The sequence below is a fragment of the Salvia hispanica genome, chromosome 3 (assembly GCF_029641045.1).
Source record: "Salvia hispanica isolate PSC_SH4W2 chromosome 3, Shi_PSC_v1, whole genome shotgun sequence".
NCBI classification, from domain to species: domain Eukaryota; kingdom Viridiplantae; phylum Streptophyta; class Magnoliopsida; order Lamiales; family Lamiaceae; genus Salvia; species Salvia hispanica.
The window spans coordinates 60,202,441-60,327,039 of NC_142694.1; the positions used below are offsets into that span (position 1 = coordinate 60,202,441).

General features: G+C 40.1%; 8 protein-coding genes, 1 long non-coding RNA gene and 2 pseudogenes across 35 annotated transcripts in view; 8 read left to right on the plus strand and 3 right to left on the minus strand.

Moving 5' to 3' along the window:
* The window catches only part of LOC125210515 (uncharacterized), a 4,535-nt gene extending 1,402 nt beyond the window's left edge, over positions 1-3,133 (plus strand). The window contains exons 3-7 of one of the 17 annotated variants that reach the window (XR_016136972.1): positions 1-25; positions 111-296; positions 399-2,665; positions 2,757-2,827; positions 2,955-3,133. The exon at positions 1-25 is cut by the window's left edge and continues 158 nt beyond it. This is a non-coding gene — a long non-coding RNA (uncharacterized LOC125210515). Of the gene's footprint in view, positions 26-110; positions 297-398 lie in introns of all 17 variants that reach the window. The other 16 variants (XR_016136976.1, XR_016136979.1, XR_016136981.1 and 13 more) reach the window with 16 other exon arrangements.
* A 2,229-nt stretch (positions 3,134-5,362) lies between these two features.
* Positions 5,363-5,803, plus strand: LOC148931187 (auxin-responsive protein SAUR50 pseudogene; annotated as a pseudogene).
* A 6,464-nt stretch (positions 5,804-12,267) lies between these two features.
* On the plus strand, positions 12,268-14,408 carry MSRA5 (Peptide methionine sulfoxide reductase family protein). The gene is made up of 4 exons (XM_048111716.2): positions 12,268-12,568; positions 13,303-13,415; positions 13,508-13,652; positions 13,881-14,408. The coding sequence occupies exons 1-4, from the start codon at positions 12,293-12,295 to the stop codon at positions 14,076-14,078; spliced, it is 732 nt and encodes a 243-aa protein (XP_047967673.1). The 5' UTR covers positions 12,268-12,292; the 3' UTR covers positions 14,079-14,408.
* A 6,828-nt stretch (positions 14,409-21,236) lies between these two features.
* On the plus strand, positions 21,237-24,504 carry PIN1AT (peptidylprolyl cis/trans isomerase, NIMA-interacting 1). Its single transcript, XM_048110121.2, has 2 exons — positions 21,237-21,634; positions 24,198-24,504. Exons 1-2 carry the CDS (start codon positions 21,400-21,402, stop codon positions 24,320-24,322), a joined length of 360 nt encoding a protein of 119 aa, XP_047966078.1. The 5' UTR covers positions 21,237-21,399; the 3' UTR covers positions 24,323-24,504.
* A 5,729-nt stretch (positions 24,505-30,233) lies between these two features.
* LOC148931188 (uncharacterized) lies at positions 30,234-76,636 on the minus strand. The gene is made up of 6 exons (XM_089066748.1): positions 76,102-76,636; positions 75,836-76,017; positions 74,941-75,700; positions 64,465-65,166; positions 30,403-31,798; positions 30,234-30,278 (listed from the first exon to the last, which is right to left on the minus strand). The coding sequence occupies exons 1-6, from the start codon at positions 76,512-76,514 to the stop codon at positions 30,234-30,236; spliced, it is 3,498 nt and encodes a 1,165-aa protein (XP_088922874.1). The 5' UTR covers positions 76,515-76,636.
* Positions 38,575-39,965, plus strand: LOC125210516 (SUN domain-containing protein 1-like; annotated as a pseudogene). Its single transcript, XR_016136653.1, has 2 exons — positions 38,575-39,402; positions 39,485-39,965. The product of XR_016136653.1 is annotated as an SUN domain-containing protein 1-like (transcript).
* On the plus strand, positions 41,642-43,113 carry LOC125217004 (GDP-mannose 4,6 dehydratase 1). The gene has a single exon (XM_048118820.2). It carries the CDS (start codon positions 41,718-41,720, stop codon positions 42,810-42,812), a length of 1,095 nt encoding a protein of 364 aa, XP_047974777.2. The 5' UTR covers positions 41,642-41,717; the 3' UTR covers positions 42,813-43,113.
* Positions 45,822-48,660, minus strand: LOC125214837 (protein BASIC PENTACYSTEINE6-like). 5 transcript variants are annotated; one of them, XM_048116012.2, is made up of 5 exons: positions 48,483-48,660; positions 48,237-48,295; positions 47,576-47,804; positions 47,285-47,335; positions 45,822-46,917 (listed from the first exon to the last, which is right to left on the minus strand). In XM_048116012.2, the coding sequence occupies exons 4-5, from the start codon at positions 47,288-47,290 to the stop codon at positions 46,003-46,005; spliced, it is 921 nt and encodes a 306-aa protein (XP_047971969.2). In that variant the 5' UTR covers positions 47,291-47,335; positions 47,576-47,804; positions 48,237-48,295; positions 48,483-48,660; the 3' UTR covers positions 45,822-46,002. The 5 variants fall into 5 exon arrangements, with proteins under 5 accessions (XP_047971969.2, XP_047971968.2, XP_088925137.1 ...); XM_048116011.2 differs by having other exon boundaries at positions 48,237-48,348; XM_089069011.1 differs by having other exon boundaries at positions 47,576-47,817; positions 48,237-48,660.
* On the plus strand, positions 51,235-54,079 carry LOC125216430 (uncharacterized). The gene is made up of 5 exons (XM_089069334.1): positions 51,235-51,308; positions 51,399-51,547; positions 51,674-51,736; positions 52,642-52,692; positions 53,043-54,079. Exons 4-5 carry the CDS (start codon positions 52,687-52,689, stop codon positions 53,955-53,957), a joined length of 921 nt encoding a protein of 306 aa, XP_088925460.1. The 5' UTR covers positions 51,235-51,308; positions 51,399-51,547; positions 51,674-51,736; positions 52,642-52,686; the 3' UTR covers positions 53,958-54,079.
* A 10,716-nt stretch (positions 76,637-87,352) lies between the features above and the next one.
* Positions 87,353-92,556, plus strand: LOC125213873 (glutamate decarboxylase-like). Its single transcript, XM_048114643.2, has 6 exons — positions 87,353-87,625; positions 87,709-87,913; positions 90,649-91,064; positions 91,269-91,522; positions 91,709-91,761; positions 91,850-92,556. The coding sequence occupies exons 1-6, from the start codon at positions 87,540-87,542 to the stop codon at positions 92,321-92,323; spliced, it is 1,488 nt and encodes a 495-aa protein (XP_047970600.2). The 5' UTR covers positions 87,353-87,539; the 3' UTR covers positions 92,324-92,556.
* A 507-nt stretch (positions 92,557-93,063) lies between these two features.
* LOC125214317 (pre-mRNA splicing factor SR-like 1) lies at positions 93,064-96,738 on the minus strand. 6 transcript variants are annotated; one of them, XM_048115290.2, is made up of 6 exons: positions 96,607-96,738; positions 95,771-95,837; positions 95,531-95,662; positions 95,336-95,416; positions 94,290-94,361; positions 93,064-94,188 (listed from the first exon to the last, which is right to left on the minus strand). In XM_048115290.2, the coding sequence occupies exons 2-6, from the start codon at positions 95,819-95,821 to the stop codon at positions 93,391-93,393; spliced, it is 1,134 nt and encodes a 377-aa protein (XP_047971247.2). In that variant the 5' UTR covers positions 95,822-95,837; positions 96,607-96,738; the 3' UTR covers positions 93,064-93,390. The 6 variants fall into 6 exon arrangements, with proteins under 6 accessions (XP_047971247.2, XP_047971245.2, XP_047971243.2 ...); XM_048115288.2 differs by having other exon boundaries at positions 96,557-96,711; XM_048115286.2 differs by having other exon boundaries at positions 95,531-95,837.
* Positions 96,739-124,599: the final 27,861 nt, after the last annotated feature.

The following is a 124,599-nucleotide window of genomic DNA, read 5'->3' on the forward strand; positions in this document are numbered from 1 at the left end:
TGAATTTGAAATTGTTTTCTCTCTTGTAAGTAAATAATTTTGGCTTTTAATATGCTTCTTCATTTCTCACCAGTCACCAGTATATTTGATAATGTCTTTCTATTTTTTAGGTATCACCATCTTACATTATATGCTAAAAATGAAAGTGGCCCTCAGTCAACTAAAAAGCCTGTTGTCGTGGAAACATACAATGAGATAGTCTTTCCTGATCCCTAGATAGTTTCTATGCTCGTATCCAGAGAAGCATCCTGTTGTAGTCGTTCCTCGACTTCCAATCATGTTAAATTTGCCCACTGGTAATGTCATTACAATCTATTTTACTTCCATAAAGTTTGTTTATTATTGGCAAAATGGGGCAACACTCATATTTCTTCCTACCTTTTCCGGTACCTATATAGAAGATCTGAATGAAAAGAAAGGTGATACCAAAGATAACCCGTTGAGTCATGGTTTATCAATTTCTCTGAAGCAGATGAGCTGTTAAAACTTGCTGCTGCTCATCAGCAGGTAATGCATTTGTGTTTCATTTGCATGCTAGCTGGACCATAATTTCATGATAACATGCCTGCAAACAATTTTTATGCATTTTCCCATGAATTGCCTAATCATATTTGCTGCAGATGTTGATTATCCACAATTTTTTAAACTTTTGTGACTGTAAAGCTTAATTCCAAAATGTCATATTTGAATCATTACTCCCATGTTTTCTTAAGTGGGTTGGGAGGAGTGAAAGCGACCAGTTCCAGACTTCCAGTATTCGTAACAAAATTTTCATTTGTGTAATATCTTCCAATCTGCAATAATTTGGCAAGACAAATTAATTTTCTATATTTCATTATCCTGTGATCCTTCATAGCTGCCTACCAACTGGAAATTCTAGATACTTGTAACAGGTGCTTTAAAATTAAAATAATAGGATATCTATAGATGACTAAATTTATGTGAGTTGCTCTGTATATACCATTAATTTTTTAATTTGGCTTATAATATGGATTCCATGGCATTTTTAAGAGCAGTAAAACAAATTTATTGCTTCTTCTATGGTTGATGTTTGTACAACACATGCATGGTGTGATCGATGCAAGCATGAAATGAATATAGTTGCAATTTCAAAAGTACTTAGGACGCTACATGTGCAAGAGGTATCAATTTAATTGCTTTCTCACTAGCGACATATGGTTGTTTCCTTGTTTTATTCTGTTGGTTGATTAGTGATTACTTTGTGATTTCAACTTTTGTTTACTTATACTACCAAGCACTGAACTCATCCAAAAAATGTCTTATTCTTCATTTATCATCTGTCATTTATGCTAGCTGTTTTTCCCTGTCTTTCAATTGTCAGTTTCTTGGTATACTCTTATGGAAGATATTGATTCATGGGGACAAGACTTGAAGTAGAGTGCAGTGTTCCCCTTAGAGATGGGGATTTTAAATTTTTTTGACAAATTGATGTTGTTTGTTGCTTTTAAAATGCTTATTTGTGCTGCTCAATGTAGAGTACTAGGGTTTTAGTTTGACTGTCATAATCAGACATTAGTGTCTACTGCATTGCAGATTTTTGGCATATATGGACAAACCTTCTGACTTTGTCTACTCTGTGGTAGGTCCAAGCCCATATTATCAAGCTAAAATAGCAACTAAGTATCATTGATGGGCTGCCACTATGGTCATTGAAACCAGGTTCTGGTTAGTGACATAGAAGATGATCAATCATGGTAAAACGACTTGGGTGTATACCTTGGACATGTACATTATGTATTAGCGTAGGGCACGGAATTAGTAATAAAGGCTATTTCTTATTTCTCATGCTCTCCATTGCATTTGGGGTTTAAGAACCATTGTTATCTTGTTTTAGAAGATAAATTATTATTTCGTAGAAAAGGTGGTAGTGTCATATTTTGTCTGTACAATATTGGAAAATATAATGCCTTGCCTATGTTCTGTAATCTCTTTCAACAGGAGTACTGGAGAGTAGCTGTACACTGGCATTTAATTCTGATTCGTTTCCTCTCAGAAGGTATAGTAGGGGAGATGTCTGATACTGGAATGCTCTTAGTAGTTTTAACCACTTTGTCTTTATAAGGAATTTGGTAGGCAAGAATAACATACTAACATGTAGTACATGCCAAGTTCGAAAGTCATTGTCATTTCAATTATTTTTCCTGCTCGTAGCTCCTTGTATTAAGATCCTTTTCTGTTTTGGTCCTTAATCTGGCGCCCATAAACTCGAACTTCTAAAGTATATATGTTGTATCACTAAAGATGACCTAACACCCGGCTGGACCATGGACTGTAGACTGGTTTACACCAGACAAACTTTGTTTTAGCTGCTTGATTTGGAATGCTCCCATAGATAACTTGCGTGGCGGAATGGGAGATATAGAATAAGGCAAGGTGGCTATCTGGTCCCCCAGTAAATAGGAGATATCTACTTTTCCATCACCCGAAAATATACTCTGTTTATGGTGGTGCTTCTTCTGGTTAGGAGGCAAGACTATTATTATGAGCTTTATTCCTATCTGTGTTTGATTTATTAAAATTTGGTATTGCACATGGGTAGATATACCAGAGCATTTATCTTAAATCTGCTACTTCTGATGTAATGAGGACAAACATATGTGAACAAGGACGAAAGGCGTATGTGGTGGTGCAATGGTACTTCATAGTAGGTGTTTGGTGACTTGGTCCAACTTTAATTGATTAAGATGGTGTTTGTGTTTGCAAACTGTTTTGCATCTAACCACCTGCTTTTACAGGTATCGCTTTCGTTCCAATTAATAATGCTGGACAATGCCCCTGGAGCACAGAACGCGCAATTATGGTAATGGTATGATATTTTGTTTTCGTAGCTTTCTCAAGAAAAGAACTTGTGCAGCGAATCTAGAGTGACTTTTGGTTGCGCTCTATAGTGCTTCTGTGAATGTGGTCGCGTTATGCAATGTTTCATTTTTCAGGGTCAATATATGCTATCCTGCACGAGTTTCGTGTAGCAATTTTAATCGGGCCACCTTGATTGTTTTCGGGCTAGATTTTCCTATGCTAGATGGCAGGCCAGTAATTTTACTCATTTTCTATTCCTTATTGTGTATATTCCTTATTGAAGACCCTATAAATGTTGCTCGTATTTCTGAAATGAACATATGCATTAAAAAGTAGGTAGAAAAGAAATTAGATTATTTATCTTTCTTCATCTATTACAAAGTGATACTCCCTTCCCTTCATGAAACTCTATCTTGGAGTTATGATTAAATTGGTAAAGATGAAGAAGATGATCTAAGCCAAGAAATAGTACAAGATTAGTTAGTTTGGCCATGCATTGAATCGGATTAAATATGTCGGTAAGCAATTAATATCATCTTCAATGAATGATGTTTTATAGTAACTAGGAATTAAATGTAATGGTACAGTTTATATTACTTGAGTCCATAAATAGAAATTGAAATAAGGCGCAAGTACTAATTGTTCCCTCATAAGAAGAGGCGTGATTCATTCATATACAAGCATTTCCTATTGTAGAAATCAAGGGAATATAGACGATTTATCTTCTGGTTAATCAGCGGTTGATATTGTAACAAGTATTACTCACATGTGTAGAAACGGTATGATTGCAAATTTCAAAAGATCAATAGTCCAAATCAATTTTTATATTATCTCATATTCGGATGGTTTCTGTCATAACTCAAAACTAAACAAGGATTTGTACGTAGGGGTGAGTTAGGGTCCTTACACATTCTTAGTATTAAATACTATATATAAATCACAGTCTTTTAATTCATGTATTGGATAGTTGTGATAATAATAGTGGAACTACATTATTGGACTAAAAATCTAATTAGTACATTATTGGACTAAAATTCTACATTATTAGATGAACGTGTCATTAATCTAACCGTTAGATCATAAAATCCAACGGATGGACATGTGTTTTGTGTTTTGCATGTAATTGGAGTTAGGATATGAATGTATATATTTTACTAAATTGTTTTTGGTGAACTCTAGAAATGAAAAACATTTAGTAAATATTGGAAGCTTGTTTAATTCACTATATAGGGTTAGACAATCTTGTCACAACTTACAAGATTATTCAAGATTTGAATTTAAATTTATGTATTCAATAATCAATAATATATTAATATTAATTAAAAAATGCATATAGTAGTGGGAATATGAACGTAGATCTTGACCCATTTAATAGCGAGACTTCTTATCCACGTTTTGTGATGAAAGAAATGATGAAGGCTTTCAAAAGGACAATTTGCTACTCCTATTTTCTATTCATTCATTGAATCCGTTGAATAGTGCATACGTTATCCTCTTTTTGGCTAATCAACATAGAACAAGTTTGGGCAATGTATGTCTATTTGCCTCAATATTAGCCAATCTAGACATATTAAATGATTGTACAATAATTGATATAAATACACAATTACTACAATGTAACATACATTGATGGTGTGATAAGAGATAGTAGCTCTATCAATTATCAAGATAAAAATGCTAAAAATAATCTAAAGTCTACTTCTTCGACTATGACTTGTATAGTTGTATCTATAATTTTTTTTGAAGCTATTCAAGGAAAAAGGATTTTCGTTTAATAGAGCTCCAACTAAATTGTGTTTCCCAAATATTAAATATGGTCTCCTCGTGTAGTAAATATCAGTAGAGGTCATTTGACGGTTTTTATTTAAGGTGTTGTAAATAAAGACAAATTAGCTGATAAGGATTTTAGATGAAATTTTATTTTTCAGAGTTGGAAGAATGATAGAAAATAATATTTATTCTTTGTTCATTCCCTCCATTACCAAATACTAGTAATGGTGATTACAATTTCAACCTTAAAAACTAACATAAAATTTACAAATTTTAACAATAGTTTTGTCACAATTTTGCCTCGGATCACGACTAATTAGGGAGACTTTTTATTATATGATTATCCATCTAGAATTAAGTTGTGAGATTATTTTAGTTAGGAATGTGACTATAACTAATTATCATATGATTTAGGATTAAGTTGTGAGATTCAATCTCATGAGTCAAACATAATAGTATATATTTAATAATGAGATTCAATCTTGCAAACCAAACGACTCCTAATAATATTGACTAAAAAAGTAGTAAGTGGGAAATCAGAAACTAAACATTGGCTGGCCCAATTGTTCTGTTGAATGGAATAATATGGGGGCACGTTAGGAATGGTTGATGACCTCTCAACATGATTTCTTAAAACAAAACATCCATGCAACAATTAGTTCTTTGCCCCCACACTCCACATGTTTTTGCTTCTTCCATTTTTTCTTTTTCTCATTGTCCCATGTATATATATCTCTAGCCCCTTCATTTTCTCCCCATCACCTAATTTGTTTCAAATAATATCAAGCCAAAAACAAAAGAAAAAAAGACATGGCTAAATGGAAAACAAACAAGAGTACCTCTACTCCTACTACCACCACCGCCGTCGCAAGTGCAGTGTCCCTCAAGTGCTCGAGCTTCGGGAGGAGGAACGATGTCCCAAAAGGCCATTTTGCAGTCTACGTGGGTGAAAGTAGAACCAGATACATCGTTCCTATTACATTTCTTGAAAATTCATTGTTCCAAAGATTATTGCAAAAGGCCGAAGAGGAGTTTGGCTTTCAGCATGATATGGGATTAACCCTTCCTTGTGATGAACAAGATTTTTGCTCTTTGGTTGCCATGATTAGATGATTAGTGTTTGCTTAGAGTTTAATTGTGTTTTCACACGAGTTGTAATTGTTATGTCTTAACATCCCTTTAATTACTTGCCATTCTAGGCCTAATTTGTGTACATGCTTAAACTATCTATTTATGTACCTTTGGAAGGTTGAGTCAAAGTTTTCATTTCTATAAGATAATAACTACGTCCATTTATAATTTCAAATAGAGTAAAAGCCAAAATTGGTTCTGAACATATGACCATTTTATTTTTTTTGTCCTAAACTTTATCTTTTGGATTTTTTGGTCTTGCACATATGAGAATTTGATCATTTTGGTCCTCCGTCAATAGTTCCGTTAAAAACTTAACGGTCAACGGATTTAATCCGATTTTGACCAAATTTAACCGAGAATTATAATTTTAAGTCACTAATTATTCTCTAATTATTTATTTAAATATTATTTTAAAATAAGAATTAAATAAATAATTAAAAAAAAAACAAAATGGAATACAATCGGTCTCTTTCTCTCTCAATCACTGAATTCTCTCAGCACACCAACACTAAAACGTCTCTCTCTCTCTCAACGATTCACTCACTAACCGGCGAATCGGCTAGTACGTATTTGACTCTAACTTCTGTTGCTACGGCAACCCTCCGACTGTCAATGGAAGTTCGAGAAGAGGAAGAAGGATCTACACAGGCATGGAGCTCCTCCGGATGAAGACAATTCCGGCCCTTCGACTCAAAATCTGCCTCCTCCGACTGGAAATCGACAACTACCACCACTTCCCTCTCAAAATCGACCCCTTTGCTGAAAGTCGAAGAGGAAGACTCGTACCGCATAACTAGGGTTTGAGAAGAAGCAAGCGGAAGGAAGAAGAGATTAGAGAAGGAAGAAGAACGAAGATGAAACGCAAGTGAAATCGCGATGGATGCTGAACCCTAAAATATTTATAAAAATTATTCAATTCTAATTTTAAAAGAATATTTAAATAAATAATTAGGTAAGAAAAAATCATAATTCTCGGTTAAATTTGGTCAAAATCTGATTAAATCCGTTGACCGTTAAGTTTTTAACGGAACTATTGACGGAGGACCAAAATGATTAAATTTTCATATGTGCAGGACCAAAAAATCCAAAAGATAAAGTTAAAGATAAAATGGTCATATGTTCAGGACCAATTTTGGCCTTTATTCTTTCAAATATAATTATCTTTAAGGTTGAATTCGAATTAGAATTTTATATATGAATATTCTTTCGATGTTTATTAACATTTTCTATTTTATTTTGTAAATGATGTGATCGTTTATGTTCAATGCTAACTAAACTGATATTCCTCAAACCTTTTGCGATCGAGTTTTTGAAAATTCAAGTTTAAATATATACTTTGTAATTAAGCTGACTTAATTTTAAAAAAATACTACTCCCTCTATCCGCGAATAGGAGTCCCGTTTTTCCATTTTAGTCTGTCCGCGAATATGAGTCTCGATTCACTTTTACCATAAATGGTAATAGGGTCTCATCTTCCACTAACTCATTCCACTCATATATCTTAAAACCCGTGCCACCAAGAAATGAGACTCCTAATGACGGTGACTCGGGTGGAGGGAGTACTCAGTTTTGTAAATTACATTGAATAATTGGTTTGCACATCCAACGAATATTGTTGTAAGCACATATGAATACCTAACTAAGACGGTTTACAAATTAATTTAAATATAATTGCTGTTTAATTCTCTTAATACTAATAATTCGTGTACATCATCTAAGATTAATACTAATAATTCAAAATGGACCCCAGTTCTCGTCATTATCTATGTAATCATTTCGTATTAAATACATTCTTGGCCAGTGATATAATGAAAACCATATATCTAATATAAACTCAAAACTTTAATCCTAGCATCTAAATATTACTCATCAATGATTATAATGTTTCTATTTAAAAATATCAAACTTCTATAAATCAATCAACAGACGGTATAATAGACATTTTCATGATACGGTGAATAATTTAATTATCGAATAATTGTGTAATTCTGATTTCATCGTTCTCTCTCTTTCCACTATTCATGTTTTTAGAATCAGCATAGAATCAACACGATTTCAACACAAAATTTCATCGCAAAAAAAAACAACAGCAGAACAAAAGAATCAACGATTCAGCACGAAATTCAACATCAACAAAGCTTCAACGTCATTTCAACACAAAATTCGACATCAACAAAGTGTCATGGATTCAACACGAAATTCAACATCAACAAAGATTCAATGCCGTTTCAACACAAAATTCAACATCAACAAGGAATCAACGATGCAGTTTAAACGCAAAATTCAAGCAATTTTTTCGACGAATCAGCACATGATCAGAATAGCTAGGTTTTAGAATGAAATTCAATCAATTTTTTTCAACACAAAATTCAACATCAACAAAGTGTCAAGGACTCAGCACGAAATTCAACATCAACAAAGATTCAACGTCATTTCAACACATAATTCAACATCAACAAGGAATCAACGACGCTGTGTCAACATAAAATTCAAGCAATTTTTTGACAAATCAGCACATGATCGGAATTATCTAGGTTTATGCATGAAATTCAAGCAATTTTTTCAACACAAAATTCGACATCAACAAAGTGTCAAGGATTCAACATGAAATTCAACATCAACAAAGATTCAACGCCATTTCAACACAAAATTCAACATCAACAATGAATCAACGACGCAGTGTCAACGCAAAATTCAAGCAATTTTTTCGACGGATCAGCACATGATCGGAATTAGCTAGGTATTTTGACTGAAAAAATTTAATTGTTGAGAATATGAGACATCAATTACAATGGTGAAGATCCTCGCTGAAGATGTGAATATTTGCAGTGTGGAAAGTGGGAGATTAATTAGGAACGCATAAACCGCTGATCAAATTAAGTTACAAAATTACCCTCTGTTTACAAAATATATGCTCTTGTTGACATAGGAATTGAATGCCATATTAACCACAGATCTGATATAATTAGTGGCTATAATTAAAGTTTTGAGTTTATATTAAATATATGTTTTCATTTAATCACATCCCCACATTCTTATATATTAGTAATTTTTATTAAAAGAATAATTATTATTAAAAAAAATTATCACTCCCATAACTTTGGAAATTGTGACACAAAATTATATCTAATAAATATTTCTTAATTACCCCTTAATAGTCAAAATTAAAAATAATATAACAAAATCAAATATATCATGACAATAAACGACATGGTTTTAGATAAATTGTATTTTAAGTAACACTCAAAAAATATAATGATGTCGTTTTGTTATCATATTGTATTTCAATTTTGATTATGCTGGACAATTGAGAAACAATTACTAAATAATTATAATTTTATACTTATGTTTAAAAGTTATAGAACTGAATAAAAATAATGAAAAATTATAATTTAAATGATAATTATCTCTTTATTAAAATGTCATTTTGTTTCCTATAGATATATGATAAAAAGAAAGTATTTATGTAGTAAGATATATAGTGGCCAGACTGCCATTAATTATTCATTTAAATGTTAATATATGCATCTCACGTTAAAGGATTCACAGTATAATAAAATTAGTTTCAAATATAATCAAAATCCTAAACTATAGTGACCCTCACCTGGCACACACACCCTACCTAGCTAAATAAATGTCAGGGATACACGAATCTCTGATGTTAACATATACTCTATGTTTTGTTTCTAAGTAAGATATGTACTATTTATTTATTCACATATAGTAGTAGTGTTTATTCACTCGCCCTACTCTATCTTTCATAATTGGAGTTTATAAATTTCAACTTAAAATATATTGATAATATTTGAAGTAGTCTATAGAATTTATATAGTGAATCATTTTCTTAACAAAAAAATGAGATAATATTGGTTTGTTTCATTTACTAACAAAGAAGTAGAGTGATAATACATGTCTCTTTGCTCGATTGATATCCTATTCTTATTTTATTTAAAACTATAATGATGTGATAGTTAATAGACAACTTAGGTGGGTTGTCCAAGCAAACATGAAGTTGGGCAGTTTAAAAAGGCTCATCCGGTCCTATTTGCAATGGCAACCACTGCAATTCATGGCTCCACGTTTGCAATATAATAGATCATCAAAGTATATGTCTAAGGTCATCTTGACTCTTCATCTCTCATTCATATCTATAATAGTACATATTGCATTACTGACGATGCATCGTCGATTATTATTCATTTGACGAAGCACGATAGGGTGCAACTATATTTCGTTGTTGGTTCTATATGCGCATAGCATTGCTCGTAGGCATAACTGACATGATTATATTTCTAGGACTAGGAGCGTCATGTCAGATATGGACATATGACCAACTCTCAGACTTATTCCCCATCAAGGGGAGGGGACACATCTAGCTTGGAAACATACCACAACAATCTAGCTCAAGGTGAACCACATCAATTATGACATTTTCAAAGTTGGCGCGCTTCTCTTTTCCTGACCCACTTCAACTGGATCTCATCGAATAAATTTAGGCATGCTCCTAGACTGGATGAACAATTTTTATTTAGTTTTAATTTCACTCATGTAGTTCTTTATTTTAATTTGTAATTTAAAAATCTTAAAAAGTTTACTACTCCGGTCGTATTGTCGCTATTAAATGCACATAATGGACCCTAATAAATGTCTCATTTAACTTTCTACTACTATTTTTCAGTTGTTGGATCACACATTCTACTAACTCATGCTACACGCAATTAATTATAAAGCTAATATTCCATTCGTCCACAAAAAATAGTCTCATTACTGGACAAAAAGCAAAATAATAAAACTATTTTTTGTTAACATCCCAAAATAGCAAAATAAAACCAGTTTTTATGAACAAAAGAAATACTAGTACTCCCTCCGTCCTTGAAACTTTGTAACCTATTTCCATTTTCGTCCGTCCCTAAAAATTTGTCACCTTTCACTTTTACCATTTTTGGTAGTGGACCTACATTCCACTAACTCATTCACACTCACATTTTATTATAAAATTAATATATAAAAGTAGGACCTATATCCCACCAACTTTTTCAACTCACTTTCTATTACATTTTTTAAAACTCGTGCCGGGTCAATTGATGACGAATTATTAGGAACAGAGGAAGTATATATCAGTGGACTTGCACTTCACTAATTTTTTCTAACTTTCTTTAAACATATTTTTATAATCCCCATCAGCTAAATATGAGACTATCTATTGGACTAAAGCGGAGAGGATCTCCTACTCCACTCCTCCTACTCCACCTCTCACAATGCAATAAAATAATCCACCATCACTTGTTAAAATTGATCATAATTAAAATATTATTCTATTGCATTGTGAGAGGTGGAGTAGGAGTGGAGTAGGAGGAGTTAGGAGATCACCTTTCGGACTAAAGGACTATATAAAACTTGAGATTAATACTACTCCCTCCGTTCTATAGTAATAGAATCATTTTGGTACGTTTTGGTACATTCCACAGTAATAGAGTCATTACCCTTTTAGTAAAAGTCAACACATTTTCCCACACCTATTTTTCTTTCTCTTACTTTTTTCTCTCTTCATCTCTCTACCTTTTTCATTTTCCACTTTATTCTTCCTTTACTTAACTCACCTAACACAATTTATCTTAATCTTCGTGCAAAAAAAAAAACGCCTCTATTACTATGGAACGGAGGGAGTGTAAAATAAAAAATAGTGCAACTTATTGGAAAAGCAAGTGGTGCAAGAATATGACTTGTAGTGTTGGTTATTACTTCATCCGTTCCAAGAGAATATGTATTTCTGGTTATATACAAATTTTAATGCACAATAAGTAAAAACCATGAGAAAGATAGAAAGAAAATGTAATTAAAGTATTGTTGATAGAGAATGAGTCTTACATCAATAGAGACAAGAAAAAAATCCAAAACTAGAAAGTGCATATTCTTATGGAATAGACTAGAAAGAAAATAGTGCATGCTCTGCGACAGAGAGAAGTATTTATGGTAAAGTATAAAAAGTTGACATGATATACGATTAAACATAATAGTACTAATATTACTTACTCCATCCGTCCCTCATTATGTGTCTCAATTTTTCATTTTAATTTGTCCCTTATTAATTGTCACATTTCATTTTTACTATTGTTATTAATAATGGATCACAGTTTCCACTAATTCATTTTTCCTCACATTACAATAAAACTAATACTCTATAAAAATAGAATTCACGTATCACTAACTTTTTCAACTCACTTTTATGTATTTATTTAAACTCATGTCGGGTTGAAGTGAGATAGGTATTAGGGACGGAGGGAGTATAATTTAGGGACGGAGGTTGTAACTGTACTGAACACTCCATATATTTAATTGTATAACCAACTAATGATTTTGATTAATTTTAATAAAAATTAAATAAATTGACATTAGTTACTTTTGGGGGGTGAAATTTTAATGTTCAGCGTATATTTTAAGTTTTAACATTGGCTATTCGCTAATTTAATTATTTGTAGTATTTTTTAAAAGGGGGGATAATTAAGGTATGTGCTCAATAATTCTATTTATTCAATCTCCAATCATTCGCATTTCCCTGTTGGTGAGAATGAAGGTAACTGCTTTATTTTTCCTCCTCACTTCTATTTCCCTGGCTGCGAACTCAGCTCTGAGCATCAGATTTCCCGATCGGATCTCCATTGACCCCAATCAAGCATCCGATCTGCCCCTTAAAACTGCGGTTTTCGCTCTCGGAAGCTTTTGGAGGTCGGAGGCGGCGTTCGGTTGCCAAAACGGCGTCGTCAGAACCACCGCTGGTTATGCCGGCGGATCTAGGCTTAATCCCGAGTACCGAAGCTTAGGAGACCACGCCGAGTCCGTTCAGGTTGCACTCCTATCATTTTCCACTTTCATTATTCTCCATTTTCTGTCATCCAATTGATTATTGCGATTAGCTTTTCACGCTCAATTTGCCTTTCCAATGCTGATTTCGTTAGAGGAAGAATGCGATTGAGAGCGTTAGATACGAGTAATAGTAATATTATCGTGGTGAGAATTAATGGATGACTGTTTAAGGATTTATATAAGTATGCAGATGTGATTTGTATCCATTAGATATTGGTTATCTCAGATTTCATGTATGCAGTATGTTTTTAATGTGGAATAATAGTTATACTTGTCCTGGTTTAATTATAGTTTGATGTATGTGATCTGATAAAACATTGGTACCAGTTATAATCCGTTCTCATCTAGTGAATTAAACAAGGCGTGCATTTAATTTTAGGTTATTGACAACCACATGCTCACACAAAATGAAGGTTTGATCTAACCTAGTTTTGTAACTTCTTGGTTTCCACAACTCGGAGTTCATATAATTTATGATGATCATGAAGTTGCAAGAATCTGTACTAAAAGCATTGATTCTAGGGAGTTCACTTTTTATAAACATGCAATAGGTGACACCATAGTTAGATACAGTTAAGGTGAAACACCCTCTGTGGCCTGCTGCTCGACCGGAACATCTATTACACTTGACTCCTAGTTTAACTAGCTGCTTTTCCCTGCCCTGCACGGGTGGATGTTGGAATAGTTTCTCAGTGGTCCAATCATTCCGTGCAGGTAGAATATGATCCCAGAATTACAAGTTTCCGAGAACTACTTGATGTCTTTTGGAGCAGTCATGATTCTAGGCAAGTGTTCGGTCAAGGTCCAGATGTTGGGAATCAATACCGGTACTTATTTTCACTTCCAGAACTCCTCTTATACAACCGTGCCCCAGAAACATAAGTCCACTGACTTGGTGAATCATTTATAACCTGAGTAGGTCTATAATCTTCACAAACGGCACTGAAGAATCGAGGATAGCTGCTCTCAGCAAAGAAAAGGAACAAACACGATCAAAGAACAGCATTATTACCACTCAAATTGTACAGCTAGGAGTATTTTATCCCGCAGAGCCAGAACATCAGGTTTGTAATTTAACACATATATCAAGCTTGCATTTCCCTTTTTGGTTTGTTCGAATACTTAGTATGATGATGCAAGTTTTTCCGATTTCAACATAACAAATATTACAAAAGATCTGAAGAATGTGGAGCAGTCATCTTTTAACTTGTATGATTTGAAAATCCTTTAGCACACTACTGTATAAGCATTTCTTAGATAATTAGCTTACTGTCTGCTGGCCTTTCTTGTAGAAATTTGAACTCAAACGCAATCATTTTCTTCTCCAATTGATCGGAAACTTGCCCGAGGAAGAGCTCGAGAGGTCCAACCTAGCAACAAAACTGAATGGATATGCAGCAGAGCTCTGTCCACCTAGGTCGCAGAGGCTGATTAATGACAAGATCAATAACATCGTAAGAAAAGGCTGGCCAATGCTAAGGGAGATCTAACTCGACTCTCTTTGAGTCCTCGACCATACTGATATAGCTGCCCCAATCGGAGCCGACGTTTATCAGCTGACTGCATTTTCCTCGTTGATCAGAGCTTCATCATCTTAGCTAAAGCTGATTAACTCAAGGCTAGCCCACTGCTGATCGAGGCTAGTGCCTTTTTGCTGGAGGAGTTGTACTTATTGATGTGTCAATGATCGCTATTCTTTTATATATATATATATATACTACTACTACTACTCAGGCCCGTGTGATGTGCGGCTGACGAACTTTTTATAACAATCGCGTTAGTACATAATTATGAGTTTATAATAACTATTTATTTTACAATTGTTACTTAAACAGAGAGAATATTTGAATTGATTATATATTAATTCAAATTCAGTATAATTTCATTGTGATGATGAATTGATTTATACTAATTCAAATTCAGTATAGTTTCATTGCATAAACAGTGATGAACACGGATTGTACTTATACTCAGTGTATAAGACACAATGCGGTAAAATTAATATTATTGAAACTTTAGTTATAACATACTCCCTCCGTCCACAAAAAATAAAGCACAATTATCATTTTTGGCCATCCACGGAAAATAGAGTATGGAAAGTTTTCAACAAATAATAACCATACACATCATTCCACTAACACTACTTCTTACTTACTTTTTCTCTTTCTCTCTTACTTTACCAATTTTACATTAAAACTCATACCGTATACAAATTGCTCTATTTTTTGTGGACGGAGGGAGTATTCTATACACTAACTAAAATGCATAAATAAAATGCGCTTGTACCACTACAACACTATTTACCCGATGGAGAGAGAACATGGGAACCAAATATACTGACGCAGCATTTATGAACTTTGAAGACAAAGAATGGTTCGTAGAGCTGAATCAGGAAGAACACATGAAGACTTCCTTGTAAAATATTAGTACATAATTAATTGCAATGAATAAAATGTAAAATACATTATACATTAAAAAAAACTTCTTTGTAGACTACAGTAACATTACAATGTTCTTCTTCATTTCCACATACTAACATTTTCAAACCCTCACGACTTGTAAGTTGTAACCCTTGAAATAGCCACACAAAATTGACCATGACTAAAAACTAGGTTTTTAAAAAACAAACCATTATGAGACAAGGATTTCCCTTACTCTTATAGTTATTAATGGTCATCGCATAAGACACAATCAATGGCATTGAAACTTAAAAGGCAACCTAATATCACAAAGGATTAGGCATAATCGAGGCACCAAAAGAAAATCTCCAGTACAACGACCTATAAGAACTTTTGCTTCCAAAACATAATCTCCAAGTCTAGTAATAACCAACCTAGACCATTACACTATCCAATATTATGATTAATATTTCTCAACAACATCACTGAAGTGCCCATCTTAAGATGTAATTCAAGATTTGGAATACTAGAACACCATATCCCATTCAACAATTAGGCATTATGAATTTCATCTAAAATACCATAACAATTCGACATTATGAATTTCATATAAAATACCATAACACTTAAATAAATTCGATCATCCAAACCATTTTGAGCCATCATATACTGATTTAACATTTCAACAACTTCTAAAGTCGGCGCTAATATAGCTCAATCTTCTAAATAAGACACATCCTCAACATTTTGTTCGTATGTTGGATAAGTTGAAGAAACAATACTCTGCAAAGGATCACCATTACATTCCAACAACAAATCTGCCGGAATAACATCTTGTCCACGTCCATCACTACAATCACCAATACCTATTAGCCAGAAAATTTTCTTAATTTTGAAATTTCAATGTCAGAATCAACATTCAACAATCTCATGTTTTTTTGTTAATCTGAACACCTTGCAATGATCCCATATATACGACGAATTAATAGTACTTAGTATTCATGACATCTTGTTTGCTACCTTTAGGAATAACAAGTAAGATTTGATGAAAGTCACCACAAAAACTACTGATATACCTCCAAAATGTAACCCATCATCCATTTCTTTTGAGGAACGTTTCAGATCACAGAGAGTTCTATCCAAAGCTTCAAAACTATACTGATGCATCGTTGGAGCTTCATCCTAAATAATAAGTTTAGTCCTAATGATAAGTTTAGCAAGTGAACTTCCTTGGTTAATAATACAAAAGGAATCCTCATTTAAACTTGATGGAGTTTTAAACCGAGAATGACAGTCTTTCCACCAGGCAAGAACAACGATGTTATTTCACTCGAAGCAACATAAGCTACATTCAAGACAATTTCTCCCTTCGAACTAACAGCAACTGACAAAGCCGACCACAAAAAAGTTCTAGACCCACTTGAACCATATACAAAAATGTCTCTCCAATACGAACTTATTATAGAGTTATACACATGATGTTGTCCAGCATTAAACTTAGAGAAATAAATTGCATGATCTTCAGCTAAAGCTTCTCTATCATAAGACAACTCCTCCGTTATCAATCGATTCCGAGCTGATTGAAAATATTCTTCTAATGAAAATGGCCATTGATGCAAAATCATGTAAACCTATCCCCAACTGTAACAACATTTTTTCAATATCAACTAAAGCAAAATTTCGAATCTCCATTTCACTCATCACCAACTCTGAAAAAAAACAATGAAGTAATACATGGTTAAATAAATCAAGTAAACAATAATTACAAAATAAGTCATAACAAATATTACCTGGATGTTTAAACAACATACGTTATCTATAATTATTCATAATACATCTTAACTTCATCCACTTCTTTAACAGATTCAACATCTGTTGTAGAATTATATAATGAAACTGTTACTCGATCATTACCTTTGTTAACATACTTAAATAAATACTTGATGAATCGAGATTGATCACCATTCAGTATTAATGTGGGCTCCATATTTCATCAACAAATACCGATTATGAGGCACAATATATCGATTATCTAAAGGTATATCATTATTTCTTCTTCTATAGACTGCTGCATATCCATGTCCATCAACTATTGTAATATCCCTATATTTCTTTGGGATATGTTTAGTACAACGATGCTCGGGCATGCAAGGAGAATTAGGTCTTACTATACCACATGGTCCATACACCATAAATTCACACAACTCTGAATCATATATCGAGCACCACCAGTATAACTTGATGGCAAAGTTACTCCCACCCCTAACCTAGAACCATCAGTTTCACCACTTAATAAATCATCCGCCAAACCTTTATACAAATCACAACGTAAAGTTGGTGAGAATGCGCACACTTCAATCTGCCAACTTCTACCATAGTATATGTCACACCTCAACCCCTATAATATACTATATACTAATAATAAACAAAATACAAGTTAAAGTAACTAAATCACATATCAATTACATCACCATCCAAAATCTATAGTTACAAAATCCATCATTTATTAGCTTGTTTACAAACATTATAAATCAGCACACATAAACATAAACATTAAATATCATCAACAGTTTCATATCCATACGCATATGCCTCTATTTTCAATTTATTATTCTATGACAAATCAAGTTAGATATCTGCCCGGGATTTCCATTGTATACGACCAGTAAGTCCCATTGCCTTTGTACATATATATGGGCCGAAGATCCATTGCCATTGTATAATATGACCTGTAGGTCCATTGCCATTGCATATGACCCGAAGGTCCATTGCCATTGTATATATGACCCATAGTCTATTGCCATTGTATATGACCCGTAGGTCCATTGCCATTGATATTCAGACTCAGGGCAAGACTGCCACAGATCCTGTTTAGTCAAATGATCCATATAGTTCCAATATCATATGTAAAACATATCCATTGCAATAATCACATATCCATATCATAATAATAATTCCAATATGATATATAAAATATATCCATTGCACTAATCACATATCTATATCATATTCCACCATCAATATCAAATACTCCCTCCATCCGAAGATAAGCGAGTCATATTCTTTTTTGGGATGTCCCACTATATATAAGTGAACCATTTCCCTTTTTTGCAAAAAATCTCATCTCTTAATTTATTCTCCACCTACTTTATTTTCTCTTTACTTCTCTACTTTTCTTTCTGTCATACTTTACTCTCTCTCTACTTTAACTATTTAAATACCAATTCCTTAAATCTCGTACCCAAAATAAGTGTTTCGCTTATCTTGAGACGAGGGAGTACTACATAACTATATCACCATGACATCATATAATCAAATATTAATTTCAAGCCGACCTTTATCAATCAAACATATAACACATTGAAAAATTACATCTCATTACACACATGGTCTAACCGAATTCCTACTTCTGTCTACTGATTTAGAACCTTTGATCGTTGAAACCATGAATCTAACTCTTCTTTTAACCATGTATTTTCTGCTCTCACATTCGTCCTTTTTCTTTCTCTAATCCTCCTCCTTTTGTACTATGCTCTATGCGAACATATAAATTGTGCATACTAACGTCGGCTAACTAAACTACTTGTTTATGATTTCAAATAAATTCACCTAGATGCAAGAGATGCGCTATTTCATGTGACTACACGCTCTCCTATCTTATATATAAAAATGCACTTATTATTTTAAACTATAAAAAAAAATACAAATGAAGCAACAATGTAAGTTCACATTTATTTACTTTGTAGACATATTATATACATGTAATTCACATTTATCGACAACACGTATTTACATGTTTATATATATGTAGCCTCTTAAAACATGGATCATTTTCCATACGTACACAAGTATATATATATATATAACATGTACGAGAAGTATTATATTGCTAACTCATAACTTAATTGTTAATTACAATTAAATAATACTTTCTCCGTCCAGCAATAGAAGTCCCGTTTTTTCGTTTTGGGACGTCCGGGAATAGGAGTCCCGGTTCTACTTACCATATTTAGACAATTTAATTATCCCCCCCCTTCTCACTAATTTACACAATTGCCATAAAAAAACACTCCCCACCCAACTTTAATTTCACTCTCTCACTCTCGGTCTCACTATCCCAATCGCCGCCCTCCTCCTCCTCCTCCTCCCAATTGCCGCCGCCGCCTACTTCTCCTCCCAATCGCCGCCGCCGCCTACTCCTCCTCCTCCTCCTAATCGCCGCCTCCTCCTCTTCCTAGTACCCTCTGAAACCCTAACCCCCTTCTATGGGTTAGCTTCGGATTTCGGACGGAAAATTCAACTTCCACGTTGGCCTCGTCCGAATCCAACGCCGGAGTGGACCTTCGACACGTAGGAGGGGTCGATCCTGACTCCTATTGCAACCCACCTTTCTCCTATCCCATATTTGAAAGCTATGCCATGGATGGTGGCTGATTTGAAATTTTCGGTTCAGATTTGGAGCAGATTTCCACTCATTTTGCTAGTAATGGAAGACATTTTGTTTAAGTTGAGGGTTTTTTTAAATTTAGTTTTTAATTTATGTCCATAAATATATTGGCAGCTTGAAATTAAAAATTTCATTGTGCGTTGGGTTCATTGAAATGGTATGCGATGCAGAAAAAAAATAAAATTGGCAGCTTCTTTTTCAATACAAGATGAAGCAAAAATGTTTAACACAATTGAGGTGGGTCCCAAATTCCATTATCACACACCATTTATAACACACTCCAAAACTATCTTAAAACACGTGCCCTTTCGAAATGGGACTTCTATTGCTGGACGGAGGGAGTAGTCATTAGATATTTAAATTAAGGGTTTAGATCATTAATCCTTAAATGTCAATACGATCAATGAAAAACGCCAATAAGGCCATATGACTAATTCAAAAAATATCAAATGGGTACTAATGTCAATTAACTACATGTTTAGTTATAGATAACTTTAAAAAGAAATTCCAAAACTTTAAATTCATATAACATATATCAAATTAAAGATAATTTCATAAGGATTCCAACGATATCCTACATGCATATGTTCCGACGTCAAAATTTGATAAAAATTTTAAATTTTTTTAATTTTTTCGTACAAGTAGAAATGTCAACATACCATATAAAATATGTAGAATGTCAATATAAACAATGTGTTACATTCTTAAAGCATTGTGTTGACATTCTCAAAGTATTTTGTTGATATTTTCGAAACATTATATTGACATTTTCATCCAAAATCCTAATTTGGAGGGTTTTTTTTTATCTTTTTTTATTTTATTAATAAAAACAAAAATTACACGTGGAAAATTGTAGACCACACGTTTTCTAAAATCTCATGACCTTAAATTAATTGTAGTTAGCAATTAAATGATGTGTTAGCAATTGATAACTCCCCTAACATGTACTATATTTCTCTATTACTTTCACTTAATTATAGATTTTAATAAATAACTATATTTATATGCTTTACAAATACTAATCTTACGTGCGTGTGTGTATATATATGTACATTTTAACTATATAAGAAGATCTCTCATAATATTACATATCTATGGTATAATACTCACTTGCTATAATATAAATAATAATAATATCTAATAACTAGAAATTTTATAATCATACAAACTGATAAATGATTTGGATTAGGGATGTCAAAGCATGAACTATAAATTGTTGGAACAATTGCCTAGAAGATATATTAAAGACAAGGAATTTAAACTATGATGCAAATAATAGGAAAAAATATTCTCAAAGATTAAAGAAATTGAATTTCTCAGATTGTTGTCTAGAATTATAAAAAAAAAACCGTATTATGATATTATTTGCCGAAATTTTTTTGTGGGTGGGAAATAACAAACTCGGGAAAAGTTCTTGATACTATTTGTCAAGTTGAAAGTTCGTGTAAAAACTCATCTTTATAAAAAGTTCCATGATATTATGGACAAATATTCCTTAATTAAATCATAACTTTTGCACATTTCTCAATTGTTTTGTACAATTAAAATTTTGATGAAATTTATTGTGACTTTTATACTCTATCATTTATCTTCACCGAGTACATAATAATCATCTAAAATCGACCGTCATAGAACAATACCAAATTTATTAAGAAATTAACCAAAAATTAAAATAATAAATTTTATTAAATTGTAATTATATAAAATAATTGAGAAATTTTCAAAATAATAAGTTAATTAGCTAAGCAATCAAAAATTATTTAAATGGCAATTTCTGAATTTATTAATTACTAGTACTACTGTAAATTGTAAATTGGCAAATTGAGCAGCTGCTCCATTTCCATAGAACTGTAGAGAGAAATCTCCCAATCCGCCAAAATAGATTCCGATCGGAAGAGGAAGCCGTCGGCGGATCGCGCCGACCGCCACCAAAAGCACAAGCACAGCACCTCTAAAAAGTCCAAGATGTCCTCTTCGGAGAAGGTCAAGGCTTCGCACATTCTCATCAAGCACCAGGGCTCCCGCCGCAAGTCCTCCTGGAAGGATCCCGACGGCATCCTCATCTCCGCCACCACCCGCGACCAAGCCGCTTCCCAGCTCCAGGACCTCCGCCGCGACATCCTCGCCGGCGACGCCTCCTTCAAGGAACTCGCCACCAAGCACTCTCACTGCAGCTCCGCCAAGCGCGGCGGAGATCTCGGTCCGTTCCGATTTCTCTCATAACCCTACCTCCTCATGCTTTTAATTCATTATTATTACCTAGGGTTTTTCGATGAATTAGATGGATTTTGCTGCCAATTACTAGTTTTTTAAGGTCTACTATATTAATTAAGATACAAAAATGGGGAAAACCCCATCACCGTCTCCAGGTAGTGGATTGGAGCTAATTGTATTTATTCCTTAGGTTTGGTGTTTGAATAAGGATGTCTTTTTGCACGTTGAGTCATAATAACTGAGATCACTTGCATAAAATGTGATATAGAATAGGGAGTACTATATGTTGTCAACAGTGATTCCTTGGGGAAATTTGAACACATGAAATCCATTATGTTGGTTGAATATCTGCTATTTAGATCAATACTATAAGCTTAAACTAGGCTACTGGTATAATTAGGCTTGGATAATAAATGAGCAGGAGGACTACACAAGATTATCTTATAATGATTGTTAGTTATTGTTATTCATATTATACTTCGCTGTATCTACAATAACAATCATTGCCTGCAACTCATTCTATATTTGTATACCAACAGGGAGCTGCACCACCACCACAGCATTATAAAATAGGTGCATTAAAATTACTATGTCAGAAGAGAATACTATAGTTGGCCATACTTTGAGCTGAATAGGTACCTAGTTGGTCATGGCTGCTCCAGCAATCATATGGTTGCAAATTGCTGTAAAAATGAAAGAACTCATGGAAAATAAAACTTGGTTGTTGAACTTGCAAGCAGTAACTCACATAATTCAATAATTCATGCCCCAAAAACTGCTTAAAATTATTTTAGAAGTGCCTAAAACTGCATTCTTTAATCTATGTGTCTTTTGAGATGTTATTAATGGGATGGAGGGAGTACTAACAAGGACAAAATCGTATTTCAATAATAAACATTTCTTGGAATAGTGAAGTGCGACAACCAAGGGTTGAGTCTCCTTAAGATTATTTCAGATTGAATATTAGCATAACTTTTCAGCCAATATTCAAGTGTTGCACGATTATTAGAAATAGTATGTGCAAGCACAATACTGAAATTGGCCATTATTTGCTTTACCTGAACAATTAATTTTATCAGTGACACGCTGGTCTCTTTTTCCTTTCCTTTTCTGAGGAAAGTAACACACTCATCTTGGTCTGGGGCTCTCGGTTGTTTCAGCCATCGTATGGTTGCAAATAGTGCAAGCAAATTAACAGATTGATTCAACTGGATCAACTACTAGTCTCTTTAATGTGTATTTTTGCCATAGCATTGGCCATTGAGCCCTATCATGCACTTTCATCTGCCAGCGATCTTATTTTGGTGTGAATGTTGGACAGTTTTGTGTTATGTGCTATCATTTCAATAAGGCCATATGTACTAATCTAACCACATAAAAGCCTATATTTTAAAATTTTCAAATCTAACATAATACATAAATATTGACAAAAAAGATACCTGATAAATTGATATTCTTTTCAAATGTAACCTGGGTCAACTTTCCGGCACCTTATTGTTAAGTTGGCAACTGAAATATCTTATTTCCACATTGTTAGTTATGTTTCAGTTGAAAAAGCCATGTCATATTTCGGCTCCCAGCTTAATAATAAGGTGCTGGAAACTTGACCCGGTTTAGATTTGAAATGAAAATTAATTTATTAGGTACATTTTTGTTAATATTCATTTATTGCGTTAGATTTGAAAACAAAGGCTTCTATTAGGTTAGATTAGTATATTTGGCCATTCAATAATGGTGGTTGGATAGATCCATGGGAGTAAGACATGAATACCTATGTTCCTGATGTCTTCACACCTATTTTTATTTGGTTGATTTTCCTGCTCCCTGAGCAGGACTTTTGCGTTCCTCTTTTCTGGGTTCAATTCTAGTACCTATTCCAACTGTATGGCTGGCTTGCGAAATATCCCTATTGTTCTATGTAGAATAATGATTTCTTAATTACAGATAGCCTGTTGTGGCATTAAACCCTATACTTAATTTAGCTTTGTCCAATTCTGTTGATGTGTGCCTCAAAGCATTCTGGATGATATTACAAGATGTACATATTCACAGAAAAGGTTATAGTTTGTTAATCCCAATTTATGATTGCTTGCCCATTGCCCACCCTATGTTTGGAATTCTTCAAATCTCAGCTCTCTTTTTTAATATTGTCATATTTCTAATGCATGCTTTCCAATTCTGACATTGAGGCCTTTGTGCTAGGGCATGTCTCTTAGCTTCTAACTCCATAAAGAAACTTAACATCATTCCATGTATAATATTTGTTTCCTTCAGTGCCTTTTCCCTGTTTTTCAGGATCCAAGAATAAGTTTTACCAGTTTAGAAGAAATAGTTAGCAAAGAAAAAAGGAATTATTGATAGATATCTGAATATATTGGATTAAAACCTCTGCATTTTTGCCTTATAGGCCAAGAATAATTATTGTATATGATGAATAAACAAGAATAGCAAACTAAAATCAGTATTGGTAATGGCAGCAGTGGACCTTGAGGCATGGTCTTGCTGATTTGTTGGGTGTTATGAGTTATAACTAACTGAAATTGTTGCAGGTTCATTTGGAAGGGGTCAAATGCAAAAGCCTTTCGAAGAAGCAACATTTGGTCTTAAGGTGGGAGAGATAAGTGAGATCGTGGACACTGATAGTGGAGTTCATATCATCATGAGAACAGCCTAATTCTTTGCATTCAGGCTATAGGCTATATACCAACCAAATTTGTGTGCCATTCCAGTCTGAATTGAAACATATAAGCAGATTTTTGAGCTGCTCATTCTGATTCTATTATGTTCATGATATACTTACAGTCAATCAATCAATCAACATATTTGGGATATACTATATAATATTTGCTTCTTATCTGTTTCTTTAGCATGATAATCTGTACAATGTTCATATTTGCTCTTAAAAATAGATGGGCTCTTTATAGATCTGTTCCAAGGCAAATTAAATGAGTCAGCCCTTCTTATTTTATTTATTTTCAGAATTTAGACTTGAAAGTCCAAAGCAAAACTCCATTCCATAATAGTGGGTTTATTTTGCCATTTTGTACATTTCATGGTAGTGAAGTCATTTCTTTATTTTTTTCTCTTCAACTCTCTATGTTTTACATATTCTACTTTATTTTTCATTTACTTAACTCACTTAATACAATTTTTTTTAAATCGCGTGCTGAAAACAAACGCCTTCACTACCGCGGAATGAGGGAGTACTGGAAATTATTTTTGAATGATTTGCTTCTGTAGCGGCCTTCGAGTGTGGCGAAACCTAGAAAACAACATGAATGATATTTTGTCAATAGACTTACTTACACATTGGTCTATTGGGAATGGGGATGGCGAGGTGATTGGCCTAACAGTACTCATATATGCTTGATCCCTACGTGCTCAATGCCATGTCGCCGTGTAGTTGCACACGACATGCTTTAAAGATTGAGCACGCAGTTGCGCATGCTTTTAGATAATGAATTATTTGTACTCATCTGTTTAAAATAATTTTTTTTAGGAGATCATTCCGATTACGATTTTACTGTCATAGTCATTTGAATCAAATCATTTGACACAACCCAATTGAACCATCATCTCATACTTGCCAACATATTGATGGTGAAAAACACCTCTAAATCTTGTCAACATATGGATGGGGAAAATCACTTCCAACTTCTAAGGGTAAGTAGCCACAGCTACTTGCATATAGTTAGGAGTATTATGAAAGACCTCAAAATTAAGTGAAATTAGATCTCTATCTTGTATGCATTTATATCACCTCTAAAATAAAACATACTCCTCTGTCCCATAAAAATTATCACATTTTTCCATTTCCGGCCGTTCCATAAATTTTATCTCATTTAACTTTTTATCATTTTTGGTAGTAGACCTCATATTCCACTAACTCATTCGTACTCACATTTTATTATAAAACTAATGTATAAAAGTATGACTCATATTCCACTAACTTTTTTAACTCACTTTTAATTACATTTCTTAAAACCCGTGTCTGGTCAAAGTGAGACAATCTTTATGAGACGGAGGAAGTATTCTACAAGTGTCGCGTGATAAAAAAAATCTATATCAACAAGAAGAAATATATATTCAATTTTTTTAGCAGATTTGCAACCCACCCCATTCTGTCTCCGCTAAAAGGTCCAATATGTTCTATATACTTGGAGAAGAACCCCCTGATGCGGCTTATAACACAGCAGGGGGTGTGGTGCTTAAAATGCCAGAATTTGTGAATTAAACGCAAACAACTATACTAACTTTTTTATGTTTTATTCACATCGTTTTAAACACTATTTTATTCAATTAAAATGTAAAACGCACTTAAAATGACATGGCATATTAGAGTATATAGTATTATATATTCTTACTAGGACCATCTCCAACCATTTTGAAGAGTTGATTTTCTGCTTGCTGTATCCTATCAATTTCTAATTACACACTTCCTAGATCCAGTAAATCAACTAGATCACAAGGTCTAGAGACTCACAAGACTGGAAGTCTGGTCGTTGGTACGCAAGCAAACCTTCAAAACCCTCAACCACAGATACTAAACTAGCACAGGGAAGTAGGGATCGATCCCACAGAGATGGACTCGTAAAATACATGCGTAGAGAATTGGAAACTATTTTTGGGTTGGCTGCTGCCACGCATATTTTGGGTTGAGGAATTTAACTAAGTGAATTTGGAAATAAAGTACGCTATGCTAACTGCTAGATCTAGGCGAAAATGAATTTTGCATAAGAACTAAGTCAAATCAACTACTAGATCTGGGACTTCTACGAACATATCTAGACCAAGGAGATTAAATCAAGTGGGGACCAAACTCTGAAAAAGGTAAGTACGGACAGAATCGAATCTGCAGCCTAACTAACTAAAGCAGCAACTGAAAATGACTTCATCTTCTTCAACGAACACAAATAAATGCAGAGATCGAGAAAAACAAACTCAGATGTAGATTGGAAACATAATTTTAACGGTAAACGAAACAACGACGGAAATCACACTACTAGACGAAGCAAACCAAGCAGAACAAAATCCCCATAATCTCATGCACAAATTTCACCTCCCCTGTTCAGATCCACACTTCGGATGCTAAATCCACTCCGGATCCAAGCATCCGAACAAAAATCCAACCGAACACAACTTCAATACCACGATTCTCGAATCTCCTAAAATATTCAGCAACAAATTCAAGAGAACATCTCAAATAAACAAACCAAAATAGCAAGCGTCATAATAATCAACACGAAATCCAACTTCATCAAGGCAAATCAAACGTAAACAGAACGGTTAAACTAATCCAGCAACAAAAACAGCAAGCTCGACTTCCAAAAGTGAAGTTCGAGACGGAACAGAGTAGTAAACAGAAATTAAGAGAACAATTGTTTCTTCGCCCTCAAGGGACGGTGGTGCACTGATACGTAATTCACGAAAACGAAAACCACCCCAAATTTCCCATATCCCTAGTGTGTGTGCTAAGAGCGTGACTGTGTGTGGAGTGTAACCGATCTGCCATTCTTGTTGCGCACTCCTTTATTTATAAGCTTCGAGGTGGGGCCCAGCGAGGTATTGATTGACTTGATTGCCCTCAGCTTTTGGCTTCCTTCCTCTAGCTTTTCCTCGTGATTCCGTTCCTGCTCCTCGCTAGATATCCTCCTCCAGCATCTCCTGGATCTAGCGCTACACACACACCTGGCTTAACAAAACTTGTTAGATCCAGCAGAAATGTGATGTTTTTCACTACATAACCAATGCATGAAATTAGCCTTATCAAACTGCTCACACTTAAACCATACTTGTCCTCAAGTATAAAGACAAGAAGAAAAGAAGAATAAGGCGAATTTCAAGCATGGTTATCCCCTTGACCGACTCTACAGACTCTAGACAAAACTCCTACACCTAGACACAACTGAGGCAAAGCTAGACACTAAAACAAAGAGTACATAATCACATAGGATGAAAACATATAAACACATATGCATGAACTGGTTTCAACTTTTAGGCAACCGTCCCCACAAGATTAAGATCAATCCAACAGGCTGCACTCCTCCAAATAGGCCTTTTTCTCCCCTCTACCTAGCCAACCTGTCAGCTCGTCAAGATAGCCTGTTACTTCCCCAATTGTTAGATTCACTCGATCGCTCATTCCTTACCAGGGATGTTAGGACCGATTCTCTCTTAAGTTATTGCCAAACCACTGAAACCTCGGGTTATGAGAATTCCTCCTTCTATCCTCCGTCACTATCCCCCTTTTTTTCTTTTTTTTTTTTTTTTCTTTCTGGACTTCGTCCAGCTTATACCTCCTTGATTTCCTGGACTTCGTCCAGCTTATACCTCCTTGATTTCCTGGACTTCGTCCAGCTTATACCTCCTTGATTTTTTTCTCTCTTTTTATTTCCTCCTCTGGACTTCGTCCAGCTTATACCTCCAGATTTTATGATTATATATTTTCTCCTTTCCCTTTTTTTTATTATTTTTTTCTTTTCTCTTTTCCTTCAGCATTCAGTGGCAGACTTTTGACATGTGTTAGCTCTAAGTGTTATCACAGGCTTATAACTCACCTCTAGAGTAGGGCTTCACAACTAGGCAAGTAAAGGCATTTACTATCGTTCTTGCTTCATTCAGATTGGTTCGGCTTACTAAAGAATCAGGCTTCTAAGTTGGAATACCTCCTATTTTCAATTACTCTCCCTAAGGGAATCTGCCGTATTATATCCACTAGTTCATGCGATACAATCCTAGACCTACAACTCCTCAAAGCATAATAACACTGCATTGATTCCTCTCCCCCTCCCACTTCACTCAAGCTTGTCCTCAAGCCATCGTCGTGAAGGGGGGAAAACAGAGAATTCAATGCAGAATTAAACAACAATTTCACTTCTCACACTTAGACCGAGCAACGGGCTAAGTGGGAGAAGAATAAACCAACAGAAAACATAGAACTTCTCACACTTAGACCAAGCATTGGGCTAAGTGGGAGAAGATAGCATAAAACACAGCAACGCATGGAAATAAAACACAGAAAAAAAAACACAAAAACTAAAATTTACTTGGTCTGGGGAAATTGCTCATTTCTGGGGCTGGCTCCCGCGAGAGCCAGACGGTGGTGGAACACTGGGGCGGTTTGTTTTCACTTTCTTCTTCGCTGGTTGCTCCAGCTCTTCCTTTCCTTCTGCAGCTTGATCGAGTCCTGGTTTCCTCATTAGCATTTTCGTCCTCGGTGGATTTGGAACTTTCTCGGGAATAGTCGGGGTGGTCAACTGCTGGAATGGCTTGATCGAGGGACTGCTGTGGATGATCTTCTGTGCCTCGCCACTTGACCCAGGAGTCGACTTCGACTGGGTCAAGGGAAGCGTCTGATGCAGCCATTTCAACATCCTCGTAGATATCTCTACAGCTTCCGCCACTCTTTCACTTTGCTTGGCACATTTCGTGGCCAAATCTGCTACGTTGCTGCTCAGACCTTTCACTTCCTCCCGACTCCCATTGAGTTCCTTTCGTACCCCACCTAGTTCCTTCATCATCTCCTTCCTCATCAGCTGCATTTCCTTCCTAACGTCTTGCACTTCTTTCCTCATCTCCTGCACCTCCTTCCTAAGCTCTTCCACCTCTTCACTTGGCATGGCCTCCTCAGCTTCCTCTAATTGATTCCCTTGACCGCGACCTAAAAAAATATGAAGACCCCAGACTCCTGGGTCAAGGTTAAAGTACGAGACATAAACCCCCTTTGAGTTTGGGTCTTCGAAAATATTTTTGGAAATTTTTGAATTTTTATTTTGTTTGGATTTTCTTTGTCTTCTAAAGCAATTAAACTATGTACAATTACCTTTGAATATTCTCGAATCCCCTGGATCAGTGTGTAAAAACATAAACATTTCTCTTGACCCAGGAGTTTATCGAGAATATTCCTTTGTCTGGCTAAGTGATAACTGAGAGCGCACGTAGTGGTATTTCCTCCACTACGCATAGCTCAGAATTATCCCTATAGACTTTCAATCGATGGCCATTAACAAGAAAAGGGACCGAGTTAGGAGCACTTCCCTGGATTTCCACTGCTCCGTGTGCGCGGAGGCCAACGATGGTATATGGACCTACCCACTTTGACTTCAACTTCCCTGGCATTAGCTTGAGTCTGGACTGAAATAGAAGTACTTTCTGCCCCACCTGAAGTTCCTTGACCCGGAGGTTCTTGTCATGCCAGAGCTTCGTTCTTTCCTTGTACCACATTGCTGAATCGAATGCCTCTAGCCGTAGTTCCTCCAGCTCCTGTAATTGCAGCTTCCTTTCTTCTTCACATGCCACAGACTTCATATTCATCTTCTTAATGGCCCAATATGCCTTGTGCTCCACTTCCACGGGTAAGTGACACATTTTCCCAAACACCAACCTATAGGGTGACATCCCGATTGGTGTCTTGTAAGCAGTCCTATACGCCCACAAAGCATCGTCAAGGCGTTTACTCCAATCCTTCCTTGTGGTGTTAACTGATTTTTCCAGAATACTCTTTATCTCCCTATTAGAGACTTCAGCTTGCCCATTCGATTGGGGGTGATATGGTGTAGACAATCTATGATGCACGCCGTATTTTCTCATGAGCGCTTCAATAGTGCGGTTGCAAAAGTGTGTTCCTTGATCTGAGATAATCGCTCTAGGAACTCCATATCTGCTGAAGATGTTTGACTTTAGAAACTTGGCCACCTCCTTAGACTCACAAGTGGGCGTAGCCTTCGCCTCTATCCATTTGGAAACGTAGTCTACCGCAACCAATATGTAAGCATTTCCATATGACGACGGAAATGGGCCCATAAAATCCATCCCCCAGACATCGAAAATTTCGCAAATCACTATGGGCACTTGGGGCATCTCATCTCGCCTCGAGATTCCCCCTGTCTGTTGACATCTTTCGCAGCATTGACAGTATTCAAAGGCATCCTTGTTCAATGTAGGCCAGTAGAATCCACTGTCTAAAACTTTCCTTGCGGTTCTCCTTGGTCCGAAATGCCCTCCACACGCCAAGGAGTGACAATGATGGAGTACATCTCTTTGTTCCCATTCAGGAATGCAGCGTCGAATTATCTGATCTGCGCACATCTTCCAAAGATAAGGATCATCCCAGAAGTAATATTTGGCTTCGCTTTTAAGCTTCATCTTCTGGGCCCGGGAAGCTTCCTCTGAACTTGGCACCTCTCCCGTGACCAAGTAATTTGCCAGGTCGGCGTACCATGGTTCTGCGTTACGTACGCGCTTTCCTCGATCAGATTCTCCTGGACCTGTTAAAACTAAGACAGATTCCCAGCTTATCGGTCTAGGTGGTTCGTCCATATAGTACAAATGTTCTTCGGGAAAAACATCGGGAATAGCCTCGTCCGTATCTCCTTGATGAATTCTACTCAAGTGGTCAGCCACTCGATTCTCTGTTCCTCTTTTGTCCCTTACTTCCCAATCAAACTCCTGTAGAAGTAGGACCCATCGAATTAGCCTTGGCTTTGATTCTTTCTTAGCTAGCAAGTACTTTATTGCTGCATGATCAGTGAAAACAATAACCCTTGACCCAAGAAGATAAGGGCGGAATTTTTCGAACGAGTAGACGACAGCCAACATTTCCTTCTCCGTAGTATCGTAATTCTTCTGAGCTTGATTTAGTGTCTTGGACGCATAGAAAATTACGTAGTTTTTCCCATCTATCTTCTGCCCTAGGACGGCTCCCACAGCGAAATCGCTCGCGTCGCACATTATCTCAAAAGGGTGATTCCAGTCTGGTGCCCTGATAATTGGTGCGGACACTAGTCTATCCTTGAGCAATTGAAATGCCCTCTTGCATCCCTCATCAAACTCGAACTCCACATCGTTGTGCAGCAAATGAGTGAGTGGCTGCGCAATTTTTGCAAAGTCCTTGATAAATCTTCGATAAAACCCTGCATGACCGAGGAACCCTCTAACTTCCTTTTGATTTGTAGGATAAGGTAGCTTCGAAATCACTTCCACCTTTGCCTTGTCCACTTGTATTCCTCTTTCAGAGACCACATGACCTGGTGCATTACATAGACCAAATGGCATCCTTCGGTAGGCATAAGTTCCAAAAGGGCATGTAAATGTGGTCTTTTCCTGGTCCTCTGGGTCCACGAAAATCTGGAAATAACCGCTATATCCGTCGAGGAAACAGAAATACTGTTTACCAGCCAGCCTCTCTAGCATCTGGTCAATGAATGGTAAAGGAAAATGATCCTTTTTGGTGGCTTCATTTAGTTTCCTATAGTCAATGCACATCCTCCATCCAGTGACCAGTCGAGTAGGCACCAACTCGTTCTTGTCATTCTTCACCACTTGTATTCCAGACTTCTTAGGTACCATGTGAACCGGACTGACCCACTCGCTATCTGGAATAGAGTATATGATTCCAAGGGACAGTAGTTTCAGAACTTCCTTGAGCACTTCCTCCCTCATGTTTGGATTCAGTTTCCTTTGTGGATCACGCCGAGCCTTTGCCCCTTCCTCTAGTCTGATGTGGTGCATGCAAAGATCAGGGCTAATTCCAACTAGGTCAGAAAGTGTCCACCCTATGGCCTTCTTGTTCCTCCTTATTACTTCCAGCAGCGCACTCTCTTGGTCTTCAGTCAAGCGGCTGTTAATTATCACTGGACAAGTTTCTCCTTCCTCCAGGTATGCATACTTTAAATTTTCAGGCAAAGTTTTCAACTCCTTCTTCGGTGTGATGGCTTCCTGAGGTAAAGGGTTCTCCGCCTTACTTCTTGGCGCCATTTCCTCTAGATTCGCTCCCTCGTCTGGGCTCTTCTCCTGAACAGATCTGGCTGATTGGAATGATAGTGGCTGGTGGCAGAATGCCATGATCGCTTCATTGATCTGATCATCTGTCAAGTCCTGTGTGAAAAAAGTTTCACACCATCCTGTCACCTCCTTTTCTACAGTCTGGCTCAGCTCCGAATTGTCAAACTGTTCCTGCATTAGTTCAGTCTCAAGATATTCTTGGACTAGGGGGTTAATTACATCTACAACATGCAAGTTTTCAACATCAAGCGGTTTTTTCATAGCTTCTTCAATGTTGAAGGTGTATTTCTCCCCATGATAGTCCAGGCATATGGTTCCATCAAACACATCAATAACAGTCTTCGCGGTGCGAAGGAAGGGTCTCCCCAGTAACACCCCACTAGACTCAGCAGATTCATTACCCCTCATTTTTATCACATGAAAATCAGCTGGGTATAGGAAATCATGCACTCTGACTATGACATTTTCCAATACTCCCTCAGGCGATATGCATGTTCTATCGGCCAACTGAATCACTACTTTAGTATCGACCAAACTGACTCCCACCAATTTTTTATATATTGACAGCGGTAGGACATTTATCGAAGCACCTAGATCACACATGGCATGCTCAATTTTAATATCACCTATAGAAATAGGAAGAGTGAACATACCTGGATCTGTACACTTTGACGGCATCCTCCTCTTTTGTATCACGGCGGATACATTTTCTCCTATAACAATCTTCCCATCAGGTTTGGTTTTTCCTGCTATGAATTCCTTGATGAACTTGCTGAAGGTGGGTATTTTCAGAGCCTGCAAAAAGGGTAGGTTAATCTCCAGCTTACTAAATATTTCCACAAGGTCCTCAGTATCATCTTTCTTTTTCTTGGCTTCTCCTCGATATGGGAATGGTTTGGGTCGCTTTACTGCATTCGTGGAACTCCCTGCTGGGGCTGCACCTGTCTCCCTGCTTCCCTCTTTAAGTTCCAACTCAGGTTCTGGATCAAGGAAAAATGGGTCACTTAGTCGAGGCATCGATCCCCTTAAATCTCCCTCCTGGAGGTCATCCTGTATAGGAATTTCTCTGAGTCCAGGATCATCTCCTCGAGACTTCTGATTCCCCTTTTCTCCGTTCATCTGTGAGGGTGTCTCCTCGTTTATCACTTGCTTCGGTCCTTCATAGCCTTTCCCCGATCTCAAGGTAATTTGACTAATATTTGCTCGGTCTGGTGGTTTGACAGTGGCAGGCAATTTCCCTTCATTTCCCCGCATTTCGTTCAGCGACGTGGCCAACTGGGACATCTGCTTTGCCAGCATGTCCATGGCAGACTTCTGCTCCTGCTGGGCATCTTGAATTTTGTGCACCACGTCATTGTTAGCCTGCATGTTATTCTGCATGTGTTGTTGGGAATTTACCAGATCATGCACCATGTCATCAAGATTCCGCTGTGGTCGGAAACCTTGCATTGAACTGGGATTAAATCCTTGATTTTGATTGGTTCCAACCACCTGGTTCTGGCGAAAATTTCCCTGACCTCCTTGATTATTGTTGTACTGGGTTGCTGGACCTGGGTGACTCTGTTGGAAATTTTGATTGTTTCCTGAATTGTTCCTCTGATGCGGTGGCACATAAGAATTCCCTTGGTTGCTCTGGTTCCTGTTGTTCCAGTTATGCTGATCCCCTTGGTTACGGAAATTCCAGTTGTTCAGCCCCTCTTGCTGCTTCCCTGCCCAGTTAGAATTATGCTGTGGTCCTTCCTGATTCCGGCTGGGCCATGTCTGCTGGTTCTCCGCTGGACCTGGGTGTTGTGACTGTGGTTGTTGGTTCCCTTCAGCCCATCTGAAACAAGGATTGTCCCTCCATGGTGCCTCCTTAATCTTCCACTGGTTCCAGTTGGTATTTTGATTACTTTGATTCCAATTCCCCATTGCATTCACTTGAGCTTGGAAATCTCCATCGAGTGAGGGATTATTGTAAAATTGAAGCTGATGTTCCTCTTGACCTGGGTTTTTTTCCTTATCAGTCGACCCAGGGGTATTTTTCTTTTCAATGGCATTTAGCAGTGCCTTCTCCAGTCGATCTATTCTGTCTCTAACCTCTTCTCCTTCTCGTTCCTTAACTGTGTTCGCGGAGCTTCTCCTCATGATAGCACGCGGGTAGTCATACGCCTTCTTCGCGTCGATTAATCTTCCCAGAATCTCGCGTGCCTCGCTTGCCTTATTCTTGGTGAAATTCCCCCCGCTCGAGGAATTCATTAAGTCCTTGGACTCAGGATTTGCTCCTTCGTAGAATAGATAAAATGTTTCAGCCTCCGTCATCCTGTGATTTGGGCAAGCGTCAAGCAGGCCTTTAAACCGAGACCAATATTGGCTTAAAGATTCATCGTAGTCCTGCTTACACTCTTGAATTTCTTTTTTCAAAGCGTTTGTCTTATTGGACGGAAAGAAATAGTCCAGGAACTCCAATTTGAAATCCCTCCATGTGGTGATCGAGTCAGGTGGAAGCCTCAGCAACCAAGTGTTTGCCTCTCCTTTCAATGCAAATGGAATCGCTCGCAGGCGATAGTCCTCCTCGGTAGTTTCGTTAGGCCTTTTCTGGATGCTACATAGCTTACTAAACTCGTTCAAAAACTCATAAGGACACTCATTCCTCCGTCCAGAGAATGTAGGTAAAACGCCCAGCACATTCGTCTTGATCTCAATAGACCGCTGACGTTGATTTGACACTATGGCATGAGCTGGCTCTCCGTCGAGATGTGCAGTTAGCGAACCAATCTCTGGGTCTAGGTCCACTAAGTTTGCCATTACAGACTCCTCTTCCTCCCTTTCCGAATGCTCAGTTTCTGACGACGACCGTGAATCCTCTTTCCCCGATGAATTCCACTCTTCTTCACTCCCTGATTCAAACGGAAATGGATCTACAGTTGACAACCCCGATCTGGTAGTTATGGCGGATGTTGATTCCTTAACTTGCCACTTCAACTGCACGTTCCTTGACCAAGATGGGTTGCTCCAGATTCCTGACCTTGAGCCCTTGCTCATAAACTGCCAAAAGCGAAATTCAAAAGATTAAAACTATTTACACCAAATCTCTAAACACATAAACAAACTACGCCATCCATCCCCGGCAACGGCGCCATTTGAAGAGTTGATTTTCTGCTTGCTGTATCCTATCAATTTCTAATTACACACTTCCTAGATCCAGTAAATCAACTAGATCACAAGGTCTAGAGACTCACAAGACTGGAAGTCTGGTCGTTGGTACGCAAGCAAACCTTCAAAACCCTCAACCACAGATACTAAACTAGCACAGGGAAGTAGGGATCGATCCCACAGAGATGGACTCGTAAAATACATGCGTAGAGAATTGGAAACTATTTTTGGGTTGGCTGCTGCCACGCATATTTTGGGTTGAGGAATTTAACTAAGTGAATTTGGAAATAAAGTACGCTATGCTAACTGCTAGATCTAGGCGAAAATGAATTTTGCATAAGAACTAAGTCAAATCAACTACTAGATCTGGGACTTCTACGAACATATCTAGACCAAGGAGATTAAATCAAGTGGGGACCAAACTCTGAAAAAGGTAAGTACGGACAGAATCGAATCTGCAGCCTAACTAACTAAAGCAGCAACTGAAAATGACTTCATCTTCTTCAACGAACACAAATAAATGCAGAGATCGAGAAAAACAAACTCAGATGTAGATTGGAAACATAATTTTAACGGTAAACGAAACAACGACGGAAATCACACTACTAGACGAAGCAAACCAAGCAGAACAAAATCCCCATAATCTCATGCACAAATTTCACCTCCCCTGTTCAGATCCACACTTCGGATGCTAAATCCACTCCGGATCCAAGCATCCGAACAAAAATCCAACCGAACACAACTTCAATACCACGATTCTCGAATCTCCTAAAATATTCAGCAACAAATTCAAGAGAACATCTCAAATAAACAAACCAAAATAGCAAGCGTCATAATAATCAACACGAAATCCAACTTCATCAAGGCAAATCAAACGTAAACAGAACGGTTAAACTAATCCAGCAACAAAAACAGCAAGCTCGACTTCCAAAAGTGAAGTTCGAGACGGAACAGAGTAGTAAACAGAAATTAAGAGAACAATTGTTTCTTCGCCCTCAAGGGACGGTGGTGCACTGATACGTAATTCACGAAAACGAAAACCACCCCAAATTTCCCATATCCCTAGTGTGTGTGCTAAGAGCGTGACTGTGTGTGGAGTGTAACCGATCTGCCATTCTTGTTGCGCACTCCTTTATTTATAAGCTTCGAGGTGGGGCCCAGCGAGGTATTGATTGACTTGATTGCCCTCAGCTTTTGGCTTCCTTCCTCTAGCTTTTCCTCGTGATTCCGTTCCTGCTCCTCGCTAGATATCCTCCTCCAGCATCTCCTGGATCTAGCGCTACACACACACCTGGCTTAACAAAACTTGTTAGATCCAGCAGAAATGTGATGTTTTTCACTACATAACCAATGCATGAAATTAGCCTTATCACATTTACGCTAAATTCAAACTCATTTTGAATACGTCACACTAAAAAGTAGTTTTACTCCAAGCATTTACACGAAATTCAAAAATTACACAATTTTTGGGTTTTTGTCTTACAAAATTTTTGCATTAACACCATATTTGGTGTTGTTTCACAAAAAACATTAAAAATGAGTTTGAATTTAGTGTATGATTGGAGAAGATTTCTACGCCAAAACTCATTTATAAAGTACGATTGGGATGGTCTAATATTTTTTTAATTGGTGTTTTAGCAATCACTCCTAGTGAATGTAAATGTAAGAATTATAGCTAACTTTTTTGGGATATTCGTCTCTAAAATCATGAACTTTACTTAAATTTTGGTATTTCCCATGAACTTTAAAATTGGCCTATAAAATCACAAACTTTACATTTTGTTTGTTATATCCCATGGCGGCTCAATCACCATATCCAACCAACTTCCGTGCATTTTTTTTCCTACTTAGCACTACTAAAATCAACGTGATTTTTTATATAGTCTTTTGTCCTACTTGTCACAAATTTAAAAAGCAATCTAAAATATTATAAACATTTCACGATTGCCACGTATAATAATATTTTTGCCGAAGATTTCTTATTTAGGCTGCCATGAGAAATAACAAACAAAATGTAAAGTTTGTGATTTTTTAGACCAATTTTAAAATTCATGAGAAATACCAAAATTTAAGCAAAGTTCATGATTTTAGAGACCAATATCCCAACTTTTTTTTCTATTCACGTCTTTTTAAATACCTAATACCTCTTACTACTATTTTTAATTCTAACATACTTTGCACTTGGAAATATTTGCATATGCTTTCTTTAATAATACTTTTTAATAATTTTTTTAAGATTAATGATTTCAGACTAGCTAGACTTAGTGTTATAATTTAGTTTAATTAATTTGTACTTAATCCTTTTATTTGAGAAATGGTGGTCATAATTAGTTATTATTATATTTTAAATTGAATTTTATAGGTATTTTGAGTGTTAAAAGAAAAGACGTGCCAAAATACTCAACAATCCTGTATGATTCAATTATAAATATAGGAACGTGAAAGTAGTTATTATAATTAATTAATGAAATATTACTCTTAAAATAATTAAAAGTAAACTATATACTAATTCCCATTTAGTGCTGCAAATATCAATAATTTATTTTAATAAAAATAATTATCAAAGTTAACATGTACTAGTATAATACTCCCTCCGTCCCAAATTAAGAGTCACTTTTTGCCATAAAAGTCCATCCCAGTTTAAGAGTCACTTTTAGAATTTTCCATATTTGATCATATAATTTTACCCCATTCTTCATCAAAATTACATAAAAATGTCATTATCTACATTAAAATAAATCAAAACAAAAATCAAAAGTCAAAAGGGACCCACCTTCAACCAACTCCACCATCTCACTTCATTTATTACAACACACTTCACCATCTCACTTCATTTATTACACACTTTAACTCTTTCTTAAAATCCGAGCCATAACAATAAGTGACTCCAAAGGTGGGACAGAGGGAGTAAAATACTCTAATATGCCAACGTGTTTTTAATTACTCCCATGTTTAAATTGAATAAATTAGTGTTTAAAATTATGTGAATTAAACATTAAAAAATTAGTATAGCTGTTGCGTTTGGTTCACAAATCCCCTGTTGCGCTGTTGCTTTTTCTCTCTCAAGGCCTAGGACTAGGGTTGGCTCAAAATTCATCGATCTCGGAAGTGAAAATGTCCGCCTCTAACGTTTCAGTCAGCGCTCCCATCACTCGCCGCCGAGCGGTTGAAATTGAAAAAAATCTTCCAGTAATCACCGATTCTGAGGGATGCGAGGAAGCCACGCTGGCTAACTGTGGTAAGCATTCTCACTAAGAATCTGGCGTTGGTGCTGGTTTTACTTGGTTTCGTGATGAATGGAGATTTATCGATGATGTCTGGGGATTTCGAAAGGAAGTTATCAGAGGTAGAGAAATTGATGAATGCGCTAGACCATAAAGTCGGGGATGGAATTAAAAAATTTGGAAGGAAGTAGGCGGAAGTTGATTTGCAGATGCTTTTGAGAAGTTTATGGATGGCTTTGGAAGTAAAAGCTTGCTATCGAAGGAAGATTTCAGTGAGTTTTTTGAGGAATTCAATTAATGTTGATGACATAAGAAAGTATGCAAGGGAGGTTGTGTTGAAGGAAATTGAGAAGCACTCTGCTGACGGGCTGGGAATGGTGGATTATGCACTGTGGTCTGGTGGTGCGAGGGTAGTGAAGCTTTCGGAGCCCTATGGTTGGAAAGCTGTTTGGTTACAGTGGGGTAGGGTCAATGCTGAAGCTCAGAGGATGATTAGGCCAAGCTTTGGAGAGCCTGGTCACTGCTTTGCTCTTAAAGGGGGAGTGGGTTTGTTGAGATCAGGCTTACGACTGCTATTGTACCAGAAGCCGTGACTCTCGAACATGTTGCTAAGGTAATCACTGTCTCCTCCTCCTCTCATATTTGAATTTGCATTCGTTATGCGTTAGATCTGTATGACCATTATCTATGAACAGAGTGTGGCGTATGATAGGTCCTGTAGAGTGTCGGGATGGCTGCATGTAGAGCGTGCTAAGAAGATGTTCCTCTTGACTGAATTCACTTAGACCTTCAGAAGAGCAATGCTCAAACTTACAAGGTGGAGTCATCGGCCTCTAATCTTGTCGACATTATCAGGCTTGATTTCACTTCCAACCACGGGAGTGCTTCTCATACGTGCATCTACCGGCTGAGGGTACATGGTTTTGCGATGAATTAGATAGATTTTGCTGCCAATTACTAGTTTTTTGAAGGTCTACTAAGATGCAAAAATGGGGAAAACCCCAGCACCATGTAGTAGTGGATTGGAGCTAATTGTATTCATTCCTTAGGTTTGGTGTTTGATTAAGAATGGCTTTTTACACGTTGAGTCATGATATAGAGTAGTACTACTAGTATATGTTATTTATCAACAATGATTCCCTGGGGAAATTTTATCCATTATGCTGGTTGAATATCTGCTATTTAGATCAATATAATTAGGCTTGGAGGACTAGACAAGGTGCTCTTATCATCATTGTTAGTTATTGTTATTCATATTATACTTCCTGTATGCTGCAGCTGCATCACCTCCGCAGCATCAAGTGTGTGTCATTAATGTAGGGGTTTGAAAAATAGGTGCATTTAAAATTACTATAGTTGGCCATAATTTGAGCGGAATAGGTACCTGGTTGTCATATGGTTGCAAATTGCTGTACAAATGAAACAACTCATGGAAAAGAGAACTTGGTTCTTTAACTTGCAAGCAGTAACTCACATAATACGTGCCCCAAAAACTTCTTAAAACTGTATTCTTTAGTCTATGTGTCTTTTGAGACGTTACTAACAAGGACCAAATCGTATTTCAATAATAAACATTTCTATGGACTATTATGCTTTTAACAGATTATTTCAGATTGAATTATTAGCATAACTTTTCAGCCAATATTCAAGTTTTGTATGTTTATTAGATAAATTTGACTTGACCTGAACAATTAATTTTATCTGGTCTCTTGTTCCCTTCCTTTTCTGAGGAAAGTAACATACTCATCTCTGTCTCGGGCTCCCAGGTGTTTCAGCTAACGTATGGTTGCAAATAGATCAATGTATAATTGGATCAACTACTAGTCTCTTTAATGTGTATTTTGGCATAGCACCATTTTTTTTCAAAATTTATTCTCTTTTTCTCTGTCCTAATTCTTTTCTTTTATATTTTATTTTCTCTCTAGGTAATCCATAATATTAATTTCTTAAATAGCATGAAAAGTCTAGAACATCCTTTATCAACAGCCTTATTTGGATATCTGAGAATGAAAATGGCGATAAACATTAAATCAACAAACACAAATAATTAATGAAAAACACGAATAGATATGAGCACATTAACCTAATTAATTTATGCATGAATTTAGTCTTGCTTATTTGGCTAGTTCTGGTTCAAATCGGACCGGTTGACTAATTAACCGATTTCAAATTTTCTTAATCCTAGAATCGGAACCGGCTGGTTAAGAACCGGTCGTTCCGGTTTTGAATCGGAATCGATGTATAATACGAATTTATTTATAATTTTAAATAATTCAATACTAATAAAATAATAATCCAAAATCTTGAAATATAAGAAATAATACCTAAAAATTCAAATAAATATAAAAAAAATACAAACCAACAATACAATAATATTCATATACGGGTATGAGTGATGACAAGTGTAGTAGGTCGGACTAGTTTATGTTGGCAATTCTTTTATAAAAAATGAGTTTTAAAATTGAATTCCATTTTTTTTGGCTAAATAAATATTCAATGGAATTTACAATACTAATTGGTCTTGTTATGAAATGATAAGTTTTTTTAAAAATTAAAAATAAACTTATGATGTCCTACTCATAGTAGTTAGTGTATACAAAATGGATTGAGAAAATAATTGTAGATTCAAAGCATCACAATTTTAAACATTTAAATACTTTAGAACATAGAGCTCGCAAATTTAACACTGCTTAAATCTTAAAATCAATCAATATTTTAAATTATTTTATTTTAATTCAATATTAATTCAAGATTCATTACAGAAATTAATTCACATTACCCTAAATTAATTTATGCATGACTTCTGTTAGACAAAGAAATGAATTCACAATTAATACAGAAGAAAAAAGAAAAGTAATAAAGGAAGCAGCGTGAATCAAAAAATCTCGACTCAATTTCTCAACACTCTCTCCGAATATTTTTCCCCCAATGGCCTCTGCCGCCGCCGTCAGATCTGAATCTGAATCAGAATCAAAATCGGCGAAAATCGCATTGATCACCGGCATCACCGGGCAGGACGGGTCGTACCTGACGGAATTCCTCCTCCAGAAGGGATACGAGGTGCACGGGCTGATCCGACGGTCCTCCAACTTCAACACGCAGCGGATCAACCACATCTACATCGACCCTCACAACGCCCACAAGGCCCGCATGAAGCTCCACTACGCCGACCTCACCGACGCCTCCTCCCTCCGCCGCTGGCTCGACACCATCCTCCCCGACGAGGTCTACAACCTCGCCGCCCAGTCGCACGTCGCCGTCTCCTTCGAGATCCCCGACTACACCGCCGACGTCGTCGCCACCGGCGCCCTCCGCCTCCTCGAGGCCGTCCGCTCCCACATCGCCTCCTCCGGCCGCTCCCACATCCGCTACTACCAGGCCGGCTCCTCCGAGATGTTCGGATCCACTCCTCCTCCGCAGTCCGAATCCACCCCCTTCCACCCCCGCTCCCCCTACGCCGCCGCCAAATGCGCCGCCCACTGGTACACCGTCAACTACCGCGAGGCCTACGGGATATTCGCCTGCAACGGCATCCTCTTCAACCACGAATCCCCGCGCCGCGGCGAGAATTTCGTGACCCGGAAGATCACCCGCGCTGTAGGCCGGATCAAAATCGGCCTGCAGAGCAAGCTGTTCCTCGGCAACCTCCAGGCCTCCCGCGATTGGGGATTCGCGGGGGACTATGTGGAGGCCATGTGGCTGATGCTCCAGCAGGAGAAGCCGGATGACTACGTGGTGGCCACCGAGGAGTCCCACACGGTGGAGGAGTTCCTGGCTGTGGCGTTCGGGTCGGCCGGGCTCGACTGGAAGGACCACGTTGTGATCGACAAGCGCTACTTCCGGCCCACCGAGGTGGACAACCTCAAGGGCGATGCCAGCAAGGCGAAGAAGGTGCTTGGGTGGAAGCCTAAGGTGGGGTTTGAGCAGCTGGTGAAGATGATGGTGGATGAAGACATTGAGCTTGCTAAGAGGGAAAAGGTGCTTGTTGATGCAGGATACTTGGATGCTCAGCAACAGCCTTGATTCATCATTCATATTGCTGTTTTATTTTCTTCTTGGATTCTTATTAAGGTTTTGCTGTGATTTTTGTTTCAATTTTATGCCTTAATCTATGAGTTAAATTGGTTGGTTGTTAGTGATAATCTATATCTCAGTGTGTTAAATTAGAGGCTAATGATGAGTGTCGGTATGAGATCTGGATTCGACCATTATAAACTACTGCCACTACTTCACATTTCACTGTCGGTTTGTTGTTTTATATCACTAATGTTCCTTCTGCTGTGGGGACTGATTCAATGAAGATTTGGATTGATTCTGGAAGCTATTGCTAATGACTAGGGTTGGTTAATCTTTCTTTTAACTCTCCTACAATCCAAGGTTTATCACAATCATATTCTTCAAGAAAAATGATGTATACTACATGTGATGGGAGTTTATTTTGTGAGTACATCAACAATCAATGAGAGAATTTGAATGTAAGGGCAAACCAACAGTAACCTCTCATCAGGTTCAAAAATTAGAATTTTTATGGCTGATACTGAGTAATTGAAACGTTGGAGAAGCTTCACAGCCAAAGCATCTGCAACCTCTCATATTTCATTTTCAATCTCTTCCTGCATATTATAGAAAGTGGAGATGACAAATGCATTAGGATGTAATGAATGGATTGAAGTCAAGGAAACAACAAAGCATATCATCATATCTACACAATCTACATACTGATGGCTCATAATCTCAGGCCATACACTTGATTAACAGGTTTCCTGTATTCCATCACATCTTAATATTTCAAATCAATTTTAGGAGCATACAATACTTGGAGAGCAGAGAAATCACACATGGTAATATCTCATGTAAGCTTGATTTCTCTTGATCAAAATTAAGAGTTATTGAAGGTGGAGAGGGACATTGGCATGAGTTTGACATTTTGCGTTTTACATTTTAAATTGAGGTCTACGCCCATCCTCCGATGATATGAAAAGTAATGGAGATTGAGGCTAGGGATTCTTACTCATCCCACTTTACTTTCTCCCTTCTTTGACGGATAAGAATCCATAGCCTCTCTCCGTCCAAAAAAAAATAGTTTCATTTGTGGACGACACGAGTTTTAATGAGAAATTGATAAAGTGAGAGAGATGAGGAGAAAAGGTTGGTGAAATAAGAGAGATAGGGAGAAAGATGGGTAAAATATGAGAGAGGAAAAAAAAATGGGAAAAGTATGAGGAAACTTTTCATTTTAAAAAATAAGACTATTTTTCATGGGCATTCCAAAATGACAAAATAAAAAATAATTTTAGTGGATGAAGGGTGTATATTTTTTATATATGGTAATAATTTTCGCTAAAAAATGCCCTCTATAAGAAATTTTGGCAGTTAAGGGCAATTTTAAAAATGAACTAAGTAGCACTTATGCAGAGCTGCAAGTTCTGTCAGGTGGGAATAGTTGATGTAAGTTTATTTTTTATTTTTTATTATACCTATTTATTTTCTTGGATGTTACATGTATAATATAGAGTGAACTACATGAATAGTATCTGATTTTTCACTTTCGCACATAAATGGTATCTGATCTTTATTTTATATCGTTTTTAGTACCTACTAATCACATTTTTGGTACCTGATGCAATTTTCACCTCAAAGTATCCTTCAAACAAATTCATTATTCCATTTATGTCATAAAGGATATTTTGAACATTGACAAAACTATTACCAAAAGTGATATTATAATATTTTCTCTCATTCTTCTCACTATTTATACTATTATTATTAATCAATATTAATATTACTATTATTTTGATGTTATAAATTAATAAATAATTTATTTTTTAATATCATTTAAATATACTTAATCATAATTATAATTATATTTAATTATTATTAATAATATTATTGTTATAATAGTAAAAACTAGTAGTAATGAATAAATAATAATAATAATAATAATAATAATAATAATTTTATATTAAAGTAGTAATAACTAATCAATATAGTTTCAAAATTTAAAATTGTGAATTGTATTCATAATGATAAAGAGTTGAATATTTTTAGTTAGGTGTTTCGACCCTAAAATGAGTATAAATAATTTAATTAAAAATATTCAATTGATTTAATTACTTTAAATAATTAATTTAATTAGATATTTTGTTATTGATTTATATTATGAATGCAATTAGATGTATGTATAAAACACTAAACTAAGGAGAAAAAAAGATAGAAGAAAGTAAGATAAAATACTAAAAAGAAAGAAGAAAATGAAGAAAAAAGAAAGAAGAATAAACTAAAAAAAGAAGAAAAAAAAATCACATATTTGGTTCTATTTAATTGAAATTTCCAAAAATATCATCCATAACAAAAAAAATCACATATTTGGTACCTAGAGTTATTTTTGTCTTGGGATACCAAAAACGATATAAAATAAAGATCAGGTATTATTTATGTGCGAAAGTAAAAAATCAGGTACATTTATATAGTTTACCCTACTATGTATTGCAGGGGCATCAGTATTGCTATTTATCCAACAACCATTTAACGCATTAAATCCATCTATCAAGCAAATAAATTAAGAAAATTGTTAGTATTATATTCCTTTTAGGCCAAAACCTTCAAGATAAGACCCAACCTCCTCATAAATAAAATAACGTATAGAAATAATATGTTAGTTCAAAAGTTTTCTAAGAACTACGGTGGATTACATAATTTTAAGAAACTAATTTAAATGGAAATATTAGTTACTAGTGGAGTACATAATATGTCGGATTTTAAATATTTTCCGAGGCCAAAACCTTCAAGCAAGGAGGGTTTGTCATCCATCATAAAATATCATGGGCACAAATAACTAAAATTGCAAGCAACACTATTATTAATTGATCCAAACACATGATACCAACATGTATATGAAGATTGAATCTTTAAAAACACCGTGTTCAACATGACCCTAAAAACATACAAATGTGTGTGTATCCAACCAACTATGTACTCAACTGATTAACAGCCTTCAACCGCTGCTGATAGACAAGAAAAAAGTACACTTAATTTTGAAGCAATGAAATATTTCGATCCAATAAGCAGTATACAACAGATTGTAAATTAGATTACAAAATACAATCAAGACAATTACAATGGATATATTAGCATTTATAAAGAGAGAATAAAAACCTAGTGGATGGAGTACAACAACAAAATAGAGCATAGCTAATGTTCTCCGATAATGAAGCTACTTAAGAGTGCTGTAACGGTTCGTGCCATGCTTTGCCCAGTGGTCTTTGAGATCGAGGGGGGAGGAGAAGTCATACCCCTCTGCAGCGAGTCGATTGAGCAGCTTGTTGAATGCACTCCCACTCATCTTTCTCCCCCCAACTCTGGAGTAGCGTTTGTTCGCTACCTGAGGCAGTGGATACATTGAGATCGTGGTTGTACAGCATGCAGATTGCCAGCCTCCGTTCCCCCATCTGTAGCATGGCTGTGGCGAGCCTGTGCATGAGCAAACAGGGACTGGCATGGCTGATTCATCGAAATTGATTTGGTTTAAACCCAAATTATCCTTCCAGGAGACTTGCTTATCTAGGTACTCCTCATCACTGTCCAAACCGTGCTCATTACTCCAACCATTGTACGCATCAGAATTTACCTCCTCTTTTATCACTGCTTCAGCAGTTCTTTTGCCTGCTCTCGGAGGCTTGGCTGATTTTGTTGCTTTTCCTTCTTTGTCTTTCGTCTGCCTCCCTCTCCGAGGCTTAGGGGTTTCGGCAGTCTCTGCAATAACAATTTCATTGCCTCGTAAGTTTCCTTTAGGACTATATCCAGCAGCTTCAGAAACACACATTTGCTGTTGTTGCTGGTACTGGACGATACGTTTGCCCCCACTTGCAAGCTCATTTTCATATGAATCAGGGCTATCGGTGTTGTCGTTCATTGAGCTCTCTCGATATCGAAGAGAAGCAATCGCTTCATCCCGTTCTTGAATGGCAGCGTTTCTTTCAGCAATTGCAGCATCCCTCTGTAACATTGCCATATCACGCTCTTGAAAAGCCCTCTTCCTCTCCTCCAATGCCATGTTCTTTTCTCGGATGGCAGCATCTCTGTCGGCCGTGATGGCCATAAAGGTTTTTATTGTCAAGTGATTGTGGTCCTTCAGTAAAGCATGAAGTCAGTAAAGATAGCATCTGATAAGATGAGAGGTTAAACATATATTCACAGTATACCTATTTTTCTTAACATTGTTTTACTACTCTCCTATTCCCCTAGCTACTAACCATCCTCATAATGCATGGAAAGAGATGAAGATGAATAAAGACAATATATTACTGTTAACCTATGGCCAACATTCAACATTTGCAAACCTTTTTAATGGGTGGAAAAGAGGCAGATCTTACATTATTTTACCCTACTCTTAACCAGTTTAAATTTTCGGACAGAAATGCATATAGAATATACTGTCTACCACAATTGAGAAATTAACACAGGCACTGAATGATTGAAAACTGCAATATTCATACCATCATTAACAGTAGAACTAGTCTAGAAGTCCATCCTGTAAGTTTCTTTTCCTGCAAGAGGCAAATACCATCATTCAGAAAACAAAGCTCAGCAAATGCAAGATAAACTATCAGCAGCTGATTATTCTGCTGTTTGCATCAAACTTATACAACTCTACAATCCTAGCCGCCAAAAAGCACTCAATCACAACGCCTACTAGTCGCAGATTCAGTCTTCAAGAGGAATGGTGATTTTGTTAATATTGACTACCAAATTGAAGGAAAGAAATGGGGAAAGAAAATTTCACATACATTGCTCTCCTGATGGCCGATCACGTTGTGAGTAGATAAATAGAAAGTTCGTATCGAAACTTTCAAATTTTAGCTGCCTCTATTGTGCCAATTAACAAGATAATGGAAATGGGTAGGTAGAAAAATTAGGCGATCACTTAGGCAAAATGCCTGCAAAGAAGTGATTTTTGAAGCCATGAACATGATGCTTGATCGGGAAATCTTGGTCAAGAAGCTTCTACAGGTCTACCTGCGAAATGCCACTGACTTAACTTCATTCTAACAGCTCAAGGTTTCAAATACAACCTAATTAAGGTCCCTCTAATACAAAACACAATGCAACATCTCTGTAGCCATTGAAATGTACAGCAAGCCGTGCCCCGTTTGAAAACTATTGAGAATTGTATGGATAATTTTGTTGAAAATAAAATCGAGGCAAATTACCTACAATGATGATGGAGGATTCGAGCAGTTCATATCTAATCGAAACGAACACATTAGAAAATAGAAAAAAACAAAACAAAACAACACAGTTCATAGCTGCTAATGCAGCTTCATTTTCACGAGACCGAGTTTATTGGGTTGACTTTGTAGCTCTTAGTAAAGCATCAAGTTGAACAATTCCCCATTTAGAGAAAAAGAAACTGGTAAAACAGCACAAACAAAATAAATAAATGATTACCAACTAAAACGCCGGTGTAGGAATTCCCAAAGTAATTAAATTATCGATCTTCACAATTCCTGTAGACAAATTGCGAGCAGTAAAACGAAGATCAGGAGGTACAAATTGCGAGCTGTAAAACGAAGATCGGAAGGTGCAAATGCTCAAGATCAGAAACAAGGAAACTCATTTCAAAATAATTAAACGATTATCGAGGATCGAGCTAGCAGATCGGGGAAAGAAGCACAAGTGAATTTCAACGCAAACCAGAGAGAGGCTTCCGGCGATGAAGAGCTTCAGCTTCCTTAAGCTCTCTTTCACTCTCTCCCCTCTCTTCGCCGGAGAGAAGAGAGCTGAGTGTGCGTGTTTTCAGGCGAGAGAATAAAAGATGCCTCTTTTCCTTTTTGAATTGGGAATGCGGTCCTCCTAAGTGACGTCGTTTTAGTGTTTATGAGGATGAAACGACGTCATTGATTGGTCTACTCGGGTTCGGGTCGTATACCGTTTTTGGACCCATATGTTTTGCCGGAACCGCGCACCACTGTCCTTTGCCTTCTTTGCTAGTCAACTAATTTGGTGATAAACTTCATTTTGCACCACTTGCCCCTTTACTATCTTTTATTTCCATTGGACTGTTCATGTATTAACATTTTAACCCCCTGGGTTTTGCTCATTTAATATTCTCTCCGAAAAAAATAAAGACATGTGGGATGACACGATAATTAATGTAATAACTGACAAAGTAAGATAAATGAGAAGAATGTTAACTAAAATAATGTTAGTCGATGTTTTAAAAACCGGACCGGTGAGTGAATTGATGAAGCTATCGATTTAAGGTTCAGTTAGTCAGACCGGTTGAACCACTGGTCTAGCCGAATTAATATACCAAAAATAATTAAATATATGTAAAACAAATTAAACATGCAAGACAACTAATCTACATTGATTCAAAAATCACCCCCCCATCATGATCTCTATCCCTTAATGATTTGCAAGAATTTTAAACAATATATCAAGATCATGCAAACCAATATAGGCTCTAGATATACACAAGTCAGACAAGTTAAAATAGTCAAACAATGCTATGAACATTGAATATGCGTATCAACAACAAGCCAAAGAGGTATTCTAATTTCATCTACAAGAATTAAGCATATTCAAACACACCCAACAATTAATAAATTATTAAATTTCAATAACTTCAACTCACAAATTCACTAACAATTTATCACAAGTATATTATTCACCATCAAACTCCAATCCGCACTACCAAAATATATACCAACAACAACGTCATTCAATGAAAGACTTCAAGATCAATGCTTAGAAATTACAAAAAGAACGTATCTTACGTTGGTTTGACAGTTGAGCACAAGAACAATTGGTAGAATTCAAAGAATTTGATTAAATGATGTGAATATGCAGTGTGGGCGCGCGAATAATGTTAAGAAAACGAAATATGAAGATAGGGGAAGTGGGTGCTAGGGTTTGAAAGTAGAATGAATGAAAGAATGAAAGGAGGAAACATACCTTATATAGAATGTCGCTTCTAAATCGCCTTAGCGGACCGCTGAATGCAGTTTAGGGTTTAGCAGTTCTACAGACCACTAAGGATGATCTGTCCTCATTGTACTTCTCTCGGCGAGCTGCTGAGGTTAACTCAGCGGTTCGATAACCCTGCTCCCGTCCTTTTCTTTTCTTTCTTTTTTCTTTTTTAATTTTTTTTAAAGAAAAAATAATTAAAAGGACAAAATATAAAAAATGAAACTTAATGCAAAAGACAGATAAAAATTAAAACTACTACTAGCTTCTCTGCGGAGAGAACTTTAGCTCTATGAAGGAAAAAAAACAAACTGAACTAGAAAATTAACAAAAATAAGAGAGCTATCAACATGGAACTTTATATCTCATCCACGTTCTACATAGCTTATCAAATGTTGCAGTAGAAGATTGTGCAACCATAGAATTTGACAATGGACATATAAAACTGAACCCACAAAAATTGTACCTCAGATCTTCAGATGATTCCTCAGTTTGATGTTGGATTTTTCAGCTTTGCTCCTACTTTTCCCAATGCATTACTTAATTTTGAATCTTCATCAAAATCATGTTAGTCAACAATAAAAGAAATTATATATAGGGGGTTTTAAAGATTTCTCCGATTTATCAACCAAATTGGATGATGCAATCATTAGTTTGTCACACTTGTCATGTCTCTTCTCTGAATCTTCCATTGAATCCAATTTGGTTGATAAATGGGAGAAATCTTTAAAACCCCCTATATATAATTTCTTTTATTGTCTTCTTTCTAGGAACCACTCATCATGTTTTCAACACATTTGTATTCCCATGTTCTTTCTCATATAGAAGTCTACTTAACCAATGAGATTGTAACAAATATATATAAAATATTTGAATAATAAAAGATATTTAAATAATAAATAAAATATTTATTAACCAATGAGATTGTAATAAATGTCATAATTTCATTGGTCAATAAATTAAATTGAGCAAGAGACCATCTTGTTTTTATCCAATGGTCAAAAAGAGTGTGATTTGATTGACTGATATCCCTTTATTTTCTATGTCAAATCAATCATATATTAGTAATTTATATTATATGCTAATGCAATTTTATAGTATAGTTATAATATTTCATGAATGTGGGCGGAAAAATTTTCTTAGCATGTACTATATTTTTATATATTTATAGATTATAGATTATAAATTTAAGTTTGCATGTATTAAGGTTTACATGGTAGGGGACATGAATCCCAAATCCATAGTGCCTCAACTCTGGGGATGAAGAGTAAAAATTTAGGTGATCATATACTTAATACTTTGTACCCCAAGTTCCAACAATCTACGAAATGCATGACTTTTTGATAATTTTATATTTTAAAATTATTATCGTAAAATTTAAGTCAACACTTCAGTTTTAGTTTGATCATTGATGCATATTACACACTAGAAATTATTCTGACAAAATTATTTAATTTTCACACAGCTAGTAAGTATTGCTTTCATGAAAAATAAACTAGCAAAGAAGGCAAAGGAATGGACATAGCAGCGCAGTTCCGGCACAACAAAACGGTATACGGTTCAACTCCGACCCGTACTCGAGTAGATCAATAAATGACGTCGTTTCATCCTCATAACCACTAAAACGACGCCACTTAGCAGGTCCGAATTCCCAATTCAGAAAGGAAAGAGGCATCTTTTATTCTCTCTCGCCTGCACACTCAGCTCTCTTCTCTCCGGCGAAGAGAGGGGAGAGAGTGAAAGAGAGCTTAAGGAAGCTGAAGCTCTTCATCGCCGGAAGCCTCTCTCTGGTTTGCGTTGAAATTCACTTTTTCCCGATCTGCTAGCTCGATCCTCGTTAATCGTTTAATTATTTTGAAATGAGTTTCCTTGTTTCTGATCTTGACCATTTGCACCTTCTGATCTTCGTTTTACAGCTCGCAATTTGGTCGGTAATTGTGAAGATCGTAAATTGAATTCCTACACCGGCGTTTTAGTTGGTAATCATTTATTTATTTTGTTTGTGCTGTTTTACCAGTTTCTTTTTCTCTAAATGGGGAATTGTTCAACTTGATGCTTTACTAAGAGCTACAAAGTCAACCCAATAAACTCGGTCTCGTGAAAATGAAGCTGCATTAGCAGCTATGAACTGTGTTGTTGTTTTTTTTTTTTCTTTTTTCTAATGTGTTCGTTTCGATTAGATATGAACTGCTCGAATCCTCCATCATCCATTGTAGGTAATTTGCCTCGACTTTCTTTTCAACAAAATTATCCATACAATTCTCAATAGTTTTCGAATGGGGCACGTCTTGCTGTACAATTTCAATGGCTACAGAGATGTCGCATTGTGTTTTGTATTAGAGGGACCTTAATTAGGTTGTATTTGAAACCTTGAGCTGTTAGAATGAAGTTAAGTCAGTGGCATTTGGCAGGTAGACCTGTAGAAGCTTCTTGACCAAGATTTCCCGATCAAGCATCATGTTCATGGCTTCAAAAATCACTTCTTTGCAGGCATTTTGCCTAAGTGATCGCCTATTTTTTCTACCTATCCATTTTCATTATCTTGTTAATTGGCACAATAGAGGCAGCTAAAAAATTCAAAGTTTTGATAGGAACTTTCCATTTGTGTACTTGATCGGCCGTCAGGACAGCCAATGTATGTGAAATTCTCTTTCCCCCTCTCTTTCCTTGAATTTGGTAATCAATATTAACAAAATCACCATTCCTATTGATGACCGAATTGATGTTATCTACGACTAGTAGGTGTTGTGATCGAGTGCTTTTTGGTGGCTAGGATTATAGAGTTGTATAAGTTTGATGCAAACAGAAGAACAATCAGCTGGTGATAGTTTATCTTGTATCTGCTGAGCTTTGTTTTCTGAATGATGTTATTTGCCTCTTGCAGGAAAAGAAACTTAGAGGATGGACTTCTAGACTAGTTCTACTGTTAATGATGGTATGAATATTGCAGTTTTCAATCATTCGGTGCCTGTGTTAATTTCTCAATCGTGGTAGACAGTATATTCTATGTGCATACCTGTCTGAAAATTTCAACTGGTTAAGATTAGCGTAAAATAGTGTAAAATATGATAAAAAGTTTCCAAATGTAGAATGTTGGCGATAAGCTAATAGTAATATATTGTCTTTATTCATCTTCATCTCTTTCCATGCATTACGAGGATGGTTAGTAGCTAGGGGAATAGGAGAGTAGTAAACTATGTAAAGAAAATAGGTATACTGTGAATGTATGTTTAACCTCTCATCTTTATCAGATGCTATCTTTACTGACTTCATGCTTTAATGAAGGACCACAATCACTTGACGATAAAAACCTTTATGGCCATCACGGCCGACAGAGATGCTGCCATCCGAGAAAAGAACATGGCATTGGAGGAGAGGAAGAGGGCTTTTCAAGAGCGTGATATGGCAATGTTACAGAGAGATGCAGCAATTGCTGAAAGAAACGCTGCCATGCAAGAACGGGATGAAGCGATTGCTTCTCTTCGATATCGAGAGAGCTCAATGAACGACAACACCGATATCCCTGATTCATATGAAAATGAGCTTGCAAGTGGGGGCAAACGTATCATTCAGTACCAGCAACAACAGCAAGTGCGTGTTTCTGAAGCTGCTGGATATAGTCCTAAAGGAAACCTACGAGGAAATGAAATTTTTCTTGCAGAGACTGCCGAAACCCCCAAGCCTCGGAAAGGGAGGCAGACGAAAGACAAAGAAGGAAAAGGAACGAAATCAGCCAAGCCTCCGAGAGCAGGCAAAAGAAGTGCTGAAGCAGTGGTAAAAGAGGAGGTAAATTCTGATGCGTACAATGGTTGGAGTAACGAACAGGGTTTGGACAGTGATGATGAGTACCTAGAGAAGCAAGTCTCCTGGAAGGATAATCTGGGTTTAAATCAAATCAATTTCGATGAATCAGCCATGCCAGTCCCTGTTTGCTCGTGCACAGGCTCGCCACAGCCATGCTACAGATGGGGGAACGGAGGCTGGCAATCCGCGTGCTGTACAACCACGATCTCAATGTATCCACTGCCTCAGGTAGCGAACAAACGCTACTCCAGAGTTGGGGGGCGAAAGATGAGTGGGGGTGCATTCAACAAGCTGCTCAATCGACTCGCTGGAGAGGGGTATGACTTCTCCTCTCCCCTCGATCTCAAAGACCACTGGGCGAAGCATGGCACCAACCGTTACAGCACTCTTAAGTAGCTTCTTTATCGAAGAACATAGTTGTGTTAGATGTTGCTATGCTCTGTTGTTGTAATCCATCGCCTAGTTTTTATTCTCTATTTATAATTGCTAATATATTCATCGTAATTGCCTTGATTGGATTTCTATGTGGAGTGTATACAAATCTTGAAAATCTGATCGACTCGAACCATTCGTAGTCTAATTCACAATCTGTTGTATACTGCTTATTGGATTGAAATATTTCATTGCTTTAAAATTAAATGGACACTTTTTCTTGTCTATCAGCAACTTTTGAAGTCCGTTAATCAATTGGGTTCATAGTTAGTTGGATGCACACAATAACACAATATTGTTGGACATTGTATTTTTAAATACTCAATATTCATAAACTTGTTGGTATCATGGGTATAGATAAATGATACTATTGTTGCTCGCAATTTTAGCTATTTATCATAATCATGCGCCCATGAGATTGTATGATGGATGACGACCCTTCTTGCTTGAAGGTTTTGGCAATATTTAATACTTCCTCCTGTTGTCTGTAATAAATGTCCCATATTTTACTGACGTGAGTTGCGAGTTTTAAGAAATTATTTGAATTTATTAGTAAAGTGGGTAGAAAAAGTTAGTGGAATGTGAATCCTACTTGTATATATTAATTTTTATAATAAAATATGAATGAGAATAAGTTAGACAAATGTAGGGTCCACTACCAAAAGAGGTAAAAGTGAAATGAGACATTTATTGAGGACCATTCAAATAAGAAAATATGAGACATTTAATGGAGACCGGAGGGAGTAACAATTTTCTTAATTCTTATATTAAAATGAATATATGAAAATATATTTGTGACCGAGTTCATTAGAATGTTGTATGCACCATATCAGACTGGAAGAAGGCATAAAGGCTCATCAGCGTAAGCTGAACCCAAACATGAGGGAGGAGGTTCTGAAGGAAGTCCTGAAACTACTGTCCTTGGGTATTATTTATTCCATTCCAGATAGTGAATGAGTCAGCCCAGTTCACATGGTGCCTAAAAAGTCAGGAATTCAGGTGGTCAAGAATGATAAAAATGAGTTGGTGCCCACTCGATTGGTGATTGGATGGATGATGTGCATTGACTACCGGAAGCTTAATGAAGCCACCAGGAAGGACCATTTTCCTTTACCCTTCATTGACCAGATGTTGGAAAGATTGGCTGGAAAGCAATACTTTTACTTCCTAGATGGATACAGTGGATACTTCCAGCTATATGTGGATCCCGAAGACCAGGAGAAAACAATCTTTACCTGTCCGTTCGGCACTTATGCATACAGAAGAATGTCGTTTGGTTTGTGCAATGCACCGGGCACATTCCAGCGTTGTATGATGAGTATCTTTTCAGATCTGCTGGAAGTGTGTATTGAGATTTTTATGGATGATTTCACGGTGTATGGAAATTCCTTTGATTCGTGCTTAGCCAATTTAGATCTGGTATTGAGAAGATGTCAGGACAAGAATCTGGTCCTAAATTTTGAGAAATGCCATTTCATGGTAACATAAGGAATAGTCCTAGGTCATGTGGTCTTGGAGAGGGGTATTCAAGTGGATAAGGGCAAAGTGGATGTGATCTCGAAGCTACCCTACCCTACGAATCAGAAGGAAGTTAGAGGATTCCTGGGGCATGCAAGATTCTATAGAAGATTCATCAGAGACTTCGCAAAGATTGCACAACCGCTCACTCATCTCTTGCACAATGATGTGGAGTTCGTCTTTAATGAAGACTGCAAAAAGGCATTTCAAATGCTGAAGGATAAGCTCATCTCTGCACCAATAATTAGAGCACCAGATTGGAATCACCCTTTTGAGGTAATGTGCGATGCAAGTGATTTTGCGGTAGGAGCGGTCAGAAGATCGAAGGGAAAAGTTATGTCATTTTCTATGTCTCGAAGACCCTCAACCAGGCTCAGAAAAACTATGATACTACAAAGAAGGAGATGTTGGCCGTGGTATACTCATTTGAGAAATTCCGACCGTACTTACTAGGGTCGAAGGTGATAGTATACACTGATCACACAGCCATTAAATATCTCCTGGCCAAGAGAGAGTCCAAACCAAGGTTGATCAGGTGGGTGCTACTACTGCAAGGATTCGACTGGGAGGTAAAGGATAAAAAGGGGACGGAGAACAAGGTCGCAGATCATTTGAGTCGAATATTTCAAGGGGACACGAACGAAGCTATACCTGATGCCTTCCCCGAGGAACATCATTATTATCTATGGAAATCTGCTAGACCTATTAATTGGGAAACAATGTTGGTAGTAACAGGTCCAGGAACATCAGACAAAGGGAAGCATCCGTTGAATACAGAGCCATGGTTCGCTGACCTGGCTAATTACTTAGTCATAGGAGTAATGCCAGGTTCCTAAGAAATATCCCGGGCCCAGAGGATGAAGTAGAAGAGTGAGGCTAGATACTATTTTTGGGACGATCTTTATCTCTGGAAAATGTTCTCAGACCAAGTAATCCGACGATGCATTCCAGAATGGGAACAGAGGGACGTGCTCAATCATTGCCATGCCCTGGCATGTGGAGGTCATTTTGGACCTAGGAAGACTGCCAGAAAGGTCTTGGATAGTGGCCAACACTGAATAAGGATTCTTTTGAATTCTGTCAATGCTGTGAGAGATGTCAACAGACAGGAGAAATTTCAAGGAGAGACGAGATGCCTCAAGTTCCGAGAATAGTTTGCGAAATTTTTGACGTCTGGGGAATGGATTTATGGGACTGTTCCTATCTTCTCATGGTAACACTTACATTTTGGTCACGGTGGACTATGTGTCAAAATGGATAGAGGCGAAGGCTACACCCACCTGTGAATCGAAGGAAGTAGCTAAATTTCCAAAGACGAACATTTCCAACAGGTAAGGAGTGCCTAGAGCTATTGTCTCAGACCAGGGAACGCACTTCTGGAAAAAACGGTGAACACCACGAGGAAAGATTGGAGTAAGCGCCTTGATGATGCTCTCTGGGCCTATAGGACAGCTTACAAGACACCAATTGGGATGTCACCCTATAGATTGGTGTTCGGAAAAATGTGTCATCTGCCCGTGGAAGTGGAACACAAGGCATATTAGGCTATAAAAGAAATGAATATGAAGGCGTCGGCTTGTGAAGAAGAAAGGAAGCTGCAACTACAGGAACTGGAGGAGCTAAGACTAGAGGCATTTGACTCAGCACTGTGGTATAAGGAAAGAACAAAGCTCTGGCATGATAAGAACCTCCGGGTCAAGGAACTACGAGTAGGGCAGAAAGTACTTCTTTTTCAATCTCGGCTCAAGATGATGCCTGAGAAGTTGAAATCCAAGTGGATAGGAACATACACGATCGTTGGCCTTCGAGCAAATGGAGCAGTGGAGATCCAAGGAAGCGCCCCAAATTTTGTTCCCTTCCTAGTCAATGGACACAGGGTAAAGGTATACATGGATAATTCGGATCTGCATGTGGTGGAGGAAGTGTCACTGCATGCATCCGTTACTATTTCTTAACTGGTCAGGCAAATGACTATTCTCAATGAATTCCTAGGTCAGGTAAAATGGGAAATAAGAGTTTATCTGTACACTGACCTAGGGAATCTTGGGAATACTCATTTGCAAATGTAAATAGTTTAATTGCTTTCTAATATAAGAAAATCCCAACAAAGAAAAAATTGATCTTCCAAAAATATTTTCGAAGCACCAAACTCTTAAGAGAAATTGTTTTATCACTATACTCCTCGACCTGAGAATTTGGTGTTTCACCTTTATTTTTGTACGGAATCGTGAGTTGCTAGGGGAAGGAAGGATTTTCAGAACAAGAATTTGGAGGGAAGTCGGCTACTTTTTGAAATTCAAAATCCATCTTTTTAGGAGGCTTACGGTTGCTTACATCACCTTGCAACCATTCGCCTGCCTATCCTAAAAAGCACAATAATTTTATTCTTTCCCTTTCAAATCAAAAAAATTTCAACCGACCTTTCTCTCTCTACTTTCACGATTCTCTCTAATTTCTCCCAAATTTCTCTCAAACCCTAACCCCGAATTTTACCCTAGCTTTTGCGAATTTTTGCAGAAAAAACCATGGAGAAGGCACAAGATACTACTGCGAGGAAGGAAAACTCCGCCACCAAACCACCGTCCGGCGGTTCGTCCGAACAGCCGCCGGTTCTGGCAACTTTTCCAGTTCTTGACATACACTTGTCATTTGCTGGGTGCCTACATTGAACGCAACTATTAAATAAAGTTTGGAAAGGCAGAAGAACCAAATGTGACGATGTGTGAGCCATTGAGGTATTTAGTATGGACTATTTTTTCAACAAGGGGCTGTTGTACATGGAAGGTGAAGAGGTGTGCTTTTACAATGTCTGGGAAAACGTGGACAAGGTAAAGAGGGAATCGGACCTGTTGGAGGGTGTGATGACTGCGGACGTGGAAGAGCTGCGGAAAGAGATGGCTATGATAAGAGAGAAGCTCGGGGGAGTCAAGAGGGAGCTGCAGGGAATCAAGGGGAGTCTGGATGTTCTGGCCGAACGGTCGTCTGCCCAAAATAATAGGATGACCGATGCGGTCAAAATTATGAAGAAAATGGCAGAGTGGTTGGAAGAGAAGGTTTCACAGACCCAGCAGAAGCTGCCCCCTGGACCCAGTAAAGTGGTTAGGCAGCCTGGTCAGGGAAGCTCGTCACTGCAGAAACTCCTTCCCCCATCCAAGCCGTTGGTAGCCCCTCATGCATCTCCAGCCCTTGCGTCCGTTTCTGTGAAGCCCCTGTCTAAGATGAAGTTGAAAGTGAACCGTCCCAACGTATCACCCAAGTCTGGCTCCCAAGGGGGCCAGACTCAGAATTGATATCCCCCCATTGACGAAGTAAATTTTATTTTCAGCCGTTTTAGTTTTTTTTTCTTTTATATGTTTATGTTTTATCTGTGTTGAGCATGTGTTGTTGTTATGTGTGTTCTCCCACTTAGCCCAATCCTTGGTCTAAGTGTGAGAAGTTTTTGTTTAAGTGAGCATGTTGTTTGTCTATAATTTTGTTTTCTTCCACTTAACCCAATTCTTGGTCTAAGTGTGAGAAGTTTATATGTATTCTCAGCATGTTATTTCCTGTTTTGTCTCTTAGTCTTCTCCCACTTAGCCCGTTGTCCGGTCTAAGTGTGAGAAGTTTTCTTGTGTTTTGTTTATGTTGTTTTCTGTGTTTTGTTTTGATTGTGTGCACCAAATCCCTTATTTCCCCTCTTCACTAGGATAGCTTGGAGACAAGCTGGAGTGAAGTGGGAGGGGGTAGGAGAGTTAGTGCAGTTTGTGCTCAGCATGTGTAAGAGTCAGTAGGTCTAGGAGTTAGTTTTTTTTTAGGATTTATATGTTTAGCATGAACTGGTGATAATAACAACTTCCTTTTCTCACTTCGGATCCAACCTCAGACGCTAAATCCACTCCGGATCCAAGCGTCCGACACAAACTCCAACCAACAGAAATACTTCATCACTTCCGATTCGAACAACAATCTCCAATCAGTCAATAAACCACAGATCTATCACCGAATTCCCATATCAAATACCACAACATCAAAATAAAACAGAGATCGACATAATACTTGTAAAAATAAACTTCCAGCAGCGAGATCTACGTAAATCAACTAAAAATATCACAGCTAAACACGATTCAACAAAGCGAAAAGATAACGAGTATCATCAACAGCCAAGTCGACTCCCAAAAGTGAAGTTCGACAGCAAAAAGAGTAAAACAACTGAAATTAAGAGAGATTGCATCTTCGTCCACACTCGGACGGTGTTGCAACTGCGAAACTTCTAAAGAAAAGTAACCCTTCGTACCCGACTACCCCAGATCTCCCATTCCCAAGTGTGTGTAATGTGTGTGAGCTAAGAAGAGAGTGAAAAAGTGATGTGATGTGCGTTGCATGCTCTTCTATATATAGGCGTTAGAGTGGGCCCAACGAGGTATAGATAGACTTTGATGCCCTCAGCTATTGACTTCCTCTGTCACGCCTTCTTTTCTTTTAAATCCTGCTCACTTTACTTCATTCCTTCGCTAGACCATCTCCTTCAGCGTTTCCTCGATCTAGCGATTTTTCTTCACACACCTGGCTTAGGAAACGTGTTAGACCCAACAAATTATAACGCTTTTCACCACATAACCGATGCATGAAATTAGCCTTATCAAACTGTTCACACTTAAACCATACTTGTCCTCAAGTATAAAGACAAGAAAAAGAAAAAGAATAAGGTGAATTTCAAGCAAGGTTATCTCCTGACCGACTCCTAGACCTAGACACAATTAAAAACTAAAAAAAGTCTAATAAAAACATACAAACACATAAACACATATACATGAGCTAGCTTCAACTTTTAGGCATCCGTCCCCACAAGATTAAGGTCAATTCAATAGGTTGCACTCCTCCAAATAAGCCCTTTCCCTTCCTTTACCTAGCCAATCTGTCAGCTTGTCAAGATAGCCTTCTACTTACCCGATTGTTGGATTCACTCGATCACTCATTCCTCACCAGGGATGTTAGGATCGATTCTCTCTTAAGTTAATGCTACACCACTGAAGCGTCGGGTTATGAGAGTTCCTCCTTTCCTGGGTCAGGCTATTATCTTTCCTGCCTTCTAGACAATTTCCCTCTGGACTTCGTCCAACTTATTCCTTCTTTTTTTCATATATATATTTTTTCCTTTTTTTTTATACATTTTTTTTTCCTGGACTTCGTCCAGCTTATTCCTCCATTTCTCCTCTCTTCTGGACTTCGTCCAGCTTATAACGCCTTACCCTGGACTTCGTCCAGCTTATACCTTCATAACCCAATTCCCCATTTTTTTCTCCTTCACAGTTCTTCTCCCTAAGCATTCAGTGGTGGCCCTTAATCATGTGTTAGCTCGAAGTTAATTAAGGCTTATAACTCACTATTATAGTAGGGCTTCACAACAAAGTAAGTAGAGGCATCCTCCATCGTTCTCGCTTCACTCAGATTAACTAGGCTTATTTAAGGAAAAAGCTTCTAAGTTGAAATGCCTCCTATCTTCAATTACTTTCACTAAGGGAATCATGCCGTATTGTATTCACTGGCTCATGCGACAAAACTTAGACTTACAGACTCTTGATATGCGGACAAAGTAATGCATTGACTCCTCTCCCCCTTCCACTTCACTCAAGCTTGTCCCCAAGCCATCGTCGTGAAGGGGGGAACAGAGAGATCAATGCAAAATAACAAAACAGGTTACAAAAACAGAAACTTCTCGCACTTAGACCAAGCATTGGTCTAAGTGGGAGAAAAATACAATAAAACAGAAAACACAAGAAAAGCACAACAAAACAGAAAATATAAACTCCAGCTCTTCTTCCTCCTGTGCTGCTTGTTCGGGTACTGGCTTCCTCACTATAGACTTCGGTTTAGATGGGGCTGGAACTTGTTTGGGAACGGCCGGGGGAATCAACTACTTGAGCGATTGCTGCGATTGCCTGACGGAGGGACTGCTCTGAGTGGGCTGCTTGACTTCACTGCTGGACCCAGGAGTTGTCCTCGACTGGGTCAAGGGGAGTGTCTGCTGCATCCACTTTAACATCTTCATTGAAAGCTCCATCGCTTCCGTCATTCGCTCATTCTGTTTGGCGCACTTCACCGCCAAATCAGCAATGTTGTCCCTCAGGGTTTTCACTTCCTCCCGATTCCCCAACAATTCCTTCCTTATCCCACCAAGCTCCTTAATCATTTCTCTCCTCATCGACTGCATTTCCTTCTTCACGTCCTGGACTTCCTTGCGTAGCTCTTCAATCTCTTCACTTGGCATGGCTTCCTCGGCTTCCTCCGGCTCTGCTTTCACCTTATCTCCCAACGAGTAGAAGAGAGTCTTGGTGCCGTGAGTCTGCAGTAACCCCTTGTTGAAAAAATAATCAACACTGAACACTTCTGGGGGTTCGCACATGACTACCAACGGAGCGGCCTTGGCAATTTTCATTTCTATGTTCCTCTAGAGGTAAGCGCCAATGAGGTGGCAGGTGTACATATGACGCGCAGGGTTGCTCGTCATTTGGTGGCACGCCTGCGCTAGCCAATATCCTAGGTACGACCGGCGCAGACGGCATCAGGCTAGCGGCGAATAGGGCATACACCTCCTTTGCTTTCTCGACGCTCCCCACTTTCTGCGTCAATTCTGCCAACAGGGTTGGGTCGTACACCGTGCTTTGTGAACTTCCGGTGCGTTGGGTAGAATCCATCGTGGAGATCTGAAAAATGAGAGAAAAAAAAAATTGGTCGAATTTGTTTAGGGTTTAGTTTCTAGAGAGAGAGCGAATGTAGAGAGAAGGGAGAGTAAATCAGATTTCGTCAATTTTGGGATTATTGGAGAGAGAAGGACGACGGTTGCTTTTCTGATGAAAAGATGGTGCGGTTGCAAGCATAATGTAAGCAACCGTACAACTTCCATAAATATCGGCCAGATTTTGAATTTCAAAATATCTTTTTCCCTCCTTGACTCCTTCCTCCAGGCTTCCCTTGACTTCTCTCCTCAGGTTCTTCTCTAGCTGATTCCCTCGACCATGTCCTACATAACAAAGAAATGAAGGTTCCAGACTCCTAGGTCAAGGTTAGAGTATAAAAATATTGGTTCCCTCCGGAGTCTGGTGCTTCGAAAATATTTTTGGATTTTCTAAGTATGAAAAGCAATTAAACTATTTACACACTTTTTGTATTCCCTGGTTCAGTTTGTATTTTTCAAAATTGTTAACTTACTCCTTGACCCAGGAATTCATCGGGAATATCCCCCGTCCGTTTAGGCGATAGTAGGGAGTGCATGTAGTGGAACTTTGTCCACAACACACAACTCAGAATTATCCCTATAGACTTTCACTCTATGACCATTGACAAGGAAAGGAACACAGTTCGGAGCACTTCCCTGGATCTCCATTGCTCCATTTGCTCGGATGCCGATGATGGTATCCATTTAGACTTCAGATTTCCTGGCATTAGCTTGAGTCGAGACTGAAAAAGGAGCACCTTCTGTCCCACATGAAGTTCCTTGACCCGGAGATTCTTATCATGCCATAACTTCGTTCTTTCTTTGTACCACATGGCAGACTCAAATGACTCCAGCCGAAGTTCCTCCAATTCTTGCAATTGTAACTTCATCTCTTCTTCGCAAGCTATCGGCTTCATATTCAGTTCTTTCACTGCCCAATACGCCTTGTGCTCAATACCAACAGGTAAGTGACACATCTTGCCAAACACAAGTCTGTAAGGCGACATTCCAATAGGCGTTTTAAAAGCAGTTCTGTAAGCCCACAATGCGTCCCCGAGTCTCTTGCTCCAGTCCTTCCTTGACGGATTAACTGTTTTCTCCAATATTGCCTTGATCTCGCGATTAGAAATCTCTGCCTGGCCATTAGACTGAGGATGGTAAGGAGTCAACACTCTATGGTGAACACTATATTTCTTCATCAAAGCCTCGATGATGTGATTAAAGAAATGAGTCCCTTGATCCGAGACGATGGCCCGAGGAACTCCATATCTGTTGAAAATATTGGCCTTCAAGAATTTTGCCACCTCTTTCGATTCGCATGTTATGGTGGCCTTAGCTTCTATCCACTTAGACACATAGTCCACTGCAACCAATATATATGTATTCCCACAAGACGATGGGAACGGTCCCATAAAGTCCATTCCCCACACATCAAAAATTTCACACACGATCACCGGGACCTGAGGCATCTCGTCTCTCCTTGAAATTCCCCCCATCTGCTGGCACCTCTCACAACATTGGCAGAATTCAAAAGCATCCCTATTTAGCGTCGGCCAATAAAAACCACTGTCCAAGACCTTCCTAGCTATCTTCCTTGGTCCAAAGTGGCCTCCACATGCTAACGTGTGGCAATGAATTAACACATCTCTTTGTTCCCATTCGGGAATGCAGCGTCTAATCACTTGATCTGAGCACATTTTCCATAGGTAAGGATCGTCCCAAAAGTAATATTTAGCTTCACTTCTAATCTTCATCCTCTGGGTCCGGGAAACTTCGTCCGAATTTGGCATCTCTCCCGTGACCAAGTAGTTGGCTAGATCAGCAAACCACGGTTCTGCATTCAGTGTGCGCTTCCCCTTATCTGATTCCCCTAGACCGGTCAGAGCCAAAACTGCTTCCCAGTTAGGTGGTCTAGGAAATTTCTCCAGAAGATACAAATGCTCCTCGGGAAAGGCATCGGGTATGGCCTCTTCTGTTTCCCCCTGATGTATTCTACTCAAGTGATCAGCTACTCTATTCTCTGTTCCTCTTTTGTCTCTTACTTCCCAATGAAACTCCTGCAAGAGTAACACCCAACGGATTAATCTCGGCTTAGATTCTTTCTTAGCCAGCAAGTACTTAATCGCCGCGTGATCCGTGAAAACTACAACCCTTGACCCAAGGAGATAGGGTCGGAAATTTTCAAACGCGTATACGACAGCCAACATTTCCTTCTCCATGGTGTCATAATTTTTCTGAGCCTGATTCAGCGTCTTGGAAGCATAGAAGATCACATAACTTTTTCCATCAATTTTCTGTCCTAGGACATCTCCCACAGCAAAATCGCTCGCATCACACATTATCTCGAAAGGATGGCTCCAGTCTGGTGCCCTGATAATTGGTGTTGATACTAGCCTGTCCTTAAGCAACTGGAACGCCCTTTCGCATCCTTCGTCAAAGACGAATTCCACATCATTATGTAACAACCGAGTGAGTGGTTGCGCGATTTTTGCAAAATCCTTGATAAACCTCCTATAGAACCCTGCATGGCCTAGGAAGCCTCTCACCTCTTTTTGGTTCGTAGGGTATGGTAATTTTGATATCACATCCACCTTTGCTTTGTCTACCTGAATACCCCTCTCAGAAACCACGTGACCCAGGACAATGCCTTCAGTCACCATGAAGTGGCATTTCTCGAAATTCAACACTAAATGCTTCTCTTGGCATCTCTGTAACACTAGATCATGGCTGGCTAAACAAGTATCAAATGAGTTCCCATATACCGTGAAATCGTCCATGAATATCTCAATGCATACTTCCAACAGATCCGATAAAATGCTCATCATACACCGTTGGAAAGTTCCCGGTGCATTACACAATCCAAACGGCATTCTCCGGTATGCATATGTACCAAAGGGGCACGTGAATGTGGTTTTTCCTTGGTCCTCTGGATTAACGTAGATTTGGAAGTAGCCGCTGTATCTATCAAGGAAACAAAAGTACAGTTTGCCTGCCAGTCTCTCCAGCATCTGATCAATGAAAGGTAAGGGAAAATGATCCTTCTTTGTGGCTTCGTTCAACTTCCTGTAGTCGATGCACATCCTCCATCCTGTCACTAATCTGGTGGGTACCAACTCATTCTTTTCATTCTTAATAACCTTTATTCCAGATTTTTTTGGTACCATATGGACAGGACTGACCCACTCGCTGTCAGGAATGGAGTAGATGATCCCTAGAGCAAGCAATTTTAACACTTCCTGTAGGACCTCCTCTCGCATGTTCGGGTTTAGTTTCCGTTGTGCATCTCGATGAGCCTTCGCACTTTCTTCTAAACGAATGTGGTGCATACAAAGATCCGGACTTATTCCCACCAAATCTGAGAGAGTCCATCCTATTGCTTTCTTGTTTCTTTTGATGACTTCCAATAACTCCTTCTCTTGCTCCTTGGTCAGGTTGCTGTTGACTATTACTGGAAATGTCTCATCCTCCTCCAAGTAAGCGTACTTGAGGCCCGGTGGAAGTGTCTTCAGCTCCTTTTTTGTTCCATTCGTCTCCTGGGGCAAGGGATTTTTGTCCGTAATTTCGGGTAACGTCTCCTTCCCAGACCCAGGAGATTTTTCCAGACTAGCCACATGAGCCGATCCCTTAGATCTAGCTGACTCGGGGCTTTTGCAGAATTCCATAATGGCCTCCGTGAGATCTTCATCAGTCAATTCTGCTGTGTTCATTGCTGCACACCATCCTACAACTTCCCTGTCAATCGAATGGCTCAACTCCGAGTTGTCGATTTGTTCCTGTATCAATTCCGTCTCAAGATACTCTTGGACTAAAGGGTTAATAACATCAATAGCATAGAGATTCTCAACATCTAAAGGCCTTTTCATCCCCTCATCTATGCTAAAGGTATACTTTTCCCCGTTATAGTCCAAGCAAATTGTTCCATCAAAGACGTCGATAATGGTCTTAGCAGTACGCAAAAATGGTCTCCCTAAAAGTACCCCACTGGACTCAGCAGACTCATTATCATTCATCTTGATCACATAAAAATCAGCAGGATATAGAAAATCATGCACCTTGACTATAACATTTTCCAACACTCCTTCAGGGCAAATGCAAGTTCTATCTGCTAACTGGATCACTATCTTGGTAGCAACCATTCTCACCCCAGTCAACTTCTTATAGATCGAAAGTGGTAAAACATTTATTGACGCCCCTAGATCACACATAGCATGCTCAACCTTGATACCCCTAGAGAAATGGGTAATGTGAACATACCTGGGTCGGTGCATTTTGAGGGCATCCTTCTCTTTTCTATCACAGCAGACACAGTCTCCCCGATCACAATCTTCCCATCTGGCTTGGTCTTCCCTGCAATAAACTCCTTGATAAACTTACTGAAGGCAGGCATTTTTAAGGCTTGCAAGAAGGGCAGGTTGATTTCCAACTTGCTAAAAATCTCCATGAGATCCTCTATATCATCCTTTTTCTTCTTCGCCTCCCCGCGATATGGAAATGGTTTTGCTCGCTTTACTGCATTTGTGGAAGTCCCAGCCTGGGTTTCATCAACTCCCTTGTTTCCTTCCTTACTCACTTCCTTAGGTTCGGGGTCTAGGAAGAACGGGTCCCTTGGTCGAGGTAGGGATCCCCCTAACTTTCCCTTCTGGAGGTCTTCCTGAACAATGATTTCCCTGGGTCTAGCGCCTTCCTCTTGATGCAGCTGACTCTGTTTCCCTTCGTTATTCTGCATAGGTACTTCCTCATCAATTTCCAACGTCGGCCCTTCATAACCCCGCTCAGACCTCAAGGTGATTTGACTAATGTTTGCTCGGTCCGGCGGTTTGACGGTAGCTGGAAGTTTTCCTACATTCCCTCGCATCTCATTCAAGGAAACTGCGATCTGAGAAAGTTGTTTTGCCATCATGTCCATGGCGGCTTTATGTTCAGACTGAGCATCTTGTAACTTGTGCACCATGTCATTGTTGGAGTGTAGGTTACCTTGCATGAACTGCTGTGAATTCACTAGATCATGGACCATGTCATCCAAACTCCGCTGTGGTTTGGAGTTGAATTGACCAGAATTTAGTCCTTGACCTTGGTTCTGACGGTAGTTGCCATGATGATTGTTGTATTGGTTACCAGACCCTTGATTCCCTTGATGATTTGGTTGGGAATTCTGGTAGTTTCCTTGGTTATTTCTCTGATGAGGTGGCACATAGGAACTCCCTGGATTGTTCTGATTTCTGTTTCCCCAATTAGTTTGATCTTGATTCCTGTACCCCAGCTGCAATTGTCCCTCTTGACCTTTCCCTGACCAGTTGGACTGCCTCTCCGGAGGGTGTGCATAATTCGTGAGCTGAAGTGGAGGTGGCTGGCCTTGATCATGGTCAGTCCATCTGAAGTTTGGGTGAGTCCTCCATGGAGCGTCCCTCTGTCTTCCTTGATTCCAACTTCCGTCGGGATTCCAACTTCCCATCGAGTTTGCCTGAGCTTGACACTCCCCTTCGCAGGGCTGAGTGTAGTATGGTTGAAGTTGCCTTTCCTCCTGACCAGGGGGTTTCTCAATTTCCACTGGAGCATGCGGATTGTACTTCTCAATTGCAATTAGCAAGGCCATTTCCAGTTTATCGATCCTATCTTCCACCTTCTTGTCTTCTTGTTCCATTACTGCATTAGCTGATCCTCTCCTCAGTATGCTTCGTGGGTTATCATAGGCCTTCTTCGCCTCGATCAGCCTTCCCAAGGTTTCCTGAGCTTCACTTGCCTTATTCTTGGTAAAATTTCCCCCGCTCGAGGAGTTCATCAAGTCCTTCGATTCAGGGTTTGCACCTTCATAGAACAGATAGTAAGTCTCCGCTTCTATCATCCTATGGTTCGGACAAGCATCCAGCAGCCCCTTGAAATGGGACCAATAAGAACTCAGAGACTCATCGTATTCTTGTTTGCACTCCTGAATCTCCTTCTTCAAGGCATTCGTCTTGTTGGATGGAAAAAAGTAATCCAGAAATTCTAGTTTAAAATCCTTCCACGTGTTGATCGAGTCCGGTGGAAGCCTTAGCAGCCAAGTGTTCGCCTCCCCTTTGAGAGCAAACGGAATTGCTCGAAGACGGTAGTCCTCCTCTGTTGCCTCGTTGGGTCGCTTTTGAATGCTGCATAGTTTACTGAACTCGTTCAAAAATTCATAGGGGCATTCGTTCCTACGCCCAGAGAAAGTGGGTAGAACTCCAAGTACATTCGTCTTGATATCGATCGACCTCCGTCGTGGGTTCGAGACTATAGCATGAGCGGGTTCACCGTCAAGATGTGCGGTGAGCGACCCTATTTCCGGATCGGGATCTAGCAGATGAGCCATATTTGGGTCCTCCTCCTCCTCGGTCTCGGAATGCTCTGGTTCTGTTGACGACCCTGGGTTCTCCTCTGTCAACGAGTTCCACTCCTTTTCACTTTCTGACTCGAATGGGAATGGATCCTCCGTCCTCAATCCTGATCTGGTGGTGATGGTAGATGTAGATTCCTTGACTCGCCACTTGTATTGGCCACTCCCTGATCCAGATGAGCTTGCCCAACTTCCAGATTGAAAGCCTGCTTTCATAAACTGTCATGGAGAAAGAAAATAACAGAAATTAAAATATTTACTCCAAATCCTTAAACGAAATAACAACAAACGCCATCCATTCCCGGAAACGGCGCCATTTGAAAGGTACGGTCTGTTTGATGTGTGTTCAGAAGGAAATAACAGGTTCCCTAGGTCCAGCAAATCCACTAGATCACACGGTCTAGGAACTCGTTGGTCGCAGGAAATCCTGGTCGTCGGACACACAGAGCACTTCTTTCAAAAACCCTCAACCACTTTACTAAACCTAGTATAGGGAAGTAGGGATCGATCCCACAGAGAAGGATGCGTAATACTGATGTTCAAGGATTTGGATGTGTTTTTGGTGTTGGCTGCTGCCACGCATTTTTTCTTGGGTTGAGGAAATCAAATTAAACTTGACTTGGGAATCTTAAAACTCCTAAGCTAATAGCTAGACCTAGGTGAAATAATAAGAAAACGTTGCGAGAAAATTAACTGTTCGATCACTAGATCTAAAAGAACTACTCTACTTACCTAGACCTAGGAAATAAACGAACTGTGGGGACCATGACTGAAAAAAAAACAGAGTACGGACGAAAAGCTGGCAGAATAACTAACCCTAGTACTAACTAACAGCGACATCATCTTCTACCACCAAATTGCATAAAAACTCATAATAAAATCAGCATGAACGAAATCAAAACAGAGCAAACTAGATCTAAGTCAAATTTATGCATAATCAACGAAGAACTGAACAGATCTGCAGACGCTAGACGAAGTAAAACAGAAAGCAAGAAGAAAACTCAAATCCATCTAACAACTTCATTTTCTCACTTCGGATCCAACCTCAGACGCTAAATCCACTCCGGATCCAAGCGTCCGACACAAACTCCAACCAACAGAAATACTTCATCACTTCCGATTCGAACAGCAACCTCCAATCAGTCAATAAACCACAGATCTATCACCGAATTCCCATATCAAACACCACAACATTAAAATAAAATAGAGATCGACATAATACTTGTAAAAATAAACTTCCAGCAGTGAGATCTACGTAAATCAACTCAAAATATCACAGCTAAACACGATTCAACAAAGCGAAAAGATAACGAGTATCATCAACAGCCAAGTCGACTCCCATAAGTGAAGTTCGACAGCAAAAAGAGTAAAACAACTGAAATTAAGAGAGATTGTATCTTCGTCCACACTCGGACGGTGTTGCAACTGCGAAACTTCTAAAGAAAGGTAACCCTTCGTACCCGACTACCCCAGATCTCCCATTCCCAAGTGTGTGTAATGTGTGTGAGCTAAGAAGAGAGTGAAAAAGTGATGTGATGTGCGTTGCATGCTCTTCTATATATAGGCGTTAGAGTGGGCCCATCGAGGTATAGATAGACTTTAACGCCCTCAGCTATTGACTTCCTCTGTCACGCCTTCTTTTCTTTTAAATCTTGCTCACTTTACTTCATTCCTTCGCTAGACCATCTCCTTCAGCGTTTCCTCGGTCTAGCGATTTTTCTTCACACACCTGGCTTAGGAAACGTGTTAGACCCAGCAAATTATAACGTTTTTCACCACATAACCGATGCATGAAATTAGCCTTATCACCGAACCATTGGAGTAGGCGAGCGGGAAATCGGCCAAAATTTCGGCGTGGGCTAGCCGATGGCGTGGAGCTGGCCAATGCGCTGGCCGCCATTGTGGCATGCCGATCGGCCAGCGCCGTATTTTCGATTTTTTTTTTTTTGAAAACCTATATAAACGCGATTTTAGTTTCATTTTCATTTGCACCATTTGTTTTAACGAGTTTTCTCTCTCTCTACATTTCTGTACAAGAGCATCATCGAGCGATGGATCACAACAACGAGTCCAGTCCAGCGACGAGTGGATCTTAGACTCCCATGGTACCCGTGGGATCTGGATGGGGCCAGATGGGCGAGCAGATGGGCCCAGGGTTTAATGTCCCTTGGAATCAGCTGATGGGGATGATGGCCGGAGCGCAGGGGGGTGGGAACTAGGGGGGGATGCTGTGGGGTATGCCGGGCGGCGGACAGGGGTGGGAAGGTATGTCCCAGATGCAGCAGCAGATGATGCAGCAGATGATGGGTATGCATCCCGGGATGCAGGGGTCACTGGGGGGGGGGGGGGACACGGTCTATCGTCCCTCTCTGGATTTTTTGACGGCTTCGTCTCACACGTCGACCCAGGTGGAGACGCAGTTCACTGGCGATGACCTTTTGTCATTGCATGACATGGGGATCGATCTCGGGGATCCGGACACTCTCGTTCCAGCGGGGCGGGCCGCGGCGAAGAAGAAGAAGAAGACGAAGGGGAAGGCCAAGGTGGTCGGCGAGTCGTCGCAGCCCGCTGTTGACGACACCCCCGCCCGGAGGAAGTGGACGGAGGATGAGTACGCCGGGGTGGTGAAGAGTTGATTTTCTGCTTGCTGTATCCTATCAATTTCTAATTACACACTTCCTAGATCCAGTAAATCAACTAGATCACAAGGTCTAGAGACTCACAAGACTGGAAGTCTGGTCGTTGGTACGCAAGCAAACCTTCAAAACCCTCAACCACAGATACTAAACTAGCACAGGGAAGTAGGGATCGATCCCACAGAGATGGACTCGTAAAATACATGCGTAGAGAATTGGAAACTATTTTTGGGTTGGCTGCTGCCACGCATATTTTGGGTTGAGGAATTTAACTAAGTGAATTTGGAAATAAAGTACGCTATGCTAACTGCTAGATCTAGGCGAAAATGAATTTTGCATAAGAACTAAGTCAAATCAACTACTAGATCTGGGACTTCTACGAACATATCTAGACCAAGGAGATTAAATCAAGTGGGGACCAAACTCTGAAAAAGGTAAGTACGGACAGAATCGAATCTGCAGCCTAACTAACTAAAGCAGCAACTGAAAATGACTTCATCTTCTTCAACGAACACAAATAAATGCAGAGATCGAGAAAAACAAACTCAGATGTAGATTGGAAACATAATTTTAACGGTAAACGAAACAACGACGGAAATCACACTACTAGACGAAGCAAACCAAGCAGAACAAAATCCCCATAATCTCATGCACAAATTTCACCTCCCCTGTTCAGATCCACACTTCGGATGCTAAATCCACTCCGGATCCAAGCATCCGAACAAAAATCCAACCGAACACAACTTCAATACCACGATTCTCGAATCTCCTAAAATATTCAGCAACAAATTCAAGAGAACATCTCAAATAAACAAACCAAAATAGCAAGCGTCATAATAATCAACACGAAATCCAACTTCATCAAGGCAAATCAAACGTAAACAGAACGGTTAAACTAATCCAGCAACAAAAACAGCAAGCTCGACTTCCAAAAGTGAAGTTCGAGACGGAACAGAGTAGTAAACAGAAATTAAGAGAACAATTGTTTCTTCGCCCTCAAGGGACGGTGGTGCACTGATACGTAATTCACGAAAACGAAAACCACCCCCAATTTCCCATATCCCTAGTGTGTGTGCTAAGAGCGTGACTGTGTGTGGAGTGTAACGGATCTGCCATTCTTGTTGCGCACTCCTTTATTTATAAGCTTCGAGGTGGGGCCCAGCGAGGTATTGATTGACTTGATTGCCCTCAGCTTTTGGCTTCCTTCCTCTAGCTTTTCCTCGTGATTCCGTTCCTGCTCCTCGCTAGATATCCTCCTCCAGCATCTCCTGGATCTAGCGCTACACACACACCTGGCTTAACAAAACTTGTTAGATCCAGCAGAAATGTGATGTTTTTCACTACATAACCAATGCATGAAATTAGCCTTATCAAACTGCTCACACTTAAACCATACTTGTCCTCAAGTATAAAGACAAGAAGAAAAGAAGAATAAGGCGAATTTCAAGCATGGTTATCCCCTTGACCGACTCTACAGACTCTAGACAAAACTCCTACACCTAGACACAACTGAGGCAAAGCTAGACACTAAAACAAAGAGTACATAATCGCATAGGATGAAAACATATAAACACATATGCATGAACTGGTTTCAACTTTTAGGCAACCGTCCCCACAAGATTAAGATCAATCCAACAGGCTGCACTCCTCCAAATAGGCCCTTTTCTCCCCTCTACCTAGCCAATCTGTCAGCTCGTCAAGATAGCCTTTTACTTCCCCAATTGTTAGATTCACTCGATCACTCATTCCTCACCAGGGATGTTAGGACCGATTCTCTCTTAAGTTATTGCCAAACCACTGAAGCCTCGGGTTATGAGAATTTCCTCCTTCTATCCTCCGTCACTATCCCCCTTTTTTTCTTTTTTTTTTTTTTTTTTTTTTCTTTCTGGACTTCGTCCAGCTTATACCTCCTTGATTTCCTGGACTTCGTCCAGCTTATACCTCCTTGATTTTTTTCTCTCTTTTTATTTCCTCCTCTGGACTTCGTCCAGCTTATACCTCCAGATTTTATGATTATATATTTTCTCCTTTCCCCCTTTTTTATTTATATTTTTTTTTTTTCTTCTCTTTTCCTTCAGCATTCAGTGGCAGACTTTTGACATGTGTTAGCTCTAAGTGTTATCACAGGCTTATAACTCACCTCTAGAGTAGGGCTTCACAACTAGGCAAGTAAAGGCATTTACTATCGTTCTTGCTTCATTCAGATTGGTTCGGCTTACTAAAGAATCAGGCTTCTAAGTTGGAATACCTCCTATTTTCAATTACTCTCCCTAAGGGAATCTGCCGTATTATATCCACTAGTTCATGCGATACAATCCTAGACCTACAACTCCTCAAAGCATAATAACACTGCATTGATTCCTCTCCCCCTCCCACTTCACTCAAGCTTGGCCTCAAGCCATCGTCGTGAAGGGGGGAAAAAGAGAATTCAATGCAGAAATAAACAACAATTCTAAAAAAAACAACTTCTCACACTTAGACCGAGCAACGGGCTAAGTGGGAGAAGAACAAACCAACAGAAAACACAGAACTTCTCACACTTAGACCAAGGATTGGGCTAAGTGGGAGAAGGTAGCATAAAACACAGCAACGCATGGAAATAAAACACAGAAAAAGAAACACAAAAACTAAAATTTACTTGGTCTGGGGAAATTGCTCATTTCTGGGGCTGGCTCCCGCGAGAGCCAGACGGTGGTGGAACACTGGGGCGGTTTGTTTTCACTTTCTTCTTCGCTGGTTGCTCCAGCTCTTCCTTTCCTTCTGCAGCTTGATCGAGTCCTGGTTTCCTCATTAGCATTTTCGTCCTCGGTGGATTTGGAACTTTCTCGGGAATAGTCGGGGTGGTCAACTGCTGGAATGGCTTGATCGAGGGACTGCTGTGGATGATCTTCTGTGCCTCGCCACTTGACCCAGGAGTCGACTTCGACTGGGTCAAGGGAAGCGTCTGATGCAGCCATTTCAACATCCTCGTAGATATCTCTACAGCTTCCGCCACTCTTTCACTTTGCTTGGCACATTTCGTGGCCAAATCTGCTACGTTGCTGCTCAGACCTTTCACTTCCTCCCGACTCCCATTGAGTTCCTTTCGTACCCCACCTAGTTCCTTCATCATCTCCTTCCTCATCAGCTGCATTTCCTTCCTAACGTCTTGCACTTCTTTCCTCATCTCCTGCACCTCCTTCCTAAGCTCTTCCACCTCTTCACTTGGCATGGCCTCCTCAGCTTCCTCTAATTGATTCCCTTGACCGCGACCTAAAAAAATATGAAGACCCCAGACTCCTGGGTCAAGGTTAAAGTACGAGACATAAACCCCCTTTGAGTTTGGGTCTTCGAAAATATTTTTGGAAATTTTTGAATTTTTATTTTGTTTGGATTTTCTTTGTCTTCTAAAGCAATTAAACTATGTACAATTACCTTTGAATATTCTCGAATCCCCTGGATCAGTGTGTAAAAACATAAACATTTCTCTTGACCCAGGAGTTTATCGAGAATATTCCTTTGTCTGGCTAAGTGATAACTGAGAGCGCACGTAGTGGTATTTCCTCCACTACGCATAGCTCAGAATTATCCCTATAGACTTTCAATCGATGGCCATTAACAAGAAAAGGGACCGAGTTAGGAGCACTTCCCTGGATTTCCACTGCTCCGTGTGCGCGGAGGCCAACGATGGTATATGGACCTACCCACTTTGACTTCAACTTCCCTGGCATTAGCTTGAGTCTGGACTGAAATAGAAGTACTTTCTGCCCCACCTGAAGTTCCTTGACCCGGAGGTTCTTGTCATGCCAGAGCTTCGTTCTTTCCTTGTACCACATTGCTGAATCGAATGCCTCTAGCCGTAGTTCCTCCAGCTCCTGTAATTGCAGCTTCCTTTCTTCTTCACATGCCACAGACTTCATATTCATCTTCTTAATGGCCCAATATGCCTTGTGCTCCACTTCCACGGGTAAGTGACACATTTTCCCAAACACCAACCTATAGGGTGACATCCCGATTGGTGTCTTGTAAGCAGTCCTATACGCCCACAAAGCATCGTCAAGGCGTTTACTCCAATCCTTCCTTGTGGTGTTAACTGATTTTTCCAGAATACTCTTTATCTCCCTATTAGAGACTTCAGCTTGCCCATTCGATTGGGGGTGATATGGTGTAGACAATCTATGATGCACGCCGTATTTTCTCATGAGCGCTTCAATAGTGCGGTTGCAAAAGTGTGTTCCTTGATCTGAGATAATCGCTCTAGGAACTCCATATCTGCTGAAGATGTTTGACTTTAGAAACTTGGCCACCTCCTTAGACTCACAAGTGGGCGTAGCCTTCGCCTCTATCCATTTGGAAACGTAGTCTACCGCAACCAATATGTAAGCATTTCCATATGACGACGGAAATGGGCCCATAAAATCCATCCCCCAGACATCGAAAATTTCGCAAATCACTATGGGCACTTGGGGCATCTCATCTCGCCTCGAGATTCCCCCTGTCTGTTGACATCTTTCGCAGCATTGACAGTATTCAAAGGCATCCTTGTTCAATGTAGGCCAGTAGAATCCACTGTCTAAAACTTTCCTTGCGGTTCTCCTTGGTCCGAAATGCCCTCCACACGCCAAGGAGTGACAATGATGGAGTACATCTCTTTGTTCCCATTCAGGAATGCAGCGTCGAATTATCTGATCTGCGCACATCTTCCAAAGATAAGGATCATCCCAGAAGTAATATTTGGCTTCGCTTTTAAGCTTCATCTTCTGGGCCCGGGAAGCTTCCTCTGAACTTGGCACCTCTCCCGTGACCAAGTAATTTGCCAGGTCGGCGTACCATGGTTCTGCGTTACGTACGCGCTTTCCTCGATCAGATTCTCCTGGACCTGTTAAAACTAAGACAGATTCCCAGCTTATCGGTCTAGGTGGTTCGTCCATATAGTACAAATGTTCTTCGGGAAAAACATCGGGAATAGCCTCGTCCGTATCTCCTTGATGAATTCTACTCAAGTGGTCAGCCACTCGATTCTCTGTTCCTCTTTTGTCCCTTACTTCCCAATCAAACTCCTGTAGAAGTAGGACCCATCGAATTAGCCTTGGCTTTGATTCTTTCTTAGCTAGCAAGTACTTTATTGCTGCATGATCAGTGAAAACAATAACCCTTGACCCAAGAAGATAAGGGCGGAATTTTTCGAACGAGTAGACGACAGCCAACATTTCCTTCTCCGTAGTATCGTAATTCTTCTGAGCTTGATTTAGTGTCTTGGACGCATAGAAAATTACGTAGTTTTTCCCATCTATCTTCTGCCCTAGGACGGCTCCCACAGCGAAATCGCTCGCGTCGCACATTATCTCAAAAGGGTGATTCCAGTCTGGTGCCCTGATAATTGGTGCGGACACTAGTCTATCCTTGAGCAATTGAAATGCCCTCTTGCATCCCTCATCAAACTCGAACTCCACATCGTTGTGCAGCAAATGAGTGAGTGGCTGCGCAATTTTTGCAAAGTCCTTGATAAATCTTCGATAAAACCCTGCATGACCGAGGAACCCTCTAACTTCCTTTTGATTTGTAGGATAAGGTAGCTTCGAAATCACTTCCACCTTTGCCTTGTCCACTTGTATTCCTCTTTCAGAGACCACATGACCTGGTGCATTACATAGACCAAATGGCATCCTTCGGTAGGCATAAGTTCCAAAAGGGCATGTAAATGTGGTCTTTTCCTGGTCCTCTGGGTCCACGAAAATCTGGAAATAACCGCTATATCCGTCGAGGAAACAGAAATACTGTTTACCAGCCAGCCTCTCTAGCATCTGGTCAATGAATGGTAAAGGAAAATGATCCTTTTTGGTGGCTTCATTTAGTTTCCTATAGTCAATGCACATCCTCCATCCAGTGACCAGTCGAGTAGGCACCAACTCGTTCTTGTCATTCTTCACCACTTGTATTCCAGACTTCTTAGGTACCATGTGAACCGGACTGACCCACTCGCTATCTGGAATAGAGTATATGATTCCAAGGGACAGTAGTTTCAGAACTTCCTTGAGCACTTCCTCCCTCATGTTTGGATTCAGTTTCCTTTGTGGATCACGCCGAGCCTTTGCCCCTTCCTCTAGTCTGATGTGGTGCATGCAAAGATCAGGGCTAATTCCAACTAGGTCAGAAAGTGTCCACCCTATGGCCTTCTTGTTCCTCCTTATTACTTCCAGCAGCGCACTCTCTTGGTCTTCAGTCAAGCGGCTGTTAATTATCACTGGACAAGTTTCTCCTTCCTCCAGGTATGCATACTTTAAATTTTCAGGCAAAGTTTTCAACTCCTTCTTCGGTGTGATGGCTTCCTGAGGTAAAGGGTTCTCCGCCTTACTTCTTGGCGCCATTTCCTCTAGATTCGCTCCCTCGTCTGGGCTCTTCTCCTGAACAGATCTGGCTGATTGGAATGATAGTGGCTGGTGGCAGAATGCCATGATCGCTTCATTGATCTGATCATCTGTCAAGTCCTGTGTGAAAAAAGTTTCACACCATCCTGTCACCTCCTTTTCTACAGTCTGGCTCAGCTCCGAATTGTCAAACTGTTCCTGCATTAGTTCAGTCTCAAGATATTCTTGGACTAGGGGGTTAATTACATCTACAACATGCAAGTTTTCAACATCAAGCGGTTTTTTCATAGCTTCTTCAATGTTGAAGGTGTATTTCTCCCCATGATAGTCCAGGCATATGGTTCCATCAAACACATCAATAACAGTCTTCGCGGTGCGAAGGAAGGGTCTCCCCAGTAACACCCCACTAGACTCAGCAGATTCATTACCCCTCATTTTTATCACATGAAAATCAGCTGGGTATAGGAAATCATGCACTCTGACTATGACATTTTCCAATACTCCCTCAGGCGATATGCATGTTCTATCGGCCAACTGAATCACTACTTTAGTATCGACCAAACTGACTCCCACCAATTTTTTATATATTGACAGCGGTAGGACATTTATCGAAGCACCTAGATCACACATGGCATGCTCAATTTTAATATCACCTATAGAAATAGGAAGAGTGAACATACCTGGATCTGTACACTTTGACGGCATCCTCCTCTTTTGTATCACGGCGGATACATTTTCTCCTATAACAATCTTCCCATCAGGTTTGGTTTTTCCTGCTATGAATTCCTTGATGAACTTGCTGAAGGTGGGTATTTTCAGAGCCTGCAAAAAGGGTAGGTTAATCTCCAGCTTACTAAATATTTCCACAAGGTCCTCAGTATCATCTTTCTTTTTCTTGGCTTCTCCTCGATATGGGAATGGTTTGGGTCGCTTTACTGCATTCGTGGAACTCCCTGCTGGGGCTGCACCTGTCTCCCTGCTTCCCTCTTTAAGTTCCAACTCAGGTTCTGGATCAAGGAAAAATGGGTCACTTAGTCGAGGCATAGATCCCCTTAAATCTCCCTCCTGGAGGTCATCCTGTATAGGAATTTCTCTGAGTCCAGGATCATCTCCTCGAGACTTCTGATTCCCCTTTTCTCCGTTCATCTGTGAGGGTGTCTCCTCGTTTATCACTTGCTTCGGTCCTTCATAGCCTTTCCCCGATCTCAAGGTAATTTGACTAATATTTGCTCGGTCTGGTGGTTTGACAGTGGCAGGCAATTTCCCTTCATTTCCCCGCATTTCGTTCAGCGACGTGGCCAACTGGGACATCTGCTTTGCCAGCATGTCCATGGCAGACTTCTGCTCCTGCTGGGCATCTTGAATTTTGTGCACCACGTCATTGTTAGCCTGCATGTTATTCTGCATGTGTTGTTGGAAATTTACCAGGTCATGCACCATGTCATCAAGATTCCGCTGTGGTCGGAAACCTTGAATTGAACTGGGATTAAATCCTTGATTTTGATTGGTTCCAACCACCTGGTTCTGGCGAAAATTTCCCTGACCTCCTTGATTATTGTTGTACTGGGTTGCTGGACCTGGGTGACTCTGTTGGAAATTTTGATTGTTTCCTGAATTGTTCCTCTGATGCGGTGGCACATAAGAATTCCCTTGGTTGCTCTGGTTCCTGTTGTTCCAGTTATGCTGATCCCCTTGGTTACGGAAATTCCAGTTGTTCAGCCCCTCTTGCTGCTTCCCTGCCCAGTTAGAATTATGCTGTGGTCCTTCCTGATTCCGGCTGGGCCATGTCTGCTGGTTCTCCGCTGGACCTGGGTGTTGTGACTGTGGTTGTTGGTTCCCTTCAGCCCATCTGAAACAAGGATTGTCCCTCCATGGTGCCTCCTTAATCTTCCACTGGTTCCAGTTGGTATTTTGATTACTTTGATTCCAATTCCCCATTGCATTCACTTGAGCTTGGAAATCTCCATCGAGTGAGGGATTATTGTAAAATTGAAGCTGATGTTCCTCTTGACCTGGGTTTTTTTCCTTATCAGTCGACCCAGGGGTATTTTTCTTTTCAATGGCATTTAGCAGTGCCTTCTCCAGTCGATCTATTCTGTCTCTAACCTCTTCTCCTTCTCGTTCCTTAACTGTGTTCGCGGAGCTTCTCCTCATGATAGCACGCGGGTAGTCATACGCCTTCTTCGCGTCGATTAATCTTCCCAGAATCTCGCGTGCCTCGCTTGCCTTATTCTTGGTGAAATTCCCCCCGCTCGAGGAATTCATTAAGTCCTTGGACTCAGGATTTGCTCCTTCGTAGAATAGATAAAATGTTTCAGCCTCCGTCATCCTGTGATTTGGGCAAGCGTCAAGCAGGCCTTTAAACCGAGACCAATATTGGCTTAAAGATTCATCGTAGTCCTGCTTACACTCTTGAATTTCTTTTTTCAAAGCGTTTGTCTTATTGGACGGAAAGAAATAGTCCAGGAACTCCAATTTGAAATCCCTCCATGTGGTGATCGAGTCAGGTGGAAGCCTCAGCAACCAAGTGTTTGCCTCTCCTTTCAATGCAAATGGAATCGCTCGCAGGCGATAGTCCTCCTCGGTAGTTTCGTTAGGCCTTTTCTGGATGCTACATAGCTTACTAAACTCGTTCAAAAACTCATAAGGACACTCATTCCTCCGTCCAGAGAATGTAGGTAAAACGCCCAGCACATTCGTCTTGATCTCAATAGACCGCTGACGTTGATTTGACACTATGGCATGAGCTGGCTCTCCGTCGAGATGTGCAGTTAGCGAACCAATCTCTGGGTCTAGGTCCACTAAGTTTGCCATTACAGACTCCTCTTCCTCCCTTTCCGAATGCTCAGTTTCTGACGACGACCGTGAATCCTCTTTCCCCGATGAATTCCACTCTTCTTCACTCCCTGATTCAAACGGAAATGGATCTACAGTTGACAACCCCGATCTGGTAGTTATGGCGGATGTTGATTCCTTAACTTGCCACTTCAACTGCACGTTCCTTGACCAAGATGGGTTGCTCCAGATTCCTGACCTTGAGCCCTTGCTCATAAACTGCCAAAAGCGAAATTCAAAAGATTAAAACTATTTACACCAAATCTCTAAACACATAAACAAACTACGCCATCCATCCCCGGCAACGGCGCCATTTGAAGAGTTGATTTCTTGCTTGCTGTATCCTATCAATTTCTAATTACACACTTCCTAGATCCAGTAAATCAACTAGATCACAAGGTCTAGAGACTCACAAGACTGGAAGTCTGGTCGTTGGTACGCAAGCAAACCTTCAAAACCCTCAACCACAGATACTAAACTAGCACAGGGAAGTAGGGATCGATCCCACAGAGATGGACTCGTATAGTACATGCATAGAGATTTGGAAACTATTTTTGGGTTGGCTGCTGCCACGCATATTTTGGGTTGAGGAATTTAACTAAGTGAATTTGGAAATAAAGTACGCTATGCTAACTGCTAGATCTAGGCGAAAATGAATTTTGCATAAGAACTAAGTCAAATCAACTACTAGATCTGGGACTTCTACGAACATATCTAGACCAAGGAGATTAAATCAAGTGGGGACCAAACTCTGAAAAAGGTAAGTACGGACAGAATCGAATCTGCAGCCTAACTAACTAAAGCAGCAACTGAAAATGACTTCATCTTCTTCAACGAACACAAATAAATGCAGAGATCGAGAAAAACAAACTCAGATGTAGATTGGAAACATAATTTTAACGGTAAACGAAACAACGACGGAAATCACACTACTAGACGAAGCAAACCAAGCAGAACAAAATCCCCATAATCTCATGCACAAATTTCACCTCCCCTGTTCAGATCCACACTTCGGATGCTAAATCCACTCCGGATCCAAGCATCCGAACAAAAATCCAACCGAACACAACTTCAATACCACGATTCTCGAATCTCCTAAAATATTCAGCAACAAATTCAAGAGAACATCTCAAATAAACAAACCAAAATAGCAAGCGTCATAATAATCAACACGAAATCCAACTTCATCAAGGCAAATCAAACGTAAACAGAACGGTTAAACTAATCCAGCAACAAAAACAGCAAGCTCGACTTCCAAAAGTGAAGTTCGAGACGGAACAGAGTAGTAAACAGAAATTAAGAGAACAATTGTTTCTTCGCCCTCAAGGGACGGTGGTGCACTGATACGTAATTCACGAAAACGAAAACCACCCCCAATTTCCCATATCCCTAGTGTGTGTGCTAAGAGCGTGACTGTGTGTGGAGTGTAACGGATCTGCCATTCTTGTTGCGCACTCCTTTATTTATAAGCTTCGAGGTGGGGCCCAGCGAGGTATTGATTGACTTGATTGCCCTCAGCTTTTGGCTTCCTTCCTCTAGCTTTTCCTCGTGATTCCGTTCCTGCTCCTCGCTAGATATCCTCCTCCAGCATCTCCTGGATCTAGCGCTACACACACACCTGGCTTAACAAAACTTGTTAGATCCAGCAGAAATGTGATGTTTTTCACTACATAACCAATGCATGAAATTAGCCTTATCAGGTGGCCAGGGGGTGGTTGGAGGTGTGCGATGATCCGCTGGTTGCGAACAACCAGCGGGTCGTCAACATGTGGGCGAAGATTAGAGCTGCCTACAGGAGGCACTGCCCGCACGGGAAGGACTTCAGCGGGAGGAGGTCCGGAAGGAGGTCCGCATCAGGGCCGCGGTCGGCCGTTTTTCGGCGTTGTACGCCAACGCCCTCCGTCAGCTCACTAGTAGGCAGAATGAGGAGGACGCCCGGAGGATAGCCGAGAGTCAGTTCCCCTTGGCGGGGAAGTACAAGGATTTCCACTTCTGGGAATGCTATGAGTTGCTGAAGGACTCCGAGAAGTTCCGGGCGGGGTGCGACGCTGGGTGGCCGAAGAAGCAGAGGCTGAACTATTCCGGCGACTACAGCGGGAGCAGCGGCGGATCCCACGACCTTCCCCCGGATGCTGAGGAGTTTCCGACCCCTCCATCCTATGCTCGTCGCCCTCGCCCGGTTGGAAAAAAGCGGGTGCAACGGGCAGCGAGGGGAGGATCCCCCCTATCACCCCAGGAGGTCGTCTCGCCCCCCCCACGCGAGTACACCTTCTTCTCGCGTAAAAAAACGCGGGAGCAGATGTACAAGGTCTTCCAAGATTGGAGGACCGCCACTGACCCCACGGAGAAGATGTTTTCTTCACTCGATGCTCGAGAGCATGCGAGTTGATTTGGATGCCGCAAGGGCACAGATGGGGGGTTCCGACGTGGGCTCAGATACCCCGGGTGGCGGCGGCGACGGCGACGAGGAGTAGAGAGGGCTCGTGTGTGGAAGCCCTTTTTTAAAAAAAAATAATGTATTTTTTTTTAATTTTTGTACTTTTTTTTTTAATGAAATGAATTAATTTTCCCGTATCTGTGTCGTAAATTTAATTCCGTAATTTAATCGTAATTTTAATTCCGTAAATATAGTATTTTTTGAATTATTTTTATTGTGGCTGGCCTATGGCTGCCCTAAATCTGATGTGGCAGGTGGATTTTTAGTGCTGCTGACGTGGCAGGGAGAGAGAGTGGCTGGCCTAGCAGCCATCGTACGTACATGTATGGATGGTGTGACCTTATTTCGTTAATCGAAATATTTGTTCTTGTAATAAACATTACCTTAATTCATTTCAATAAATAAATAAAATTAACAAATAATAAACCATCTAAGTCATATCTTATGAATATCCGTTCGGCATTAGGAGTCCCGATTGACCATTTTCTCCGTTCGGCATTAGAAGTTCTGGTTAGACGTTTCCATAAAAAGTGAAATAAAATATTATAAAATAAAACACTAAAAAACACAAGTAAAACACATCCAAAGAATAAAGCAAATAATAATGCAAATGGATTCCACATTCAATTATCACACACTTCAATTATTACACACTCAAACATTTCTTAAAACCCGCACCCAACTCAACCGAGACTCTTAATGCCAGAAGGAGGGAGTAGTACTATCTACGAGTCCTTGTTTGTCATCTTCCACGATCAGACATTCAAACTTACGTTCCACAATTAACTATTCATTGCATTTTTGGGGTAAATAATTAGTACTCTCTCTGTGTATGAAATATTATCCAAATTTGACTCGACACAAATTTTTAAAAGTGTGAATAAAAGTGAGTTGAAAAAATTACTGAAACGAGAGTCCCACGTTTGGATGGTAATAAAATGAAATTGTTTCTCTAACTAATTGTCACAGCACATTCTTTTGTGATATTGAGTCTCTACTAGATCAGTGATTTTCTCTAAAAGGCCTTCGTATTTTGCACAAAAGTCAGTGGTGATTTAACTATTTAAGATATCTAAGCTAAAAATTCGATTAATAAATTAAAAAACACGCATGAAAATGAAGAGAAGAGGAAAATTGAATCTGGAGTGAAGAGAGGTTTTTGTATCTAAAATTTAGTATTTAATTATTTGGTTTGTGTTAATTCATGAACATTTTATTTAATTTTTAATCTTTCGGAAATGCCACCGTCTATGCTCAATTTATTTTCACTCACTAATTTTCTGACTTAAGGAGCTATCGATAATATTGTTCAATTTTCTGATTAGATGTGGACGTGGTTTTTTCGTCGTATACTACAATTTCAAGACTTTTAGAGCATCCCCATCCGTGCTCTTAGCTAAGAGTACAGAAGTGGGCCCGAATCCATTTTTACTTCTTGTCCTTAGCTAAGAGCACAACACCTACATCCGCGCTCTTAGCTAAGGACAAGCTCAAGGGTCCCAACATTCTATTATTCAATTTAAATACTCCAATTATTAAAAACATTTCTACATTATAAAAATACATTAAAAATTTAAAATTACATAATTAAAATCTTAAAAAATAAAAATTACATAATTAAAATACTAAAAAATAAAAATTACATAATTAAAATCCTAGAAAATAAAAATTACACACGTGGAAGACTAGTCCTCTAACCCCAATTGCCTCTTGAGACCCCGGATCATTTGCTCATGTGTTGCAAGTTGCTCCGAAGTCATCTTAGACGTATCGTTCAAATAGAGTTGACCCAATGTTCGGGGGTGGAGGAGGCAAAAAGGGAGCCGGAGCGGGGGCGGGGGCGGCGGGTGGTCGTCGCCTTCTTCCTTCCTTGCGGTCGGCGGGAACTGCTCGGGCCAGCGTCGGGGCTACCCAAGTTAGTTCCGGCAAGCTGGGTAGCCACATCATTGGAGGCGCCGTCGGATAGGGCTACCGACCTCTACCGTTTGCTGGAGGAGCTGGAGGAGGATGCTACTATGCCGCCCCTATACTTTGGATGTTGGCGCCCCTCTTGCCAACAATCGAGGTACTTGAACGGTTTGAACTCCGTGCGTTGGTAGGTCGCCAAGGTGGCAGTGATGATGTCGAGCTCGCTCGTGCCGCTCCCCACCGACCGCTCTTCCTGGAGGTAAATCCCCTGGAACTTACCGATTGCCTCGTTGCATATGAAGATGCAATTGCGCACCATACTCTCATTGCAATAGATGGTTCCCTCCGGCCGGGTTTCATTGTAAAGACGAGTGATGCGCCACCAATACGTTTCCCCGGTCTGGTTCGTGCCAACTTTCGGATCTTCGGAGACTGCCAAGTAGGCTTTGAACATCGCCATCATCTCACTCGGAGTGTACGGGTGTGGATGCCACGAACAAGAGGAGTAGGAACAAAAGTAGGAGTAGGAGTAGAGCTGCTGCTCCCTCCCGATCCGGGTTCGGGTGCCCACCCGAACCCGGAGGCGTTTAGGTCGTGCACCGGGTAAGGACGGTAGCCACCCGGAGCTTGCGAACTTTGGGTTTGAGGAGGAGCCGTAAATTGTGTTTCCGGACTAGGGAATTTGCCGGAGTCGAACCAATCGTGGTTCCAACCACGATTGCCGGAGGGGTGATCGCCGGAGCCGGACATTGTGTAGTGTGGTGGGAATATAGATGAGAGAGTATGAGGAAAAAAGATGAGAGAATGTAGATGATGATAGAATAGATGAGAATGTGATTTTTTTGTGTTGAAGTGGGGAAATTTATAGATGAAAATGTGAATTTTGGGGGAAAAAAATTGAAAAATAAATTAAAAGTGGGAAGAATACGGATATATTTTTCTTGGGAAGTGGGAAAATATTTTTTTTTATTTAAAAACATTTTTTCAATTAATTTCGCATTTTAAAAAAAAATAATAAGCCAACGGCTATGCCGTTGGCGAATGAGGCGTCGCCACGTGTGCTGCTCAGCGGCACAAACGTGCTCTTAGCTAAGAGCAGCGCCGTGCCGCTGGCACAGACGGACGAGCATCATCGGCGGACGGACGGACGAGCACCGCAGCCTTCACCGCTGCGGATGCTCTTAAGAGTTAGCATTATAGTTTTTTTAAGGTCCCATCAAAATATAAATTTGGAGGACGATACGAATTTTAATATGAAATTAGTAAAGAATATAAAATATAAAAAGAAAAAATACTTAACATATTGATAGTAGATAATATGACTCATTTATAAGAGAGAGAATATTTGCCAAAATTGAAAGGGATTATTTTTGTGGGACGAACCAAAATAAAATAATTTTCATGGGACGGATAGAGTATTAAATAATACTACAACTTAAATATATTTTCGTAAATAAGTACGCGCGTAAGATAAAAAAAAATGAATTATAGATAAAAAAAAAATTTCAAGTTGAGAGACAGATCCAGAATTCAGAAATAAAGGGGGCAAACATATACTACTACTAGCTTGATTAGGATGAATATGACTATTTTTTTATTTTATTTTTGTCTTTGAAGCGACGTCGCAGACTAACGGAAAGGGCAACATGACAATTTGTATCCAGATAAGGAAAAATTAGGCATAGAGGGGTGTGAACATCAATAAAATTGATCGATACTTTTTATAATTCAACACTTAATCAATTTTATGGATTTGATTGTTTTGTTAGAACGCGTCTACACTGCTCAACTAGTAATCAAAGTGGCAAATAAGATATTTCCACGTTTCGATTATTGGTTTCACTCAATATGCGTTAAACATAAAGACAGCTATTCAATCAAACAATTTAAATGAAACATCTTAATATAATTTAATCAGTTTTTCTTTCGTCCTTCTAATTATATGCAAACGACTGCGGACATGCATCGAATATCTTTTTATTTTGGTAAAACTAATTATTCTAAATGCTCAACTAATTTGATGGTATTACCAATTTCAATCTGATTAATTATATGATGTTGCAGATTTTGTGGTAGATATATCGCCATAAGCAATTAATCAAAAAATGGTCTGTGATTTCTTAAATCCAATGAAAAAATTGAAAGTTGGGACGAGTCGTTTTATCCTTATTTTGACAACGGCATTGTAAAATGCATAGGAAAGATCACATTCATGCCTCGTGTCCACACTACTAAACCAAACTCCGATCTCAATTAATTAATCGACACATTTATTTTTTTCTTAAAAGCCAACAAATCAACATTTCCATTACTATTGATGGCGACAAAAATAAGTACAAGTCTTCATAACCATAAATTTATCACCACTGAATGCTGACCGATCAAATGATGGTGGAGCCAAAATTCATACTACTACTATTCTTTTTAGATATTATTTTTAATATTACTTTACCAATACAACAATGCAGTCTGCATGATTTTTTAAATACTTGAATTCCCTAGCTTTTAATATGAACTTCAATTCCAAATTCAAGTATTTATACTAAATAATTAGTATTCATTACTAAAAATGAAAACACATTTATCACTATTTTATTCCATATCTTTTACTTTACTCTCAGCATCTTTCTTGGAACGGATAAAGTAGTGAATTTGAAATTGAAAGCTCCAATACAATTTCATGTCCCAAACAAAGCCTTACCGACTGATGCTGCACAACCACTCCTCTGTATATATATAATATAAGTATAAGAAGCGAATCCACACACTAATCAGTAATCACTTAATCAGTCTTGGTCTCTTGTTTGTTATTTCTTCCGATGGTTCTCTCCAAGGCCGCTTCCCAGTCGGATGTCTCAGTCCACTCGACTTTCGCTTCGCGATATGTTCGCCACTCTCTCCCCAGGTAAATATACAATTACAAACTCAAACTCAAACTCAAACTCAAATTAGATGGATCTGAATTCCCCTGCGAAATTAATTAATTAGGTATAAGATGTCGGAGAATTCGATCCCCAAGGAAGCGGCGTACCAGATCATCAACGACGAGCTGATGCTGGACGGAAATCCGAGGCTGAATCTGGCCTCCTTCGTCACCACGTGGATGGAGCCGGAGTGCGACAAGCTGGTGATGACCGCCATTAACAAAAACTACGTCGACATGGATGAATACCCCGTCACCACCGAGTTACAGGCGAGTACTCATTTTTCTCCCATCCATTCCTCCCCCAATTTCTTTATTTTTACTTTATTACTCTTAATCCCTTCTAAAATATTTGTTTTTCTTACTTGAAATATATGGATATGATTCATACAAATGATTAGTTGATTACTAATGACTCAAATTTACATAATGAATCCATTTAGTAATATTTTTAGTTCAATAAATCTATGCAACCAAACTTATTTTTACTAAACATACTGCATGATTTAATAACTCTAATTAATATTAAAATATTATTCAGTTACTCCTACTTTATTTTATACAAATTTCAATATTCTAATAAAAAAATCTTATGTGGATAGCTAATGTGGCTATTTTTCATTGCACTACTCCGTACTGTATTAATCAATTTGAACACGTCACTCTTCACCTCCCCACAGTCGCACTAGTTTGGTAGAAAAGATATGCACGTATTTTAATCATTTAATTACGAGTATAGTATGTATATGTAGATGTAGGAGGCGTTCGGTTGGTTATATTAATTGTGTCTCGCCGACTTACTAATTTGATGCTCGGTTGCCGCAATCTAAATTAATCTGAGCCCACAAGGCTCGTGTCAAGCCCATCTCAATGTTGCCATTTTAAGTGTTTATGGCAGACAACTTATCGCACCACTAACCCTCCGATTAATTTAATCTCACCCCTCTCTTCTCTCTCTTAGTTGTTGTCATCAATTACAACATTAACCGACTAGTCACATCTCAATGGTGGCATCTTGATAAAGCCCATCTTGAGCTATCCCATACTACAATCTCAAGACTATTTATCTAACCAACCGAACAAGGCCATAGTGTGTGCATTCAACGTCCGACAATAACATCACTCAGCTAATCAGTTTCTTTTAACATTTTTTTACATCAATATATTTAACTAATAAATTCACTTTACACAAATTAGGGATTGCAATTTGTCAAACTAAGACCAACAACTCCTCGAGGATGATAGGTGTCACATTCCACGATACCGATTAACATTATTTAATTTCCCTTATTTAGATCCACCATTTTTTGATTGTCATGTAATAAATGTGGACAATTGGACTCCTTGTAGACCAAAGAAAGTTAGTATACTCTACTTTTGCAAAGTGGAGTAGTTTTTTTTTTTTTTAATCTTTTGCACTGATAGAAAATGTCGGGTTTTTAATTAGTGAAGTAGACCTACTACTTTTGCAAATTGGGGTAGTTTATCTCTTCTGCACCAATAGAAAAAGTGACCAACCACTAATCGACGCGTGGATGTCATCCTATAGGAAAATGAATACTAGTATGGCATCATGTCAATGCGCTTATAAAATTAACCACTCACGCTGGTATCCGATGCATAGATCCTTGATTTTTATTTTTTTTTATTCTTTTGATTTTATTAGATTTCCGAACTTTGTTTAATTTGTTATAGGAGTATTTCAAAGATGGATGAGACCCAAATTACTTTACATTTTAAGAAAGCCAAGTAGTAATGTACTCCCTCCGTCCCATTGAAGATGACTCACTTTCTTTTCTAGTTTATTCCAACTAAGATGATCCATTACTTAAAATGGAAACATCTTTATCTCTATTTTATTCCATCTCTCTTATTTTACTCTCTCCCCTCAACACACAAAATAAAATTGTATAAAATCCCGTGCCACCCAAGAAAGAGGTCATCTTCCTTGGGAGGGAGTATATTTTTGTATATACTCTCCCTGTTCAAAGAAAATAGTTTCATTTGTGAACGACAAAAAATTTAATGGGATTTTGGTATAAAAAAAGTAGGTAAAGTAATAAAAATGAAGAAAAAAAGTAGATACAATATGAGAGAAAGAATGAAAAGTGAGTAAAGTATTAGAGAGAAACTTTGTATTTTTAAAAATGAGATTATTTTTTGTGGATATCAAAAAACAGCTAAATGAGATTATTTTTTATGAACGGATGGAATATATATTTCTAAGTAGAAAATAAAGTAAAACGATTATATCTGCTGCCAACTTATGATGTTAAGATAGAGCTACTAATAATTTATGGTAAAAAAAGTTGATATTTTTGCCTAATTAATCGAAACAGTCTGGAACACGCTAGATAGTGGTCCAAACGCTGCTGGCCCAACTAGGTGAGGAAGAAACGGAAAATTTGTCCTCCATCAAGTAGGATGGAGAATAGGATGTTTTGGTTTTATTTAAAAATTAAATGTGTCAAGTGTTGGGATGATGGATCCAAAAATATGTTAGTCATTACAAAAAATTAAACTGTCAAATGTAGAAGAATATGAAAAAGAATTTATACACGCCTTACAAATTACATATCACTTAATACTTTAATTTTTCATGGTCCAAACCTACCTAGGAGTCCCCTGCGACTTAAGGATTTCACTCTAGAAAGTAGAATTAAGAGTCCGTTGCCAAAACCTGACATGTTTAGCCATTTGGGGCTGTTCACCAATTAAAGACATTAAGACACATTTACATTGTTTTATATTTTTAATAAGTGGGTTCTATATAATTTACCAATTCTTTATATTCAGATTCTATTATAAAAACACAAAGAATGAGATCCATGTTTCATTAATTTCTTTATAAATTTTTTTCATAAAGTTAAATAATTTCTTAAATTCACGTGTCAAAATGTATCTTTGAATGATTGACCGAATGAGTTTATATTCTTAATAATTTCTGGTCATGGGATGCCATATACTCCTATATGGATGACAATGTTGAAATTGTGTTGGAGCAGAACCGGTGTGTGAACATAATCGCGCATCTATTCAACGCACCGCTGGGAGACGACGAGACGGCGGTGGGAGTGGGAACCGTGGGATCTTCGGAAGCCATAATGCTGGCCGGTCTGGCCTTCAAGAGGAAATGGCAGAACAAGATGAAAGAGCTCGGGAAACCCCACGACAAGCCCAACATCGTCACCGGCGCCAACGTCCAAGTCTGCTGGGAGAAATTCGCCCGCTATTTCGAAGTGGAGCTCAAGGAGGTCAAGCTAACCGAGGGATACTATGTCATGGACCCCGACAAGGCCGTCGAGATGGTCGACGAGAACACCATTTGTGTCGCCGCCATCTTAGGCTCTACTCTTAACGGTGAATTCGAGGACGTCAAGCGCCTCAATGACCTCTTGCTCGAGAAGAACAAACAAACAGGGTACCTTAATTCTCCGTCCCATTAAAAATGAAACTATTTTCTTTTGGGCTCTCCCATTAAATATGAAACGTTTCCGTTTCCTAAAATAGAAACAACACTATCTATACTTTTTCTTTTCTCTTACAAAACAACACTGCATAAATTCTCATGCCGAATATTTATTGGAACGGAGGGAGTATATAACAATCTATTTTCTCTTGGCAGATGGGACACCCCCATTCATGTGGATGCTGCTAGTGGTGGCTTCATTGCTCCGTTTTTGTATCCGGAGTTGGAGTGGGATTTCAGATTGCCGTTGGTGAAGAGTATCAATGTGAGCGGGCACAAATATGGGTTGGTGTATGCCGGTATCGGGTGGGCCATTTGGAGGACCAAGGACGACTTGCCCGACGAGCTAATCTTCCACATCAACTATCTCGGATCAGATCAGCCCACCTTCACCCTCAACTTTTCCAAAGGTAATGTATCTCACTGAAAGGACAATCGACTGCACATTAGTTTGACATTGTCCACTTTGCTTTTGGGTCACCCTCGAAAGACCTCAAACTAATTGAGATTGGACAACAGCTTCCAACTTCACTCCATTCTCCGATGTGGGATGGGTTAAGTTCATCAACTAAGTTTGATGTTTCAAAAATTTGCAGGGTCCAGTCAAATAATTGCTCAATACTATCAACTCATTCGGCTAGGTTATGAGGTAAAGTAATCAATCTCTACATATGCTCAATATTTCTTAGTAGGAATACAATAAAATGAGAATAGAGACCTTAATTTAAAAAATGCAGGGGTATCGCAACATAATGGAAAACTGCCAAGAAAATGCGATGGTGCTAAAAGAAGGCCTCGAGAAAACAGGGCGCTTCACCATTGTGTCCAAGGACCACGGCGTCCCGCTGGTGGCGTTCAGCCTCAAGGACAACAGCCGCCACAACGAGTTTGAGATCTCCGACATGCTCCGCCACTATGGGTGGATCGTCCCCGCCTACACAATGCCGCCAGACGCGCAGCACATCACGGTGCTTCGCGTTGTCATACGCGAGGACTTCTCGCGGACTCTGGCAGAGAGGCTTGTTCTGGACATCGAGAAGATTATGCACGAGCTCGACACGATCCCGTCGAGGGTCACTGAGAAGATCACCACAGACGAGGAGCATGCTGTTGTGGTGAAGAAGACTGCCCTTGAAGTGCAGAAGGAGATCACTGATGCTTGGAAGAAAATGGTTGCTGATCACAAGAAAAAGACCAAGGGGGTTTGCTGATTATCTTATTATTTTAATATACATAATTACGTGAAATGCTACTGCTTAGGTTTGGGGCATTATTAGGATGAACTATGTTTCGTCCAGCTCTGTTTGTGTCGTGTGTTAATATTTGATCTGCGGAGTTGAGAATTTTTAGGATTTTAAGAGTGTATTATGCGTACCTTATGTTTATTGCTCTTTTTCTTACTTTCCTTTATAAATATATATAGAGAGGGAGATTTAGTTTTTTACTCATAAAATAATCTCCACAAACTCTCCAGTCTCCACCATCCTTTTACAGCTCCGCATAATTTTCTTGGCTCTTCAACTTCGTCCAATAAAAAATCTCAGATTACGTATCAAGAAAGCGAGAGAGGTAGCAGAACATCATCAATTGAAAATAAATTCAGAATAGGGGGAGATGGAGAAAGGGTGCTGAAAGGGTTAAAACAGGAAAACTCACAACGATGAAGAGAGTTAAAACATGGAGAGTGGAGCAAGGGTGAAGAAGAAAGAGATGAGAAGCTAAAATTGAGATGATTTAAAAGTCTGTAATCATTAAATTAGGGTAGCCAAAAAATTGAGAAGGTGAGAAACGATGAAGAATTAAATTACTGAAGGAGATAATATAAGTACTGGATTTCTCATTGAGAGAAACTAATAGGCCAGATTTAACTAATTAATAAAAAATTGCAGGTTCATTAAAGCCAAAGGAGATGCAATGAGAGAACTACAAATGTAGATTAAAAAACAAAGCATCGTTCAAACTTCAAACTGATTGCTCATTAAGTATAGTACTCGCACATTACAGTTTAAAATTGGCTTATACAGTAGTTGAAATTACAAGAAGCAAAGATCTGAGAAAAGAGCGTTACCAAAAATTTTCATCGTCATAATCGAAGATCTCTAGCTTCATATCCCCTTTCATTTGATCACGCTATGAATACATTACACAGTACTTGATTATGCATCACACTCTTGCCATACTTCTCGGTCATGAATCAGTGGCGATAACATAACAACGAATATCGAACTGAAAGTGATTTCCTTCACAGGAGAGAGTTGATGTTTGCAAGTAAATCACATTACCTCCATGATGAACCACCGAGTCTGATCACCTCCTCGGTACCACTGGGCCTGTAAGGGCGACCCTCCAAGGCCTCAGCCACCTCCTTTTGATTGCTTGATACACCATACAGATCTTTGAGCTCAGCCAGATTACTAGATGCAGATCTCTTCTCCTTACTTTCATGGCTAAATGGATTGTGACCACTTAAATTATGCTTACCATATTCACGGGTGCTCCGACTTTGACTCCGGCTCCTGCTCCTGCTCCTGCTCCTACTCCTACTTCTGCTCTGACGAGAACTGCCTTCTCTCATGTAGTCTTCACGGTCCCTCCTATCATAACTCCTTCTGTAGGTGTCTTGGGATCTTCTGTCATAATCATGTCTCCTATCCTTACCTTTTTCCGGCTCTCTTCGCCTTTCATCGTCCCTGTCTCTATACCGCCGATCCCTGGTTCTGTCTTGATCACGGTCGTCGTCCTTATCCTTGCCTCTGTCTCTCTCCCTTCCAGGATGATCCCGATCACCATTTTGGGGAGATCGTCTTGATTCATTACCTCGATCATAAGAATGATTAGCTGTACGCCGAACTGGAGATGAATCCCTAGTTATTGTCCGATGAGGGGCACGTTGACCGAAAGAGACAGAGAGGGCAGCCTTGACAGAAGGTGGTCTTCTTGCAGTCTCTTCACTTCCACGAGTGGTCTCACCAGTAACTCCACAGTGCTTAGATGGCAGGTTCATATTTTCAAGATTGGCTACAACAGTGCGCAATACCAGCACCGGAATACGAGGAAGAAGTGTGTCAAAATAGTACTGCATACAGAAAACAATTTATCAGAAAGGACAAAGATGCTGATGGTAACAAAGCAACAATCTCAAAAATCAATTCAAAGCAAGAGCAGACGATGTACAACCTGTCCAAGAAGCAAATCCCTCACATACGCACCCATTGTTGTCATACGGCCATTGCAACCAGGAGAGAACTCCTGGAATTAAGAGACGGACATAAAATATAGTGATGTTCAATGGATACAAGTTGACGGTGAAATAAAAAAGAAAATTAATAACATAATGGTGCTGACATAAAAAAAAGGTGCCTCAGAAGCCACTAGACAATTTGAGAATTTATTCAAGAAATGTTCCCAGATATGACTAGCGCAACAGCCTAAGTAATGCAGAATGAGATACCAAGTGGAAATAAAACTAGAACAGTCAGATAGTAAAACAATGAATAACTTATCATATATACAACAAAACCTTGTCCAATTATTTTTTAAAATTCCCACATAACAGGTCACCTGGAGGGAATCATGCCAATGCACCACTGATGAATTGTAAAATTGTTCCATCCTGGCCATAATGCATCAGACACAACAGGAAATTCCAGTCATATAGGCAAGAGATCATCCACACATAACCCATACAGAACAATCATAGATTCCCTTGCAGTCAGTGAGAGATAGCACGGTAGCTTATAAAATTGTTAAATAAAAAACATTAAAATAATAGTGGAAATATCAAAAAGTACCATAAGAGAAAGTATTCATTAAAGGAGACTGACTTCCGAGAAATATGCAAACCACAGTGCCTGGTTTTATTGAGAATATGCCACAGGAAAAACATGCTGAATGTCCTTGAAGATAAAAAAATTCACATATTTGTGCTGTGAATGCTATATTTGTTTGCCTAAATTATAAATTATGTGTTCACTAAGCATGGAAATTTGGTCGCTTTGAGAAATATATTAATGATTAAATTAATAAAACAAACACTATGCTGACATGTAAGCTAGTTGGCTGGCTCGATCAGTATTATGATAGAGCATCTGTTCTGTGTGCCCATTGAAAGTCTAACACATTATAGTCATTTCAAACTACATAAAACCAACTTTAAGAAACCAGTTCATAATAATAAAAAAAAACTTTTACAGAATCAAGTGGACAAGACATATACGGCATACCTCATCATCTTTTACGTACGGTTCACACCAACTCCATAAAGTCTTTGGATCGGCTACATACCTTAGATACAGAAATCCTATCTGAAAAAAGGATATATTAGAAAACATCAATCATTTCATACCAATAACTGTAAACACCTTAAAACAGAAAATAGGAAAATCTTCTATGACATATCTACCGGGAAAGGATCTTACTGCTCTAATATAAGGAGAATCTGGGTGAGTCAATAAGCCATGCATTTGCTTGACAGTGAGCTTCATAAGAAAGAATTTGTAGAGAAGGCAGAAAGCAGTAGAAGGCCCTCGGCAGTTGCCAGTCATCCATGGCTCCACATGTGTGACAGTAACATAAATCTCATCAATAACTTCATGATATGTTTTCAATTTCAACAAGTCACGAAAATAATCAGAAGAAAGTATATTCATGCATAATACTTTCTCTAATAATTGATCAAATGGTCTCCCAGATGACTTTATCTCAGACATTATGGATAACCCGTTCCTACAATGACAAGGAATCAAAGATCATGTAACTAAATAAATGATCACGAGCAGTAACGATAAACAAATATCACCATACCACACACATGCAAAAGAAATACTAGTAACTGATAGACAGAAAGAGAATCATCTGGTTTACATTCTAGCCAAAAATATATTAAAATAAACCAATACTGTTAGAGGGTGGTTTCCTCTTCTGAGGAGTGAGATTCTGTTTTTTTTAGAGTATGAACACCATTCCCCAGAAACAAATCCAAAGTTTCCAGATATTATTTTATTTGCAGTACAAAAAAGTTTTTTTTTTTATAAACATTACTATATTTCTTACGCACATGAATGTTTCCTCCAACTTGAATGACATACAACTTCAATAATCAGTCAAAGTTGACTCCAAATCTAAAACAGATACTCATTTTCACTTATATACAACTCCCTATCTCAAAATACCCATTTCCCCCAAAAATCCTAAAAGAAAGAACATGTCATCATACCCCAGCTGCAATCGAAAACTACATGAAATCCGACAGTACAACCATGCTCAATTACAAATGCGCCTAATCAGAATATATATTAAAATCATATCTTTCCTCAAACTGAAAGATAAAGCAGCTATGAGAAGAAAAATAATAATAATTTTAAATAAGTAAATAGACATTCGGGGCGCGCATAATTCACATATACGATTGGGGATTGAAGAAATCGCAAACCAAAAAAGTTAACCTGGCTACAAATTATTGTAATTGAGCTGAAGCAATGATCCTTTTCCTCACCTTGAATGAAATGGGGAATTGCGAAAGGAAAAGGAGAAAATTTGGGAGAGAACCCTAGACGGAATAGTAATGGGAGAGTTTGGGGATTAAAAATGTAAATATTGACTATTCGTTGGACCCCCAAATGCGTAGATAAACCAGTATTTATACAATAATTATTAATTAGTCGACTTGTTTTATAGCAAATTCAAATATAGCAAATATTAATGCATGGATAATTAAAAATATGGACTCCTATATTTAAAGGAATGTTTTTTTACTACTCCATCTGTCCCGATACAAGGGATACGCTTTTTTTTTCACACACGTATTTGGAAAATTGATAGTACTATAAAATAGTTAAAAGTGGAAAAATTAATAGTTCCGTAGCTAGCTCGTTCCACCACTCTTCGGAGTGAAGAAACAATTCTATTTTTTTGCTTTCTTATGTTGATTTATATTTCCATTCGCACCAAGACATGTTCGGTTTAAGTTGTTTTTCTTTCGCACTTATGTTCTGGGACTCTTTTCCATTTAGTGGATAGTGTTATTTTATTCATGCTTTCTATGCTTACTTACCTTGCATTTGTTTTCATTTCTACTAGTTTCTCATTTGTTGGATGCTTTATGCAATTGTTAGTTAGGTAGTTCAGTAGATCTGGAGTTTTCTCGTGGTTAAGTTCTAGATTTATTTATGTTTTCTCGTCTGATTTCATGTTTGTCTAAAGTAGGTCCAACGTTTTTATGGTGTCTTGATTTATGAGCCTTTATGTTCTTACTTTTTTGTTTGTTAAATGTCCATGGAGTTTTTTTTGCAAATTATAATGCAAAGAAGATAAAATAGTACAGACGTCACTTTAGGAAATCCGATTGGGTTCAGTTTGATGTTTTGTCTTTTTCACACTTTTGCAGCTTTTTGCTATTTTAGGTAATGTCCTTGTTGTACTTTTTATGCATGTTCCCTCTATTTAGGTAGTTAGCATAGAGACACCGAAGTCAGGTGCTCATTATGTTTTACGTGCCCATTAAGTTTCGATCTAGAATACCACATTCACTTTCCTAGTCTAGTTGATCAGTTTAGATTTAAGGTTTCGGTACCTTTTCCAAATCTAGTAGGTAACTTACACCACAATTGTTGCGTGGTAGCAACCAAAAACATCATGACATCATCCGAGTATAGTGTTCTTGGTCCGTGTCCATCTCTGTGGAAGTTCTTACTTCAATGTGCTAGTTAATTAGTTGAGTCATGGGTTAAGGTTTTTCTTTTGGCGGGAATAGTGCGCCGCACATAGAGTTTAACGATGCCAGTCTAGCCTAGTTAATCAGTAGGGTGAAACACATGCACATGGATGCACGTAGACGGCTTAGGGTAAGCGACAAGCTATCGCTTCGTACGATAGTGTGAATTGACGACCGCATGTGTGTTTCTACTTCTTGCCAATGCTCAATCCAAACCGCGGGTGTATTAAGATTTCAACTTATTCAAATTCTAGAATATTTTCTACTAAAAAGTATACTTCAATGCAACATACAAAAATAAATCATAGACCTCATTCACTGGATCTATACTTCAATGCGAATTCACTTAACAAAACCTTCAACTGACATTCGAGTAAATGAGGCCAAGTCAAATATCATTGTATCTAACATTCAATGCAAGTATTTTGTTATTTTCAGAAATCAAGGTTAAATAAATTTGTGAATTCAAAAAAAAATGGTAACTGAGGGAATCCAATTGAATGGAAATAGACAACATCACCTTATTATGAGTTAACTAGTTTGTCATGCCAATAGAAATACCTCCATCCATCAACCTAAAAGAGATCTGATGGGTTGGGCTCTAAACGAGGACGATATTACAAACGAAGACGGAGAGAGATGTGAATGCAAACTCCTAAAATCGACCTTCTTTTTGACCGAAACTTGAGAAACTCAGGTTAACTTGAATTTAGGGTGAGGACACAATGTAGAAGAAGGATAATTGAGGGGCGAAATGGTCTGCAAAGTGGCCTATGTTGAATCGAGATTTTTGGGTTACACACAATCGCAGGGGCTGAGAAGGGATTGTCTGATCTATGAAATGGTAGATACGAAACCAAATTTGAGTGGGTCGAGAAATATATCCTGGGTAGATTCTGATCAATCAACTGGACAAGCATGGATAACTATCACTATCTCAACTATTCCATTAATTGACATGTTTCATTTTCTCTGTATAATGTTTAGCATTTACTGTGTTTGGTAGTATTTTATATCAATGGGAATGAATTTCTTATAATATTATTATTGTTATAGTTAGCTGTCAGCTCATGCTCAACATGTCATTTAGAGGAACACATTTCTGTCTTGTGCTAAAGTCTCTATTTGTCGAACTCCTTTTCATTTCCAGGTAATTTAACATGCCAAATTTTCACGTACGTGAAAGTTCAAGCCTTGTTTATAAATTTCTTGTGTGAAAAACTGTGGACATTGTTAAATTTATTGTACTATAACTGGTCTATCATCAATATTTTCCAACTAAGTCACCTTGATGCTGTGGGCTTAAGTGAAAGGAAATGAGCTAGAATTAAATTAATATGGATTAATTAATTATAGTTGGGCTACAATTATATTAGTTCATAAGCCCAACAATCATGGAGCCTAGTGACTCTTTTTCTATATAATGGTTATTTATTCTCCATTGTGGGAGATGAAAAATAGCGTAACAATAGAGAGAAAATACGTAAAGCTCTGTAGAAAGAATTTCTAGCATTCTTCTACGGAGCAATTGTACCGAGATAGTTCCTGCATCGGATTGGATTGCACGTGGACCTCGATAGAAGTGGATTCAACTTGCAGGATTCAATCGTAGAAGAAAACAACACAACAAGTAAGATTTAGTTCAGTCGTGTTTTACATGCTCAACTTGCTATATGATTATGAATCTAGATATGTTATTCTTGTATGCAATTTCTACTGCGCTCATTAGATGAATACAAGAATTCCTTACAGTAGTATCAAAGTAGGCTCGATTCATAATATGTTTGCTTGCTAATTACTTGTGGATTAACTGTGTTCGCGTAATTGAAAATTTTCTGAAAATAAATGAAAACTACAACTGTTTATGGATTCAAAGTTTGAATTTTGAATCCGAAAATTTTTAAAACTTTGCCCTGGTTTCGGAGAACTTAGATTTCTTATTTGGCTAGGATTTTGAATCTAAATCTCAATTCTTTATAAACGAAAACTAACTTTTGCAAAACCAATGGTCATACTTAGTTTTGTTTGTCAAATTTTTTATAAAATTAAAAGCTGCGCAATTGGTTTTGGAAACACAATTTTGAAAGTTTTGAACTGTTTCGGTAATTGTTTTTTGAAATTGGTTTTGAATTAGATTCAACATTTTGTTCCAAAATGGTGCAGACAATGAATATTGTTTTATTTACAAAGCAGATTTGAGACTTTAACCTCAAATCAGTTTTCAATTTTTCGAAAGAAATAAAACGAGAAGGTTTTGAATATGGGTTTGAATCTCCTGCTCGAAATTCGCCGTTTTTCACTCCACCGGCTTCGGTGTTTTATGTTAATTGCTTGTGAAAACGACAACCGACAGTAGGTGGTTTACGGCGGTTACCCGGAGCATTGCTGGGCAACAAAGAGTCTGCTAAGAAGCGGCATGACCGCGAGTTTCTTCTGACTCAATTTTATGATTGGATCTTTCTTTGGCTCCAAGTTTCTTTATTAATTTGACTAGTAAATCATGATTTCGATCACCAAATTTGATATTGATTTGGAATTAATATTAAATGTGTATAATTATATTAATAAATTAATATAATTAAATCCACATTTAATTAGAGAATAAAATTTGATTTATGTGATGAGCATTATTTGATATCCTATGTGATAAGCATGTTATTTGTTTTATGCTTATTTATTTGAACTCTAGTCGTTAGAGACCGTTTAATTGTCTGGGTAGGCGGCGCCCAGTACGTGTAGTCCGTGTTATACTATGTTTGGGTAGACGACGCCTAATATGTGCAGTCCATGTTATACTATGTCTGGGTAGGCGGCGCCCAGTAATTGTTTAAGATTTTAATATTAGATATTAAATTGACAATTAGTATCACAAAATTATTCCCCACAAAATATAAGTCTTGTTTTTGAAACAAACGCGTCGTCCATCACAATTTTTTGATGTTTCTAGCCTTTTTGGCCATGAGTTTTACGCCCTCGCGTTTACTCTAAATCCACAAGGTTTAGGCTCATTCATAGATGCATGGTTGGCATCGTGTGATGGGGTTTGATGCTCAAGGTTTTCCCAACCTAGCTGAGTCGTTGGCACGACAACCGAAACCTGGCACATCAAACAAATTCCTCAACCCACTTCTACTGGCTAGTATAGTGGAGGTAAGGGTCGAATCCCACAAGGATGAACACGTTCGGATAACTGTGGTGATACTCCTGGGTGGTTTTGGTTAGCTACCACGCTTGGGTTGAGATTCTACCTAGACGGAATTTAAAGCTGGTACTCTACTGACTAGTGGGCATGAAAGTGACCGACATGTGGTTGTGTTTGTGGAAATAGGGGACAAAGTATCTCATTGACATGTGGAAAGTAGACAGTTACTAAATGAGGAAACTAGAGAGCAGGGTATATTTGGTGGCTGGGTGGCTACTTTGACAGGTCTGGAAGGTACAATTGAAAAGTAAAAGACAAAAGCAAAAAGTAATTAAAAAGTAAAAGCGGTCCAAAGCAAAAGTAGATGGTGATGTTTTCTTCTTCAATAAGTATCAACAGAAATTAGACGAACTCAAACTCCATGGATGAAATCGGATCAACAAAATTAAACACCAGATCCATCGATTAAAAGCTTAAACTTGAGATTAACTGCTAAACTGCAGATTACTCCTACTGGCTAACATGCAAGGTGGTGATGATAATGCAAATTAGGAAACTCATGCACGAAAACTTAAACTGAAACACAACTTCAAACTTCAATCAACAACTCTAGATCTAGATTACTCAACGAGAACATGCGCAACACTTAGAAATTAAAAGCTACAGCTAGATCTAACCTTTCCTAGGCAGAACGAAGCAACTTCAAACCAAAGAGACATGCGAAATAGAAACTTCATAATTAAAACGTTCGGATCTTCATGAAATACTTCAAAAGGCAACAAGATTTAATGTTTGCAACAGATCCAATGAAGAAAGCAAGTAAACTTTAACTAGGAAAGTGATTAGAAATTGTTTATGCCACTCCGGGCGATGAAACTGCTATACTACGACGACACTCTGGCTGGAACGGTGGGATAATGACTCTCTAGTGGACTTCTGGACTTCGGGTGGCCATGGCTGTGGCAAGGAACGAGAAGAACTGGACAATGCTGAAGGAACTCTAGAGAGAATTCTAACTAAGTGTAGTTGTTGGACTTTCAAACTCTGAACTAAGAACTCTTTTTCTCTCTCCAAGTGGCTTCTTTTATAGGGAGGCTTTCCCTTGCTTTTAGGGTAGACTTCCTTCGCAATTTGACTTTTATGCCCTTGTTTATGATCATCCCAGCTATCCTTCTTCTCCATCTCGAGCCTTCTCTATGGTATGCATCCTAGTCAATATTGCACTCTTCTAGCGCTCTTTTCACCTGCGTCGTCCGAACTGTCTCCTACTGACTTGGACTCCTTTATCTTGCACACTTAAGCAACTGTTTTTACAGATAATACATGCATTTCACGACATACTGACCAGTAACCAAGGCTTAGAATATGGCTTATCAAACTGCTCACACTTACCACATGCTTGTCCTCAAGCGTGAAGACAAACAAAAGAAATAAGTCGAATTCGAGCTTGGTTACTCCCCATGATCGACTCTACCTAACCTAGACACAAGACTCTAGACTCTGACGCAAAGAAAAACAAAAAATGACATAAACACATAAAAAAGGAACAATTAAAACACATAGAACGGGCTATATTTTCAACCATCCCTCCCCTTGGGATCAGGTGCAATCCGGCCTTAGACAGCCTTGAACTTCTGCCGCCCCCTTTTTCCTTCCCAGTCAGTATATTTGCTTGTCAGGATAACTCAATTCTAGGCCAAACACTGGATTCACTCAGCCACTCATTCCTCAGAGGGGATGTTAGGACTGTTTACTCTCAATGCTAAACCACAGATGCTTCGGACTCAGATCTCACGCGCAGCTCTTGAAGGTCTTTAAGGCTTGTAACGGGGCTATTGGTTTGTAGTGTTTGGGGTGGATGTTCCTAAGGCTCTAAGGTTCAAAAACTAACTACTTTCTTTGATGTGGGGGAACTGTGTGTATTTGGGCTTCTGGCTAGTGCTTCTCTTCGGCTGGACAATTTCTGATATTGGCCTCCAACTGGTCAGTAGCTTCCTTGTGGCTTCGCCACCCTTATTACTTCTGCCTCTTTTTTTGTGGTCAAGTATCTCCGACCATTTTCTTCGATGTTTCCTGTAGCTTTGCCACCCTTATCCCTTCTTATTTTTTTGGACCTGGAATTTTTCCAGATCAATTTTCTCCTTCTTTTTTTGATTTTCTTTTCTTCAGCTAGTTCCTCTTGTATGTCCTCCTGGCCAGTTGCCTCCTTGCCTTATGCCTTGCACACACATAGTCCCAGTGGCTGATGGGTTATTTCGGGGTGTGGATCAGGTTAGAAAATGGGGTTCTAAGGGTAGGGTTTTTTTTTTGATGGGGGGTTTCCTACTGCCTTCAGGGTTTGCTACACGCGGTCACCTTGCCCTAGACATTATGTGGCAGCCACTCTTCTTTTTTTATGCTTTTAGTGGAAAGTAGTTCCATGATAAGGCTAATTTCATGCATCAGTTATGTGGTGAAAAATCACCTTTTTACTGGGTCTAACACAATTTTTAAGCCAGGTGTGTGAAGGAAGTCGCTAGGTCCAAGAAGAACTGAAGGGCAGTGGACCAGCGAAGAAAAAAAGGCAAAAAGTGGGCGAATTCGAGGAGAAAATGGCTGGACGAAGGGAGTCAAAAGCTGAGGGCAAAGAAGACTATTCACACAAGAGAGCCCCTGCTGGACCCACTTCCAAGCCTATATATAGAGGAGCATGCAACACACGAGATATACATGATTTTAGCTCTCAGCTCACACACTCACACACACTTGGGAAAATGGGGATTCTGGGTAGTTAGAGGTTCATCTTCGAGAAAGTCAGTGGTAACACCGTCCTCACGAAGGGCGAAGATACAATCATTTACATTCAGTTTTTGCACTTTTATTCCATCGAACTTCAACGTTTCCGAAGTCGATTGGTTGTTTGCTACTTACTGTTTATCTATGCATTTAGTTTACGTCACGATGGTGTTCATTTTGTGTTGATTTACGTTGATTCTGTGTTTTGAGGTTTTATTTCATAGGTTGATGTTATTCTCTGTTTTGGATGTTTCTGTGCTTGATTTGGAAAATAGGTTGTGGATTTGTGCTGTTGTTGTTGATCTGTGGTGAATCGGCGAATCTGTAGTTATGGATATAATTTTGGACGGAGTTTTTTTCGGATGCTTGGATCCGGAGTGGATTTAGCTTCCGAAGTGTGGATTTGAACAGGGAAAACCGAGTTGTGCATGGATTTTGAACTTTCTGCTTTCTTTTTACTTTACTTCGTCTAGTAGCCGTAGATCTGCCTTAGTTTTGATTGTTCTTCGATTTTGTCGCTTTAATTTCTGTTGCTTCGTTTCGAATTACGTTCTCACTCTGTTTTTACTAGATGTTTCATGCCAATTGTTGGAGAAGATGATGTCGCTGTTAGTTAGCACTTTAGTTAGTTGTTTTCCAGCTTTTCATCCGTATTTTACCTTTTCAGTAAATGGTCCCCACTGTCAGTTGTTTTCCCAGGTCTAGGTAAATTTAAGAAGTAGTTCTTTCGATCCAGTTGTTAGAATAGCATATCTCAATTACCAGGTCTAGGATAAAAAGCTCAACCATAAAATTGCGTGGCAGCAGCCAACACAAAAATAGTTCCCGAGTCTTTGAACATGTTTATTTGCGCATTCATCTCTGTGGGATCGATCCCTACTTCCCTGTGCTAATTTTAGTATACGTGGTTGAGGGTTTTGAAGAGGTATTCTGTGTGTCCGACGACCGAGATCTTTCCCAGATCTCAGGGTAACCTGGCTGATGTTTGCCCTTTCTGGTGGCTTTACTGAGGCCGGAATCCTTCCTTCATTCCCTCGCATGTCGCTCAGGGACGTTGCGATCTGAGATAATTGCTTCGACATCAGATCCATCGCGGCCTTGTGTTCCTGCTGAGCATCCTGGAGTTTGTGAACCACGTCATTGTTTGCCACCAAGTTGTTTTGCATGTGTTGTTGAGAATTCACTAGGTCATGGACCATATCATCCAGATTCCTCTGGGTCCGAGTGTTCTGTTGACTGCCACTTGGCCCTTGACCATGATTTGGTCCACCCCCTTGATGCGGGCGAAAGTTTCCTTGACCTCCTTGGTTATTGTTGTACTGATTCCCTGGCCCCTGATAGTTGTTGTTCCTCTGGTGTGGGGGTACATATGAGCTTCCCTGGTTATTTTGGTTCCTATTGTTCCAGCTGGATTGATTTCCTTGACCTCCCAGACTCCAATTACCTTGTGCTTCTTGATTCGAGTTGCCCTGCCCCACTTGATTCCTTCCGGACCAGTTGGGTTGGTTCCCCTTGGTTTCCTTCTGAGTTAGTGATATGGAGTTGAGGGTTTTGATTCCCCTCGGACCACCTGAAGCATGGATTGTCCCTCCATGGAGCGTCTTTGATTCTCCAATGGTTCCAATTACTGCCCTGATTATTTTGGTTCCAATTTCCTACAACATTTATATGGGCTGGACACTCCATCCCTCCTTGAGGTCCGCACCAATTGTATCCATCCTCTGGACCTAGTGCTTGTTTATCTTTTTCTGGTGAGTTGTTCTTTCCCAAGGCGGTTAGGATAGTCTTCTCCAGCTGTTCCATTCTAACATCCATCCTTGCATCCACTCGGGCATCTAATATTTCTTCATTTTGCACTGTTACTGCATCCGCACTTCCTCTCTATCTCCCGGGCCTCACTCACCTTCCTCTTGGTGAAATTCCCTCCACTAGCGGTATTCATTAAGTCTTTAGACTCCGGTCTCGCCCCTTCGTAGAACAAATAGAAGGTTTCGGTCTCCATTATCCTGTGGTTCGGGCAAGCATCGAGCAGTCCCTTAAACCGAGACCAATATTGACTCAGCGATTCATCATACTCCTGCTTGCATTCCTGACTTTCCTTCTTCAGAGCATTCGTTTTGTTAGATGGGAAAAAGTAATCCAAGAATTCCAACTTGAAGTCCTTCCACGTATGGATTGATTCTGGTGGCAACCTTAGCAACCAAGTGTTCGCCTCTCCCTTCAGCGCAAACGGAATCACGCGTAGGCGGTAATCCTCATCCGTTGTATCGTTGGGCCTCTTTTGAATACTACAAAGCTTACTGAACTCATTGAGGAATTCATAGGGACATTCATTCCTCCGGCCCGAGAAATTTGGCAGAACACCCAGCACATTAGTTTTGATGTCGATCGCCCTCTGGCACTGGGTAGAAACGATAGCATGGGCTGGCTCGCCATCTAAATGGCCAGTGAGCCAGCCGATCTCCGGGTCGTCATCTGCGTTGGCCATATCTTCAACGTTTTCCTCCTCTGTTTCTGAGGTTGACTTTGGTTCTCTTTTTACTGACAAAGTTGACTCCTCGTCGCTCTCCGAACTCAGGTGAACTGGATCTCCTGTTGTAAGCCCCGATCTGGTGGTGACTGGGAATATAGTTTCCTTGACCCGCCAACTAGTCTGGGCGCTTCTCCAACCAGGTGAGTTGTTCCAGTGTCCGAACCGGTAGCTCATGTTCATAAACTGGAAAAAGAAACAAAAGAAAACATGTTAAATAAATTATTTACACCAAAACATTCGCAAGCACACTAATAACACCATGCATCCCCGGCAACGGCGCCATTTTGACAGGACTAGAGTAGACGTGCGGTGCGGTGTGATATGTGTCACTCGATCTAACAGGCCCAGAGGATTCGACTAGACTTCGAAGGCTAGAAGATCGTGGAACTATCAGAAAGGGGTCGTTGGATGCACTCTATTCCCTCAAAACCTCAACCCACTATACTACAACTTAGCACAGGGAAGTAAAGGATCGATCCCACGAGGATGAAGGTGTTACGAAACTGCATTTGAGGATGTTTTGGAAAAAAGGGGTTGGCTGCTGCCACGCAATTTTGTGGGTCGAGAACTTAAAACTACTGGGTCTGAGAAATAGAAAATCTTTAATCTACCTACTGGGTCTAAGAAACGAAAACGTACGGAACATACATGACTTGGAGAAACTGAGATATTTTAAAGTTCTAAGACAACTGGAGTAAACTTAACTAGACAGACTTTCCTAATTTGGACAGACAAGCATAAAGCGAAAAGCAAGACAAGTTTCCTTAAACTACCAGGGTCTGGAAAAGCATGCAGAAAAATAAAAGAGACAAAGTGGATCGTACTGACAGGGTCTGGAGGATATGCAGAAAAAGTAAAGTACATGCAGAAAAGTACTGACATAAAGCAGATCTGGTTCTAACTACCAACAACTTCATCTTCTTCGGGAATCAAACGAGAATAGCAAATAAAACAGAGTATTAAACACCATGAGAACAGAGTAAACTTTAGATCTAGACTTAAAACGAGAAACTAAAGCTTAAACTAACAGATCTACGCTACTGGACCTAAAGGATGCAGAACCAGAAAGTAAATAGCCATAATCATGCACAACGTAAACATCAAGCACCAAATATGCGAAACTTCAACTCTAAAACACCACGATTCAACAAATCCAGACATCTCTGTACGCAAATCCCCAACCTCCAACAACAAACCAACAGATCTCAGCTCCAAACATCCAACAATAAACGAAGAACAAAAGTAAAGGCTAGAAATAAGATTAACTCAGCGAGATCCAACAAAAGCAAACATAAACTTCCATAATAACTAGAAATAGATCTGAATCCGTTAGATCAAAGTCGAGAACTAGAGTTATGAAACTTGAAACCACAAAGTACATGAAACGAAAACAAACTAAACGAAAGCAAGTAAGATTGTTTCTTCGCCTTCACTAGGCGGTGTTACACAGCAAAATAACGGTGATGACTAGAACCACGGTGGCTAGAATCCTCCATATCCAAGTGCGCAGCAGTCGAAATGAGAAATTTGAAGTGTGGAACTAAGGAAAAAATGGAACTCTCCCTTCAAAGGTGAGCGAGGAGCCTTTTATATAGGTGAGGCTCTGATCCCTAGGGCATCCCTCTGGCAATTTGACGCTTTTGCCCTTGAATAAGACTCTTAAAAAGGAATCTGCTCATGCTCTATTCTGTTCCTGCCGCCAGCTTCTAATTCTCCCAGGTCCGGGCGACGACTTCTGATTTTCACTTCATTTCCATCTCTTTTGCATTTTCCTGGTCAGGTAACAGCAACTCCTGGGTCCGGCAGATTTACTACGCACCTGAACTTATATAACGCACATTAGCGCCCCAAATGCACAGATTTTTACCCTAAACCGATGCATAAAACGAGCCTTATCAAACTGCTCACACTTAAACCATACTTGTCCTCAAGTATAAAGACAAGAGAAAGGAATAAGGCAAGTTTCAATGCATGGTTTCCCCTTAACCGACTCTACTAAAACCAACGAAAAAAAAGACTCAAACTACTAGACCTAGACGCTAAGGACTTAGACAAAGAAAGCAGATAAAAACACATATTAACACATAAACACATAAACTGGTTTACTTTCTAGCAGCCATCCCCACAAGATTAAGGTCAATTCAAGAACCTACAGTCTCCGAATCTTCCCCTTTCCTTCTTCTATCTGATCGGCTTGTCAGTTTGTCAAGATAGCCCCTAACTTCACTAATTGTTGGATTCGCTCGATCACTCATTCCTCACCAGGGATGTTAGGATCGTTCGCTCTTTATATGCTAAACCACTGATTCCTCGAGTCAGATAGTTCTCCTGCCTTAGTTCTTATTATAATTTTCTCCTTCCACCCTGGACTTCGTCCAGCTTATACCTCCCTGGACTTCGTCCAGCTTATACCTCCAAATTTTTTTTTTTTTATTTAACTCCAAATTATACCTCCCTGGACTCCAGTACCCTTCCCCTAGGCCCGAGAGGTTACTTCTATCACCAAAAATTTTCTCCTTCTAAGTTCTTTCCCTATGCATCAAGTGGTAGCCCTCTCATTTTGTGTTAGTATGAAGTGTTTAAGGCTTATAACTCACTTTTATGAAGGGCTTCACAGCTAGATTAGTCGAGGCATATTCTTTCGTCCTTACTTCATCCAAACCGACTTTGATTTATTAAGGAAAAAGGCATCAAAGTTGACATGCATTCTCTCTTCAATCACTCTCACCAAGGGGCTTTGCTTTCTATTCACCAGTTATGTATGAACACATAATTTCCTACTAACTGACTTACTACTAACTCCTAGACCTAGTAGACAGACACACATACTTGACATTAACTTGCACTAACTCCCTCCCCCCTCCCACTTCCCCATGCTTGTCCCCAAGCATTTTTTTTTTGTGAAGTGGAAAACAGGGCTAAGTTAGTGCGACACTGACAGACTCACAAAACAAATATTATATAAAAACAAACTTCTCACGCTTAGACCGAGCACCGGGCTAAGTGGGAGAAGATACACAAATTAACATATATCAAAGCATGCTATATCAACACAAACTTCTCACACTTAGACCGAGCATCGGGCTAAGTGGGAGAAGATAGCTAACACACATTACATAAAAATAACTCAAATATTCACAGACACATAAAAAAAACGGGCATGCTTTGTAGAAAGAACTAGAATATAAAAAAAAACTGAAATTTAAAATTACTTGGTTATGGGGGGGGGGTTTAATTCTGGCTCTGGTCCCCCGTGGGACCAGATTTCTTGGGCACCGTCTTTGCCTTCTTCAGGCTGGGCTTTGGTTCATCATTCTTCTTGGCCTTCTGTTCCCCTGGCCTGGGGGTATCCTTCTTCACTGGTACACTGGTGGTGGTCTCACTGTCCTTCCTCTTCTTCTCTGGTGGCATTCCCTGGGCACCGGAGGCTGGCTTCTCTGGGGTGACTCCTGGGGTCAGCTGCCTAGATTCTGTGGGCAACTTCGGAGGCATGCGCGGCTGCTGGGCCCGGAGGATCTTCTGGTCAACCACGGTGACCATTTTCATCATTGTCTCCACGGCCTGGGCCATCTTGTCAGCTTGCGCGGCCATCATCTCCCTTTGAGTTACCGCCTCATGGTGCAGCTTCAGCAAGATCTCCTGTTGCTGCACCGTATTTGCTCCCAGTTTCAACATTGTTTCTTCCATCCTTGTCTGCCACTCTTCACTTGTCGTTTTCTCATCACACGCCGTCCTTCATTATCGTCAATCCCTTGTTGAAGAAGAACGGGAGATCGAAGTATCCTGGGTCGCTACACATTGGCAGGTTGGTGACTGAGTCGGCTATTTTCATTGACACATTCCTCTGGAGGTACGCTCCCAGCAAGTTGCATGTGTAGAGATGGCGGTCGGAGTGAGTTCCGACTCTCTGGCATGCATAGGAAGTCCAGTACCCGAGGTGGACTTTCACGTTGTTCAGCATACACCACATAAAATACAGCTCTCGAGTAGTGAGGGTTGCACCCACTTGACCCAAGAGATTGTACCCGATATATACTTGTGCCAATCGGAGTACAAGGTCAGTGATGTGTATCCCCTTCGATGTGCTTGTCTTGAACTTGGACACCTTCTTGTGGGCAACCATCCTCCAGGCCTCCTCAGCATCGAAGCCAGCTGTATACTTGGGTGCGCCGATCTCTCTCTCATTCCACGCTCCTTCTTCCTCCTCCTCGGGTGTCAGTAGTCCCAGTCTCAACGACCACTCCCTTATACTCATCTCCATCTCCTCGTTGAACATCCTGAAAGAGATTGTGTCTGCATCGAGATCCGTAGATTGTTTGAACTTGAAGGATGTGAAGAACTCCTTTGCCAGAGCCACCGGCACCTCCGCATTGTTGTGGTTGAGAAGCCACTCAAACCCGATGCTTTTGAAGTAGGAGATGAACTTCTTCTCCACTCCCAGATCCTCCAGGCTCGAGAGGCACAGCTTCTTTCCGGATTTCGCCGACTTTCCATTCGTGGCTCGGCCATCACATGCCTTCTGCAGCTTTGGGTCCTCAAACTGGACCATGGCTTCCAACAACTTCTTGGTCACAAGGACCTCCATTGTTTCGAAAGGGCTCTCCTCCACGGCTGGTATCTCAGCCTCCTCTTCTTCAGTTGGATGGGCAAACGGCACACGGATCGCCTCCGGCTCGCTAATCACCACAGTGGTGTTTGCGGGGCGAGATTTCTTCTGCTGGGGCTTAGCAGTATGCTTCCCCTTCCTTTTCCTTTCCGCTTCGTATCTCGTCTCCATAGCCTCCGGAGAGATTTCCTTCTCGGCTGCCACAGTCTCTTGGACCAGGGGGATATCATCCCCTGCCTCCTCTGTGTCCTCCAGCCTTAGGCGCTCGGGCCTGCCTACCTCCGCCTCATCCACTTGCTTCCTATTACGACGGGAGTGCCTCCTCGGCAGCCTCTCATCAGTTGGTGTCCCTTGGTCATCAGTAGTTATATCGTTATCACGACGATGTCAGTTTCTATCTCTTCACACACTTTCTCGGCATCTTGTTCATCGCCGTCTCTTTCTTCCTCCTTCTCAACATCCTCTCCTTTAGCCTTTTCTTCCTCCCCAGTCTCCTTCTCAGCAACTTCATCATCAAAACTCTCTCCTTCCTTCTCAGCCTCCTTGTCAACAACTGCCTCACCTTCTTCACCTACGCTGCCCTCACTACCCTTCCCATCATCCACAGTCTCCTCTACACCCTGTTCCTCCGTCTCTTCCACATCCCCTATTTCTTCTTGCTCCACTTCCTCTACTTTGTCACCCTCCCCACCATCTTCACCCTCCTCTTTTTCCCCTTCGTCCCCTGACCCAGCGGCCTCTACATCCGGTATTTCTTCTTGCTCACCTTGACTACCCCCTCCCTCCTCTCTCTCGGATTCCTCCGTCTCCATCCTATCACCCTCATCCTCTTCAGTTTCTTCTTCATTTACAGAGGGTTCGGCATGGGGCTCAGTTTCTTTTTGACAACTCGTATGTGGGGGGTTCGTCTCCTGGGTTAGGGTTTCGGGTAAAATTTGGGGGTTTTCTGTGTGTGTGGGTAAGGCTTGTGCAGTGGGTGTCTCGATTAAGGTTTGGGGTCTTGGTGGAATTGTAAGTGGGGTTAGGGCAGGAATTACCTCTTCGTGTTTCTGGCATGCCTCCGACATTTGTGCGAAGAATTTGCTCGCCTTCGGCCCTTTCCCATACTTCCTCATGAATTCTTGTATGATTTCCTCGGGATCTGGTTCCGCTTCGTCGGATTTAGCCTCGGCGGGATTGTCTTGTCCGATGTTTTGTTGTGGTTGCACTTCGGTCGGTATGGGCTGCGGTGGAACTTTCGGCGGAGTGGGGTTTTCTTCTGGTGGCGGCGTGGGTGTTTTCTCTGCCATGGGAGCCGAACTCGTCGCCTCCGCCACCTTCTTCGTGGTCTTTCCTTTCGGTGGGTTCTTCCCGCGGGCTGAGCGAGGCATCGGATTTCTCTGCATCCTTGTGTACGGCGGTGGTTAATGGCGGTGGGTTTGATGGGTCTCGGATCTGCAGAGAGAGAAAGAAAAGTTTGGGAATGGTGAGTTATGAGAAAATAATTTTAGGTGAGGGAAGTTAATTAGTTTTTTTAGGGAAGTTATTTTAGGAAAAAGAAAATAAAAGGAAAATAAAATAAATAAAAGGAAAAGAAAAAGAAAATAAAATAAAAATAAGAAAAGGAATATCATGATTGGCTGTAGGCGAACGGTCGCGTCTCTGACGCAAGCAACCGTACGCCTCGCCAGCTTTTTGAAATTCAAAATTCAAACTTCCCCCTGATTTTTCTCACTTCCCTCTGACCTAGTAATCCGAAACACTTAGTAAAAATAACGAAATTTGCTGAACGTCTGGGTCAAAGAGATGAGCCTTTCACACTTGTGCATTTCCACAGACGATCAGAATTTTCAAAAATCTTTTTGGGTTTTAGAAGTATATATATAATTTTTTGTATTTTCATAAAAAACAACTTATTCATGTTATTTACACCTAAATGTTTAAATATTCTTGGGAATTAACTGGTTCAGTCAGCTGATCGAAAATTTTACCCTATCTACTTGACCCAGTAATTCCCGAAGAATATTTAAACATGGCTTACTAGGCAATAGTGGAAGGTGTGTGGAGTGGAATTTCTTCCACTTCACACAACTCCGAACTATCCCTAAACACTTTCACTCTATGACCATTAACAAGGAACGTAACAGAGTTAGCATTGACTCCCTGAATTTCCACTGCTCCATGCGGTCGAATGCCAACGATTGTGTAAGGCCCTATCCATTTTGACTTCAGCTTCCCAGGCATGAGCTTGAGCTTTGAATGAAAAAGGAGTACTTTCTGCCCAACCTGCAGCTCCTTGACCCGGAGGTTTTTGTCATGCCAGAGTTTGGTCCTCTCCTTATACCACATGGTTGAGTCATATGACTCCATCCTCAATTTCTCCAGCTCCTGCAGTTGCGTCTTCCTCTCTTCCTCACAGGCATGAGCCTTCATGTTCATTTCCTTGACTGCCCAATATGCTTTGTGCTCTATCTCCACGGGCAGGTGGCACATTTTTCCAAATACCAATCTGTAGGGTGACATTCCTATTGGTGTCTTGTAAGCGGTTCTGTAGGCCCAGAGAGCATCGTCTAGACGTTTGCTCCAGTCCTTTCTCGAGGTATTCACTGTCTTCTCTAGGATGCCCTTTATTTCTCGATTCGAGATTTCAGCCTGCCCATTGGACTGGGGATGATACGGAGTAGATAACCGATGGTGGACTCCATACTTTCTCATCAGCGCTTCAATCGTCCTATTACAGAAGTGAGTCCCTTGGTCTGAGATGATCGCTCGGGGCACGCCATACCGGTTGAATATATTGGCCTTTAGGAATCTTGAGACTTCCTTCGCATCGCTTGAACTTGTAGCTTTGGCCTCGATCCACTTGGATACATAATCTATAGCAACCAATATGTACGTATTTCCATACGAAGATGGGAATGGGCCCATGAAGTCCATGCCCCAAACATCAAAGATCTCGCAAACTATTATTGGAGTCTGTGGCATCTCATCTCTCCTAGAAATCCCTCCGGCCAGTTGGCACCTACTGCAGTTCTGGCAGAACTCATAAGCATCTCTATTCAGCGAAGGCCAGTAGAACCCGCTATCCAGAACTTTTCTAGCCGTTTTTCTTGGGCCGAAATGTCCACCACACGCTAGTGCATGGCAATGGTTTAGCACGTTTCTTTGCTCCCACTCTGGAATACACCTTCTTATAACTTGGTCTGAACCCATCTTCCAGAGGTATGGGTCATCCCAAAAGTAGTACTTAGTGTCACTTTTAATTTTCATCCTCTGGGCCCTAGTGACTTCTTGTGCAGTAGGTAGTTCTCCAGTGACTAAATAATTTGCCAGGTCCGCGAACCAAGGCTCATCATTTGGTTTGCCTTTCCGTTTCTCTGACTCCTCGGGTCCAGTCAATGCTAGCACTGCTACCCATCTGATTGGTCTAGTGGACTCCCCTAAGTGATACAAATTCTCCTCTGGAAAAACATCGGGTACGGCTTCCTTATCTTCTCCTTGGATAATTCTGCTCAAGTGGTCAGCCACTCTATTCTCGGTCCCCCTCTTATCTCTGACTTCCCAGTCGAACTCTTGCAATAGTAACACCCATCTGATTAGCCTTGGTTTGGATTCCTTCTTGGCTAGGAGATATTTAATGGCTGCATAGTCAGTGAAAACTATTGCTTTCGATCCCAGTAGATATGGCCGAAATTTTTCAAATGAGTACACCACAGCCAACATCTCCTTCTCGGTGGTGTCATAATTCTTCTGGGCCTGGTTGAGACTCTTCGAGGCGTAAAATATGACACAACTTTTTTCTTCGACTCTCTGGCCTAAAACTGCTCCTATGGCAAAATCACTCGCATCGCACATTACCTCAAAGGGGTAATCCCAGTTGGGCGAGCGGATTATCGGGGCTGTGACCAAACGATCCTTGAGTAGCTGGAAGGCTTCTTCACATTTATCATCAAATTTAAACTCCACATCATTCTGCAGAAGTCGTTTTAGGGGCTGGGCAATTTTTGCGAAGTCTTTTATGAACCTTCGGTAGAACCCTGCATGTCCCAAGAATCCACGAATTTCCTTCTGATTCGTTGGGTATGGAAGCTTAGAGATTACTTCCACCTTTGCTTGATCTACCTCGATGCCCCTCTCTGATACAACATGTCCCAGCACTATCCCCTCCTTGACCATGAAGTGACACTTCTCGTAGTTTAGCACCAGGTTCTTCTTCCTGCATCTCTCCAAAACAACATCTAGGTGCCCCAGGCAAGCCTCGAAAGAATCTCCATAGACGGTGAAATCATCCATAAAAATTTCTATGCAATCTTCCAGCAAATCTGAGAAAATGCTCATCATGCATCTCTGAAATGTCCCAGGTGCGTTGCATAGACCAAAAGGCATTCTCCGGTAGGCATACGTTCCAAGATGCTCTTTATTTCTCTGTTTGAGATCTCCGCTTGCCCGTTGGCTTGGGGGTGGTAAGGACTAGATAGGCGGTGATGAACCCCGTACTTCTTCATCAATGCTTCGACCGTTCGGTTGCAGAAGTGAGTCCCTTGATCAGAGATGATTGCCCTTGGTATCCCAAATCGGCTGAATATATGACTCTTGAGGAACTTGGTGACTTCTTTAGATTCACAAGTGCTCGTGGCTTTGGCTTCTATCCACTTTGATACATAGTCAACTGCCACCAGGATGTAGGAATTCCCATAAGATGAGGGAAAAGGACCGATGAAGTTCATACCCCAGATGTCGAACACTTCACAAACAATCACTGGAACTTGCGGCATTTCATCCCTTGCGGAGATCCCACCGGTCAATTGGCAACGGTCACAGCCCTTGCAAAACTCGTATGCATCTCTTTTCAGAGTCGGCCAGTAGAATCCGCTATCCAGCACATTTCTTGCAGTCTTCCTTGGCCCGAAATGTCCTCCACATGCCAAGGAGTGACAGTGTGTTAGTACATCCCGTTGCTCCCAGTCAGGAACACATCTCCTTATAACTTGGTCGGTTCCTGTCTTCCACAAGTATGGGTTGTCCCAGAAATAATACTTTGCTTCACTCTTGATCTTCATCGTCTGAGCCTTTGTCACGTTTGGCACCATTGGTAGCTCTCCCGTCACTAGGTAGTTGGCCAAGTCCGCATATCAGGATTCATGTCCTACTTTCTCCTTGCCCTTGGTTGTTGCGTCCTGCCCAGTAAGCCTCATTACTTCTTCCCAGTCGATCTTCCTTGCGGAGAAAATCACTTCACACAAATGTTCTTCTGTGAATAAATCTCTCACATCCTCACTGTTCCCTTCTTGCACTATTCTGCTCAAGTGGTCCGCTACTTTGTTTTCAACCCTCTTCTTGTCTTCTACTTCCCAATCAAATTCTTGTAAAAGCAACACCCATCTGATCAGTCGGGGTTTTGACTCCTTCTTCGCAATGAGATACTTAATGGTCGCATGATCAGTATAGACGATGACTCTGGATCCTAATAGGTACTGCCTGAACTTTTCGAACGAATAGACAACAGCCAACATCTCCTTCTCGGTGGTGTCATAGTTCTGTTAGGCTTGATTCAAGGTCTTAGATGCATAGAATATCACATACCTCTTCCCATCGATCTTCTGACCCAGTACGGCCCCCACGGCATAGTCACTAGCATCGCACATCACCTCGAAGGGGTGATCCCAGTTAGGAGCTTGAATGATCGGTGCAGAGATCAATTTTTCCTTTGTGGACTTTCCTTTGGTGCCTCCTGGGTTTGAGGTCCCGATATGGGTATTGTTCCTTCAGGTTGCTCGTTTCTAGGTTGTGTTTCTCCCCCCTTTCCTTCCCCAGTAGGCTCCTCGTTCAGAAAAAAACGGATCCTCCATCTGAGGCAGAGGCCTTTTAAGCTCTTCCGATGAGACGGTGTCGCTCAGCACCCTTGCTCCGCTAGATTCCCCAATAGGGTTCTTGAGTCGAGGTCCATTATAGGCTGTTCCAGACCGCAGTGTAATCTTACTCACATCTGGGCCAACTGCCTGTTCATCATATCCATATTTGCCCTATGCTCCTTCTGGGCACTTTGCATTCCTTGCATTGTTTCATTACTGGACTGCAAGTCGCTTTTAATGCTCTGCTGCGAAGCAAGCATCTCTCCCATCATGTCCTCCATAGACCTCCTCGGCCTGTTTGGGTGATGGAATTGGTTCGAGCCCTGGTGCTGGTTATGCTGGGGTGGTGGGTTTGACTGGTAGCCCGAGAAATTTTACTCGTTTTGGTTCTGTGTGTACTGGTTATACTGGGCAGGAGGGTTGTACTGATCGTGGTTGTGCTGTTACTGATTTTGGTTTTGGTTGTGGCTGTTATGTTGAGGCCCTTTGTTATATTGGTTCTGGTTCTGGTTCTGGTAGTTCCGCTGATGGGGTGGCACATAGGCAGGGTTCGGGTTCTAGTTATGAGGGTTTTGGTTTTGAGGTTGCTGGTTCCTTCCTGTCCAGTTTGGCTGGTGGTCAGGGTTCGTTGGGCCACGGTTGAAGTTTTGGTTCGGGTGGGGGTTGGGTTGATTCTGACCTTGGTTTTTGTTCTGATTCTGATTTCCATCTCCCCATCGGAAGTTTTGGTGGTCCCTCCACGGTGCATCCCTCTGCTTTCCCAGAATCCAATTGCCATTAGAATTGTAGTATCGTGCGGCATTTGCTTGCTCCACATCTGGCGAGTTGTCCGGCTGATCATATGGTAGTTCTGGGGCCTCTTTGCCTCCAATCGGAGATGGTGGTGGAGTGTTCTGCTTGATTGCAGTCAGCAACTCCTTCTTTAATTCCTCCATCTTCAAATCCATCCTTTCCTCCTGGTCAGTAGCCAAAGCACTTGCTACTCTTTCTCTGTTGTACCCATCCCTTGCGTTGTCGTACGTCTTTTTCGCATTCAACAGCTTGCGTAGGACCTTCTTGGCTTCACTGACTCTCAACTGTGTGAAATCGCCTCCGGATGAGGAATTCGCCAGATCCTTCGTTTCTTTGTTCATCCCCTCATAAAAGGTGTGGTGCACCTCTATCTCCTTCATGTGATGGTTGGGGCATGACTCCAGAAGACTCATATATTTCTCCCAGTACTCACTCAGGGTCTCATCGTATTCTTGCCTTATACATGATATCTTCCTCTTCAATGCGTTTGTCTTTGAAGACAGGAAGAACTCAGCTAAGAATGCTGACTTGAAATCGGCCCATGTGTTGATGGAGTCGGCTGGCAGGCGCATGAACCAGGTGTTGGCCTCTTCCTTTAGGACAAAAGGTAGGGCTTTCAGTCTGTAGTCATCCTCGCTTGCTCCTGCTGGCCGCCTCTGCGCCTTACAGATTTTGCAGAACTCATTTAAGAATTCGTAGGGTCCCTCGTAACTCTTCCCACAGTACGTTGGCAGGATTGCAATAACGTGGGGTTTCACATCACAGGCGGTCTGGCCTGGGGTGACCACTATGGCTTGTGGGGGATCTCCGTCAGCATGTGCAGTAAGCGTTGCGAGCTCGGGGTCGTCCTCACCTTGGTCAGCCATTCTCACTAGTGCTCTTACTGGTTGGAGTGGAAGCTCCTGGAGTTGATACTCTAGATCTTCTTTCTCCTCGTCGCTACTCGTGCCTAGGTCGGACAGTGCTGTTGACAGGCCAGAACGAGTGGTAACGAGTATCGTTCCTCGGGGAAGTATCCTTGGTCTCCACTGGCCAGGAGCCGAGCTACTTCTCATAAACTGAAAATAAAAAGAAAAGGAAAATTATAAACAGTATATACACCAAAAAGATCACACACAATAACAGGTATGAACGCCGTCCATCCCCGGCAACGGCGCCATTTTGAAAGTGCAGGTTTGTCTCGGTCAACGTGTGTAAATGCAGGGGTATATCCAACTGATCAGGATAAGATTCCCGACCTAGTTGAGTCATTGGCACGATAACCGGAGCCTGGTATCAAACAAATTTCCTCAACCCACTTCTACTGATTAGTATAATGGAGGTAAGGGTCGAATCCCACAAGGATGAACACGTTCGGATAACTGTGGTGATATTCCTGGGTGTTTTTGGTTAGCTACCACGCTTTTGGGGTTGTGATTTACCTAGGCGAGAAATAAAGATGGTACTCTACTGACTAGTAGGCGTGAAAGTAACAGGCATGTGGCTGTGTTCGTGAAAATAGGGGACAAGGTATCTCAAAGGCATGTGAAAAGTAGACAGTTACTAAAAGAGGAAATTTAGACAACAAGGCATATCTGGTGGCTGCTTGGCTTTCTGACAGGTCTGGAAGGTACAACTGAAAAGTAAGAGACAAAAGCAAAAGTAACTAAAAAAGTAAAAGTGGTCCAAGGCAAAAGTTGATTTTGACGTTTTCTTCTTCACCAAGTATTAACAAAAATCATATGAACACAAACTCCATGACTAAACTCAGATTCATAACTTCAAACTCAAGATCCATTGATTAAAATACTCAAACTTAAGATGAACGGCGGAACTGCAGTTTACCTCTACTGACTAACATGCAAGGTGGTGATTACAATGCAGAACAAAAGATTCATGCACGAAAACTTAGACTGAAACATAACTACAACCTTAGATCAACAACTCCAGATGAGAAAACACTTAGAAATTAAAAGCAACCACTAGATCTAACTTTCCTAGGCCGAATGAAGCAAACTCGAACCAAAGCGACATGTGAAATAGAAACTTCATAACTTAAACGATTGGATCTTCACAAAGTACTTCAAAAGGAAACAACGATAAATGTTTGCAACAAACCCAACGACGAAAACATGTAAAGATTAAACTAGAAAGCAAAATAACGATTGTTTTGCCACTCCGGGCGGTGATACTGCTATACTACTGCGACAAACTGGCTCGAACGATAGAACGATGATTTCTCTGGCAGACTCTTGGACGTCAAGTGACCATAGCTGTGGCGAGGAACGAGAGATTGGATAATGCTGAAGGACTGATCTTCTAGAGAGAATTCTACTAATTGTGTATGAGAACCGAGAGCTTGTGAAATCCGAACCGAACTCTTCCTCTCTCTCCAAATGGCTCTTTTTATAGGGAGGCTTGCCCTTGTTTTTAGGGTAGACTTCCTTCACGATTAGACTTTTCTGCCCTTGTTAATAATCATCCCAGCTATCCTTCTTCTCCATCTCGAGCCTTTTCTCGGGCATGCATCCTGGTCAGTATTGCACCCTTTCTAGCGCTCTTTTCACTTGTGTCACCTGAATCGTCTCCTACTGACTTGGATCCTTTAATCCTGCACACTTAAGCAACTGTTTTGCAGATAATACATGCATTTCACGACATACTGATCAGTAACCAAGGCTTAAAATACGACTTATCAAGCTCTTGGATAAAATATTGATATTTATTTGCAACCACTTATTGCTGATCTAAAGGATTTGTGGGAAGTAGGAGTTGAAACGTATGACGCATCCAAAAAGCAAAATTTTCAGCTACGCGTTTCATTGTTATGGACAATCAGTGATTTTTCCAGGATATGCCTATTTATCTGGATGGAGTACTCAAGGTGAATATGCGTGTTCGGTATGTAACAAAGAAACACATTCTATTAGACTAAAACATGGTGGAAAGTATTGTTACATGGGGGATCGAAGATTCCTACCTTACGAAAACGAGTTTCGGAAGAATAGACGAATTTTCGATGGCATAGTTGAGCATGGAGAAGCACCGCAACAACTATCTGGCGATATGGTGATGAATGATTTACTATGAAATATGGTAAGCTGGTTAAAGATAATCCAAAGCTTTTTCCATTTGTTATCGCCTCCCAAGCCGATTGCGGTGCAAATCCTGGCGTGTTCCTCGGTGGGCCGAACATCCTCTCATTCCATATCCCTTCTTCGTCCTCTGCATTTGTAAACAACCTCATTCGGAGGGACCACTCTCGGACACTCATCAGATGCTCGATGTTGAACAGGCGGAAGGAGATTGAATCAGCGTCTGGGTCTGTAGTAGCTTTGAATCGGAAGGTAGAGAAAAACCCCTTGCTGCGACCAAAGGCACCTCATGTTCACTATGATTCAGCAACCATTCAAAGCCTATGTCCTGAATATGGGAGAGGAACTCTTCCTCCGACTCAATGTGCCTCAGGGACTCTGAATCATAGCGCTTGCCCGACTTTGCTAATTTCCCAACTGCGATCCTTTCCTTGTAAGTCAGTGCTCTCTTGGAGTCATCAAACTTTGCTATGGACCCCAGCAGCTTCTTGGTGATCCATATCTCAGTCCGCTCATAGTTGGTTACATCCTCCTCCTCTAACTCTTCTTCCTGTTCACTCTCAACAGTTGAACTACCCGGTCCAGGAATCTTGGTTGGTGCGGGGAGTGGCGCCTGGACTTCCTTGACGGAGTGGCCACATGCTTTCCTTTGGGTTTGCGTTCCATGGCCAAGCGGCGTTCTTCCGCATTATCATCCTCCTCGTCAGACCCAGGAGCATCCTCCTCCTGCGCACTTCCTGCCCCCGGAGCAAGGATTGTCGGTCCCATGGGTTGGTCGAGGTCGTCCACCTCGTCCAGCAAGCTTTGTCGCGTCCTTTTCCTGGACTCCCTTGGATTTATTGGTAAGTCCTCTCCTTCTGGCACATCCACCAGATCAACAATTTCCTTCAACCTTTCTTCCTCGGGCACCTGTACTTCAGTAAAAATGGGGATTTTCTCCCCCATAGACATTCCTGCGGTTTTCCCCACCGCAAACATAAACGGGGCCACATAATTTTTTAGGGTTTCCCCCTCAGTAACCAGACACGGGGTTTCCCCCGCTACAGGCGTAAACGGGGTTCCCTCCTCAACATACAGAAACAGGGTTTCCTCCTCATAATTTCTTGGGGTTTCCCCCACAGCAAACTTTAACACAGGGGTTTCCCCCTCCACACTCTTCTCCACAAGGGTTTCCCCTTCATTCGCATCCTCGTTCCCCAGATCATCCACCTCCAACCTGTCCATCTCCTTTGCCAAACCACCATCATCCTCCTGTCCACCGGCTCCCTCCATATCCCGTTCTTCAGTGTTTGGCTTAGCCAAGTCTCTGCATGTGATTGATCACGAGCGGGTGCTTCGATCGAGGCTTGAGGCTCGTCGGAATGTGCGATTGACGGTTGGGCCATCGTTTCTTCAAGAACTGTCAGCGGCGGTGGTGCTGCGGTTGTGGCTCCGGTAGATTTCTCTTGTTGCATTGCCGAGAAGAGGGCGAAAAACTCTCCTGGCCTCTTCTTCGCTGCCAAATTTCTCTTTCAGTTCCTTCAAGAATGCTGCCTCTCTGGGATCTGTGGCGGTAGTAGGTTCCTCTGTTGAGCACTCCAGAACAGAATCCGGCCACCTCTCGGTTCGTATATCATGGACGAGAAAGGTTGCTTGTGCAACAACCGGTAGTTTCACGACCGGTTCTGCCGGTGCCTTGGATGAATCGCCGGCTGGTGGCTCGGGGTAGGGTTCCCCTTCTTTGTGGTGGTCGTCGGTGCTTTCTTCATGGTTTATTCCTGCAAAATCACGGAAACTAGGGAAAGTTTTGGGTTAGGGTTAGAGAGAATTTGGGTGTGGGTATTGTGAGAGAGAATATTTGGGAGAGAATAGAGTAGAGAGAGAAAGTCGGTTGAATTTTGAATTTGGAAGGAAAAAAGATTATTATTTTTTTTGTTTTTAGATAAGGAAGGGGAACGGTTGCAGGGGTGATGTAAGCAACCATACACCTCCTTGAAATGTGGATTTTGAATTTCAAAAGTTATCTGACTTCCATCCGAAAAATTTTTATCCGAAATTCTTGCCTCTCCCGTGCAACTCACAATACCACACAAAAACAAAGGTGAAATGCCAAGTTCCCAGGTCAAGGATTATAGATGAGACAAAACAATTTCCCTGAGGAGCTTGGTGTTTCGAAAATATTTTTGGAAGATTAAAATTCTTGTTTGGATTTTTTTAGTTTTTGAAAAAGTAATTAAACTATTTACACTTCCAGCTGAGTACTCTCGAGATTCCCTAGGTCAGTGTACAGATAAAAAAAACATTCCCATTCTACCTGACCTAGGATTCTTCGAGAATACTTACTTGACCAGTTAGGCAATAAATAAGGGTGTGTGTAGTGGCACTTCTTCCACTACACACAACTCTGAATTATCCCTAAAGATTTTCACTCGATGACCATTAACAAGGAAAGGGAGAGAGTTAGAGGCGCTTCCCTGGATTCCACGGCTCCATTCGCTCTAAGGCCAACAATGGTGTACGGACCTATCCACTTGGATTTCAGCTTCCCAGGTATTAGCTTGAGCCGGGATTGAAAAAGGAGTACTTTCTGCCCAACTTGCAGTTCCTTGACCCGGAGGTTCTTGTCATGCCAGAGTTTTGTTCTCTCCTTGTACCACATTGCTGAATCAAATGCCTCCAGCCTTAGTTCCTCCAGTTCCTGCAGTTGCAGCTTCCTCTCTTCTTCACAGGTATGTGCCTTCATATTCATCTCATTGATTGCCCAATAGGTTTTGTGTTCTATTTCCACGGGTAAATGGCACATTTTTCCAAAGACCAATCTGTAAGGCGACATTCCAATAGGAGTTTTAAATGCAGTCCTGTAGGCCCACAATGCATCACCGAGCCTCCTGCTTCAATCCTTCCTTGAAGGATTAACAGTCTTTTCCAATATTGCATTGATTTCCCTATTAGAAATTTTCGCCTGGCCATTAGACTGAGGGTGGTAAGGTGTAGATAACCTATGGTGGACACCATACTTTCTCATCAATGCTTCAATGGTGCGATTGCAGAAGTGTGTTCCTTGGTCTGAGACTATAGCTCGAGGTACTCCATACCTGTTGAAAATATTTGCCTTCAGAAAATTTGCTACTTCTTTCGATTCACAGGTAGGTGTAGCCTTAGTCTCTATCCATTTGGACACATAATCCACCGCTACCAATATATAAGTGTTACCATAGGAAGATGGGAACGGTCCCATAAAGTCCATCCCCCACACGTCGAAGATCTCGCAGACGATTACTAGTACTTGGGGAATTTCATCCCTACTTGAAATTCCTCCCGCTTGCTGGCATCTCTCGCAGCATTGAGAATTCGAAGGAATCTTTGTTCAACGTTGGCCAGTAGAATCCCCAGTCTAAAACTTTCCTAGCAGTCTTCCTAGGTCCAAAGTTACCTCCACACGTCAGGGCATGGCAGTGGTTAAGCACGTCCATCTGTTCCTATTCCGGAATACAGCCTCTAATTACTTGATCGGAGCACATCTTCCATAAGTAAGGGTCGTCCCAAAAGTAGTACTTGGCCTCGCTTTTCAACTTCATCCTCTGGGCCTGGGAAATTTCTTGTGAACTCGGCATCTCTCCTGTGACCAAGTAGTTAGCTAGGTCGGCGAATCATGGTTCTGTATTCAGTGGATATTTCCCTTTATTAGATTCTCTTGGGCCGGTTACTGCCAGTACTGCTTCCCAGCTGATGAATCTAGCAGATTCCCCTAGGTAGTAAAGATGTTCCTCGGGGAAGGCATCAGGTATGGCTTCGTCCGTATCCCCTTGAAATATCAAACTCAGATGATCGGCCACCTTGTCTTTGTACCCTTCTTATCTCTTACCTCCCAATCAAACTCCTGCAAAAGTAACACCCATCGGATTAACCCTGGCTTAGACTCCTTCTTCGCCAGTAAGTACTTTATAGCTGTGTGATCTGTGAAAACAATCACCCTCGGCGCATGTAAGTACGGTCAGAATTTCTCAAATGAATACACAACAGCTAACATTTCCTTCTCCGTG

What these genes read in the sequence shown, in the direction of transcription:
- MSRA5 (XM_048111716.2), top strand. Translation starts at nt 12,293, where the DNA reads ATGAAGGTAACTGCTTTATTTTTCCTCCTCACTTCTATTTCCCTGGCT. An exon ending in GATGTTGGGAATCAATACCG is followed by an intron (nt 13,416 to 13,507) that starts GTACTTATTTTC and finishes TAACCTGAGTAG; the next exon opens with GTCTATAATCTTCACAAACG. An exon ending in CCGCAGAGCCAGAACATCAG is followed by an intron (nt 13,653 to 13,880) that starts GTTTGTAATTTA and finishes CCTTTCTTGTAG; the next exon opens with AAATTTGAACTCAAACGCAA.
- PIN1AT (XM_048110121.2), top strand. Translation starts at nt 21,400, where the DNA reads ATGTCCTCTTCGGAGAAGGTCAAGGCTTCGCACATTCTCATCAAGCAC. An exon ending in CAAGCGCGGCGGAGATCTCG is followed by an intron (nt 21,635 to 24,197) that starts GTCCGTTCCGAT and finishes AAATTGTTGCAG; the next exon opens with GTTCATTTGGAAGGGGTCAA.
- LOC125217004 (XM_048118820.2), top strand. Translation starts at nt 41,718, where the DNA reads ATGGCCTCTGCCGCCGCCGTCAGATCTGAATCTGAATCAGAATCAAAA.
- LOC148931188 (XM_089066748.1), bottom strand. Translation starts at nt 76,514, where the DNA reads ATGTGCGACGCGAGCGATTTCGCTGTGGGAGCCGTCCTAGGGCAGAAG. An exon ending in GTCAAGGAACTTCAGGTGGG is followed by an intron (nt 65,167 to 74,940) that starts GCAGAAAGTACT and finishes TTTCCTTGATAG; the next exon opens with ATACAGCGGCTACTTCCAAA. An exon ending in AGTTATGTGATCTTCTATGC is followed by an intron (nt 31,799 to 64,464) that starts TTCCAAGACGCT and finishes TTTCTGTTTCCT; the next exon opens with CGACGGATATAGCGGTTATT.
- LOC125213873 (XM_048114643.2), top strand. Translation starts at nt 87,540, where the DNA reads ATGGTTCTCTCCAAGGCCGCTTCCCAGTCGGATGTCTCAGTCCACTCG. An exon ending in GTTCGCCACTCTCTCCCCAG is followed by an intron (nt 87,626 to 87,708) that starts GTAAATATACAA and finishes TTAATTAATTAG; the next exon opens with GTATAAGATGTCGGAGAATT. An exon ending in GAGAAGAACAAACAAACAGG is followed by an intron (nt 91,065 to 91,268) that starts GTACCTTAATTC and finishes TTCTCTTGGCAG; the next exon opens with ATGGGACACCCCCATTCATG.
- LOC125214317 (XM_048115286.2), bottom strand. Translation starts at nt 95,821, where the DNA reads ATGTCTGAGATAAAGTCATCTGGGAGACCATTTGATCAATTATTAGAG. An exon ending in CGTACGTAAAAGATGATGAG is followed by an intron (nt 94,362 to 95,335) that starts GTATGCCGTATA and finishes TCTTAATTCCAG; the next exon opens with GAGTTCTCTCCTGGTTGCAA. An exon ending in GGGATTTGCTTCTTGGACAG is followed by an intron (nt 94,189 to 94,289) that starts GTTGTACATCGT and finishes TTCTGTATGCAG; the next exon opens with TACTATTTTGACACACTTCT.